The 144,179-nt window shown below is 41.8% G+C and overlaps 2 protein-coding genes across 6 annotated transcripts; both read right to left on the bottom strand.

Annotated features, from left to right (window-relative positions):
• Positions 1–6,849: 6,849 nt before the first annotated feature.
• On the bottom strand, positions 6,850–7,213 carry LOC114703326 (60S ribosomal protein L34-like). The gene has a single exon (XM_037210466.1). The coding sequence runs from the start codon at positions 7,211–7,213 to the stop codon at positions 6,869–6,871; it is 345 nt and encodes a 114-aa protein (XP_037066361.1). The 3' UTR covers positions 6,850–6,868.
• A 29,667-nt stretch (positions 7,214–36,880) lies between these two features.
• Ap1s3 (adaptor related protein complex 1 subunit sigma 3) lies at positions 36,881–141,307 on the bottom strand. Of its 5 annotated transcripts, none has more exons than XM_037210238.1 (6): positions 141,172–141,307; positions 93,468–93,646; positions 92,038–92,146; positions 81,663–81,800; positions 39,574–39,686; positions 36,881–37,133 (listed from the first exon to the last, which is right to left on the bottom strand). In XM_037210238.1, exons 1-6 carry the CDS (start codon positions 141,172–141,174, stop codon positions 37,061–37,063), a joined length of 615 nt encoding a protein of 204 aa, XP_037066133.1. In that variant the 5' UTR covers positions 141,175–141,307; the 3' UTR covers positions 36,881–37,060. The 5 variants fall into 5 exon arrangements, 2 of the variants coding, with proteins under 2 accessions (XP_037066133.1, XP_028739933.1); XR_005092653.1 differs by lacking the exon at positions 36,881–37,133 and adding an exon at positions 80,399–80,593 and having other exon boundaries at positions 39,606–39,686; XR_003736124.2 differs by lacking the exons at positions 36,881–37,133; positions 39,574–39,686 and adding exons at positions 75,114–77,087; positions 80,399–80,593.
• Between the last annotated feature and the right edge of the window lie 2,872 nt (positions 141,308–144,179).

Raw genomic sequence — 144,179 nt, 5'->3', positions numbered from 1 at the left:
GGAAGGAAGGAAGGAAGGAAGGAAGGAAGGAAGGAAGGAAGGAAGGAAGGAAGGGAAAGAGGGGAGGAGGAAAGAAGGGAGGAGGGGAGGGAGGGGAAGAGAGATGGCAATCTTATCTGGCTACAAAACCAAGAAAATTTTGTAGAATCTTCTGAAAGAAGTTCATCATCATCCTTTCCTTCCTCATTCAAGGAAGCACAGGTGACTCAGAGATGCAAGGGACAAAGAACAAACCAGAAAACAGGAGCTGAGAACTAGTGTTTTCTTTCCTTCTCAGGAGCTTGCTGCCATCAAAGGGGCTTTGGGACAGTTAGTTACCCCTCTAGCCCGTCCACTATGCAATATGCAACTCTCCTTGGGCAAGCTAGTCAATGGGACAATGCTACAGGACCACCTCTAGTTAGCTAAGGAAGGCTTCCCTACATTGTCAGGGATTAGAAAAACCAATAGAATAAATGTGAATATTAATGAGTTCGGCACAACTTCCAAGAAGAGGAAGAACATTTTTCCGAAAGAATTATGGAAGAAGAAAAAACTAATTTTAAAACATCATCAATGGCCAGTGAGGGGCTTTGGTAGATCCTTAAGCTCCTGAGACATGGCATGCTCCAAAGACAGGCATGGGAGGTGGCCAAACAAGCAGGAGAAGAAGAATGCAGTCATGCAAGAAGGAAGCTTGACACAAGGAAGAAGGAGATAAATAGAAGAGAAAGCTGGTCCTGGGGCTGCTGCAAGAAAGCATTACCCAACCTCTCTTTTTTCTAGTCTATGCCACACATCAGGAGACATTTATCTGGGCTAGAACATGAAAAACCAAGAAAATCGGAGAGGGTAAAGCATTGTAAAGAACTTAGGCAAATCATCTGCCACTATAAGGAAAGACAGAGATGGAAAATAAGCCAATAAAGACAAGTAAAATGGGGTGCCCAGTGGAGTTCCTTAGCTCATTACATGTCTTCTGAGGAAGGAAGAAGACACACTGTGCCATTGGCTTAGTGGCATGGTGACACTGTGTGTATGTCATTGCTTGGTGGTACAGTGACAATGTGTATAAGTCATTGACACATCACATGGGTCAAGCTGCTTGACAACTTCACTTGCTTTCTTCAAGATTCAATCCAGAACTTATTTTCCTGCCTTCCCTAATGTTCCCCTCCAAGGTCAAGGCAGACACCAAAGTCTTTGTTTTGGTTGGTTGGTTTTATCCTCCTTATAAAGGTTTTATTTTCCCATTTTGTTTTGTGTTAGGACACAGTGAGCCTCAACTGGCCACTGGAACTTCCCAGTGTGAACATCATAATTCAACCTCAAAAATTCTTTTTGAATCATAAAGGCAACTTTATACAGCTCAAATTGTAAAAGAATGCCAATGAAGAGCCCCATTATCCTCACTTCTAGGTTAAGGTCACCGAAAAGGCTGGGGAACCTGGGAGAACTGGTTTATATTAGCAAAGAAGAGGATATAATAGTTTAGAATATCTACTACAATCATTTTAGTCCAGAAGCATGGCAGTATCCCATGGCATAATTGAAAAAAATAAAAAATAAAAGAGTTACTGCTAAATTATTCATCTAAAAATCTGCAATGAAACAAGAAATTCAACTACTTTAAAAGCTGTGAATATTTAAAAAAAATCTATAAGGAAAATCTGATGTGATCATGAAATAACAAAGAACCTTAAACAGTGTTCAGAACCACCACTGGATTTTTAAGTAGCTACGGCATTAACTCTTTGCGACAGGGGGTCTCCAAAGCAAGCAATCTTGTGAGGCTAATTGCTAAAATGCTCCTAATTTGTTTCCCAGGGTTTGAAAACGCTCTTAATTGCTGCTCTGTGTTTGATCAAGACAGAGAAGAAAGTCAGGCATGTCAAATTCACTTGGTGTTTTCAATGACCAGCAAAAGGCATCCAAGCTGGAGTTTTGAAAGTGTAACCCCAAATGAAAAAACTGAAGGGTGGACTGAGACTTTCGTTGACCACTGAATGTGAAGGGGCACAGTAAAGACACTGCCAACATGACCACTCCATGGAATGATGAGGGGAAGGTTTTTCTTATAGATGTGAAAGAGAGCAGAGAGAAAAGGAAACGTGCCAGCAGGCTGGACATGCCAGGGCCAGGGAGAGTGGGATAGTTGAGAGAGGGAGAGAGCAAGAGATAAGGAATAGAGCATATCAAGAACAAGAGGACAGCAGGAGATAGAGAGTAAGAGAATAAGAGTGAGAAAGTGTGAGTAAGAGAGAGAATAGTGGGAATAGCTGGCTTATAAAAAAAAAAAAAGGATGAGTCGCTGGGGACAGGGGAGAGCCAGAAGACGAGCATGGGGGCTGTAAACTGGATAACAAGTATGGATGACTGAGGGAGCCTGGAGGCCAGCATGCACTTTGATATGCAACCCAGGTGTCTGTCAAGGGAGTGTCATATGTCCTCAGCCAGAGGTAAGGGAAATGACTCCTTTGGGCAGGTGAGAACAAGTTTCACAAGTTCCTAAGGAATTCTGCCTCTTATCTAACTGTCAGAAATCTTCCTGTAGTTCAGGTGGAACTCAGTTCTGGCTATTTGGACTGCCTTTTGGAGTTTGGAGAATTGGGGCTTCCTTTGGACCTGACAACAGTAACTGTGACTTACCTCTACTTACAGGTCAGGCTTCTGAGTCTGGGATGCAGACACTGTCTCAGTCTCATTTTAGTTTTGTAGGAATGTAGGCCTATTCCCTTAAAGGGGAGAAACTGGGTCTACATTCTTCCCATTTTGCAAAAATACAATTTACTCTCCAATCTAAGATGAACACACACACACACAGATATAGACTTTTCCCAAATACCAAATTCTTCAGACATAATCAGGTTTGCAGTTTCATTGAGTTAAGCCTGCATTTGTGGAAGCAAATGTGTCTCTATGTCCAATGGCAGTGGAATTTGAAAGAAAACAGAAGGTGTATTTGAATCTATAGTCAATTAATTCTCCTTAAAATATACACATGCAATAAAACAAAATCAACAGCAAACAAGTATCTAGTAAACACAACTTCATTAAAGGATTCTTTGATTAATAATGAAGAAATCAAGAAAGAACTTGTTAATTTTCCCGGAATTCAATGAAAAAAACAACAAAACCTCTAGGACACAGTGAAAGGAATCATAGAGGGAAATTTACAGCTCTCAACGCCTACACCTTTAAAAAAAATTAGAAAGAGCAAAAGTAAATGACTTAACGCAGAGCAGAAATTTATGAAGTAGAAACAATACAAAGAATCACTGAATCTACGAGTTGGTTCTTTGAGAAGATAAACAAGATTGGTTGACCTTTGGCCCAACTGAACAAAGGAGGATCCACATTAACAGAATCAGAAACTATTCATTACATCATAATATACACCAAAGAAATTAAGATATTACAATGGAATACTTTAAAAACCTGTAGTTCATTAACTTGGAAAAATACGATGGATTTTTTTTTTTTAAGATATTGCCAAACCACCAAAATTAACCAAAAAGAGATCAACAACCTAAACAGATTCATAACAAATGAGAGTGAAATAGTAATGAAAAGACTTACAACTGAAAAAGTCCAGAGCCAGAGGGATTCACAAGTAGGATTTTACCAGACTTTTAAAAATCTACAGCCAGGCTTTCTTAAGCTGTTTAACATAAAAGAAGCAGAAAGGGTATTCCCAAACTCCTTCTATGAAGCCAGTATCATTTTGATAGAAAAATACAAAAAGAAATGTACAAGACAAGTTCTCTGATGAACACAGACTCAAAGATGCTCAATAAAATACTTACAAACAGAATATAGACATACATCAAGAAGATTATCCACCATGACGGAGTTGGCTTTATCCCAGAGATTCAAGGATGGTTCAACATATGCAAATCAATAATGTAATAAACCACATAAATGAACATGAAGACAAAAAATGACATGATGATCTCAATAGACACAGAAAAAGCAAGCCTTTGACAAAACCCAATCATAATAAAAGTCCTAGAGAATGTAGGAATTGAGTAATTCACCTACCATAATAAAAGCTGTATATGAAAAACCCACAGCCAACGTTATTCTAAGTGGAGAAAAACTTAAAGCAATCCCACTGAAATCAGGAATAAGGCTGTCTACCATCCCCACGCCTTTTCAACAATGTGCACAAAACACTAGCTGGGGCAATAAAGTAAGTTATTAAAAGCATAAAAATAGGAAAAGAAAAAGTCAAATTATCCCAATTTGATGACATGATATTATATATTAGAGATGCCAAAAATTCTACCAGGTAATTCCTACAAATGGTTAACAAATTCAGTGCGTGGCAGGACACAGAATCAACTTGAGCAAACCAATAGCTTTTCTGTACAACAGCAAAAAACATACAAAGAAAGAGCTCAAGGACATGCTTCCATTTACAACAGCCTCAAAGAAAATAGAATAACCAGGGATAACCTAGCCAAGCAAGTGAAGAACCTCTACAATGAAAACCTTAAACCTCCAAAGAAAAAGATAGACACTAGAAAATGGAAAGATATACGTGCTCATGGGTTAGTAGAATTAATATTGTGAAAAAGACCATTTTATGCAAATCTATTTATGGATTTAATGCAATCCCAATCAAAACCCCTATCTCGTTCTTCATAGATATAGGGGGGGAAATCTAAATTTTTTTCTTCTGAGCTTCTGAGCAAAAGAGAATAATGCTGGAGAGATTACCATTCCAGATCTTAAGATATATTACAGAACCATAGTAATAAAAAAAACAATTGGGGACTGACACAAAAACAGATATGTAGACCAATGGAATGAAACTGAAAACCTAAGCATGAGCACATGTAACCACAGCCATTTACTATTCGATATACATACATAGTATAAATGGCCAGCAGTGCTTCCCCCAGAGTCACAGACTATGTAACAAAAACACCAACATCAGGCATGAGAAGTCCTCCTTTGAGATGCTGGTCAGGGTTATCCAAGAGACTCCCAGAACATTGTCGATTGCTGTTGCCTTTGGTTTTCCCACACCCACCTAGAGGTTTTGGGAAAGTTCCGATTGCTGTAGACACCAAACACTCCAGACACAGGATCCAGAGAATCCAAGATGGATCTGGCCTGAAAGCCCCTCTCTAAGGACCAGCTTTTGTGGTACCAGAGGCACATTAATAAAACTTACCTGAAAGTATTATTTATTGCAAAACAAACAAATTAATCCCAGTCAATTGAGATCATTACACATTACATTTAGTTAACAGAAATGGAAGCTTGGACAATCCCCCAGCTTTACATGTGAAATATCATGCTGCTTTAATTTCTAATTAATCTAAAATTGTCATTTCAAAAGACCAACCAACCATTTAACTATGTTAGAGTAGGACTCTTCAGGTTTAATTGTCAAGAGGCAGCGGTTAGAATTTCCTAATGAATGAAGGCAAATGTCCATGAAGAGCTCCAGGTGACTGACATTAGGAGATTGGCATTTGACTGACATCCATAGCTTCCTGCCTCTGAATGTTAATAAAAGGAAACTCTCAACTGATTTCAGAAACTCGAAGTGCAAACAGCAACCTGCTGGCCAGATTTCTAATTAAGTCGAATAGCCTATTTTGACCACAACATGATTTACCTGCTTGTCCCCAGAGGCCATTGATAATATTTCAAGTGTTTTAATCATTTGGGGTAGCTATAACAAAGCGCTATGTGCTGGATGGCTTTGAGACAAATGAAATTTATTCCCCACAGTGGTGGAGACTGAACTCCAAGACCAGAGTACCAACATCACTAGTGAGGATGCTCTTCAGGTTTGCAGGCTACTGACATCTTATATCTTGACATGGTAGAGAGAGAAAAAGAGCTCTCTTGGGATCCTTTCATAAGGATGCTAATCCCATCTACAAAAGTTCAGTTTCATAGTTTCATAATTTAATCATGTCCCAAACACCCCTACCTCCAAATGCTATTACACAGGAATTACATTTCAACTACAGATTTTGGAGGGACACAAATCTTATTGAATCATAAGTTACATAAGATATGAACAATTGTGTATAAATAGTAGTAATAATTATACCAATAGAAACCCAAAGTTGTGCCTTTTAGAAGACATCGTACTATTCTACATGTGTGTCTCATTCAACACTTTACTACATCTCTTTTGGAAACTACTTCTGTTCTTCTCTGCCTCCAAATGGGAATTCTAGTTGTCAAGGGCTAAGAAAGTGCCAATATTTCATAGCTAAAAATGGGTGGCAAAGCCTGTGAGATGGATCAGCAGGTAAAAGCATCTGCTGCCAAGCCTGAGGACCTGCGTTCAATCCCTGGGAACTTCAGAAGGAGAGAACAGATTCCCACAAATGACTTCTGACTATTACACACACACACACACACACACACACACACACACACACACACACACACACTAAAAGTGTTTTTAAAATGTAAAAATATAATTCAATTCTCAGTGTAGGGCCTCATTTTCAGTATAGAAAGGAGATGATAATAACAGTAGTGTTGGTTATTATAGACTGTGTGCATACATTTTCCAAGGCTCTGTTTTCTCTATCTTGGTATCCCTGTGGTTTTAATCCACACTTCTGTATCTCCTACTTTACAAATAAGGATACTTTGGGCCAAAAATGTAAAATAAGGTGAAACTCAAACCCAAACATCTGGCTTCTCCACTAGTCATCCCAGCAACTGTCCAGTACAGTCATCCCAACAACCATCCTGTACACCAGTCATGTCATCCCAGCAAATGTCCTGTACACCAACATTTCACCAGAAAAGCCCAAGAGCTGTTCAGACAATTGGGGGCTCAAAGCTACTTTTTTTTTTTTTTTTTACAGAACAAGCCTTGACCTTTGTTATTTAAAAAGCTGCATATTTATTTCACTTTCTGACTCTGTGCTTGTGCCTTCAACACCTTCACAACAATTTTCTGCTCCTCAATAAGGAAAGCCTGCTTCATCCTGTCACACTTGGCACACATGGGCCCACCATAGGCCCTGCTGACGGGCTTCTTGGTCTTAGACAACCTCATAAGGACTTTCGGTCTCACAGCACGAACCCCTTGTAACCTCGGGCACACACCGCATGCGGATTTAGGTGCTTTTCCAACCTTCTTGGTATAAAGGTAAACAATCCTGTTGCCAGGGGTCCGAGACAGCCTAGTTTTGTTAGAGGCTGTATTGTAGGAAAGCCTACGATGGTATGTCAAACACTGGACCATTCTGAGTGCCCCTAAGCACCGTTCCCTGCCAAAGCTACTTTCATAAGCACATTAAGATGTGATACTAGCTCCTTCTTGAGTGCTACATTTTCCATATATCATATGATGTGATGTATTACCACAATTTAAATGTAGAATAAACTATGAGAATCCTCCTGAAGTCATAAATTAAGCAAGTCATTAAATACACATCTCCCCAAAATGAAAATTAATGCCACTCTCCGGGAAAATATGGCTACTCTCTGAGACTTCTTTTTATTTCATGCGTATGATGGTTTGCATGCACATGTGTACGGGCACGGTGTGCCAGCGGTGCTGGTGGAGACCAGAGAGGATCTCAGATGCCCAGGAAGTGGACTTACAGGCAGCTGTGAGCCACCAAGTTAGGTCTGGGAACTGAATTCTGATCTTTTACAAGAGCAGCAAGCACTCTGAACTACTGGGCCATTTCTCCGGCCCCCAGTTCGTCTATATTTCATTTGAAAGTATAATGGTGACAAATCATGGGTTTCTTATCATTCTTTTGAAGAAACAAAATGGCAAATGAGCATTAAATGTTTTTTATTTTACCATTTAATATGGCAAATTATGGTAGGTACAAACTACAAGTAAAAAACTCTTCAGCATCCTCAGTAAGCTGTACAAACGCCACACATTTGAGAAGAATTGCTGTGTTCATCAACATGGCTTAGCAGGTAATGCTACTTACTGCCAAGCCTGATGACCAGAGTTCTTCAGTCATGGAGATCCATGCAGTGGAAGGAGAGAACCAACCTCGGCAGATTGTCCTCTGACCTTGACATGTGTGCTGTGGCCTATAGCATTTGCACATCAGCACACACACACACACACACACACACACACACACACACACACACACACAAACAAATAAACATAATGAAAAGTATTAAACATATTATTTACTATGCTGGTGTTACCTAGTTCTATGACAGGATCTTGTTATGTGGGTCTGTATGAGGGCATACAGGTGTGGATTGAATAAGACAGTCCATACAAAAAGCTTAACATGACATGTTCGTATGCAAAACATAACTCACGTGACAGTGTTCTGAAAAGAATAAAATGGAAAAATAATTCCCTATCTCATTTCTCATAGCCAAATAAGCCTGACCTAGATTAAAGTATTAATACAAACAATAACAACTAAGAGTATTAGAATATGCAGGAGACATTTTATTTTAGTTGTAGGATAAAGAAATACTTTTTCAGCTTGATGATAAGGAAAACTAAAAGTACTGAAACCATGTTTTAAAATAACTATTTAAGGATAAATTTATCAAAATAAATCACTAAAAGGAAAAAACTGAAAAATATTTAAAAACTAAATAAAAGAAAGACACGTATGAATTGGAAGATAATATTGTTCAGATGGTACTCATCCTTTTTTTTATTATTTAGTTGTTTACTTTTTTTTTCTGGCTTTTTAAGACAGGATTTCTCTGTGTAGCATTGTGCCTTTCCTGGAACTCACTCTGTAGACCAGGCTGGCCTTGAACTCACAGAGATCCACCTGGCTCTGCCTCCAGAGTGCTGGGATTAAAGGTGTGTGCCACCACTACCCAGCAATTATTTACTTTTTTATTTATGGTGTGTGTATGTGTGTGTGTGTTCACATGTGTGCAGATGTCTGTGGAGAACAAAAAGGGATCAAAGTCCTTGGAACTGGAGTTACACGTGGCTGAGAGTCATCTGATATGGGTGCTGGGAACCAAACTCCCTTCCTCCTGAAGAACAGGAAGTGACCCTAACCCTAAAACCATCTCTCCTACCTGGTATTACTATTCCTTCACATTAGCAAAGGATTCCGTGTAATTTCTGAAAAGACTCCAAATGCCTTTTTACAGACATTAACAACCTAACTCTAAAGTGCATATGAAAATTTGAGGGAGACACGAAGGCTAAAATAATCTTGAAAAAGAACAAAAAATCAGAGGATTCACACTTCCTTGACTTTAAAACTTACTACAAATTACCATGACCAAGACAGTGCAGAGCCGGTGTGAGAACAGACACAGACGTGGATTAGGTGGACACCACAAGGGAAGCGTAAGTGTTGGGAGTTTGGGGCAAGATGGGCACAAAGCAAAACCTCCTTCCCTGACCCCAAATAACAAAGATTAATGGAATACAGATTCTAGAAATCAATTTATGCTCATTTAATTTTGACGAGCATGCCAATACAGTTCAGCAAGGAAATAAATACCTTTATAAGAAATTAGGCTGGGACAACTGGATCTTTATTTATGAAATAATGAATTTGTACTGGTACAGCATATTGGAAGGTTAACTTGAAATGGTTCAGAGACCTAAATGTTACAGCAAAAACTGCTGAATTGTTAGGAGAAAATAGCAGTGAATCTTTGCAAACTTCAGTTACACCGTGTTTTTATACAGATGACATCAAAGGCGTATCTGAGAAAAAGAGAATGAGGATAAATCTGATTTCAATTATCATTCGCTTCAAAGACTACCAAGAAGAAAGTAAAAATGACAACCAAAAAAGGACAAGGAAAAAACTGAATTGTATATCTTTTAAAAGTCCACTGTTCAGAATGTAAAAAAAAAAACAATGAAAGGACAAACTATATACTTCAATGGGCAAAGACTTGAAAATAGATTTCTCCAAAGATACACAGATGCTCAAGATGCTCATAAAAAAATATTCAGTATCATTAGTCATTAGGAAAATGCAAATCGAAACCATTGCTCATCCACTAGAATAGCTAGTTTTTTTTAAAGACAGATACTATGTTGGAAGAATGCAGAGAAATTAGAAACTCCACCAATCCTGGATGTCTTAGTTACTTTTTGATTGCTGTGAAGAGACACCATGATAAAAGAAACGAATAAAAGAAAAGGTTTACTAGGGCTTATGGTTCCAAAGGGTGAGCCTATGATCATTATAGGATGGAGCATGGCAGCAGGGATGGTGATAGAGCAGTAGCTGAAACCTTATATCCCAAGCATGAAGCAGAGGGGGTCAGGAGTGGGGGTAGATGTGGTAAGATATTGTGTTCCCCAATATATTGTGCACCCTAATAAAGCTTATCTGAGGATCCGAGGAAAAAGCCAGCCACTATATTAAACATAGGAGTCAGGCAATGATAGCACACACCTTTAATCCTAGCATTTGGGAGGCAAAGATTCATCCAGATTTCTATGAGTTCAAGGCCACACTGGGAACAAGAGCCAGGTGTGGTGGCACATGCCTTGAATTCCAACACTAGTTAACCATAAAGGTCTGAAGGTCTGTACAGACAAACAGGAAGTGACAGAGCTGGGCAGAGAGAGGAAGTGAGATGGCAGGGACAAAAAGGCATATAGGTGTGGGGTATACAGGAAGTAGCTCTCTTTGGAAGCTGAGGAGTTAGTGAGGTGAAGTTGGCTGTAGCTTGTCCTATTCCCTGATCTCTTGGCTTTCACCCCAGTATCTGGCTCTGGGTTTTTATTAATAAGACCGTTCAGCAATTTGTCCTACAGGTAGAAAGAGGGTGAAGAGAGAGATAGAGTCAGAGAGACAGACAGACAAAGACAGAGTGCCAAGTGACAATTGTCTGTGCTTTTAAAAGCTCAAAGCTTACCCTCAGTGAAACACTTCCTCCAAAACCCCACCTCCTAATTGTTCCCAAACTGGGTACTAAACATTCAAATGTATGATTGCATGGAAGCCATTCTCATTCCAACCACCACACTCGTAGAGTTTAAAATGGTTCTACCATTTTGGAAAATAGGCTGGCCATTCTCAATGTTAATTCTACACATTAAATATAGAGTTACCATGTGGCCCAGTCATTCCTCTCCAAGATGTATACCTAAAGAGAAGTAAAACATATACCCAAACAAAAACCTATATAAGATGCTTCCAGCAGCATTATTCACAATAGATACAACGTACAAACAACTCACATGTCCATTAATTGCCAAATGCATAAACAACTATGTTACATTTATACACTTAAATGTCATTTGACAATCTAGAGGAATTATTTGCAACATAAATAACTGGGCAAGCATGATTAATGAAGTAAGACAGAGAGATGTGCTAGCTCACACACATAAACTCATCACTGAAGAAGAGGACAATGATAAATTCAAGGCTGGTTTGGGCTATAGAGTAAGACTCCAGCTCAAAAAAGTCAAGAGACAAAAATAAAGGCAGACAAAAGATCAAATGTTTATGATTTCATCTATGTGATGTGTCTAAAAACAAAAATTTATGAAAGTAGAGAATAGATCAATGATTCCCAGGGGCTAGGGGGGAGAGGAGAAGAAATGGGGAATGGGTGTTGGGAAGTACTTTTCTTTTAGAATGATGAAAGTCTTATGAAGTTAAATGGTGGCAATGGGAGTCCAACTCCATGAATACACTAAAAATCCACTGAAATGGTATGCAAATTATATCTCAATAAAGCCACAATAAAATATATTGAAGTTTATAAATGGAGAAACATGATTTCATAAAAGCAAAAGCCAACATTTGAAAAGTAAGGCATAGTTTTGCAAATGGAGGAACAAACTGTGCAATTAGGTACTAATGTCTTTAATATATATAAAAACTGACAAGACAATGGGCAAAACATGAGTATAAAGTTCATAACTGAAGATAAGTCAATAATAAACACATACTAAAAGTGAAAAGTAAAGTGCCCTTTTTTGCTTATTAAATAGGCTAAGATTACAAAGAATAGTATACAGTAAGCTGGGATGGAGAAACAAAGCTCTCTTACATAATACCATTGGGAATTACACAAGTGGAGTTGCCTTTGTTTGCAAGCCTATTTAACAGTATGTAGAATGAGTTTTACATGCTGACTTTGTAATTCTAGTTCTTTGAGTTTATACTCAGACAGTAGGGCACATTAACAAAGGTAAAAGCGTAAGATGGTCTCTCAAAGTACTTCTTAATTTTATGTATATGAGTGTTTTTTCTGCATGTATGTCTGTGCAGTGTGTGTGTGTGTGTGTGTGTGTGTGTGTGTGTGTGTGTGTGTGTGTGTTGCATTCAGAGGGTCCTCTGGAACTGTAGTTACAGATGGTTGTAAGCTGCCTTGTGGGTGCTGAAAATGGAACCTGTGTCCTCCAGAAGAGCAAGCGGCCAGTTCTTTTAACTGTTAAGCTATCTCTTGGGTCGCTCAAGAAACTTTCGTTATTGAAAAGTATGAGAGAGAACACACATATTAAATAATTGACAGCTGGTGAAATGAGTCTTTTTACTCATAAACTGGAATTTCTAGCCTCCTTAGTTAGGACAAAGATCTATTCCTTACTGTGAGTAATAGAGAGATAAGCTGAAATATAGAGATAAGCTCTAGTATTAGAAAAAAAGGGCGAATATTGAATTATGATCAGAAGTTGATACCTATTTTATATGCTTTTATTAAAATTAAATGCATATTTTAAATGTATCAATACAAATGATGTAATATAGTCTTATAACTTCTATCATATGTGTGCTCTGATAATTATATCACTGCTTGTATTTTGTCACATCTGTATTTGTATGTATGTGAAGGGCATTCTTAAAAGATCTGCATAAAAAAATTAAGAGTAGTTATGAAATGCTAATGCAGAGGTTTTTTCCCTATATCGTTATTTCATTTACTGTTTTTATACAAATATAGATAAACTATATCTTTTTGTTCAGAAGTGTAAAAGAGTAAGCTGGAAAAGCAGTCAGACTGGATAAAGTTCTGGTTTTTGCCCAGTGACTTTCTCTGACACCTACCCTAAAGCTGGATTAGGGACACAAGTATGTCCTCAACACAATTCCTGTGCTCACCAAGCTCCAAGTAGATATCATTTTCCTCTTTTGCTTTGTTTTGTAACTTTCTGAGGCATGGTCTCACTATGTGGTTCAGAGTGACCTTAAAATCATAAACCTCTGCATCAGCCTTCAAAATTCTGGGGTCTCAGTTGTATGCCACCACCTAGCCTGGCATTCCTCTTTCTTGATCATTGTTTTAAATATTAGTAGAATTAGGGTGGATTCTTTATTAATTGTACATGCAGGACTTTAACTATGCAAACATATATGGGTCATGCCAGATGAAAGGGGACTCCATAGGACCAAAGACCTAGAGGCCAGAAGAAATTTTTCCCAAGACTTCATGACACACACATGATCATTGTGCGTCTCAATAAGAGTAGTAAAACATAATCTTCTGCCAGGCAGCGATGGGGCATACCTTTAATCCCAGCACTCAGGAGGCAGGGGCAGGTGGATCTCTATGATTTCAAGGCCAGCCTGGGCTACAGAGTGAGTTCCAGAAAAAGCTACACAGAGAAACCCTGTCTCGAAAAACAAAAACACAAAAACAAAAACACAAAAACAAAAAAAAAAGCATAATCTTCTTGTATCCTATAACTGTACTACGAGGACATAGACATGAATAACAATAGAAAAACATTATTGTCAAGTGTAAACTGTTTCAGAAACATGCAGAGATTCTCAGTCTCCAGCTGTGAGCATTTACCATGGAAATACTGGAAACAATGATAAAATGATATGCTATTACATACTCTCTATATATGCCATGTATTATAAGATCAATGTTATATAAAATATGTACTGTAATAAAACAGGATGATTACTATAAAATGTTTATCTGGCTTCCAAGTAAAAGCCTGACTTAAAACGTATTTCTAATACAAGATGATGCCATATTATAAATTATATTATTTTATGTGTTACATTTTGACACATTTTACTGTGTTATCATATTAACTATATCTATACTATATATGATCTGGCAGGTCTACAAAATCTACAGGGACTCGGTGTTCATGGAGTTAGGAAAACAGACTACATCTCAGGAAGTGAGTGGCAATGCTTCTGAAATATTCAGCCAGTGTTTCCAGAGCCTTCTCCAGTTTCCCTCCAAGGGTTTCAGAAATTATAGGTGTGCACTGCCTCTGATTTCCTCCATAAGGAACTACGTTTGCTTCATCTCTCTAATATGGGAGCTTATCAGAAAGACGGACGCCAGAGATTTGCTAACGAGCCTTGGATAAAAAGGGCAAGCTACAGTCATGGGCAGGGCAGATCCACTTGTTGGAAGTCCTACTCCATTATTCATGTCACCTAGTGAGGTCCATAGCTTTCAGGTGAAAGTTTCCAGAGTTTTCCTCCATTAAACTGTCTGTTGTACACAGAAGTGCATTAACTCTTTTCAGTTTAGAGGAAGAACTGAGTGGTACACGTTGGATCAGCATTGGTTACCACACTGGAAAAGCGAAGCTGGAGTTTTACAGATGCCAAATCCATAATTAAGACACTGTAACCTCTGTTTTGATGGAGTTCGATGTAGACCAATGAGATGCTAATCCAAACTGTATAAAATATCCCAAGACCTCAAAGGGTGTTTTCAGCAACCCTTTGGGATCCTTTATGTGGTAGTTCGAATGTAATTGTCCCCCACAATCTCATAGGGAGTGGTACTATTGTTGGAGTGGGTATGGCCTTGTTGGAGGAAGTATGTCACAGTGGAGGCAGGCTTAGAGGCATCCTATGCTCAGGATACTGCCCAGTGTCTCAGTCAACCACCAACTCCCTGCAAGTCAAGATGGAGCCAGCACAGCATCTGCCTGCATGCCACCATGCTCCCTGATGATGATGGACTGAACTTTTGAAACTGTAAGCAAGCCACCCCAATTAAATGTTTGCCTTATAAGAGTTGTTGTGGTCATGGTGTTTCTGCACAGCAATAGAAACCAAAACTAAGACATCTTATCTTTGAGGTTGTGGGTAAAGTCTAAGTCACTTCCATTAGAAAGGGTATCTTGAGAGAAATTGACACACTCAGGAATCTGAGACAGTGGGATTATCATCAGTTCAAGGTCAATCTAGGCTGCAGGATGAATTCCAGGCCATTTTCAGCTAAATTGAGAGACACAAATGGATTCAGGAAGTGAATTAAAATGCTGGCTAGAATCCCAGGGTGGATCAGGAACCTTGTAACATTGTTTAAGTTCCATGGTTGTTTCCAGTGGTTGAGATTGAATCCAGGACCTCAGACACAAATATAAGTGCTCCTCCAGTACTGAGCTGTAAATACAGTCTTCTTTTTAATTTTTATTTTGAGATAGAATCTCACCAATGCCCAGAGATGCTTCAAACTTCCTCTGTAATATGGACAGGCCTTAAACTTGTTATCTTTCTTCCTCAGCCTCCTAGACAGCTGGGATTACAGGCCTGCCTATCCAATCCCGGCAATCCTTACATTTAAAAAGTGATGGAAAGCCAATTTGGAAACACTGCCTGGAGAAGAAATAAAAATGAGTGTTCATTTTGGCAGCACACACACTAAGAAAATGGCAATAAACCCATTCTGGACCAACAAACCTACAACCATCAAAGAGCGTTTCAGCCCCCAAATCAAAACCTTTGGGCTCAGTTTCTGCAATCTTGTCACAGTGCTGAAACAGCCATATTAAAATGGGAAGCATTTAAATAATCCATCAGATACTTTCGTCTTCACACCATTAGTTTGACATATTTTCAGTCCCCTGTGCCACCTAATTGAACAGTGGTTTGAGTTATAAAGTTACCCACTTCCATCTCAATACCAAATGACAAATTAAATCAAGGGACAGAAGTAAGCTGGCATTTCAGACTCTATAATGATATTTTGAAGGTTAACATTATTCATGACTACACTAATTAAGCTAATTGCCTTTGCAGAAATGTCGATTTGAATGCACTATAGACAGTGACACTGTATCCTCACACAGCTGACACAGTAGACGGACTTTAATCAGAAGTCCCATGACCCTTTCAAATTCAACCTTCAAGTTCAGGCATTCTCTCTGGGCAGAGGCATTCACAACATTAGAGGGTCAACCTTGCCCTCCAAGTGGTTTCTAACTGACATCATAGACTACCGAAAATATTCCCAGGAAAGGAGCTGAAGACCCAGCTAGCTAGTCCCCCAAGGTGTCCTTATTTCTCAGCAGAATGGGAATCACCCAAGCCCTACTCAAAGGAACCCTGCAGTCTGAATTTCCATGAGCTACACAAGGAGATTCACCCTAGAGAGTGCTGTCAAGATGGCCTTAAATTTTGTTTCTAGTTGTGTTGGCCAAACAGGTAAAGCTCATACTGTTTCATGCCTTGGTTTGATGGTCTCCTTGCTAAAATAATGAGATTTCTATGTTCCTTTACCCTGAAAAGAGTAATGAGATAACATCAGTGAATATACACTTCAAAACAAAGTCCAAAAGAGGCTGGAGACATGGATCAGTTAAGAATACTAGCTGCTCTTCTGGGACCGAAATTCAAGTTCCAGCACCCACACGGCAGCTTACAGCCATCTGTAATTCCAGTCGCAAGGGATCCGATGTCATCTTTTGGCTTCCATGGGCCACTATCTTGGTGAGCAGACATACTTGCAGGCAAAACATCCATACACATAAAATAAAATAATAATAATAATAATAATAATAATAATAATAATAATAAAATTCTGAGACCTCAAGAGAGCAGCAGAGCCTAGGTTTAGTATCAGAAAATCTGGGTCTGAAAACAAATAGGTCCACTGCTTACTGAACGTGATCTCAATTTTCATACCTGCAAAACATAGATAATATGTACAATAATATATTAAAGGAGATACCATATGCAGAGTACTTGTCTTATATTCCTACACTGTTGATACTCAAAAGCAGACGTTACAAAGGAAAGCAGGAGCTATCAATTCACTGCATTTGTGCTAAGTGAGAGTAAAAGACACAATGGGGCTGGAGAGATGGCTTAGTGGTTAAGAGCACTGACTGCTCTTCCAGAGGTCCTGAGTTCAATTCCCAGCAACCATACGGTGACTCACAACCACCCATAATGAAATCTGGTGCCGTCTTCTGACCTGCAAGGACACATGTAGGCAGAACACTGTATATATACTAAATAATCTTTAAAAAAAAATTAAATGTTAAAAAAAAAAGAGAGAGAGAGAGAGAATGATGTTGTAACAGCCACTAACACTATGGGGATACTTGTAACTGCAGTGTGCCCTTGCTTTTCCTGACAGATACAGGTATCAGTCGATGGTATAGATTTTGTTTATGAATCAGGGAATGACTGAGTACAGCTTTCATGTGAACTTTGGTCACAATGAATGCCACACTCTCAGCAATTAGCCATCTGCAAGGATACCAAGCGCAGAGAGCACCTCCAGCTATAAATACCACTTGCAGAGGTAAACAGGAAGAGCTCCTGGCAGGAACACACCTCTTGCCAGATGTTAACTTTCACGTTTACCCAGATGTCCTGTTGTTTGTGTTTTCCAACCATAATTCGTTACTAGGGATCATGGGCATGAGATCTCGGGAGGCCCTAAAAGAAAGCCTTCCTCAGCCTATTTCAAAGCAATATTGTCTAGAGCAGTGTGCAGTTTGCTGACTGTACAGGAGCCTGCTGCTTCCCTGGGACCCCAGTCTCTCTGGAGAACAGTCTGTTCATCTCAGATCCATCAGTGCTGCCGTTTTATATAAGAGTCAGGTCCCGCTCGCCCAGGCTTGCTTCCCACACCGGTGATTTCTCACAGCTCCTCCCTGCAGCTTGGGGAGTTTGCTTGAGTCTTGTCATATCTGACACAGATGAGTTCTCATGGAAATATGATGCTGTAATATGTGCCAGGAGAGATAAGTAATGAGAAACACACACACACACACACACACACACACACACACACACACAAGCAAAAGTGTGGTTAAAAAAAAACAACAACAACAACAAAGCTCCTTAAGTATGGTGGGCCAGCACCAATTACACAGGCAGAGTAGAAGGCAGAAAGAACACAGAATGGAGAGCAAAAGAAAGGGGGATTTTAACTTTAGCACCATTAATGTTGCCTGGCTTCTGACCTTTGGGTTTGGCCTAGACTTTGCAGAGCTGGTTTTCCTAGGTTTCCCAATTTCAGATGACAGAGTGCATAGTTTTCCTAATAACATGAGCCAATTCCTCATGGCAAACCTCTTGACTAACTAAGGCATACCCAGCTTACAGTATTGTTATTCTGGTTTTATCCATCCTGGGAACCAGTAACTAATGAGGTATACAAAAACAAAAAATGTTCCACCCAGTGCTTGAAATGATAATGCCCCTTTTAAACTTCTGTAATGGTCAGTTCTTCTGCTCAGCTACCAACCATATACAAGAAGCTGGGTGCCAGAAAATTCTGTGTGATTAACTGCTGGTGCAATCAAAGGCCAGTGTGCCTGTTAAGAACATTCATTTCAAAAAAAACAAAAAGAAAAAAAAAAAAGAATATTCATGAGAACAAGTCCCGCTGAATCAACTAAGCAAGGTGCATACGAGCTCACAAAGACGGTGTCAGCATGCATAGAACCTACACAGGCCTGCACCAGGTCCTCTACATATATATCATAGCTTTCAGCTTAGTGTTTTATGGGACTTTCTGAATGTGAGAACGAGTGGGTCTCTGACTCTTGTGCCTGCTCTTAGGACTCCTTTCCTTCTGTTGCGTTGACTTGCCCAACTTCAATAGGAAAGTTTTCGCTTCATCTCATTGTGTTTTATTTTGTCATGTTTGGTTGTCATCACTTAGAAACCTGTTCTTTTCTAATGAGAGACAGAAAGAAAGTGGATCCAGAGGGGAGGGGAGGTGCAGAAGAACTGGGAGGAGTAGAGGGAGGGGAAACTGTAATCAGGGTATATTGCATAAGAAAGAGTCTGTTTTCAGTAAAAGGAAAAATGAAAAAAAAATAGTACTTCTACATAACAGTACAGCAGCCTTGCTGAAGCTGTGGCTTGAGACAGCAGTGTTTGACAGAATTGGGGAAAAAAACAAGGGTCCCTCGTCCATAGGCTAATGCAAGTATGTTCGTTTTCTTACACCAGGTTCCAGGAATATTTCCTCAGATATTCCCTTCAAAAATGATTTGTATAGCTAAAACTAACTTGGGTTTCAATTGCTTAGTGAGACACGATTTCACTACATGGCCCATTTTGCCCTTAAACTTACTACCCTTTTGCCTTAGCCTACTGAACTCTGGGATTGTGGTGGTTGGGACTGTAGGGTCAGACATCTTACCCTCCAGCGGAAGCTCTTCCTAGCTCCTCAATATTTCCTAACTCAAAAAATAAGATGTACCCTAACCCCTAACATAGTATTGAAGGGTTTTCAGAATCTTCCATGAAATACTTCCCTGGCTGAACTTCCCTACCCACACCCCTACCCCCAGGTCACCGCAACCTGGTACCTGCAGCCAGAACATGTTTTGCCCTCCATGACTTAAATCCATGCTGCTCTCATACAGCTTTCTTCCTAATTGTAACAAATGATGAAATACCTTGAAAGCAGCATTTAGATATCTGTGCCTAAGACTTGTATTCAAAGTCAGTAGTTAAAGCCAGGAAAGAGTGAGTTATTTTGTGATGTATTGCTGTGGCGGTTTGACTAGGAATGGCCCCAGATGCTCATGTATTTAAATGTTTGGTCATTAGAGAGTGGTGCTAGTTGACAGAATTAGGAGGTGTGGCCTACTGGGAGTAGATGTGGCCTTGTTGGAGGAAGTGTGTCACTGGGGGTAGGCTTTGGAGCTTCAAATGCTCAAGCTAGGCCCAGTGTCTCTCTCTGCCTGCTGCCTGAGCGCAGATCCTGAGGTAGAACTCTAAGGCTACTTCTCCAGCACCATGTCTGCCTGTATGCCGCCATGTTTCCTGCCATGATGACAATTAACTAAATGTCTGAACTATAAGCAAGCTCCAATTAAATGCTTTCCTTTATCAGAGTTGCCATGGTTATAGTGTCTCTTCATAGCAATAGAACATTGACTAAGATAATTGCCTTTTTCTATTATTTCTTGCAAATCAATCGGTGTTTATCTTACCTAATGTTTCTTCTGTTTCACTCTGTCTCCCCTGAATCCATTCCTCTAAAGATTTCCAAGAGCCAACGTGGAGAATTTGGTACCTTCTTCCTACCACTGCGGCTGTCCCTGGGAAAACTCTCTTACTCCACAGTAAAATTATCACAGGGGATGCAAAAGGATGCTAATGCTCCAATCCTCGATGTTTTACTGACTTTGTTGTGGAAAAGGTCCATGTGCAAGCATTGCTTTGACATTTCTGAAGGTCTCTAACAGTCAGCTGGTTTGAAAGCCACTGAACCAATTTTCAGCTTTCTCAAAACTATTTTCTGAAGGTGGGTTCCACAAATCTCCTGAATCAGAACTACCAGAGAAGATTCCTAAAAATACAGGCCTCCAGTTTTACCCCAGATCAAGTCAGACTGTGAGCTTGAGAACTTTCTAAAACAATAGTTGGCAGATTTATTTTTCTGAGTATTGCTTTTGATCATTCAAGAGCAAGACCCATGAAGAGGTAATGTGCCATTGCATGCCTCTGTTCACTTACTCAACAGCTAACTGCAGCTTTTTCTCCTTTCCTACCATCTGCTCTGGCAGGAAACAAAACTCTCTGTATACAGTGGTGGTTCCTTTCCATTAATGATGGCTATCTAATATAATTTGTCCAGTAATTTACAGGGGCAAGCAAAAAGCAGAACCACAAGGCTTTAGCTTCTTTGTAGAAAGGACTTCCACGCGCTCCTGGCTCCTGTTCTTTTCTCTCCCTACTTTCATCCTGTATGCTGCCATCTCGTGACCATGAGGGGCAAGCATGATAACAAAAGGCCAGCTCACTAAAGCTGATGTGGAGCGATGGGAAGAGAGCCCAGCTCTCTGAAGTCATTAAGAATCTCACAGAGGCTTTCAGAATTCCCAACCGATAAAATGTCTCCCCTCCCATAACGCATTCCTCGGAGGAACCACGCTACAGAGCTAACGCATCAACACTTGGGCCCTCATCTTCTATCCGGAATATTTGATTCTTCTTCCTCCACTCCTATATCATCCTAAACGTCTTAAACGAAGGATCTCACCAGGTCATCCTGACACACCATCGAGGTCCCTTGAGTCCTTGCCACTCCACGGTGCTTGTCCTTTCTCCAGAGAACATGCACCCTCTCTGTTGTCTCCAAGATAAGGAGAGAAGCAGGGAACAGGAAATGGGGAAATCATGAGGCCCTTCAAACCATTCTCACGCCTTCACACAAGGACCCAATAACTAAAACCATAGCCCCGGACAGTCTAAGAAAGACAGGAAAGAGGAGTCATGGAGCTCAGCCTCCTTCCATCACCACAGCTCTGGGCTTCTAGTCTTAACCCAGTCTGTCCTTCTGAGTAGCCCCTGGAGCTTACAGGTTGCAAATGCCATACTCTGCTCCAGAAATACAAATTCAATAGAGGTGGGCAGGGCTCAAATGCATGTTTTAAAAGCTTTAGAGATGTCTGTCTGGTGAGCCCCCACAGTTCATAACCCTAGATCAGAAAAAAAAAAAAAAAAAAAAATTAGAAACAACTCTCTAAATCCAGTCAAGCAAATGGCTAAGTCATTCCCAGTCCTCACTCCGGTAAGTTTTTAGTTTTCCTAGTTAATTTTAAAAGAATTTGCAACTAAATAAAAACTGTGAGTTCCTTCCTTAGTTTTCTTAGGATATTTCCATTTAACAGAAGTGGTTTCTACTTCCCACGAATGCTTCCTTGGCATAAGGCAGGAATGGCCTCGTGGTCCCGTGTTTCTGTATGAAGTCACACTATTTTATGCACATATGGCTTCTGGCTGCAAACTGAGTTTCTACAAAGAACAAGCAGTTCCTAAAGGACTGCTTAACCCATTTTAGACCCATTAAACATTTCCTGAACAATATGACAAGCAAAGGCACTGTGGCTGTGCATAAAAATCCTGTGTCTCTCATTGACACAATTTTTCTTCACAATCTTACATGGAGAGAAATAAAATTCTTAGTCCGTTTCTTATTCTGGATTTTTATTGTTAAGTTAAATCCCACTGCCTTTTGGAACCATTCTTAGTCTGTAAGTACAAACTGAAATTATTATAGAATAGCAACATGAGGTAACAGCATTGTATCAAAAGGAAAGAATGTATTTGCCAAAATCTCAGAGGACTCAGTTGATTTTAATTATAAGTCCACAGACCTAATATTTTGTCACTGTCTATCTGAGATATATCATGGCTTGTTAACATTTTCCAATATTTTCTTCTCTCAGGCTCCCAAATGCTAACATCGGAGTCATAACTGTCATAACTCCCCACCAGTACTTTAAGACCCTAGGTACTTTTTAGAATGTAACATATTCCAAAAAAATATTACTAACTGAAAAGCATAATTCCTGAAGCTGAACGATGCTCATGTGATCTAGTTATTGGCTCACACATTTAATTGAAATGGTTTGCCATAGAAACTGATCTTTCATTGACCGCACCAGCCCAAATAAGATTGGGGTGTTGTAATTACCAAGAGAAGGCACAATTGATCACAATGATGCTATTCCACAAGCCCTTTTCATTTATTTCTTGTGAGTCATGTGAATGACAGAGAGATTTCACACCCACTTGTTCATTAAGGACCAGGTGATGCATTTAACTTTCATTTATGACTCAGTTTAAAGAACACTGTGATCTGACCTCTGGGATTTAGAACAAACTAGGTTCTCACCAGGATTAAGATCACTAAGGAGAAGAGGAAAGATTGCTTTGAGTCATCACAAGGGGGGAAACCATTCATTTTACAAAGGCAAGGACATAGTCACAGCAAGACACAGGAATTCACTGCCAAGGTCATAACACAGCATATACCTGGACCAGAAAAGACATTCTCTTTGATGGAGAATCTACTGGGAGCAATTCTGAGAGAGAGAGAGAGAGAGAGAGAGAGAGAGAGAGAGAGAGAGAGAGAGCATACTTTTTCACTGCCTTCACTGTGTCCCCACTGTCTGATACTGGCATTAGATGACCTTCTGTACCCACATCATCATTTAAGACACAGTTAAATACAAGTTTCTGTGGGAGCAATCCTTGAGACAGGCTTGGGGCCAGGTAGAGATCCATTTCCTGTGTTGGTAGGATATGTCTCTCACCTCTATGAATGTCTTCCTTGTTTTGTAGTCTTATCTTTTTTTCTGGCATGTTCTCAGCACGGCCTTTCTACTGACACATCACTGTTTATTAAAATGCTGTCAAGAGCAGCTATGTGAGCAGAACATGCTCAATATCAACTGTGCAACTTCATCTTCCCCTACTATGCCTCTGATTGTCAGTCTGGGATTGTAAGTGCTCACGAAATAAAGCCGTCAGTCCTCTATAGGAGAAACTATGGGAGTTTGCCTTCAAACTGATTTTGTGTAGACTCTTGGAAAAACTAAGATGGATACTGTCTTGAACCTAAAGCTCTATCGTTTCTCTGGGCTTACTTCTTAAAATTGCAATTCATTCTAGCTAAAAAGGGTGCTGTGGAATAATGCTTTTGTACACTGGTTTAGTAAAATGCTGATTGGCCTGTAGCCAGGCAGGAAGTATAGCAGGATAAGTAGACAAGGAGAATTCTGGGAAGAGGAAGGCTACATGAGGAGATGCCAGGCTGCTGTCCAGGGAGCAGTGTGTAATGGCACACAGGTAAAGCCACAGAATACGTGGCAACATATAGATTAACAGAAATGGGCTGAGTTTAAATGTAAGAGCTAGTCAGTACTAAGCCTGAGCTAATGGCCAAGCAGTTTTAATTAATATAAGCCTCTGTGTGTTTACTTGGAGGACGTGAATGGGAGAGATTTGTCCTGACCACTGGCTGACCGACTGGGACACAGGAAAACTTTCAGCTACAGGAGGGTACACTGTTCATTACAAACCAGTGCAATCACTGTTAGAGAATATATCTTGTAGCAGGAATCTTAAAAGTTCTTATTAATAAAACCAAACCTGGGGCCAGTTATTGGGGTGAATGCTGGAAGATCAGAGAAGCAGAACAAGCCACAGCTACCTCACCTTGCCAATTCCTCAGCTGGTTCTGTTTCCTCAGATTGGAAGCCTCTGAGTCCTTATCCAAATGAATCTCAGCTGAACTGCTGCTCCAAAGCCTAAAAGCTTAACCAGCCAAATGCTTCTGGTTTCTGGTCCTCACGCCTTATATATCTTTCTGCTTTCTGCCATCAATCCCTGGGATTAAAGGTGTGAGTCACCATGCCTAGCTGTATCCTTGAACACATGGATTTCTGCCTCTGAAATGCTAGGATTAAAGGTGTGTGCTACAACTGCCTATCCTCTATGTTAATATTGTGGCTGTCCTGTTCTCTGACCCCAGATCAGTTTATTAGCATGCACAATATTTTGTGGAACAGAATACCACCACAATATCTCAATTTAAAGTTGGCTTCCTTTTCTTTCTTAAACATATCTGTGTAGAGTCTCAGCTGTGCATATGTGTGGGAGATCAGAAGTTAGCTTCAGATACCTTTTGTTTTTGAGCTACACTTGTTTTTTTTTTAGCTTACATTTGGGCTACATTGGCTGGCTACTGAGCAAGCAGGATCCACCTGTCTCTACATCCTCTCCACCAACACCAACCTGCCACCATTGGGGTGACAAGTGTGTACTTCCTTACCAACTTTCATGTAGGGGCTAAGGATCTAAACTCAGATCCTCAAGCTTATGCAGTGGGCTTTACTCAGTGAGCCTTCTCCCCAGCACCTAGAGCTGGCTTCTTTTAAGGTCCCAAGTTGCATAAAATTCTTTCCTAGTTTTTATTTTTTCCTGGCCTTTCAACCTGATTTCTCTAAGGTTTTTTTTTTTTCTCAAACAGATGAAGTTGAGTTGAGATGGGGTAATAAAGTTTGCTCAAATATATCAAGGTAATGGCTTTTATACATTCTGATCACAAGAGTGAGTCCAAGTTGGCTACTTCTGAGACATCTGCTCTTTGTTTTCATTTCAGTGGTCATGTTCCCTGAGGAATGGTTCTATCAGCCTGCCTCAACACCTAATCTGGCTGGCAGAGGGACATCAGGATTCGAGAAAAGAGAAAAGTCACTCTTGAACTGCAAACTGAATCTAGGAAGTGGATGAGCTAACTGGAAGGTAGCTAAGGGAAAGGGAACCTTGAAAGGGAGGAGATAGTTGACTCAGTTTTACCAGTTTCCCACATAGAGGGTCTTCCAATTGGTTCCAAGAAACAAAGTTAATTTGCATCATTCTGGAGACAGAAAGACCTTGAAGGAGAGTATGCTTGAAAGAATGCATAGTGGGAAGAAAAAGACTTGAACCCTGTGGGTGGTATTCAGTGGCCTCGCACAAAAGCAACCCATATCGGAAAGACAATGGAAATGTCACGAGGTGCTTGCCTGCCTCCTTACAAAAGAACCCAGGGCACTTCAAGTTTCTCTGGAGCCCTTTTGCGTAGATCCGAGCAAACAAAGAAGAATTATGAGTCAGGAGCTGAAGGAAATGAGTCACCGGATGATGGTGTGTCTGTTTGAGCTTTGGCATCACATCCATCCAGCCTGACGTGTCGTTGGTTAGAAACTGAGAAGCAAAGTTAGGGAAGACATGTTCAAGTTAAGATGGTTGTTTTCCAACATGAAATGTATTTCTGAAGCCTATGACTTCCAACCCAGTCTTACAGTGAAGTTCACTTCAGAAGTCCGGATGGTCTTTTGGTTTTTTTTGTTGTTGTTTTGTTTTTTTTTCTGAGAAGCATCTGTATTAAATATGGCACTTGTGAAGATGATAGAAAACACCTACACCCAAAAAGATAATCTATGCTTTCTCTCTAAGGGACATATAAATCAATACATGTTTAAAAGAAGCCAAATTAACCATTTAAAAACAGCCATCACCATAACTATGTAACAGGCAACATCATAAAATGTGCCACCTCAAGGTCTAGAAAACATTTACAAATTTTACTCAATAAAATACAAAATTGTCATTTAGAGGTAAGATGGCCTTCATTTCTCTTACATTCAGTTCTTTCATATTCATTTAAACACTGTTGTGATGAATAAACATCTCTTTTAAGGCAAAGGGAGTCCATTTTCCTTGTTTATTTTCTGCATCGATGATAGAACAGAAAGCCTGAGGTGGGGCAATGTATTAAAGGAGTTTTTTTTTCTTACGGTGTTAGCATCTGGGAAGGGCCAAGACTGAGAGGCCACATCTGGTATCCAACTTCTTGTTGACAGGTATACTCTGCATGGTCTCCAGGGAGAGAGTAGGCCATCACCTCAGGTGAGGTAGGCACATGTGAAGAATAGAGTCAAACTCAGTCTTATCACAGAGTCGCTCTTGAAATGGTGGACTAACTTACCTGTCCATGAATCCATGAATGGATGAACCCATCCATGAAGGCTCTGTCCTTGTGCCCTTATCTTTTTAATAAATCACAATGAGGTTTTAATTTCAACACCAGTTCTTGTGGGGACATTCATACGGTATCAACCATGGAGACAATTAGGAAACTCTCTTGTGCTCCTATCAAACTTGCCTTCTCATTATCATCTTGATTTTCGTGGCTCTATTCATCTGTCTCCATGGCAACCAAGTGAAGCAAGCATGCCCAATTTCCGAGTCCTCATTGTATCCTTTTAAAATTAGGCCTAGTAGCAGACGCCTGCAGTTCCAGCTCTTGGGAAGATAAAGCAGGGGGATGTCAAATTTGGAGTTGAGTTGATCTCAAGCTACACAGATAGATCCCATCACACACACACAAAAGTTTAATTAGTTAATTGATAACAAAGCTCATCATTATCAAGCTACACTTACTAGCTGCTCACATAGTCTCAGAAACGTGCTTAGTTGTCTGTTTCTTGTTTCCATCACAACTTAGTGGAGTCTCTCTTGCTCCTCCCAGTTTAACTTCATTTACCTTCTGCATTCGTCCAGCTGAATGCATGAGACCACAGCTGCATTGACCAAGTGGGAGGGGAACACTGGTACCTGAAGCCAGCAACAAAGAGTCAAGCTGATAAGGAAGTGCCGGAGGATTTAATCTGCCCAATCATCTGTTGGGGTTGTCCAGAATGAACCACAACCAGCATCCCTGAGGAAACACACAGTTTCATGATGAGGAAGGAACCCCCAGAAATAGCCCGTAACTAAAGCTTGTTCAGTAGCTCTAGCATACAGCTTTCGTTTGTGCCAGCCACTACTCGAAATCCTTTGTATAGATTCACTCCTTTGGACTTCATGGCAAGTACATGAGAAGGTATTATTGTCTTTATATTAGAGAGAAGGAGATGAAAACATGGCGGCAGTCGACTGTCAATGTCACACACCTAAGAAGCATTAGCTTATTGGAGTCTGCTTTTAACAGTGTGCTGAAGTGCCCTGTTTAGATTATAAAGGAGACTTCTTATTGGTAAAGGTGTTTCTAGAAACAGGGTCAGCAAACCTTACAGGCAAAAGCACCGTGTTTCTCTCCAGTGTCTGTAGTCTGCAGTTACTTTCAGTGTTGGTTATAATTTAAAACGAACACTAAGGACTTCAACCTGAGCCAGAAGAAATGGATACCTCAACTGCAGAGCAGATGTATTGTAAAGCCATAAGCTGTATTACTGAAACACATGGGCAACGTTAGATATAGAAATTGGAGAAATTCAGGGCAGCAGGAACCAGGGAGAGAAGCTGCCTGACACAGAAGCTGGCGTGTATTGTACTGGGATTCCTTCTCTGGATTGCTATAGCAACTGTTATCCGCACCAGATGACTTAGCAATTGATATAACATGTCTCAGTTTGCTCAAAATATTGCCTGTTCTCATCCTTATGAAATAGTAAGTCATTTAACATTTAAATCTGTGTTTCCTTAGGTATGAGCTATTATATTCAATCCACAGTTCACTTTCAAACAGATTTTAATGCATTTGTTGTTGGTGATTTGTGTTATTTATACTGGCTTTTTTTTTCTTATGTAACAGATAGTGTCATAAAAACAGGATGTACTCATGGTAGAAATTGATGTCACTGTATATAGTTTGGGTTATATACACTATCTTCTTCCTGCCTTTCAGAACTTCTTGAAGAACACCCTAGTGTTTGAGTGGTATAATAATACAAAGTATTTAGTACAAGAATCTAGCCTGAAGTGTTCACTGTATGGAAGCTACAGTGAACTAGTGAATTAGTGATTGCTGGTTTTCTTTTCTCCATTTATAAACACATATGTATTTCTAGAAGTGAATTTACTTCTTATGAGTGTGTGTGTGTTTTAAATTTTACCAGAAATTGCTGAATTTTCTTAAAAGAAAAAAAAATCCATATTATTCATTCTCCTTCACCATAAAAAGGATGCTCTTTCCTATATTCAAGTGCTTATTTCTATTTGACTTCTTGAAACCAGGTCTCTTCTCATTTGCTTTCTGCTATTGTGATAAAAAACACTGTGACCAAAAGTGTAGGCCCCTCCTCACCCCCGTTTTGGGTAGCTGTTGCCTTGCTTGCTGACCTTGACCAGATGTCCTCCCTATGCTGATTCCCTGCGGGTTTCCTTCCTCCTGAATGCTTACAGGAGGTTCCTTGTTTGTGTATACTGCATATTGGGCGTAAACAGCTTAGATGCAAGATTGTAAAACATCAGAAGTGAACTTCTGCTCTCCAGGGTTCTCCCATTGTGCTGTAAGCCTGTATTTAAGGTTTCCTCCCTCCTTCAATAAACGGCATTCGGCATTCTGCTGAGACAAATGACCCGCTGTCTCTTGTCTCTGTTTTTTGATCCACAGCCCCTCGCTTGGACATGGTGAATGGTGTGCTACCGCTACACAAAAGCAGCTGAGGGATCAGCTCTCCTGCCCTCACACCCTCAGGACTGGCTCACCTATTCCCCCAACAACAAGGTCAGATCTAGTATGTTGCCCAGGTGGGGTACAAGGCCAGCTCTCTTCATATGCCTCCTAAAACAATCGGGAGAGAGAGCTTTGAACTTTGCCTGGGCAAAACAGTAGAGCTGGCCCTGGTGGTGTGAGTGTGGGCAGCCCAGATCTGAGGACCTGAGAGCAGGAGAGCTGGCCCCGTTCCTTACTGCAGGCTGCATTGGGTGAGCTAGCTGAGGCAGTGCTGGAGAGTTCACCCAGGTAGTGACAATGAGGGAAGGCTGGAGGGCTGACCAACCTGGCTGTGACCCAGGCCCAGAACCAGGACTATGAGGTGGCCCACCCCAACATCTACTGAATCTATGAACTGCCTGAGCATGTGAAGGAAATGAACCTACAGATCCAAAACAGCAGGATCTCCATGACACAGGACAATGGAATGCCCAAGAGGAGCCCCAGAGAGAGCCCATTATGGGTGGCATAGCAGAAACCAGAGGCCTTGAGCCAGACTAAAGACTCATGGCTATGAATACTTACAAGTAAAGATGAAAGGACTAAAGGGTAAACTGTGTGACTCAAGGGCCATACTACAGCTTCTATGACAAGATTATATTGTTATTATTATTGTTGTTGTTTGTTTTGTTTCTTTTTTGTTTTGGTTTTTGGTTTTTCTTTTAAATTTGGTTTTGATGTGGTAGGGAGGGAGGTTGCAAGGGCAGAGGGCAGATGCGAGGGGATGGGGAGATAAGTGGGATCGGAATGCATGATGTGAAATCTACAAGGAATCAATGAAAGTTTAAAAAAAAGTGAAGAGAGAAGGAACTTATTTGGCTTGTGATTTCGGGTCATATCACGGATGGAAGTCAATGGGTATGAACTCAGGCAGTAACTTGAATGCAGCATCTTCTAACTAGGAAATTCAGTCACAGCCAAGGAAGTACAGAAGGAAACATGGAGGGAATGCTGCCTGGTGGCTAACACAGCCTCATGCACATCTGGCTCCCTTGACACAGCTCAGGACCACCTGCCCAGGGATGTACAGCCCACAGTGGGCTGTACCCTCTGACATAAATAAGCAATCAAGACAGTCCCCTGTAGGCCAGTTTGGTTAGGAAATTCCTGTCTTAGATGACTCTACACTGTGTAAAGCTGATAGTCAAAGCTCACTAGAGCAGAGTCTTAAGTACTACAGGCTAGCCTTGAGCTCATTGTCTAAGGATGGTCTTAAACCCCTGGTCTTCCTGCCTCCACTTCCAGAGTATTAGAATTACAAGTAAGAACACTATATCCACCATTTTTGTTTTGTTTGTGCTTTTCTTAGTCATGATCTCATTACGTAGCCCAGGCTAACTTCAAGTTTGTGATCCTCCTGCCCCAATCTCCAGAATATTGGGATTACAGGTATGTATCCCCTTATGTTTTCATTAGTCTCATAACGGGAGTTTTGCTTGATGTCTGTGCAGCATGTGTGTGCCATACCCGAGAAGGCCAGAAGAAGGCGTCAGGTCTCATGGAGCTGGAGTTACTCATGAGACACCATGTGAGTGTGCTGTGGAATGTTCTGTATGTTAAATGTGTTGCTCTGATTGGTTAATAAATAAAACACTGATTGGCCAGTAGCCAGGCAGGAAGTATAGGTGGGACAAGCAGAGAAGAAAATTCTGGGAACAGGAAGGCTGAGTCAGAGAGACGCTGCTAGCCGCCGCCATGAAAAGCGAGATGTAAGGTACCACTGAAGGGTTTACAACACGGTTACATTTATCAGGCGGACACTTCCGCCTAGCCATTTCCGCATCAAGAGCGTCCCGTAGCTAGGATACCTGATGGGCCCGGATATCTCCGCCTAGCAAGTTACGGGCCAAGGGGTCTCACGTGATCAAGAGTCCGTGGCATTGCATGATTATGTAAGCGCGCAACATGACCATGTGATCTACGCACACGCGTAGAGTAGTGACGTGACCTGGCCACGCCCCCAGCCGGTTTTAAAAGTCCAGCGCCATTTTCCCTACTCCCCCTCTTCTCCACGCACGTGTCTCTCCCACAGGCCTGCACACTCTCTGTCCTTTGTTTTCTAATAAACTCTATAAGCGGATTCTGTCGTGTTTCGTGACGTTTTCTTGCAGGGGTAAGAACACAACGCAGACAGAAAACTAACAACCACCGCTATGAAAAGCGAGCCACGTGGCAACTTACAGACTAGTAGACGTGGGTTAATTTAAGATATAAGAACTAGATAACAAGAAGCCTGCTACAGCCATACAGTTTGTAAGCAATATAAGTCTCTGCGTGTTTACCTGGTTGGGTCTGAGCAGCTGCGGGAATGGCGGGTGAGAGAGATTTGTCCTGACCACTGGCCAGGGAGGACTGGAGAAAACTCTAGCTACATGAGTGCTGGGAATCTAATCCAAGTCCCCTGAAAGAGTAACCAGTGCTTTTAACTGCTGAGGCACTTCTCTAGCCTCGACTTCTTTTCGTCATAATTGTTGGACATTCAGTTGGACAAAGTCTCTATCCTTTCTTCATTTTCATTTTGGTGCGCACGCGCGCGGGCTTGTGTGTGTGTGTGTGTGTGTGTGTGTGTGTGTCAGATTCTTTTCCCTTTTTTGCTGATTTATAATAGTCTCTGGCACTTCACAGCTTTTTTTCTCTCCAGTTGAAGAAGCATTCTCACAGCCTTTCAATGTTGCCCATGGTCCATTTTATTCCTCTAGAGTTTTCAAACATTACATACTCAAGTTTGTAATTTTCCTTTTCTCGTTTCGAGATTTGGGCCTTTAAGAAAATATTCTGATGTACAAAAAAACTTCTCTCTCATAATTTTCATGCTAATAGAGTTGTTTAATATATCTGAAATGTGTGATATGAGATAAGGCTCTGTCTTTATTTATTCATTTTGCAGACATCCATTTCACCCAAACAATTAGGCCAAATTTTAAAATTCTTCTTACTAAAATGTAAGATTTTACAGAGATGCTCACTTCCTCATAGTCTAATAATACACCATGCTTAGACACTTTTAGTCTGAATCTAAATGATAAAATTGAGATGTGGAGTTTAAGCAAATTGGTCAAGGTCATGCAGTTAGTAAAGGTCATATTTGAACTTGTTTCAAATATATTTTGGTACGTGTCCTACAAGTATTCTCCTAGAAGCCAATGCTGTGCAGAGTTAAATGCATAACTAGAAAAATGAGAAGGTAATGTACTTCAATACACCAGGTCAACCATTGAACACATTCATACATACTTGCCACTGATGGAGAAATGTCTTTCTGTATGCTGTGAATATATGTTGCTCTGATTGGTTCATAAATAAAGCTGTTTGGCCTATGGCAAGGCAGCTTAGAGGCAGGCAGGAAATCCAAACAGATAGACAGGAAGAGAAAGGAGAGGCAAAGAAGATTCTGGTAGCCACCAGCAGGAGAAGCAAGATGTAAAGATACCGATAAGCCAAAAGCCATGTGGCAAAATACAGATGTATAGAAATGGGTTAATTTAAGATATAAAAGCTAGCTAGAAAAAAGCCTGCCATGGCCATAGTTTAAAACAATGTAAGCCTCAATGTGTTTATTTGGGTCGGAGCAGCTGCGAGACCCGCGGGTGAGAGAGATTTGTCCTGACCACAGGCCAAGTGGGACACAGGAAAACTTCTGACTACATGCCACATTTTACCAACAGTCATCTCTTTAGGTATTGGCAAAAATATACAGATTCTTCTGGAAGGAATTATCTTGGTTTCTTTTCCTGTTGCTATGATAGAATAATCTTTGGGAATTCAAGCAGGAACTTGAAGGCAGGGAAGAATGATTCTAGCTCACAGTTCAAGGTCCAGTTCATCATGGTAGAGAAGTCCTACAGCAGGACATTTCAAGAACTATAAATGCAGACATCTTCCCATCTCCATTCTCCATTTATAGAGCTAGAATCCCAGCTAGGGAACCACACTATCTATACTGGATGGTGACGGAGGATCTTCCCATCTCAACTGATGTAATCAAGAAAGGAGAACCCCCCAGATCTTTCTCCTAGGGAATTCTAGAGCTCATCAAGTTGACAAGATTAACCATCACACGTAGAAAATTAAATAGAGGCTCAGAATTCTATTTCATATTCATGATCTTTATGCTCTGATGTGTCTTGAGAAAAGCACCCATGGGCTAGAATCCCAGACTAGATATAGACAAGAAGGCAAACAATAGCTGCATGTATCTCAGACTCAATGTAGCAATCAGTCTTGTGTTCTTACCTCTACAGGGTGCACCTTTCTCACTGTCACACTTTCCCCACTGTTACGGACCTCACTCTCAAACTGCAAACCAAAATAAACACTTACTTCTTAAGTTGCTTCTGTCAATCATTTGGTCCCTACCAATACACATTTATATATTAATATATAGTTGTATTAGTTTATATATATATATTTGTTTTATATATGTATCATTTTTTTCAGTGCTAGAAATTAAAACAAGATGCTCAGGCATGCAGCTATATTTCTAGCCCTCTATATCTGAAAATTAAACATTACTAGACACAATTAGCATCAGAGTAGAGATAAAAGAGGAAGGTGACCCAAGTTAAAAACTGATCCAAGAGGGATGGACAGACGACTGCTTTGACAAAGTGTTTGCCTCTCGGGCACAAGGACCCAAGTTTGCTCCCCAGAACCTACATAATAAAAGTTGGACATGATGGCATGATTGCAATCTCAGAACAGCAGAAATAGAGATGGGGGATTCTGAAGACTCTCACTCACTGACCAGCTGGCTTAGCCAACCCAGTAAACTACAGGTTAGTTCTTACGGGCCACAAGAATATATTATAGAGATTCAGCTGTGTATTAAAGCTATACTTTGACCAACCAGGGTCCATCAAATGGGAAGCCATTTATCATGAAATATTTGGTGTTATACAGCCTTAATATTTCAGCTGTCTTTTGTTATGAAATTCTTGCATGCGCAAATACTTCCAGACCATTTGGCAAACAGTTCAGCTTTTCAGACCTGCTGAACTTCTAGGTGACTAACTGCCCCCCACCCCCCCCCCCCCCCCCCCCACCCCCCCCCCCGCTGCCCCCCCCCAGCCCGCCCCCCAGTCTAGGAGACAAGTAGGCTGTAGATGCATAGCTTTGTTTCTTGTGCAAATGAAGCTCAGATCACCCCTTCCCTCAGGACTAGGGTCAGGCTGAGAGACTGACTGAGGACAATAGGGCTTTTTGCATAACCAGGTGCAGTAAGAACTGGAGCGGAATTCCAGTGGCAGACACAGAACCACATGGTCAGAGAGAAGAGAGAAAGACAGATTCAGTAGAGGGTAAAGCATATCTCTTATAGAGTTTATCAGGCCAGGGGTAAGGAGCCAGGAAGAATAGATGGAGGACCAAGGAACAGAGGACATAGATTCAGTCAAAAGCATAGGAGCTTACTAAAACTCTGAGAACAGGAAAAGTGGGCACAGAGAGGAGCTCAATGTGAGGACAGAGCTGAAGCTGTATGGATAGAATTTTGTCATAGAGGAATAAAGTTAACGGACAAAAGAGCGTAGTGTACGTAGATTCCTTTCCTTCAGATACCCCACGCCATATGTAGTGCCTTTCCTAGGCTCTGGGAGGAATTTTCTCAGGGCAGAACTTGGGAAAATTCTGTATCCTTAGTCAGTGTCAAACAGCAACAGCAAAAAAGGTGAACATCGCCTGAATAACAACATGCCAGATTGACCTCTGGCCTATATATGCACACCTCATATGAACAGGAACACGCGCGCGCGCGCGCGCGCGCGCACACACACACACACACACACACACACAGTGAGAGAGAGAGAGACCAATGAACCTTATTCATTGTAAGAAAATAAGAGAGAAAATTGGAAAAAATAAAAATGACAGCTTTGAGAGCTGTAGGACAATATCAGAAGGTTTATTAAGTTCTTATTGGAGCCCAGAAAAGAGAAGGTGAACGTATGAAGCGGAATCAATGGTGCCTAAACTGTTTCTAACTGTGGTAGATGAAATAACTTTAGCCAACCACATCGCAGTCAGTCCTATGGAAACCAAGCCTAAAGATTAAACCTTAAAAGCAAAAAGACTGCCAGGCGGTGGCGGCACACACCTTTAATCCCAGCACCTGGGAAGCAGAGGCAGGCAGATCTCTGAATTCAAGGCCAGCCTGGTCTACAGAGTGAGTTGCAGGACAGCCAGGGCTACACAGAGAAACATTGTCTCGAAAAAAAACAAAACAACAACAAATAAAAACAAAAAATAAAAGGTCAAAATGGTTGCAGAAAGGCCCCAAGTCAAAGGACCATTGAATTCTCACTAGCAGCAGTGGGGCCGAGAGAAGAGGATACTTTCCAAGCAATAAATTGATTTTTTTTCTTTATGTCAATGCAAAACTATTTAACTCTACCAAAAACACCCTTCAAAAATCAAAAGTCAATAAAGACATTGTCAGATAGAACTGAATGACTTCACCACCTACAGTCCCTGAGAGTGAAGGAAAATGAGATGACATGGGAACACAAAGATTAGGGAAACAGTACGAACATCAGAACAGGTAAACCCACACAACTGTATAAAAAACATTTTTTCCTTCACTTTGAGAAGTACACATGACAAATTAAAGCCTCAAACTGACACTAGTACTGGAAGAGACTGATTTTTTTTTTCCACCCAAATGTTGTGAGGATTCAATCTTTAACAGACACCTTTTTTTTTTTTTCCTGGCCAGAAATTGACAGTTGCATTATAATATTTTTATTATTCTCTGAAGTTAAATGTACATTTTCTACCAGTGTTTGCTGGTCATTCATGCTTTTTTGATTTTTTTTTTCTCCCTAGACCTGGAAAAAAAAAAATGTATCTGGAGTTGATGATAGAAGTACCCTCCATGCAGCATTTTTTTTAAAAGATTTTTTTTTTTTTTTTGTTTTTTTTTGTTTTTTCGAGACAGGGTTTCTCTGTGTAGCTTTGCGCCTTTCCTGGAGCTCACTTGGTAGCCCAGGCTGGCCTCGAACTCACAGAGATCCGCCTGGCTCTGCCTCCCAAGTGCTGGGATTAAAGGCGTGCGCCACCAACGCCCGGCCAAGATTTTTATTCATTTATTATGATTTTTTGAGACAGAACTGTCTGGGTCAGTTCTGGTTGTCCTAGAACTCACTCTGTAGACCAGGCTAGTTGACCTTGAACTCAGATTACCTTTGTCTCCCCAGGCTGAGATTAAGGGTGTGTGCCACCACAGGCCAGTTCCATGAAGCTCTTTCAAAGGGAACTTTTCAATTCCTTATCAATTATAGGAGCACAGAACCACAAAATCATAAATCCTAAATTCCAGGGAAGTATAGTTTTAATAACTTTGCCAATGTTTAAAGTAAAAAACAATTCAACACATGTTCAGATCAGGGTCAAATTCTTCGGAAAACCCCTACCAACAAGAATATTGATTTCAAAATTATAACAAAAATATCCTCTAAGCAAAAAAGCATAAATTCAAACATTTAGCTCAAAATGCCTCAAATACTGGTGATCAAAAATAAGTAAATCATATGCTACTAAAAGATGTACACATACAGTAGCAATTAATAAAAAAAAAAAAAGAGGCCCATGGATTTGAAGGAGAGCAGGAAGGAGTACATGGGAGGGTTTGAAGGGGGAAAGGGATGGGAGAAATGTTTAAGTATATTATAATCTCAAATTTTTTTAAAAAAATGTACGAGTCGTGGACTAGAGAGATGGCTCAGTGGTGACGAGCACTGTCTGCTTTTCCAGAGGACTGGAGTTTTATTCCCAGCACTACATGGCAGCTCACAACCATCTCTTAACTCCCGTCACAAGGAATTCGATGTCCACTTCTGGCCTCCATGGGCACCAGGCACACACATGGTACACAGGCATACATGCCAGCAAAACCTTCATACACATAAAGTAAAATTAAGTAAATCTTTTATTTGGGAAAAAAATAAGAGAATATATATCCAGAATAAATAATCAAAATCATACCATAGTCATTTCTTTAATAATTTTTATAAATAAATAAGATTATTTTCCTGACCCTGTGTTCACTGACTTGACACTTGTACTGAATGTCCCATCGATGCCCTAAGTGTCTACCAGTGAACAATTAGCCTCTTCACACATGTCTCCAAAGATGGTCCTCTTCTTACGACCCATTCCACAGCATTACCATCTGCTTTGTCTCGACTTCCAAACCTGAAGGTGATCTGAGTCCAGTCCTGTGTTTTAGAAAGACACACCTTGTTATTGTTTTCCCTGTAAAGTCTCTACCACCTCCTCTCTCCTTTGCCCCTCCTTTCAATCGAACTAGTTTACAAAGCCAAGAAGCCTGGAACCTAGATAAGAAAAAGAGAGGTAGAGAAGATGTTATCTATGTCTTAATGACATCTTGCTGTGGAATAATCACTTTTTATGCTGTGAAGAAGTGTCGCTTGGATTGGTTTAATAAAAAGCTAAAAAGCCATTAGCTAAGCAGGAGGCTTGGGTGGGACAGGAGGACACAGAGGACTCTGGGAAAAGGAAGGGCAGAGTCTGAAGAGACACCATGAAATGCAGAGCCAGCAGGATGGGAAGTATGTACTTGAGGTAAACAAGCCTCAGGGCAGCACGTAAATTAATAGAAATAGGTTAAGTTATAAGAGTTAGCTAAAAACAAGCTTAAGCTATTGGTCAAGCATCTATAATTAATATTAAGTCTCTGCATGGTTATTTGGGGAGCAGCTGGCATGACAGAGCGGATCGGTGGTCTAGACAGAAAAGCCCACCTACAATAACTCATATTGAACACTTAAATTACTCCACCCAGTGCTCATCTATGCAGTAGATACTCTTGAGAAGATTGATTCAGCCTCCCAACTCAAGTAGCACATGAGTATAAAAAGGTGAATCATCAACAGCAGTTGCCCATCTGAGTCTGAAGCTGTGTCTTTAGTGATTTGAGCGTGGTCCCTCTAGTGCCTGCTAGTGCGTGGTTCCTCCAGAGAATGTGTCGCCAATGCAAAGCTATTGTTCTTAAATCCAAATAAAATAGAAAGTGAAGGTGGAAAAGGAAAAGGGAAAAATTATAGGACAAAAGGCTGCATCCACAACAAGAAGTTGTAGCTTTGACCTTTTAACTTAACCTTCTTCCACTCTGCTAAGTCCCAGGGAAGCCTACATTTCCTAAGTCAGAATGCACTTTTAGTACATATTGTAAGTGGGACCCACAGCCAGGCCTAGGAAATCCTAGAGAGCTCAAGAATTTTGTTCCTCATGGGAGTCCAAGAATATCCAGCTGAACCCATCTATCTATCATCTCAGGAACCAGCACCCTGGAGAGCTACTTCTCAGCCAAAACCACCACTGACCAAGTCACACTTCTGCACAAAACTTGCAGGATTCAAGTTTCTGCCTGTGGTATTCCACGCCAGCTGGTGCAGAAACTTAAACATGTCCACCAAATTAATCCCATTAAACTCTGTGACTTCCCATTGCAGAAAGCTCATTAAAGAAGGATATTATGGGATTGTCCATCTTACTCCACCACTGAAATCTACTTAAGAAAACAGGATTCTGGGCTGGAGAGATGGCTCAGAGGTTAAGATCACTGGGTGCTCTTCTAGAGGTCCTGAGTTCAATTTCCAGCAACCACATGGTGGCTCACAACCATCCACAGTGAGGTCTGGTACCCTCTTCTGGCCTGCAGGCACACATGCAGACAGAACACTGTATACATAATAAATAAATAAAATTAAATAAAATAAAGAAAACAAGACTTTCTTAAATGGCATGAAGTATCAAAACAACACAGAGACACCCTGTCTTGAAAAAACAAAACAAAACAAAAAACTTCAAAAACTAGATAGCAAAAAATTAAGTAAGAAACTAGAAATTAAATACATATGTTCCAAAATATGAAAATAAAAATATTTTAAGAACAAAGAAAACAACATATAAGAAATGTATATATTATATCTCTCATAATGCCTATAAATAATATTAAATTATTAAACCAAATGTGATAGCTGTGTCAATAAATACAAATGAGGTTTATTACCTCTTAAGGAAAAAATAGCTCAATCTCTCAAAGAAAGACCTGGTTTGTTTTTTTGTTTTTTGTTGGTTTTGTTTGTTTTTGTTTTTTTTGCTGTATACAAGAACTACCAAATTGAACATGATTCAGAAAAGTTTAAAATGAAGGTAAAACAGAAAATGAAAATTGTAATAAAATGACATCTGGTGATCTGATATCAGACTAAAGGGAATTTGAGTGATTAAATGTAGTGAAGGATGATTTTCAATGCTGAAAGTAACAATACAAAATGAAAATCAAATGGTTATGAGCATCTATGCACTGAGAGAAATGCCAGGAACCATATTGTAATATGCAATGTTAACACGTCACTCTCAACAGGAGACAGTAAAGTATAGAAGACCCAATGCCATAATGAAGAAGACAGAACTCATGCATTGTTAATGAATGTTATGCCCTAATAATAGGGAACACATTTCCTTTCCGGGTGCTCACAGAGCACATGCAACAGTGATTCTATATTAGGCCAAAGGGGGAAAAAAGTAAGTTACACAAAATAGAAAACAAACACTCTCTAATGACAACCCAATCAAATCTCCAATTATGGATAAGGCTCTTTACTGATTGTTGAAATCTTAAAAACTTACCAATAACTGTCTGTCACAGACCAGAGGACAGATGTGCCAATGAAATGCAATGTGGTGACCTGGATTGGGTTCTGGTACAGAAAAAGGACTTGAATAGGGACAGCTGAAGAAATCTAAATAAAAAAGGAAGAATAACCCATAGTAACACATTTATTCTTACCTATGACTGATATAACATAATAACATAAGATATCAGGAGTAGACAAAAATAGTTGAAAACTGTATGATGATTATCTGTACTGTGTCTATAGCTTTTCTGGAAATATAAAATCAGTACAAAATAAATGGAGTCACATTGGCCAAGGGATAAAAGCTCTCCTTTATGAATAAGTTCTTGAGCTCTAATATACAGCATGTCTTAGGTCATTATTTCTATGATGAAACACCATGACCAAAAGGAACTTAGGGGAAGAAAGAGTTTATTTGGCTAACAGCTCCAGATAACTGTTTATCATTGAAGGAGGTCAGAACAGAACCTCAAACAGAGCAGGGACCTGGATGGAGGTAGAAGCTGATGCAGGGAGCATGGCGGAGTGCTGCTTACTGCCTTGCTCCTCATGGCTTGTTTAGCTTGCTTTCTTATAAAACCCAGGGCCATCAGCCCAGGGGTGGCCCCAAGCACAATGGGCTGGGCCTTCCCCCATCAATCACTAATTAAGAAAAAACCCTATAAGCTTGCCTACAGCACAATCTTATGGAGGCATTTTCTCAGTTGGGGCTCGCTCCTCTCAGATGACTCTAGCTTGTGTCAAGTTGACATAAAACTAGCCAGCACACAATATGATGATAGGAGTAACATATTTTAGAACTGAAATCTATTAGAGCAGATATCAGCTTTTCTCACCATGTGGTGTAAATATTGTTAACTATGTCAGATGGTACATATGCTAATAGCTTGATTGCTGCAAACATCGCATTAAATATACTTATATCAAAACCTCATATTGCACATATTAAATAAATGCCGTATCTCTAAAAGTATAAAATGCTAAGATCAAAAAACGTAATTAAATATTTGTTGTTATTACTTAGTGATATTAACTGTATAAGATAATGGGTTTCATATATGCACTTGTCATGTTTGGCTCTAGCTACTCCTCTAAATACCATCTGTAGCTTGCCCTACCTCCATCATTTTCCATTTTCCCAGAAGGCATCTTCTGTGTTCAGGGCATCCTGTTGTGTTTTGGTGGTGGTGTTCTCCTTAGTTTTTAGTTTTCCCATGACACTTTTTGCTCTTTGTATAGCTAATTTCACTTAAAATAATAACCTCCAATTCCAATCATTTTCCTACAAATGACATGATTCAAATATTCTTTGTAAAATTTTCATTTTGTACATGCACTATGGTCGTTCATCTGTCAATCGACTCCTAGGCTGATTCCCTATAAAGAGAAAAGCACTTCCCACATCCAACCACTAACCAGGCCTGACACTGCTTGCTTCCAAGTTCAGACAAGATCAGGTGCACTGAGTGTGGCATGGCCATAACATTGGACAAACAATTATTAAGAAAAAAGGAAATGTGCACCTGAAATAACAGAATCTGTAAGGGTGAGTGAGCATGAAAACACATTTCAGTCTATGGCACATATTTAAAGTTGTTATCAGAGGGAAATTCATAGTCTTAAATTGTTTGTTAAAACAAAGGAAAGACCCCGGTCCCCCTGCTGCCTATCAATACCTGAGGCAGGTGGGAGAGCTGACTCTGGGGTTAGAAGGGCAGATGGGAGAGCTACCCCTACCGACCACCAGCTGCAACATTTTTGGGAGAGCAGACCCAGCACCTCACAGGGACAGCACAATAGAGTCATCCCTGATGTTGTGAGCATGGAAGAGCTGTCCCTGGTACTCATCTGTCATGTGGCAGCATGGGCAGAGAGATCCCTCCCCCCCAAATACCCATCAATGCCTGAGGCAGGTGGGAGAGCTGACCCTGAGATCATATGAGTGGGAGAGCTGTCCCTGCCCTCACCAGCTACAGCACTGAGGAGAGTGGCCTCTAAGCCATCCCTGGGCAATACAGTAGAGCTGGCCCTGAAGGGTAGAAGTAGGAGATCTGATCCTGAGGACAGAAAGCAGGAGAACTGAACCAGCCCCTTGCTCATCACTGCAAGGAGTAAACTTGCCAGGGCAATGCAGGAGAGCTCACCCTGGTGGTGAGGACAAGGAAGCGCTGGCGGGCTTACCCTGCAATTACTCAGGCCCAGAACCAGGGTTATGGGTTGGCCCACCCCAACATCCACCCTATCTGTGATCTGCTGGAGCATGTGAAGGGACTGGTCCTGAAGATTCAAAGCTGCAGGATCTCCACAACACAGGACAACAACAGGATATCCAAGAGGAGTCCCAGTGAGGGTCCAACATCTATGTTATAGTAGAAACCAGAGGCCTAGAACCAGACCAAAGACTTGCTGCAATAAACGCTTGCAACTAAAGATATGTGGACAAAAGGGCTTACTGCGTGACTCACCATGTCACACTACAGCTTCCATGATGAGATTCTTCTTGCCCCCCCCCCCTTTTTTTTCTTTTTTCTCTTAAATTTTATCTTGTTTCGGGGCCGCTGCAAGGGCAGAGGGCAGATACAGGAAATGAATTGGATCAAGGTGCATGATGTGAAAGACACAAAGAATAAATAAAACGAAAGTTTTTAAAAAAGGAAAGAATAAGAACATAAGAAGATTTAACTCCCAACTACAAAAGCCAAACAACAAAAATAAAATATGCTGAAATATAGTAGAAGGTGAGAAATAACAAACAGAAAAGCAGAAGTGTATCAGGGAGACAGTAAAAGAATTTTGATCTAAGCACTGAGACAAGATGTTGTACTTTATCAAGTAACAACATAATAAAAAGCACTGGCTCATTTAATCAGTGGGGAAAAGCAGAGAAAACAAATATAAAGGATTGGTAACAGGGTAATAATCATTAAAGTGTATGTTTTTTTTTTTTAATGAGACTACCCTGTAGACCTCTACAGAATATCATTCTAAAAAAGCAGGTAGAAATTGGACATTTTCCTAGGAAAACTTTTAGCAAAGTTAACCAAAGTAGATTCAGAACAGATATGAATTTCTGTTGAATGAGTCAAGCTCCTGAATTGCTGTGTAAATTGACATTTAAATTAAATAAAAAGAATGACAAAGAGAACTTATAGGACAAAAAAAGATGGCGAGGTGATTCAATTCCTCTCCTGTCTGGAACATCCTCACTTTATATTCACTTTTATTATTATTATTATTCTCTTCCACTTCCTTCCCTTCATATAAGTCATATTTCTTAGGTTGAACACTGATTCAGAAGAGAGATTTTTTTTTGTAAGTTTTTCTTTGATGCTCCAATTCATACTGAGACCTTCTCATAACTTCATCAATAATGTAATTTCAGTTTATGGCTCTGACATCTAGTCCCAAATGGTCAATATACCTTTCATATTCCCTTGTGAAAAAAAATCATATCCCTGCTTGAAATATTAATTTGTCAAAAGCAAGGGAAAAATCCTCAAATTCCAGACAAGAGACTTGGTATTACATTATGCCTGAAATAGCAGGCTTAACAAATGTCTTGTGATTTGTCTTAGACTTCAAAGCTGTCATGGTTCCTTTTGTGAACTTCCATAGCTTCCGTTCCAAGCTCTGACCTCTCCCCTCGGAAGTATTCCCACATCTCAGAAACCACCAATTCAGTAGGTAAAACAATATCTCCTCCTACTCATTTTTCTCTCTTGCCATATCTGAAGATTCTATCATCCGAGCATGATTACTTTCTCTCTGAATTGCATCAGGCTCCCAGCTAGTTTCTTAATAAGCCCTGGTGGGGGAAAAGTGGCCATGAATAATCAAGAGCTGTCAACATGAGTGTGGATCATGCTGAAATGAAGTCATGTTTATTTTTATGAAAATGAGAAGGTGCTGAATGAGCTTTGTCATCAAGTGGTCATGAAAATATTTCTTCTCAGTGTTCCTTTTACTTTGAATTCTCATGGTTTTGAATTTTTGTGTTGGTGAGCCAGACTCTTAAGAAATAATGCCAGTTACTCTGGCTTTTTTTTCCTTTTGTAGGGTTGATGGTGTCAGCAGAAATTCTTTGAACTGTAATTTAAATTTTTGAGGAGAATAAAGTCTGCCTTTGAGTGATGTTGTCTCTACAGGGGTCACATGGAGCCATGGGCCTACATCTGCTCAGTTGCAAAACATAAAAGTCATTTCCCCCCCTAGATATTCTTAATATGATAAAAAAAATTTAAGTATCTTGGTTTTATCTTTAACAATTTCCTAGTTTAAACTTCAATTTCTCTTTGATATAAATGTAACTTTAAAAAAAAATAAAATCTAGCTCTAACTCAGTTTAGGCCACCCTAGGACTCACTCTGTAGTCCAAGCTGATCTCAAATTCATAACAGTCCTGCTTCAACCTCTTGAAAACTAGTGCTACTGCACTCAATGCCATGCCTGATTTGACTTCTCTTTTCTTTGAGAGCTAAAGAAAAATTTTATCTGGCGTTATTACCTCAAGTTAATTTCAGATGGGAAGGAAGCAAAAAGTGTGTATAAAAAGGACAAGCTTTTGATTCAAATCAAATGTCTTCTGCATTTCTCCACTTCTGGAGGACAGTCAGGTTTGGTTTAGGAGTTTTGTTCTGTTTAGGAACTGACACCCACTTAATCGTTTGTTTCTTGCTGGCTGCCCCCTGGGAAGGCTTTCTGGTGGCTTCTCACCATACAACAGTGAGAAAAACAAGGTAGAGCCTGGTTCCACCCAACTTGCCACCTGACTGGGAAAGCAGACTCATAAAATAATCATATAATGATGCATCAAGGAAAGGCTAGGAAAGATGATGGGCTCAAGTGACATGGACATCTGAAATATTCTGTAGAGTCAGACAAGGGAATGGACGGTATTTGCATGGAGAGCTGAGGACCTATGGGTACCAAGAAGGCATATGAGTGGAAGATAAAGAGCATCCACTTTAGGGATGACCTCAGGCAGCTCTGTAGTATAAGGAAGATTGGTGTAAGGAATGACCATAAGGAGCGTTTCATGATACAACTTGCCATGAAATCAATCAGTGATTTTGATAGAAAAAAAATAGAAAAATGAGCCTGGGTATATAGCACAAAATAAATACAAAATAAACTATGGTTTCTGTTGTTAGGACTTTCCATTCCATGGTCCTCTATCTCTCTCCACAGCTGCATCTCTTCCCTGCCAATTTCCAAGGATGTCACCATGGCTCCATCAGCCCCCAGGCGAGAAGTCCTTCCGAGGTACATTCCAAAAGCTCTTCTAAAACAATGGAAGTGATCCTTGAATAAACACAGCCATGCAGTAGTTATTCAACAGGGTCAGCAGTTAACAGCATGACAGCCAGCCCTGCTTCCTGAGAACAGTCTTTGTGCTAGGGATGCCCCATGGAGAATGATCTTTTCACAGCTACTTTTACTTTGGCAGGAACGTTTACTGCCATGATTTTACCAGTGAACATTTAGAGAACAGAGAGATTAAGAAAACTCCCCAGGGTCACATAACTAGAAATTTCCAAGGTTGGGCTTTGAATTAAGCCTATGCCTTCAGGATTCGGTACTCCTTTGGAAACAGACAAAGCCCTTATTCACATAGAACTTACTTGGAACAAGGAAGGGAGATGATAGAAAAGTAACAAACAAGAAAATTCATAATCTGGATCATTTCAGCATGTGACTAATTTTACAAAGGAATTATATAGTGGTATGATACATGAGGAAAGGGAGAGAGGCAGAAGGGTTGCTGCTTTCTAGCGGGTATCCAGACATGGCTCCTCAGGGGGAGCGACCTTAGAGATGACAAGTCCACAGAAAAGAGGAAGGGAAATGACTTCCAGCAGAGAAAACGGCAACTGCCATGCTGGATGGGTTATTGGGTAGCATGAGATGGGCATGTGTAGTGGAGGAACTGAGAGAGACTTGAGTAAGAAGAGGTGTTCTAGTTCTGTTTCTATTGCTGTGATAAAATTCCCTGATTTAAAAAAAATCAATTTAGGGGCAAAGAGGGTTTATTTCAGCTCACAATTCCAGGTTATAGTCTATCATTTCAGAAAAGTCACAGTGGCAGGGGCCTGAAGCAACTAGTCGCAGAAAATGAATGCATATATTTTCATTTGCTTGCTTGTGCTCAATTCACTCTTAACACAATTCAGGACCTTTGCCTAGGGATTGGTGCCACCCAGAGTAGACTGGGTCTTTCCACATCAATTAACTTAGGACAGTTCCTCACAAGCATGCCCACAGACCAACCCAGTGTAGACAATCCTTCACTGAGACTCTTCCCAGTGGGTTCCAGGGCATGTTAAAATGACAGGAAGCTAACAATCACAACAGGAATGTGAAATTGCATAGGCCGGACTCGTAAAGAGCATGACATCAAAGTGAGATACTGGGCAGCCAGGAACTTCTTCTGTAAGCAGTGTCTGATTCATATTTCCAGGATTTTACCTGAATTTGTGTTTGGAAACACACATAGTGGAAGTTGGAAGACAGGTCAGACTCACTGCTGGATTCCATGAGAAATAGCCATTGTTTGTTTATAGCAGGGTGTTTGCAGTGGGCCTAGAAAAGGGAATAGATCCAGAATTTAAAACTTCCTAATGAATTTGAATTAAATGAGAAGAACGGAGGAATGCAGAATTACTCCTAGACTTTTGGGCTTGTATAGCTGCCAATGGTGATTCCTCCTAAAAGAGGAATGAGTTTTGACTTTTCTATTTTTTAGTTTTTGTTTTGTTGTTGTTGTTGTTTATCAGGGATGATGATGAGGTTTGGTTGGCTATATTAGACCATCAAGTAAAACATAAAGCACAAGCTCATCTATGTGAGGTTGTACCCAAAGCTAAAGACAGTAAATGTAAGTGTCATCTGCATGTAGATGAGATGTAGAGCCAGGAAGATAGAGTAAAGACGAGACACTGGGCTATAGTACCAGGCTTCGGCGGTTAATAAACTGTCCATGCCTGAGGTAGATCTCAGATTCCCTGTCAGTCAGTAGTAACAAAACATAGTGAGAATTGCTTCTGCTGGAAGAATCAAAATCTAGTTAGGACTCCTCTTTCTCTTGGCTTGCTTGCCTCTATGGCTGACAGGTAGGGAGGTATTTTTATTCTTTTTTCTAACAAGTTCTTTGCAGAGATTGACTGACTTGCTGACGTCCTCCTGAAGGAACGTGGAGAATAATTCTTAGATCATAGTTCAACTTTCCTTCCATTGGCTCTCACATGAGTCCCTGCAGATAAAGGTCCTGACGTATTTCCTTTGAGAATGTTCTTGACAGTGGGGCCCTGAGATGAAATCAGATCGATCCGAGGTGACGATCCGAGGTGACATTCCGAGGCAGCACAGAGGAGTAAATAGGCACAAAGCTGTCTCTACCGGCCACATAATCATTTTGGAAAATTCAGTTTCAGCCCCGAGATTTACAAAGGCCCAGCAGATTCTTTTGTCATCCGACTGTAAGTATTTACCGGGTGCCCTTAGGGTGCCTAATACTGGATGAGGCTGCTTTTGTGAGCAAGCCAGCAGGTCCTCAGCCATGAAAATAGAAATTTAATCACTTGCTCATCCGAGCATTTCCCTTCTGCTTCTGCAATATGCTTTTTTTGTGTGTGTGAATGACTAACAAAATGTTACCAAGAGCCTGCAAGTCCAGGCTGGAGATGCAGGGAGGAAAGATGACTCACCCTTCTGACGTCAAAGCCTCCTTCCTTTCTGAGGAGGAGGAGGAGGAAGAAGAGAGTGTCGAAGGCCAGCAGAATGGCCCAAATGCCCTCCTGAGACCTGTGGGGTCAGAACTGCTTCCTCTTCCCCCGCCTGGCAAAGATGATTGCAACTCAAAGTTTCAGCTGTGAAACTTCGACTTCACTGTCGAGTTAACTGGAAAACCAGAAACAGAAGTCTTTCTTCCTGTCAAGTGTTACATCATGTCTTTGTTAGGAATTCTTTCCCCTGGAAAATGTTGAAGGCTTTCCATTCCTTTCCTGGGGTGTCTCATGTTGTTTTATGACTTAGGTCATAGTCTCTTTGAGCTGTTGTACCATGAGTATCATACACTGGTTAGGCTCAATAATGCTTGCTTGTATCCTGCAGTTGTGAGGCTGGGAAAATCCAGTGTCAAAGTGTCAGTGAATGCCCTCTTTCTGGTTGGCATATAGCTACCTTCTTCCACATTAAAGAGAGAAAGAGAAGCAACCAAACATTTTAGTCTCTTAACCCTTTTCCTCTCTTATTGTATTCATTTCATTGTTATTGATTTTTGAAGGAGTCTCTAGTAGTCAAGGCTAGGCTCAAACTCTCTATGTAGTAGAGAATGACCTTAACCTCTTGAGCCCATTGCCTCCTTCTCCAAGTGCTGGGATTATAGCACAGGCCACCACACCTGGCATCTTTTTGTTTGTTGGTTGGTTGGTTGGTTTTGAAGACACAGAGCATCTCATTCCATTGAAGCTAAGCTCATAACCTACCTGACATAACCATCCCTTGAGTCCTCATCTCCAAATACCATCACACTTGGGGGGCAGGGTTTCAACATACACATTTGGGGCACAGCAACGTTTATTCCACACCTCAATCATAACTGAAGTTTAATGACCTAAAGGCCTCAGGAAGACTGAGAAAGTCCAGACAGGAAAGCTGACTTGACTAGTCATACCTGTGGGCTCTTGAGGCCCCAGAAGGCTTGGTAAGAGGAGCAGAACACCAACCCCTGTTGCATATACCACTTTGAGACTCCAGGGGAACTGACCTCCAGATGGAATCTTCCATCCCAACAGTTCCCTTTACTATAAAACCCCCACATATGTGTGTGTGTGTGTGTGTGTATGTGTGTAGAGATGTACATATATTATATATGTTGAGAGCGATAAACTTTTTCAGCCTCTAATCTTTTGCTTTCATTCTTTTACTCATAAGATAGATGATAGATAGATAGATAGATGATAGATAGATAGATAGATAGATAGATAGATAGATAGATAGATGATTGATAGATAATGATGATGAAGATAGATAGATTGATAGATTATAGATGATAGAGAGAGATGACAAATAGATAGATAGATGATAGACAGATGATAGGTAGGTGATATAAATATTTGATGACAACTCTTCTGAACTAAAATATCCTCCACAGTCTCATTATTCCAAGTTTGGTCCCCAGTTTCTAGAAACTTCAGGAGATAATGCCTACCTAGAGCAAAGAGGTCACTGGGGTGTGTGGATCCTTGAAAGTACATTTTATTTTCCCTACCCTGGCTTCCAAGCTGCCAAAGGTCTATGAGTTTTCTCCTCCATGTGTAATACCCTAAGTTAACCTGTAAATCCCAAATGCCCAAGTAACAGGTAACTTCCTGGAATGTTGGGAGTTGTAGTTATTGGAAAATAACAACAAAGCCTCTTGGGAAAGTACAGTGGCTGTATGCGTTTGTCCTTAAATAGCTCTACAGCAGGTGTCTCTGGGCCACTCAACTGGAAGTTCCAGGGAGTGGTCCTGACCAAAGTCCATCTTGGTTGGTATTTAATATTTTAATAAAGTGTGCTTCAAACGGCTCAAAATGGCGGAATTGGATTTTCTCCAGCGGTGAATCTCAAGATTAGCACATGCCTACTCACATCCTCCTCTACCTCAGCACAGCTGAAATGATGGAGCCATATGACCAACCATGCGCTGAAACTGTGAGTCAAATAAAACTCTATTCTTTGAAACTGGCGTCAGGTATTTTGTGACAAGAACACAAAGTCTTGGCTAGCACAACTACTTATAATTTGTTTTGTGGTTCTTGAGAGAAATACACTTTATTGGCCCTTTAATCTTTGCTTTATCTTCTGCTATTGAGAAGCCCATCTTCATGCCCTGCTCAGTAGGTTGACTCATAAGAGTGTCTTGGCATGGCTGGGCTTTCATTACAGTAGTTTCTGGAACCACAGATGTGTCTCAGTTTATGAGGGGGTTTATATCTCAGGAAACCCATGGTTGAGAAGATCATGAATTTGAACGTGTATTAATATGTCTAACAGCTGTACTCTGCAGGGTGCTGATTGCTGGCTCTCTTGATCACCTAGCTGGGAGCTGTGGCACAGTGCGCCCTGCTCAACATTGGAACAGAGTCTCCTGTGCCACAGGCTGCTAACCTAATAGAAGAGACACTTAAAAATGCAGCATCTGCTCAGTGTATCCTGCTTTGGAACAAGTTTTTTAAAAAAGCACAAATTGAACCATCATATGTCAATGATTGTCCCTGCTAATTGTATAAATTTCGGGATCATTTCAGATATTGAGACAGGTAAGATAAGCTGCTTATGTCTTTTAGATGCTCTTAACATATATCTACATACTTACCACTGGTGTCCTCATTAGGCATGATTAGTTTAATGTTAGTCCTGGCCCAAATTAGACCTCAAAGTATCGTTACCATCCAAGGGCACATGCCCGATGGCCAACAGGAAACAGCCCAGTTTTCCTAGTTCTGAGAAGAGGCCTGACCCCTGAAGCATCACAGCAGCCAAGGGCACTTCTTTCCTAGCATGTAATTCTTCTAAGGAAAGCAAATTAGAATGGGGGTCGGTGGGAAGATGCCCAACAAATACTGAGTAGAGTAAAGCAGATCTATTGGATGGGCTTTAGAAATGAGAAATGGACCCTTCCTTCCCTAGAGGGATACAACTCTGAATACAGGAATCAGAATTACAGTTCTTCAGAAAGTACCTGGGACTATGATGATAAATTCCTCTTTCTTTTTTGGGGGGGCAGGGGTGGGGGTGGGGAAGAGGGGGTATATAAATCTATCTTCTCAATCCCTTGTCTTGATCTTTTGTTTTTAAGGAGCATTCCTTGTTGTCTTTGCCTGTTTGTTTATTTGTCCATTTTTCTTTTCCCTCTTATGGAGACTGCCTGTTTTCATCTTGGAGAAGATCTCCATTATCTGCCTGATAGCTCTCCCTCCAAATCTCTTAACTATTCAGCTTGGAATCTCTCAAATCTGAGTGTGCACTTAGAGAGAGAGAGAGAGAGAGAGAGAGAGAAGCAGATCAGGCCTGGTGGTGAATGCCTGTAATCCTATCTCTTCAGAAGACTAAGGCAAGAGGATTGAGAGGCTTTCTTGAGCTAAGGAGTTCAAGGCCAACCTGAGCAACTAAGTGAGACTCTATATCAAAATGAAAAGTAGACAGGAGTCAGGGCTACTGCTCAATGGTAGAGAACTTACTTAGCAACAGCAGTGGAAAGGTGGTTTCTGATTCTTTTTGTTGTTGTTGTTGTTTTTCAAGACAGGGATTCTCTGTGTAGCTTTGGCGCCTTTCCTGGAACTCACTCTGTAGCCCAGGCTGGCCTTGAATTCACAGAGATCCGCCTGCCTCTGCCTCTCAGATGTTGGGTTAAAGGTGTGTGCCACCACTCCCCAGTTGGAAGGGTAGTTTCTGGAGTTTACACTAAACAAACTCAAGCTCCTGGCAGCTACTGGACCAAAAAGTGGGAGTAAAATCATCAACAATTATTCCACATCAGGAATAGGAAGCAGTTCGTGATTACTGTGATGAAGAATTATTATTTGGGAATAGAAAATTGCCAAATGAAGCACAGATTAATGTTGGGCCAAAATTTAATTTTTACTGTATACACTTCAATATGTGATGGTGGTGGTAATCCCAATAACAAGGAAACTGTGGTACAAAGGGTTAAAAAACTTGAGTGATACTGATAGGTAATACCCAGGGTACTACCTTCTCAGGTGGGCGCCCCAAGAACCCAGACTCTGGTCCAGTTGATGCAACAGCAAGAGGTTTATTGTTGCGGCTGTACAGTCGGGCTAACTCAGCTCCAGAGAGCAAGAGTCGCGTCTATTGCAATCACATGGGTACTTTTAAAGGAAAAACCCACAAAAGCCATAAGATTACAATTCCCATACAATTTCATTTCGATTGATTTATGTCTAGAGGCTAATTTCATAAGATCATGGCCTGATCACAGGGTGGGTACAGTCACGTCCGCATGCACATTTTTCCCAAAACCTCAAGTGGGGGGGGGTTAATCAGGGCGGGGAGTAGAGTTTACACAAAGGTCACAGTGGTCCTTCCTGGAACACTTGCAATTATCCCAGTCACAGTTGAGCGCATCTCTTAACAGAGATCTCTTTACATTGTTACATTGTGGCAGGGGTGGTTGAATAATGGCTGAGTCAGGTTGCCCTTGGAACTAGTTTTCATTTTAGTTCCTTATTCACCTGGGGCTTTGGGGAGTATAAACCTGAAGGGTTAGGGTCTTTCAATACCACAGTGTAACTGTCCTGAAGGGAATGAAAATATTCTAGAGACCCATGCCCTCCCTTTGGCTATTGAAGCAATGGACCCCAAGTAATTGGGATTTCCCCAGAAATCTCATGCTGGGAGAAGGAAAAGGTTGAAACCTGGTGCAGCCAGGAGAGCTTAAAGGGATTTCACACCATTCTAACAACTCATCAGACCCCCTTGCCGAAGACACTAGAGCTGAAACAATGGTGGGTTAGCGATGGGCAAGACCACACCTTGACCGGGGCTGCTTACTTACACATCATTTCTTGCTTCTATTTGCACCTAAACTTCATGTCAGGATCCCAAAGAGGGACGAGGAGCATCACTTGACCTCATTCTCTCTCTTCCCAATGTGCCCACTTTGAATAAATCTCATCCATTTGCTTTTCACTCTTTTCTCCTAGGACAAAGGAATGAGTTAGCATGATCAGGTGCTCCTGGGATCCACCCTGACCCTAACAACTCTGGTAATAGTTTTTCTCTGATTTGAGAGGTCTGGTAATAACCACTCGGGAGAAGGCTGAGGTTTAAACTATGTTCTACCTGGCTGAAATGCTGCCTTCCACTTTCCAGTGTGTATTGGACCCTGAGTATCATGACCTCTCAACTCCAGGAATCAGCAACTGAGTTTCTACCAGTCTACTGCTTATATGTACTTCCCTATGCCATTCCTAAAATAAACCAAGTCAAATGCATTTCTCAAGATAATGTTAATTCACTGATGTCCCTCCAGCCTAGAATGAACCTTCTTTTGTTGGGCCTAGCATGTGTCCAGCACCCTTAACCCCATTGTGTTTTCTCTCAGTCTCCTCTTTTTGAGGTCTACCAACTCTCCTCTAAGTCCTGAATATATGGTTGGTTGTTTTTACTCTTTACTCTTTTTTTTGGGGGGGGGGGCACCACTCAATTCCCACATAAATACATAAGGAAACTTATTCTTTCTTATAAATGCCTGGCCGTAGCTTGGCTAATTTCTTGCCAGTTTTTTGTTTGTTTGTTTTTGATTTTGTTTTTTTTTTCGAGACAGGTTTCTCTGTGTAGTTTTGCGCCTTTCCTGGAGCTCACTTGTAGCCAGCTGCTCGAACTCACAGCGATCCGCCTGCTCTGCCTCCCGAGTCTGGATAAGCGTGCGCCCCCCGCTGCCCCCCCCCCCCCCGCCCCCCGCCCCCCCCCCCCCCGCTCTTGCCAGTTTTTATTCCATCTACCTTTTGCCTCTGAGCTTTTTCCTTTTCCTACTTCTGTGTATCTTACTTTCACTCTGACTCCATGGCTGGCTATGTGGTCAGGTGACTGGCCCCTGGAGTCTTCCTCTCCTTGTTCTTGCTCCTTGATTTCTGTTCTTCCAGATTTCTCCTCTTACTTATTCTCTCTGTCTGCCAGCCCTGCTGTGGGAGCCCATGGAGGTTTCCTGGTGAGATCTGAGCTTGCTTTACCCAGCAGGGCTGCATAAGAGGATGATTGGACCATGGGCCTGGGTAACAGGTGTTTGGAAGGGTCTATACTTAGCAAGGGGGAGGTCTTTTGGCTCGCCCCTTGGCATTGTTATAAAAAAGCCCTGTTGAATAAAGTTCTGGATAAGGATCCAGGCTCTCCCGAGTCTATCCTGTGTTTCTATCTGTTTCTCTCCCCTCTATCCTTCTATCTAAATCTCTTATCCCTCACTCCTTAATAGTACCCAGGGAAAGGTGGGGGCAGGTCCCCTACACCCCACCTATTCTTTTTCCTGTCTTGCTATTGGCTGTTCAGCTCTTTATCAGATCAGTCAGGTGTTTTAAACAGGCTCAGCAACATAGCTTCACAGAGTTAAACAAATGTAACATAAAAGAACGCAACACATCTTTGCATCATTAAAACAAATGTTCCACAGCATAAACAAATGTAACACATCTTAAAATAATATTCTACAACATGAATATCCTCAGAGGTCCAGGCCAGCATCTAGAAGATCACCATTCTATATTCTCAAGCCTAACCATCCCAACTGCCTTTCTTTCTTCCTTTTTTTCTTCCTTCCTTCCTCCCTCCCTCCCTTCCTTTCTTTCTTTCTTTCTTTTCTTCCTTCCTTCCTTCCTTCCTTCTTTCCTTCCTTCCTTCCTTTCTTTTCTTTGCTCCCTGCAATTACTGCCTCTGTGGCACACCTGTATTGCCCCTTCACTTTTCTCAGTCTCCTTTCTCTTAGCCATCCTTTCTGTGAAATTCCATCTGCTAGCGTGACTGACATCTGTGTTCATGACACGATCTTGGCTGGCATAGCAACTGAAATCAGGAATTGAAATTCTCTCTAGCTCCGGCTCACACATAGCTTTGTTATAGAAGACATCGGAAGTGTTTGCCATTTCCTGCTCAGCCACGTCCATCCAGCACAATGTCATCAAAGCTGGGAGCTCATGTGCTGTTCTTCAGAATGACAGTATAATCAAGAGCACTGCCACTACATTGTGGCAGAAAGTAGAAGAGTTGACACAGCCCTGAGCCCACACCTTGAAGGTACGCTCTTGGGCCTGTCAGGTAAACAGCAAACTGCCTCTGGCAAGGCTTGCCAATCAGAAGAGAGAACCTGCATTTGTCAGGCTGACTACTTCATGCTAAATACTGAGAACTACAAGTTTGCCTCAGTAAAGATATCACATCTGGATAGATGTTATTATAGGAGCCTCCATCTGATTACTTTTCTGATAATTCACAAGCAGTCTCAACCATGAATTTTTACCTCTCTAAATGGCAAATGGGCAAGATAAATGTGGACACTAAATTTCACCATGATCCAAATCTTCTAAGCATTTGAGGTTCTTTTGGGAAGAAAAAAAATAAAACTTAAAAGACTCATACATGTGTCTATGTAGTACGCTAGAATCAGCCTTATCATTCTGAGAAGGAACTCAATATGCATTTTTAGAATTAGCTTAGAGATACTGTTAAAACTATAACTCAAACCTTATTATGGTGGGATTAATGGAATCAAGGAAAGTTCTTCTTTTTTCTATTTTTTTTTCTTTTTCAATTTCCAACTCTATCCAATAATCATTTTGTACAGATGTCTTTCCCACTTGATAGTTACTCAATAATTCTTCTTCTTAGACATTTCCCAGAGCCAACTCCAAGTGACTTATTGGTGATTCTACTGAGACCAGCGTGGCTTTATCCCTTTCTGGCCATGCATTCTGAGCCCTCCAAGTCAGTTTCTTCAAATGCAAAACGAAAGAAACAACATTACTGTGGAAATTCAATGCATTTGAAATACAACACAAAGCTGGAAGGATGGCCCAGTGGCTAAGAGCACTTGCTACTGTTTCAGAGGACCTGAGTTCAGTTCCCAGCACCCACACCTGGCAACTCACAATTTTCTCTAACTCCAGCTCCAGTGGATCCAATGCCCTCTTTCGGTCTCCAAGGATACAAACACACGGGTCTTCATATACTCCTACATACACATGAAGAAAAATAAACCCTAAACATTTTTTAAAGAGATACAAAGCAGCTACCATAGAGCCCAGTGCATGGAAAGAGTGCAATAAATCATAGCCATAGTGATCATAGCTAACCAGCAAAACACAGCCTCAACTAGCATCTCCTGAGTGGCGTCGTGGGCCAGACACTGTACTGAGCCCATCAGTAGATGACATCCCCTCCTCTCGCCAGACGCTACTCATGGGAGTAGGGTTCTAGTTTCAATTCCTTTAATTACACTCATTCCCAGGCATGCACCAGGAGAATGGCAAGTGTGGACAGTTATGAATAATTTATGAGCTCATTAGTCACTCATTCCTGCAGAGATTTCAGACCTTTCTACCCAGAAAGCAACAGCACAGATTACGTCTTAACACCATGATCCCCATCTCTTGTGGAAACTAGACAAAGTTTTAGACCCCTCATAGGCACCCTCATCTTCCTTGGAAATTTTTGCCCACAGGAACAGGGACTGACTTCCGGTTTGACCCAGACGGCAATGACACTCTCATGTGATCAAATTACGGTCCTACTGCTCTTACCTTCCCTCACTGGGAAGTCAGTCTGCAGCTTATTAAAAAAAAGAAAAAAAAAGGCAGAAAGAGGAAGGAAGAGGAGGAACACAAGAAGAAAGGGAATAAGAAGAAAAGTGCACATAAAATCCCCTCGGGATATGCTCTGCCGCAGATGCCATGGATAGAGGCACCTTGTGACTTCAAAAAGATGTTTTTAATAAAACAATCCTTGCTTCTGTTCTTCTGGATACAGTGAGATCCAAGAAGCCAATACAAGCAGGATGGCCTGACCTGAGAGCCTGATAGAAAGACTGAGATAAACTTCTGGTCTTGGCTCCTATAAATTGCCCGAGGCTCTTGACACTATATTTAGCCCTTTGGATTCACGTTCACACCATCAACACAGCAACTGTGAGGAGCCAGATATACCCTGTGGGCAGGCTGCTAAGGCACATAGTCACACATCAACATCAGTCACGCTCACGTCTCTGCATCAGTCCCTCTCCCGGGACAATTTGAAATCCTTTAGGAACAGTTAGCTACCAAATGTAAACATTTTGATTTTCATAAAAGAGAACCTGTACAAACAAAGCAAATGAGCATTCATGCATCTTAGTCTCCACTTGGGGATTTGTCTCTGTCTTTCCATCATTGGTAGTAGCAAAAGTCATTCATTCCAGAATGGACCAGCTTTCTGGAATAAATACTCGTACCTTCAGAAAATGTCTAGTCACCATGAACTAACATTTGTACTATAATCTGTGGGATAAAATAGAAAGTCCTTGATTTCAAGGAATATATAGTCAAGGAGGAGTACATGAACCTAGGCAGGTGTGAGCCCTGAGCTGTAGGCCACAGTCGCTGGTGAAGAGGCACTCTGGCTGTATAGCCACTGAGCCGTGCTGACTCCGATCAAAGAAGGCCTCCTGGAGACATGGATTGAGACAAAAAGGTTTAACATTAGCCTTCTCATTATCAAATTCTTCCTAAAGACACACACACAAATAAAAATAAACTCCTGCCCTTGGTAGCTCATTAAAACTGATGAACCAGTGGACAACACTTAGTAGAAAGGTCTCCACAATAGAGGTTTCCAGAAGGAGTAATGGGATATTAGGTATGGTGCAGAGTTCTTAAATATATCTCAGGTATTTTTTGGTTGTTATTGTGGTTGTTTGGCACAGGACTCTTCTTTCTTTAAATGCCTTCTGCAATGGCTTGATGCTTCATATCTTGCAAAATCGTTGGGTTTCAAAGCATTGTAACTGAAGGACCCTGTATAAATGATCAGGAGAATTAGCCATTAACACATTAGCCCTCCTTGGGGGGACGTGAAGGTGAATGGGTATGACAAGATCCAGTCTCCAGGGTGGAGTTCAGAAGAGTGGAATCTGAGGCTACATCCAAGAGGCCAAATCCTAAGGAAGGTATTTGAGGGACATGGAACTATGAGGAGAAAGCAAGCAAGAAGCAAGATTAGAACTCAGGGACTAGATGCCATAGACAAGAAAAACAGTGAAGAAGAGGGAAAATACAGCCAGGGGTTAAATGCAGGCAGTACAAGCAAGCTTAATCTTGGCTTAAGAAAATCTCAGAACCATGGGATTATAGATCTGTGGACCTCTCCATACCCATGGTTTTTGTGTTGTTGTTGGGTTTTTTTGTTTTGTTTTTTGTTGTTTTTGTTTTTGTTTTTTGTTTTTTTGCCTGTGGAAAGGGCCTAGACAGAAAGACAAGGTCTGACTAGAGCAGCGTTGCTTGCCTGGATTTGCCAGATAAGAAACAAGTTGCTTTGCATCAAGACAGGGGAATCTCTGGGGCAGCAAGCATGAAGAGGCCCTTTGCAGAAGAGAAGGTAAATCCAAGCAGAAATGCTCCTAAGGGGGTGTTCAAGGATGCCAAGGGTGACAGGTGTGTTCCGTACAGTTGTACTGGCTTGGCCTAAGTACCTGGAAGCTATATCCTAACATACTTTCCCATTTCAGCCTCATGTCCCAAGAGCAGCCCTATGCAGGAGCCTCTGTTGAGACTTTGCAGTTCCTGAATGCCACAGCAGTGTTCTCCTGTCCTCCTCCTCATATTTCAACGTCCATCCTAAGTACATTCTTGGCTAGGCTAGGAATGCACATGTCCATTTTCACAAACACCGGGAGCCAAGAATTCAGCCATTTACTTAGCTGTTTCTTTGGCCCAGCTCTCCAACACATTTATCATCAACTTACTCACCGCTCTCCTGGACCTATTGACTCCTCTGTCACATGTATGTCTCAGAAAGAGTGTATCGTCAATGTATCAGCTCAGTCTCGACCGCTTGAGGGCCAATAAATGAGTTTATGAGTTTGGCCGACATTTATTGGGCACTCTCTAATTGCCACACATGAACCAAGTTCTTACAAGATTTCCTTATTTCAATTGCCTAAAAAAAATAGAAGAAAGGAGACTTATTTCCCAGTTTTGTTAAATAAAAAAATAAAATATAAACTGAGAAATTGGCAAAATCCAAAGGTCTACAGAAAATTCAAAGCCAGGCTGGAGAGATGGCTCCGTGGTTAAGAGCACTGACTGCTCTTCCTGGAGACGCAGGTTCAACTCCCAGCACCCACATGGCGGCTCACAACTGTCTGTAATTCCTGTTCCAGGGTGTCCAACACCCTCACACAGACATGTGCAGGCAAAAGATCAATGTACATAAAATAAAATCATTTTTTAAAAAAGGAAAATTCAAAGCCAGGGATCACATTGTGGGCTTTCTTATGACAATGAGAAATCAAAGTTTAATTCTAACATTAAACTGGGAATCAGGTTGTATGTGCCAGTTACAAGTTTGTAATTTTCTAGCTATTCATAAAGTCACTGGCTGGTTTTGTTGTTGTTTGTTTTTTGTTGTTTGGTTTAGTTGTGTAAGTGTGTGTGTGTGTGTATTACTTTAAAATGAAGACATGGGTGCTGGGAAGATAGCTGAGAGGGGATAGTACTTGCTTTGCCAGCATGAAAACCCAAGTTCCATCCCCCACACCCACGGGATCATGCCAGATATGGTGGCATACTCTTATCATCTCAGCCCTGGAGCAATGGAACCAGGAGGATCCAGGCTTCACTGGTCAGCCTGCCTAGTATCATTGGTGAGCACCAGGCAAATGAAAGACATTTAAGAGGGGGACAGTATATCTTAGGATGACACCCAAGTTTGTCCTCTAGTTTCCGAATGTACATACGCATGTGCACATGCTTATATCCATATGCACACATAAAAGTTAAGATATTTGGTTATTGCATGATCTTCCTTAAAGCCTTTTTAAATTAAATAGTCTGCAATCTTTGTGCTTGTTTTCCTAAACTCAGTGCACAGATAAAGGGGGCATTCACCGCACTTTTCAGGAATATTTACAATGAAAGGTTTGGAGTCCACCACCACAATTATCCTTTGGGGCAGCCGTGGGTGTTTCTTTGGATTCTTCTTTGTTTTCAGGTCCAGGTTCAATCCCTCTTCTTTCAAAGTACGCAGAGTACAGGGTACAGGGTCTCACCTTGGCACCTCTATCCACGAGCGGGACCTCCAACTACCTTCTCCTTGGAATGGCAAAGGATGATATGTGATCCCACCAGTCCTTCAAATAGCAAGAGCTTCATGACACAAGATCCTAGGGACGACCTCAAATGAGATCCTACAGTGCCTTGGCCAACCTGGCAGCCATAGTTCTGGGGCAGCTGCAACCTTTCAGCCCAACAGTCCATGTAGGGTGAGTTCAGCTGTGATCTTGCTGGTGGATACTCTGGAAATGCCCTGGCTCCCACCCCTTTCCAGGCTAGTGTTCTTAATTCTCGTCAATGTGATAAATGTTCTCATGTATGCACAATGGCTGCTTATTTTCTTATCTTCCTTTGCTTTGCTTTCCTTCCCTTTCCTTTTTCTCTTTCTCTTCTCTCTTCTCCTGTCCTCTTGAAGTAGGTAGTGATCAACATAAGGTACTAAAGGGCAAATAAGTTTAGGATCCTTCACGTCTTGTTCATTGAAGATATAACATGTGTTCTCCCTTGTCTCCATCCTTGTACAGTCTCAACAGCTTTGTCTTGAAATGCCAGATGAGGCCACAAGGATAGGATGTTTGCATAGTAGAAGGTTCTTATGACTAAAGAAATCTAAAAATACTAGGATTCAAGATGGACACACAGATGACAAGCAAAAACAAAAGGGAATTGCTGCTGAAGAAGAACTTTTACAAGCCCCCAAGCCCTGCTTTTACTTAAAAATTACTGAATTTGAATGTCACATAGCTGAAAATTACATTATTGGCTTCTTAATAGTTTTGATAACCCCGCTGATATTCAGGTTGCTCTAACAACTGTGCAGGTCACTTCATATAAACTTGAAGACTGTTTCTGCTCGAAGTACTGACTCTACTGTAGGGCTTCCAGCTGGCAGTCTACTGGATGACCACAGTGACATGGAAGGGTTGCTGTCCCCATCTTCAGATGGTATTTGTTTCCATTGCTGCTATAACCTATGAGCTTCTCTCTGTCCAGCATTGCATGTAAGACATGCTCTCCACTTGGGAAATGTTTTGTCTGAGACTACAACAGAAGGTGAGCTTGGCCTGTTGCCTATTGGAGCTGGTATATGTTTCTGCTACCATACTCCATGCTTTCTCAGCATGTCAAGCACATAGAGTCCTTCAGTCATGTCATAAGGGCCAGGCCAAGCCCCAAGACTACGACATTTATACAATAGTAAGTCAGTGACAGGATGGGTTCAACGTCTGTTGACAAAAGCAGCGGAAGTCCTTTCATAAGGCTGACAATGCCACCAGCAGGTAGAAGTCATTAGTTCCTGGGTCCAGCGACTTCCTATCAGCCCACCAAGTACAAAGCCAGAATGCTTGCAGGTTAAGAAAAGCATCTCTTGAAACCAGGCCCATGATCAACAAATAATTACCAAACATCTTTACAATCGAACAAAAGTCTGCTGTCCACTCTGCTGAGCACGGCAGCTCCTCTCTTCCCTCTCTCCTCCCTCTTTCCTCCCTTCTTATATTAAACTTGTGGTTTAAAATCAATAAGCCTATATAATAACTAATCTGGCTTATGTCTACATGCCAAATATTCTTGTGTCAGAAAATATTTTTCTCATTTGTTCACCTGAAAAACTAATCTTTGAAATTGCTCTCAAATTCAGTTTCCAAATCACACATGAAAACTAGTCTCATGAAATTAACACCATTTTCACTTGGAAGGCTTTCACTCAAGCCAATCATCTACTATATTTGACTTCAGGAGACTCCCAAATACCTGGATGCTCACCAGGGATCTGAGGTCAGCAAGCTTTGGAAGAATTCTGATTTCTTTCTCTTCATGCCTGTGGGAATCTTAGTGCAGACAAACATTTGCCAGGTCTCCATTATTAGGTTATAGAGTGAGGTCTCCTATAGAGAGCGTGTCCCATATGGGAGTTCAGACGACATCCAATCTTGACATGGCAGTATAGTGCAGTTTCACTGAGGTATGTCTGAGAGAGGAATTCTGGCGTGTGGGTGAGCAACAGTATCAGTGCCAGAATAACCCCAGGTCTCTCCAAAACAAGACCATGCTTTATCTGGAGTCTATGCTTTGGCATTTCAGCCTTGAAGATGGTAGTAGCACCAAGTGGCTGCTTAATCCTCCTCTGCTCCATCTCATCCATGATCTAGTGTCTTTCTTCTCCTGACCCTACCTCATTAGCCAGAAAGAACTGAAGAGAGCAGTGATCTTAGAGTTATTTCTTGAGGGCTAACTTCGGTCTGAACTCTCCCATTAGAAGATGGCTGCTCTGTTAAATGCTCATTGAGTCTTGTCTGGCAGTATAATTCATCCCCAGTCACTACACAAGCAAGTGAGGCCCTACTAAAGGAGACATGAATGAATAAAGAAATGGATGAACGGTCTTATCTGGCAGTATAATCCATCCCCAGTCCCTACACAACCAAGTGAGGACCTACTAAAGGAGATATGAATGAAGAAATGGATGAATGGATGGATGAATGAATGAGTGGTCTTTCCATCTTCCCTGCTTTCTACTCTGATCTGAACATAGTTGCCACTTGACTTTTAACTTCTATCAGCTCTATCCAGCTGTGGTTTTAATTAACTCCTATCTCTCTGTGAGGTGTCTGGCATGAATGTGATCTCATCTTCTCTAATCATGAACTCTTTGAAGCTGTTTTAATTTCTCCATTTTCTGTACCACTTTATGTACCCTAGATAAAAAGGGAATGGGTGGGTTCAGCACTGCAATAGTCAGGTGCTATATTTCCCTCCATATGGTTCCTAGAGGTTTCATCTTTCTATTAAAAGAGAAGACTACAGAGAAGAAAGAGACAAAAATGAAAAGTAGAAGAGGAGACAGTGGAGGAAGGGGGATTGGTTATATCAATACAAATTTTGTCTGATAAACACAAATTTTAGAACTTGAAGAAAAAATACTTTCTGGAGGGTTTTCATGCTTGCCCTTTCTAGTTAAGGGAAGGATTCAAAAATATTGTAGATGGAAATCCATCCAGAATAGTAAGTATTAGTTGGGAACAACTATGGATTTACTTATTTATTCATGCATCCATTCAAAAAACAGCCTCTATGACGTGCCAGCCTGTATGAGCTGTGGATACAGAAAGACCAGTCCTTGCTTTCTCAGACTATTTGCTGTACAGAGCGGTATACAATATGTCCAGTGATAGCAACAGCCACTTAAGATCCATGTGGAGAGACAAAACGTAGGACATATCTGCTTCTATCTGGAAAGTTCAGGAGAATGATGATGCAAGGACACTTTGAGAGCCTACTGAAGGCCAGAGGCTCTTAAGAAGTGTCCTAGATGCAGAATCTCTGTCCTCAAAAACAAATGTGGAAGAGGAAACAATGAACATATAAATGCGTGCAGATGTAGTCAAATAAATAGCTTAATCCGCCAAACAAATCAATAGGATAATTTCAGACGATGTAAGTGTCATGAGGAAAATGAAACAGGGCCGTGAACAAGAGAGTTACCATGGGGAAACAGGCTGTTGTTTCACTTCAGCAACCAAGCAAAGGCTTTGAGTGGAGATGACAGACAAATAAGATAAATATTTTAAACAAGCAAAAATGCATAAGCAACCAAGCACATCCTGTGTTGGAGGATGGGTAAATGAGCAACAGTTAGGCTGAAGACATCATGAAAAAGACTGCTTCCACACCAAGGACTGTAGGAGTTATCTTAAAAGGGACAGATAACCACTGCTGAGTTCAGAGCCACAGAGGAGATGGCTGTAACTTCTATCTTAGCTGTGTTCCCTCCTGGGGAAATTATTGGGTTTAAAGATTCTTCTCAAATTCTTCTTCATTTGAAAGACTTACAACAGGCAATGAGTTGGCAATGTAAACTGAATTTTATTGATGCCTATCAATAAAATGTAATGCGTATCTGATTTCGTTCCTGGCCAATGCTCTGAAACGAATCCAAAAAAAAAAAAAAATCACCAAGTGATATGCAGTAATGTCTAGGGAAAAATGCCTCACAGTGCATAGCTTCAAAAAGGCCTACAAATCAAGTATAGGAGTAAGAATCAACCCCACCTACACCACATTATGTAGAATGTGGAAGAAGGAACCCTGCAGGTCAAGAAACAGAGCCTCTTCCTCAGAGAGGAGGAATGGGTGCCATAGAATGGATCAGCCCTTCAGGTGGACTGTGGACTATGATTTCCCTGTCATGTCTCTGATAGAGCACATGCTGGGGATGCTGTGAATGTGTTGCTCTGATTGATTGATAAATAAAATGCTGATTGGCCAGTAGCCAGGCAGGAAGTCTAGGATAGGTGGGACAAGCAGAGAAGAGAATTCTGGGAAGTAAAAGGCTGAGTCAGGAGCCGCCAGCCTGTCATCCAGGAAGCAACATGTCAAGGCAACAACTAAAGCCACGGAACATGTGGCCACATATAGATGAACAGAAATGGGTTAATTTAAGATATAAAGACTAGATAGCAAGAAGTCTGCCACAGCCATACAGTTTATAAGTAATATAAGTCTCTGTGTGTTTACTTGGGTCCAAGCAGCTAGCTGCAGGGCCACAGGTACTGAGCTGAACCAGGAAAACTTTAACTACACACAGGCCTTAGGAATTGCCAGACTCTTTTAAGTAAAGGTCATCTTGTTCTAGGCAAAACATCATTATGTTTTATAACATGCAGTGTAACAGACAGTAGGGTGGCTCTTAATAGAAATTCTGCACCATGTGTTTCAAAAAGTTAAAGGCTTTCTAAAGCTTTCACTATAGAGAATTGATAGGATGTTTTAAGATACAAGTGTAGTTAAGCCCAGTTTAAGCAATACATAAGATATGCTTATATCAAACATGATACACCACCAATATGTACAACTTGTATGTTCTTGAGTACCAGTTTGAATTAATGAGTCAGTGAATTAGTGAAGTGAGTAGTTCATTCCACATCAGACATTTAGAGTTGGAATGTGCCTGCGAATCTGGGTAAGACACAGATCGAGACTTATGGGGACTTTACCACTGTCTTCACTGGGCCTCACCTTATTGGTGGAGAAATAGCCTGTTACATGACGAACATCACACCATCAGTTATGTATCCTAGGTATTTAGCTCACTCTCAGTTTTTTATTAATGTGCTAGAAAGCGCACTCTATATCATGATGTCATGAGGACCTTCCACATCTGACTTTTTCCTCTTAGGTAAAATCATGAGTCAGAAGGTGTACTGTTCAAGGAGCCAGAGAGTAGGAATCCCCTCCTCCACTTCTGTACCCCATTCTTCTCCTTCCTCTTGAGGATTCTTGCCTTGGAAGGTAGCCATGTAAAAACAGTCCACAGGTTAAATTTGGCACCTGGACCAGTTTGAGGATGTGAGTTAGATTCTCAGCATCCATGGGCCAGCATGTATGATTATTTTAATGTTTTCACATACACCAGCATGCTCTTCTTCAGCAACATATGTTGTTTACTGTCATCATCTAATGTTTAGTTTTATGTTTGTTTTTAATATTTTAATATTATGTTAATATTATGTTTAGTTTTAAGCTAATTGCCATTTTAATTTTGTTAATGACAAATATATATTCACATATGCCTGCATAACTGTCAGTCAGATATACTAACAAACATTCATGTAAATGTCCTTCCATTGAAAACATGGCGATAACGTTTGGGTCAAAATAAAGGAAAACAAAACCTGAAATACACTAACTCAAATGTTGGCTGATGTCTTTACCACAGTCATACCATTCCAGCTTCCCACATGATCCTGGTAAAGTATGACGCTCTTGCGTTTCCCCTTCAGAGCATCGTCCTAGACTCTCCCTCAAATCCTTCCCTCTTGGTTTCCCTAGTTATTTGCATTCATGTACCATGTTACTGAATAACCGTGTCTGAATAGGGTTGAGTGTAGGAGGGCCCAAGGCAACCTTTAGTCTCCGGAATTCACTAAAGGGACTCTGAAGACACTGAAGCTGTGGAAGCCATAGCTAAACACTATGTCAATAAAAGAAAGAACCTCAAAATCAGTAAAGAGAAAGAGCACAGAGAGCAAAGTCTTAGGGACACCAGATCCAAGGCTCTAAACATCCACTGTCAACAGCATCCTATGAGGGGGTATTTAATACACCAGTGATGAGACTAACCTTAATTTTCTATAGCTTATAGTTAATTTGCCTTTGACATTGAAAGTAAATTATCAAAACAAAACAAAAACGTTTTTGGGAGCCAACAAAGACTGATTCAGTACTCACACCTCCTTTACAATTTTTAACTCTCAATATTTATTTTGCTGCATTTCCATCAACAAAAAAGATGATGAAGCTGGGCAGCGGTGGCACACACCTTTAATCCCAGCACTCGGGAAGCAGAGTCAGGTAGATCTCTGTGAGTTCGAGGCCAGCCTGATCTACAGAGCGAGATGCAGGACAGGCACCAAAACTACTCAGAGAAATCCTGTCTTGAAAAGAAAAAAAAGATGATGAAATGGAGAATCAAATGAACAGGGAATTTTTACATTTGCCAATATGAAACTTGATCTCTTTTACTACTTTCAATATTTCCTCAATTGCTCAAATAAATTTGAAAAGGGGGAAAGGAAGAAAAAGACAATATCTTTCCTGTCCTTTATAAGCAAAGGCTTAGCTCCATCTAATGTAACTAGTCATCAGTCATTCCCATGGCAACTGCCATTCCGAGCTACACTCAAGCTTCCTTAAAGGAATCTCCCTCTTTCTGTTTACAAATGTGCTTTACCAAGCTTCATTTTCTTACCACTTGCATTTGTATGGATCTCACAGGGTATGCAAAGAGAATGTCAATGGATTAGTATAGCAGAAGGCAAAAGGAAGGTTGATGAGGAAGAGGAATTAGTGCACCACCCCTGCCTACTCCATGAATCAGAAAAAAAATCATACAAGGGAAGGGAGGCTCATTTTTAAAATGCTATCCCTACAGCAGTTGTGTTAAACTCATTATCTACAGGAAGAGTTAAAAAACACAGAAAGTACTCTGCTCTGGGTAGACATGAATTTTATATTTTTAAGAGTCTATTCTTCTACATATAACCAGAAGCCACCTGGGGCTCATCCATCTTGAGAACAAAAGTTGACCATGGATTTGCCACCAGGCTGAACAGCTTTGCATAAACAGTATTGAATTTAAAGCTGACCTGAAAATGTGGTTGCCTAGATTCTAATGTCAATGAACTTGTTTCTTTCATACACACACACACACACACACACACACACACACAAATAATAAAATAATAAGAAACAACTTGTTAAGGTATCACCATTGTGTTCTGTAGCTAGAGTTTTCCTGCCTTGCCCAGTCAGGACAAATCTTTGTCACCTGCCTATACTTCCCGCCTAGTCACTGGCCAGTCAGTGTTTTATTTATTGACCAATCAGAGCAATTTGACATACAACCCATCCCCCAGCACAGCCAAGCGCAGACCATCTCAGACACCTGCACTCAGGCCCATGGTCCTAATCATCCTCTATGCGGACCTGCTGGGTAAAGCCACGAGGAACCCGAGAACGGGCTCCCACAGGACATACAGAACATCCCACAGCAGCGTTCCGTTTTAGTTTTGATCACTTCATCATGAAGCAACCAACCTTTGACTTTCACCCTGTACTCATTGATATTTACTGTCCCAGGGCCCGATAGGGATAGTAGAGTACTTCTGCTATCAGCAGAAGAGAAAAATTCTTGAACAATAGAGTAAAACCCAGTCTCTTGAAGTTTTAAGATTGTATCATGCTTTGGAAATGTAATTATGTCTCAAGATAAGAGACCATAGAAAGCCTCTTGATGAAAAGTAAACAATTCTGATAATACACTGTGAGAATAAAAAACATTGCTTTGATATTTTCATGAACCTGCCATTTGTCTTTAAAGATATTCAAGCTGATGAGTGATAAGAACTTGACACTCACAGACCATTTGTCAGAAATACCTGTCTCTCCATTTCTCATCCCCTCTCTGTTACACACACACACACACACACACACACACACACACACACACACATCTTGATCACTGTGAATGCTTTACTTTTTCATGTCATTAATATATAAGATATATATTTAAGTATCTGCCAAAAGACACTGAAGGAGACATAGAGTTGAAAGGACTTTTGGAGGAGGCAAGTAGAAGGGCTCAAGGAGATTCATGGCAACGTTAGCGTTATATTTAAGAATCTGGATATAAAAGGGCTGCCAAGATGGCTCCAGTGTAGAAGGGTGCTTCCTGCTAAACACCATGACCTAAACTTGATCCCTGGAATGCAAATGGTAGAAGGAGAGAAACAACTCCACAAGTTGTCCTCTGATCTCCACACAGTGCTGTGGCATACACAAGGTGACACACACACACAAGTGCATAAATAAAAAAGTTTCCTTAAAAAAAACCTAGGGTTAGAAGATGGACCAAGTGATATTTCAGGTAAGAGGAATAAAATGAACAAGCAAAAGCCAAGAACGATGACATACACCCACCAAGCAGAAGAGGGAAGGACGTCTAACGTGTTGTATTTAGAAGGAGTCTGAACAAGAAGGCTCTCAGAAGGCACCGGAAGAGACTTCACCAGCAATCTCTGAAAGAAGGATCAAGCAATAGGAGTCCCAGGCTAGGCCAGCATGTAAACTGAAGTGGGCAGGTAGGGCGCTGAGAATGCAGGAAACAGCACTGTTGGTCCCTCGACTCCACATTCTGGAAATCCCTGTATCACCAGTCCTTGCAATTTTCCAAACATTGTAAACATTACATCTAATCGTATCAAATTTTTATATGAAACAACACAGTCTTTACATAATGAGGAACAGAATTATATGCAGGCTCAGAGTGTCCCTGGGACTCAAATTCTTATCTCAATAAAACGTCTGCAGTATGCAAATGATGTACATCATCACCCTGGTTCTTGCTGATAGAGTTGATGCCTGTATCTTAGGAGCTGTCTTGGCTTCTGCATTGCTGCTGCTGAAATCCCTGACAGGAACAACTTGACACAGGAAAGAATTGGATTCCTGGTTGTTTATGGGAAGTTCCACCTCAACCCCTGGCACCCTGGCATCCCTATACCCAAAGAGTCTGGAATGCTCTGATGGAAGATCCACCTCAACTCCCCTCCTCCATCTCTTTCCCCAAGCCCACCCCTTCAAACCTGCCAAACACAACTCCTCCTCCAGAGAGGCTCAAGTCCACTCAAATAAGTTATATAAGCTACATCCCTGTAAACAGACACGTGGTTTTCCAGTATCTCATCCTTGTCTCCTCTCTAAGGCAGGGAGGGGCAGAGAATCACCCAGGAAAGCTTTACCCATTAAACTGGGGCTTTTCTAATTCGGTCTGATTTGGTTTGATTTGGACTGCCCCATTGGCAGAGAGGCTTATGGGGGGAAAACAAACCTATCACTGGTTTCAGTCCATCATGGCAGGAAAAGATCGGCAGAGCTTATAAGGGCCCCTGTGGTTGGGCATGTTGTAAATGGTCCTTAGAAGCATGATCTGCCAAGCCAAGAGAACAGGACTGGAACTTAAAACCAGGCAATAAGCTTCGAAAGGCCAATCTGTAGGATCCTCCAGCTTGGCCCCATCTCTCAAGAATCCACAGTATCGGAAACAGTGCCACCAGTTGAGGAACAGGTGTTGAAAACCTAAGGCTGTGAAGGACATTTTATATTCCAACCGTAACTGTAGCTGGTTTCTGCAATCATGAGATAAGTAGTTGTGTGGATTCACTGTAAAGGGTCTTACAGTTGTCTACGTCCTAAGAATATACTACATCCTAGTCTTGATGATTCTGCTGGTAACAGCCCAGCATTGGGTCATGAATTGCTAAGGGCAGACTCAGTGTGACAACAAACAGCTGGCATTCAGTGGCTTCAGACAGTAGAAGTCCCCTTCTATGGCTTGAGATAGGTCAATTGGTTGGCTTTTCTGACAACATAGTTTTAAACTCTTGACAAGGCTCTGCTTTCTCTGAATCATGGATTCTTTTCCTTCAAATGTAACAGGGAAAATGGAGAATGAAGGACCACATAGCAATTATATGACTCAGACCTACAATGAGAACATTACTTGGACCCACAGTCCAGTGATCATAATTATGCCATAAATAACCTGACCTGCAAAAGAGGTTGGGAAATGAATTCTCACAGCACACCCAAGAGCACCAGGAAGTGATCTCATAAAGGAACATTCATTTCTGCTTCATTTTTCATGCGGCATTGTTTGCATCCTGCACCACCTCCTCAGCTTGGGACCAAATGTGACGTTTTCAATCATAGTTAGCTAGAAACAAGGTTAAAAGGATGCCGTTGCTAAGTGTCCAGAGTAGTCATTGGGCTCTACCTTTTCAAACTGTTACCCAATGCCAGGAAAACCATATTTCTTTCTCAACACGGTGAGAAGTTCTACCCGCAAAACTCACAAACACAAACTTGGCAGTTCACTTCTTGTCCATATTCCAGGAGCAGCTTTTTCTCTACTCCCGCAATGGTGTCAGTCATTTAGAGTGCACTCAATATACTTGACTCGGATCAGTTAAAAGAATGAAAATCACGCCCTGAAAGCCATTAGCTTGTATTACACACTGAAAAAAGAGGCTCATCAAATACCTTCTTATGGTAATGCCTTTGATCTAAAGGAGGGTTCATTAAACAAATGATTAGCACCATGACCCCATCAAAGCCTGAGCACGAGTGTTCTCATTTTCTTTCCCCTGGTGTATAGCAAGTAGTCAGTCTGGCTCACCTCAGTCATACTGTCATCCTCCCATAATCCACCTCTCCAATGAGTAAGTACATGAGTCCTGTCTGTAACACTCAGGACTAAACATCAAAGTCCCCAAGCTCTATTGTAAAGCTCTAGCTAAACACAAACAGGTTTCACAGTCTCGCTGATCACACATCCCAGCTTATGTGCTATGACTTACCGTTTCCCTTTTAGAGACCGGTTCCCAAGAACCATGTGTATATGCAGAGATAAAAATTCATGCCCTATTTCCTGTTGTTTGAAAGTTCATAAAAATTGAAATTATACATAGTGGTATTTGGATGGTGTCCTCATGAAAATTCTTAACTTCAGTACTTACATATTCTTGCTTACTGAATTCCCCCCCGATTGCCTGCCTTGAAATTTCTATCAGGGTCCAGAACAGATGCTACAAGTGGCTAAGGTTACTAATCTGAGGGATATGGAATGAATCTAAGCACACTGAGTTCTTTAGTCCATCACTTTATTCTTCTAAGTCAATTCTACCTACCCAATTCTTTTCTGTTCTCACACTTAGCTCCTCTCAGTCCCTCCTGCTCTCAGTCCCTTCTGCTCTTCTCTCATCTCTATCTGATTCTTTCCATCTCCATCCTCATCTTTGTTCTTCCAAATCCATCCTCACCATGCTGTGAGGGGACCAGTATATATACACAAGCAGTAATTCTTTGGCAAAGCAGATCAACGCTTGATCATATAGAGAGGTCATATAGAGAGGTGATAAAGCAATAAATGTCAGCTTCTAATTACAACCCAAAAGGGGGGGTGACTAAAGGGGAGTTCTCTGGTAGGGTCAACTAAAGGCTAAGATCAATTAGGAAATCTAGGAATAATACCTGGCTGAGGAGGAATTAAAACTTAATTTGCACAAGAAAGAAGCTTGGCACCTATCACCTGCCTGGCCTTGAAGGCAATCTCCTTGGGTCAGTGGGAAGTAACTGCCTTAACTCAGTAACTAGCAAATGGCTTAAACATCATCCCAAGAATGTGAGCAGTAAATCTCTTAAATTAGGGTCTTGTGTAAAGAACCCAGGCTGTAGGTAAGGAGTTGAGGATTTAACTGTTAGTGGTTCTTTTGTCTATCTGTGGGTGAGATGAGCTAATGTTTATCTATGTGCAGTTTTGTCCTTGGAAAAAGATATCTTTGCTGAAATAATTTTTTTCTGGAGAATGGCCCTGGCCAGATATATGTTATGAAAAAATAAACACAGCTGGGGACAGTTATCCAATTAGCTCAAATGTATAGGGAAAGTTGTGCCCAAGATTGAGATGCAATCATGAGATTACATATGCACATAATAACATGGAGATGCACCGTAAATGGAAAGAATCATAGCTGTTATTGCACAAGAAGTTTACAACAAGAAACAGCCAATTTATTCAAAAGGCAGTCATTCCATAACGTCTTGAGTGATGGTTTCCTCTAACAGAACCCTTAGTTCTGATAGGTTGGCCTTTTGAACTCTAGTTGTCACTGCTGTATACTCCCAGGGTCTCTTGCTACTAGTGGCTCTCAGTACTTGCTCATAATACTTTAAGTCCAGACTACAGAAATAGCGTGTCTTTGTCCAGTTTCTATTGCTATCATAAATCACGGTGACCAAAACCCGCTTAGCGGGGAGCAGCATAACAGCATCTGTGCAGAATTTCAAGGAAGGAACTTTGAAGCAAGAACTGAAGCAGAGGCCATGGAAGAAGGCTGCTCACTGACTCACTCTTCATGGCTTGCTCAGCCCATGTTCTCATAGCACCAAAAACCTCAGTGGGCTGGGCCTTTCTCTATCAATTAGCAATCAAGAAAATGCTCTCAGAGCTGGAGAGGTAGCTCAGAGATTAAGAACACTAGCTGCTCTTCCAGAGGTCCTGAGCTCAATTCCCAGCACCCATGTGGTGGCTCACAACCATCTATAACAGGATCGGGTGCCCTCTTCTGATATGTAGGCATGCATGCTGGCAGAACCCTGTGTACATAATACATAAGTAAATCTTTTTTTAAAAAAAGACAGAAAATGCTCTCATAGACTTTACCTACAGGCAATCTGATGGAGGTATTTTCTCAGTCGAGGTTCCTCTTCCCAGATAATTCCAGCTTGTGTTAAGCTGACAAAAGGCCAGCCAGGACACAGAGTGAGAAGGCTAGAATAAAACTGTCTCACGTGAAGCATCTCATGACATCATCAACTCACCTGATTTTTACTTCATTATTTATTATTGTGTTTAGGTCCATTCTAAGATTTACATTTTCTTCAAACTATGCTTCTGTAATTTTAATAAATTTTCAATTAATAATTTCAAATTGTTTTCCTTGTTGATATTATTATTACGTGTGATTACTGCTCCAAATAGAACATGTAGCTGATTTTAGCCATTTTTCTCATTAAGTTACTTTGGCTTATTCATTTCTCTATCATTTTAGCCTTAGCCTTTAATCTTATAATAATTACTCAAAATTTGACTAGACAAAATGCTGAGCATTTTTTCCTCAAAATGCTCATTTCTAATAATGGGAAAATGTAATTTCATTAAGTCAATTCATTATAGAAGATAAATTCTCCCAAAATGTATTTAATCCTGTATAATTAAAACTAATATTTATAGTTTAAGACCTTTATGGGAAGTTCATTTTATTCAACCAAAATTAATATTTTAAGCATTCAAATTGAAACTGCACTAATTGAAAACTTATCACACCTTCACTTCTCAGTTTATTTGATTCTTTCTTAATGAATGCAAATGATCTAACTTTTGCTTTATTTTTCTTTTTAAAGAATTTCTTACTTGAGAATTTCATATAGTGTATTTATCATATTCTTCTCCATGTCCCAACACCTCCCAGATCTTTGTCCCTTCCCTACCCACTCAACTACATGTTCTTTCTCTGAGAGAGAGAGAGAGAGAGAGAGAGAGAGAGAGAGAGAGAGAGAGAGACACTACTAAAAACCATGGAGTCTGATTTGTGTTGACCAAAGCATGAGGCCTGTTCTGGCCTGTGGTTGATATACCCAGTGTCACTCCATTGAAGTACATGATGGAATCATAAATGTATCTCAAATTAATTGACTTTTCTTAGTCAAGAGAGATGCTCTCAAAAGGAACGTTTAAACATTATCTGTTCAAGTTCCAAAACACACTAGGAAGCCAAACAGTAAATGAGCACCTAGAACTGAAGTCATGATGGGAAGTGCACATGCCATGGACTGATGACCCATACTCAAGAGGACCCTAAGATTCAGTAAGTAGGTGCATTCATTCAAGGAAAACTTATCCAAAGTCTATCTGGAGCTTGAATTACATACCAAGTGGTACATCAAAATGTGAATCTAAGGGAGGTGTGGTGTCATATGGCTCTAACCTCAGCAGTTGGGTGGCAGGGGCAGGAGGATCACAAGCTAGAGGCCAGCTTGGGTGACACAATGTCCTATGTCAGAAAAAAAATGACAGTAAGTGTGCTGGTTAGTTTTTTTTTGTTTGTTTGTTTTTTTTGTTTTTTTGTCAACGACACAAACTTAAGTCGCCTATATTGAAGACAACATCAGTTGAGAAATTGTCACCATCAGACTGGCCTGTGTATAAATCTGTGTTTTCTTGATCTGTGATTTATGTGGGAGGGCCTAGCCCACCGAGGAGGGTACCACCCTGGGCAGGTGATTCTGGGTGGTTAAGCAAGCAAGATGAGGAAGTATTGGGGAGCAAGCCAGTAAGCAGCATTCCTGCATGGTCTCTGCTTCAGTTCCTGCCTCCAGTTTCCTGCCTTGACTTCCCTTCATGATGGGCTATAAATCAATCATAAGCTGAAATAAAGCCTGTCTTCCCCAAGGTGCTTTTTGTCCTCATGTTTTATCACAGCAATAAAATGCTAACTAAGACAGGGAGGGAAGGAAGAGAGGGAGGGGAAGGAGGGGGAAAGGTGTGAGGAGGGAGGAGAGAAGAGTGGGAGAGAGGAGAGGAGAAGGGGTAGGGGAGGGGGAGAAAGAAGAGACTTTAATAAAGCCCTAGATATTATTAGATGTTTGTGGTTTTACCTGTAACAAAACAGATCGCTGCTGTTCAGTATCAGGGCACATTGTCTATGGGCAGTCTTATCAGGTTGTTTTGTAACAAGTCAAAAAGAAGGGTTGAAACAAAGTCATGGCCTTCCATCAACCTTTGCTGGAAACTTGTCATTAGCTGGCTTTCCCGTGTCCCGAACATCTGAATGTATTGTATCAAAAAAGGCAGGGACCGTATGAAAAAATACATTAGCACTTATCAACGTGTTTATTGCTGAAACCTCTGAGAAGTGAAATTCAATGCAGGCCATCAAGTGATACTTTATAGGTCTGTTAATACACATGTTGAAAGAATTATCAGTTTTCGAAGCAAAATGCATTTGCTGAAAGCCATCCTATTATCTTAAGAGATTCAGATGAGAAAATTCACTTACTTTATCACAAAAAAAAAAGTTTTTACATTTGTTAATGGGAATACTGAAAGACTGATTGCTTCCTTAGCTGCCAGAAAAGAAACCCTGTTATCACACTGTGAGGGAATGCTGAAACTACAGGAAGAGGAAAGAGATATTCTTCTCCCAGGAGCCTGAGCCTTCTGAGTGTCTACTTATTACTAAATAGCAAGAAATCCTTTTTTTTTTTTAACTTTTTTTTTTTTTTGGTGGTGGTGTTGCGTGTGTGTTCATTTTTTTGTTTGTTTGTTTTTTGAGACAGGGTTTCTCTGTGTAGGCCTGCCTGTTCTGTGACTCACTATGTAGACCAGGCTCACCTTGAATTCTGAGCTACATGCCTTTCCCTCCCAAATGCTGAGATTAAAGGCATATGCCACCACCACCTGGTGTAGAAAGAAATTCTAAATGAATATATATATATATATATATATATATATATATATATATATATGACCAAAAACTAGAATTGCAAGAATTAAAAGGTTATTTAAAATATATATATTACATATATAGTCATGAAAGCATACTCAATTTCATCATTAACATTTTTTTAACATTTTATTTGGAAGTCTTATACAAATTCAGTATTATTTTTCCTTTTACTTGACACTTCTCTTAGAATTTTATGATAATAAAGAAAATATATGTAGTGATTTTTCACTAAAGCTCATGTAAGCTGTTCCTCAAATCCTTTGAATTTACCCCAGTATGGCAGATAGATATGATCACTTTCTATGTGTACATTGACAGGAAGAATCCTTGTACAAGCTGGACAGTGTCAAATATGTTATTATCCAGAATATAAGCAGTATATTTAATGAGGCTCAAAAGATACTTCATCCAAAAACAATTAGAAGGAAACAGAAAACCTCTGAAATTACAAAAAGTTCAGTTTTACAAAATGTTTGAAAAACAAAGATTCTTATCCTATTTTTTTTAAATTAGTGCACAAAACTGAAGAATACCTAAACAAAGTTGTTAAAAAAAATAAACAAACATCAACCAGCCACCATAATCATACTGTTAATTTGAAGATACATCAGCTATTAAAAGCCCAGTTATTACCTCATATGCAAACTGAATGATTGCCTTTAGATAAATGGTTACATTGAGGAGTGGGGTTCATTTGTCTGACTTTCTTCTGCTCTGGTCTTGCCCCCATCCCTTAAATACACCTGATGAGACGGACCCAAGATGACAAACCATCACATTCTCGAAGGGTCCACCTTTTGAGATCTCCCACAGAAAAGAATATCAAGTGCACGACTGTCTCAGGAAAAAACATAAGAGTCCTAAGCAATCTGATATGAGTGACATCAGACCTCGACACTGACACTGAAAATGCACACACGGAACTCCAGACACAGGCGCCAAGAACAAATGCTACTACAAGTGACTTCCTACTTCATGTCTAAGTGTGCTCAGGACCCGACTACACAGAACTTCTGCTTTGGGGAGCGTGAAGGTGACATGGTCACAAGAATCATGGTCAGCAGAAAAGATTTTCCTGGGAAGCAGGGAGGAAAAAGAAAAGACTCACCTCCCGTACAGGGTACAATGAAAATGCATGCCCTCAGGAAACCTAATACACTCAGCTTACATTAAAAATATCTAAAGAAGTCTCTCAATCACAAGGATTAATTAGAACATGAGGTGTAAAATAGTAGTAGAGATCACAATTATTACTCCAGCTATTCCTTTCTTAGTACTTTGGTAATAATAGGAGATGCTGTGACATTTTATCTCCAGATCTCCTGACACTTTAATAAATATATAGTTTATAGAAAATATAACCTTATTGAAATGTCCCTTATATTCAATTGAAAGTAAAGTCAAAAACCTCCATCTAGCACCTTCTAAGACATCAAAATCACTTATGAAGTTCTATCCCAATTCTGAAGAAAATAAGTTGAATTCAAGACATTAAAATCAGATACATTGTACCTGACCTGAAACTACGGTAGTACTGAACATATTTTTAAAAAAAAATGTCTGCATCATGTATGAAATCTGAACTATTAACATAAATTTGAATTCATGTACCTTTTAAAAACATTTAGGAAAGACATTTGTTATATAAAATATACTTTACATTCAAAATTGTATGTTATCACAAAGCAGTTTTCAGTCTACAGGTAGATCAAATGGCAACAAAAATTATTATATTGCAACTAATATTTGAAATTGCCTTAAAAATACCACGAGGACTTACAACACTGAAAGCCAACTATTCAATCTGCAGCAATTATTTGACGCAACGATAGCCACTGTCTGAGTACTCACAGACAGTATAATACAGACATGCAGCAACCATAAATACATTATGCTAACAACTTTTAAGTTTGGCTAGCTAACACAGAATCCCTTTAAGTTATTTTTGGCATGGTGCCAGAGCTGTGTGGAGACTGGATGCAAAGAGTTGCTTATTTGTAGATTCGCAACACGAGGCACTCAGAATCTTCAAGTAGACTGTCCACTTAAAATGTGGGCTTGTTCATGTATTCTTCCATTGTCTGAAAGAGAACAATGACTTAGAGCAATCTTCCCTTTAAACTGTATGCATTAACAGACTATGATTTGCTTTTCGTTCTGTTGGGGTTTTTGGTTTTTTTGTAATATTGAAAAAAAATTCAAAAGCATATACAGACATAAGTCTTTGCATTCTACTGAAGGTGACTACAAGTTTGAATATCATTCATCCACGTGCCCACATGACTGTAAATACATCACTTTCAACTGAGAAAAGGCCAAGCTTTGATCAGGAAGTGGATGTTTGAAAAGAGAGATGTTAAATCAACAACTGTAGAGATGCCACTGTTGATTTAAAGCTCACGTGTCAGAAATGGCTGTGAGGACCACACGCAGGCACATGTGCTAGAGAAGCCAAGTACACACGTGTAACATACGCACTATTTTCTATACTGTGCAGAATCTCTTCATTAAACCTACAGCCCAGTCAGAAGGGATTTCTGAAAGATGTCTGTCATGCCTTTTGGAAGAGCGTTTCTCCAAAGTCTCCAGACCATCTTTCAGTTACCAAGTTTGCTACTAAACCCCAGAATTTTAGTTTCCTGTCTTCATCTTTTCTTTTAAGTGTTTGATAAGACAGGTAGAATTCTGTAGTGGTATTGCAAACTCCCTCCTACTGAACAGATACACATTTGTGAAAAACAATGACCCAGGTTTCATCAATAAGAGAGCTCATGGGGTGCGGGGGGAACAAGACATCCTTAGGCAATACTTTAAGTCACTGTGAGTCAGTACCAACTTGCTTAGCAACTCATGTTTAATTATGCACCACAACTCATGTGCCACCATTCAACATCCCAGGAAAGACTGGAAGTATGGGCCAAAGAGATCAAGGCTAGTAGCCAACAAGACTGTCCAGAGCAGTTCAACCTGGGGGTCGCATATCAGATATCCTGCATATCAGATATTTATACTACAATTCATAACAATAGCAAAATTAAAGTTATAAAGCAGCAATGGAATAATTTTATGGTTTGGGGGTCACCACCACATGAGGAACTGTATTAAAGAGTCACAGCATTAGGAAGGTTGAGGACCACCGGTCTAGAGGGTACCCATGTCAGAAATCATGGTTTCTAACTGCTTGACCTGTCTCTTTAGAAGTTCAGGGTGCCACTGCTGAAGTGATTTGTGCTTAGTCATCCACACTTTCTCTAAAGCTTGTCAGCCTCCTAACTGAGCACTGGCCCAAAGAGACTAACACCCCAAGAGACCTGGCCTAAATCTCCTCTTGACTATTCCATCCTTATCTTTTAACTTCACTGGGGTGTCAACATTGGCCCACAGCCTATGTGAGTTCTGTAGATGTTTATCCCCACTTAAGAAGATCCAAAACAAACTAAGTCTAAAATTTATTTAGAGTAAGAGATGATGACAGCACATTATCAATATTAAAAAGATGACAAAATAAAATCTAGAATAGCATATTCTATCTGTTGGATACTCTTATATGCACTATGGCTATATAGTCTTTGCAGTTAAAATGCCCTATACTTTTGTAAGTTTGACGAAAATGAATTGACTATATGGACACATTGTCCAACCCTTTCTGCAGCCTTGAAGAAGCAGGAGACGATCAAGGGCATAAAGTGGATGCCTCACAGCCTCAAAGGTGCACTGGGCTCTGGTTATCTGCCCAAAGATGACTCAGAGGCTGAACTCTGCCCTGCCTGCCCTGTCTAAGTCCTGCTGTCACTCCAGGGGCACAAAGCGATGTAAGAATTGATTGTTTTCATGCGCTTGCCACTAAAAAGGCTTGGAACTGACTTAAATAGGTCACAGTCTCAAATCTTTGTCTTCCCTTGCCTTCACAAGAGTCGAGCTAGAGTTGTATCTTGGGACCCTTCTGGAGACTCTCACACCATGGAAGTATGCATTCTGTATCTAATACACAGGCAGCCCCTTTCTACTGCATTGTGGTTTTGGCTTACGCTTTGAAGGTTGAAAGTGGTGGGGTGCACCGAGCAGTTGCTCAGGCACCCTCATGTATGTGTGACATGGCCTATGGCTTGACTCCACTAGACCTTCCCTTCCTGACAGGCTACTGTCTGTGAGGACCATTCACTAATGGCTGCCCCCATCTGGTAATCTTGAGAATTACAACCTCTACTCTTCAGTCTCCGTGCTTCTATCTATGACATCACTCAAATTGCTGTTACTCCCTCCCATAGAAGTCATCCCCAGCCAATTAGACTTTCTGAATTATCAACATCTAATCTGGATCCATTCAGATTAAGATTTGAGCACCTAGAGCTTTGAGACTATGGATCTTCTTATTAAATATGTGAAAAATAACTTGTTTCTCTCCCCTGTCCCAAGAAACTTTTATTATGTGTCATTGAGGGGAAAGTCGTAAAAGCTATTTCATGATTTTTAGTTATTTTGAAAGAAGACAATGTCATAAAGGCCTTCCTCGGCTTCTAGTAACTACAAATATATATTTAGAGCTGAAGGTCAGGAAATAAAGGGGCAATCCTTCTCTTTTATGCAATTTGAACATTTTTTTCCCCTACACATTCTGTACTTTCTGAAGCACACCAGACATGCAAAGTCAACTTCTCAGCAAGCTCTCCCAAATGTTCACTGACTCACTGGAAGGGGTACCAGAGTCCATGAGGACACTAGCGACACACTCTCATTTGGCAGGCTCTGTTCATTCGACAAGTGCCATCTGAGGACAGCCGCAACCTTGCCTGCTCATTGGGGTACAGGGTTTAACCCAGGGCACCGAATGGTACCAGCTGACACTGTACACTCAGTCACCAGGGACACGAACCAACCAATTAGTGCTTTACTGTGGAAGGGCTCACTTCTTGAAATGCCTGCTTCCAAGATCTAAATGGAACTAGGAACACAGATTCACTGAAAGCTCTTAAAAGCCTATTTCCCACAGCTGGAGGGACTTCGAAATCACACCGGTGTGTCTTGGCCTCCATTCAGAAAGCTTTAGTTACTGAAGTGCCAAAGACCCTGTGAAAAGTTTGCCTCTCCTTCCAGAAGCTTCCATCTTAAAGACCAAGAGCAGAGTCTTGGAAATGACTCCCACTTCCTACTCCCTGCTTCTCCACCACAACATATTTTAATAAACTCTCTTTTATGAAATTTCCAAGCACTGATTTCTTCAATACCTCATAAGATCCCCTTTTGTGACGTTTGGAAAGAGTCAAGTAAGACTCAAAGAAGTTTAATGCATTTCTTTGAGGGGATAACACCTCCAGCAATGAATGCATTGGCTTAACCGGCACATGGAGCTGCTTATGGGAACCCACCCCTGTCTTTCTTCATGTCCACTCACCTGAGGATGGAGTCCCTCCATGGGCAGGAGTAAGTAATCAGCTCAAAGTACTGCCAAGATAGTTGCTGGGAAATCATGCCTAATGTCTTATTAACTTAATCAGTCTCTTATTTCCAAATAGCGGGAAGAATGGCTTTAGTACCAATTTTAAAAAGGTACTTTATAATTCTTGAAATCCTCTTGACTCTTGACCTGCTGTTATGAAAACAGGAAGATGGAAAGACCCACTGAGGCCAGGTGTGGTATACGCCTGTCATCCCAGCACTTGGGAGGTAGAGGCAGGAGAATCATGCATTTAAAGCCAGCCTGGGTTACATATAGTAAGACGGTCTAAAAAAAAACAGACAAATACACACACACAGGAGAGTTGGGGTGATAGGGGAAAAAGAGAGGGAAGGAAGGAAGACTCACTGACATTCTGGGAGACCTGGGACAGAATCTAAGCACCCAGAAACATGCTTGGTTTAGGACTGGTCAGAGCTGCCTGATTTTAGAAAGGCAAAGGTTGGTGGAACACAGTGCTCTTTTTCAGGGTCCTTGAAGGGCTAATGCAGGTTATGTTCCCCTAGTAGGTCTGATTCAAATCTGGGATGCTTCTAAAAAAATATTATATGAAGCAATCACAGGGTCAGAAGCAGTGCCAAGCACAGGCTTCAGGACCCATTTATACCTTGGCACTCCAGCCACGAGTGCTCCGGTTTATTTATGCAAACAAGAGCGCACAGACCTAAGGCCTTCCCAAGAGAGGTAGGGAATTTCAATTAAAATGCCATCTTTGATAACATAGCTCTAATATTCCTAGCAAATGAAATAACTATGCACTGCTGTTCTTCCTTCCCAGGGCAGAGCAGATATTTTAATGAAAGTCTTTTTATACATCTCATAAAATTACATTTGCAAAGAATAGCACCAAGCTTTTGATACCCCTAGGAGGGTACGATATTTTCAAACCCTAAAGCTCAGCCACACAGGACAAGCAAAGACTCAGGACCAAACTGCAAGGGTCCAAAGCTCTATTTCATGTTTATTAACAATGAAAATGAGCAGGACATTTCACCTCGTGAGTCTCCGTTCACTCACGATAAAGCAGGCTAACACCTAGTTAGAACTGCTAAAAGAATTGAGTAAGCTAATACGTGTAAATTGCTTAAAGTAGAAGCTATGACCAGCACAACACGTGGGTGCAGTACTCAGAGTGGTAGCTCTATTATAATTAGTGCTGGAATCACCATCATCTCCCCGAGACGTAGAAGACCATACTGACCTCCTGCAGCATATCAGAGTCTTCAATGGCCTTGACTGCTGTTTTCTTGGATGTTTCCTGAATTTCTCCACCTATTATAAATTCATCAAGGATAAAATACGCCTTTTCAAAATTAAAGATAATATCCAGCTCACAGACCTGGTAAGGAAAAAAAAAAATAAACATCTTGATAAATTTGGAGTAGAATCAGGAAAGCATCTGCCACCATCTCCAGCTTTCCTAACATTGACATTCAAGTGGCAGCCAAACATAAAACACCACATGGCATTTTAAGGGCAGAAAGATGGGAGTAGAAAATCCTAGACCTTTAGTAAGGGAAAACCAAATCCTATTAAAGCAGAGCATGCCTTTAGATAATAGGGTTTGTGGAGGTTTGAAAGAGGAATGTCTCTCATAGGCTCAAGTATTTGAACACTAGGTCACTAGCTGATAGTGCCTGGGGAGGTAAGGATCCTTTGGGGGCCCAACGTTGGTAAAGGAAGTAGGTTAGTGGGAACAGGTTTTGAGGGTTTAAAGCCTCATCCCTCTTCCAGTCCACATACTCTGTATCTCTGCTTCCTGTGTGTAGTTGAGATGTGACCTCTCAGTTTCTTGGTCTCATGCCCCCCCCCCACCACCTGCTAGCACATCTTCCCTACCATTATGGACCCCTCCTCTGGAATTGTAAGCCAAATAAACTCTCCTCAATAAGTTGCTTTTGGTCATTGTATTTCATCACAGCCATCAGAAAGTAACTAATATAATGTCTTACGTTGAAACAGAAAATATGAGACTCAGTGGGGGCGTGATGCTTCTGGGCTCCTGTGTTCAATGCACAAGTAGAAGCTGGATCCCTGTTTCTTTTTAATTAGGACATCACCTCAATTCTCCTGCACTCAGATTTAAAGATCTTGGCTGTTTGGCCAGTGAGTTGCAAATTTTTGAGTATATCAAACTCCCCTGTTAAATCTTCTGAGAACTCTTCCTGCAGACTGGGTGCCTGGAACTTCTGAATCAGTAGGGCTGGATCGGGTCCAAACCTGTACTGCTAAGCAGATTCCCACAGGATGCTGATGAGGCCACTAGTTAATGGAAAAGCACATTAACCAGGGTTAAAGATCAACAGAGAAACAGACAGGTCTGAGTATAGAAGTGAAACCAGTAGCAAAGCCATCCCCGAAGTCTAGATAACTCAACCACAGTGTGCTGCTTCTGCTGACTTCCTCACGGTTCACTCCGCGGCTCACTTTTGCATCCAGACCCTCCCTGCCCAAGTGGAAGTTGCTCTCTTTAAGCCATCTAGCTGAGAGTTCCTCATCCTCTCTCAGGTTCACCTAAGTAGCCACTGATACCCTTGTCAATCTGTTTCTTGGAAATTTCTCCTCCCTTGACCCTGGCGATGCCATTGGATGCCTATGGACCTCATCTAACTCCGACGATTCCTTCTCAGACCTTCTAGATGACTTTGTTTTACTCCTGACCACTAACTTGTATTTGGTGGGCAAGTACTGATAGATCTGGCAAGAAAGCACAAGGGATAAAAGCCCCGGAACTCAAGTTCGAGCACCAAGACCTGCATGGTGGAAAGAGAGAACCTATTCCCACAAGCTGTCCTCTGACCTCTACACACATGCCCCAGCAAACATGCAGTCCTCCACCAAAATAAATGAATACATATGATTTCAAGAAGTATTCATGGAGGGCTTGGGGCATATCAGTTTGCAGAACAATTCATGTGTCCACCCCATGTGGCTTTCATGCTGGCCACCCATCTTCTTAAATAATAGCATTCTTCAGCACAGCTCCCCCTCTTTGCAATACACACTGTCTTCCAGACGACCTCACTAGCCCTCACAGTGAGAGTTCCTCACTCCTCCATCCATTGGTTCTGCCTTCTTGATGTGGCCACCAGTCCCTACTGATTCTGACATCTAAATATAACCCTTCTCATCCTCCACTGCATAGCTGTTCTAGCCTGCAAATGGTACAGCAAAAAGACCAATCCCCATCCGCCCAATATTATCCTGCTGACTATACATGTCTGTCTACTGGGCATTCTTAGTTCCATATCATCATGTCCCAAGTTAATCTCAAACATACTCTTTTTTTTAATGATTTATTTATTTTTATTTTATGTGCATTGGTGTTCTGCTTGTACGTGTCTGTGTGAGGGTATCAGGTCTTAAAGTTACAGACAGTTGTTAGCTGCCATGTGGATGATGGAAATTGAACTTAGGTCCTCTGGAAGAACAGTCAGTGCTCTTAAGCATGATCTCAAACATATTCTTTATTCCTTTAGTCCCTATTTTGCTTAGTAGCTTCTTTCTTATTATTTTAGCTAATTCATGTGAGAGCTCACTTACCACACACACCCCCCAATTCATTCTTCTTGTACTGACTAGTTTTATGTTAACTAGACACAGTCATCAGAGAGAAAGGATCCTCAAATGAGAAAATGCCTCCATAAAATTGGGCTGTAGACAAGCCTATAGGGCATTTTCTTAATTAGTGATGGATTGGGAAGAACACAGCCCATTACGGGTGGTGGCATCCTGGGCTCCTGTTCCTGGGTGCAATAAAAAAGCAAGCTGAGCAAGCCATAAGGAACAAGCCAGTAAGCAGCACCCCTCCATGACTTCTGCATCAGCTCCTGCCTCCAGGTCCCTGCTCTGCTTGAGTTCCTGTCCTGACTTCCTTTAACGATGAACTGTGATGTGGAAGCATAAGCTGAATAAACTCTTTTTCTCACCAAGTTTCTTTGGTCATGGTGTTTCATCACAGTAATAGTAATCCTAAATAAGACACCTCTTTTTCCCTCAGTCCTGATCTGTTGTTGCCTTGGTGGCCAATCCTATTGATTCTATCATCTAAATAGAGTACCAGTCTCCCATCCCTCCACTTCACAGTTGCTCTAGTCTGTAACTCCTCCCATTGGGTTTACAGCAATGATCTTTTAGGTAATCTCTTTGCCCATTCAAGACCATGGTCAGTCATATATAGATATGATAGGATGAAAGGGTAGGTTATTGAAACTACTTTTAAAGAGCAACTTGTTTTAAACTGCTATAGATTTTAGTTTATTGATACAAATTTAAAGTTAATTTTGTTATACTGTATGTATATTTCTACTCTTTTTTAAAGTATTTTGTTTGTACAACTCATTTAAGATTGTATGTATAGTTGAGAAATACAGATTAATAATTAGTTATCTATGATAATCAAACTTATAGTCATGTTAGTTAAGTTTTATACATAGATATATTTCAGTTAGGTAGATAATCTTCAAACACTACAAAGACCTACAGAATATGGCATTTAAAATGTTTTAAAAACTTAGACTTTCTGGACAGTGAGACACATCTGCTCCTGGCAACACCAATTTACTTCAAAGAGGAAGACAGGCGTTGAAGACACTCTATATGGAGTTTATCTTTTCCTGGCAAAAATAGCCATTTGGGCAAGAAACTGCTCTTGCCTGGACTGCTGATAGTATGTTATATAAACTGGACATGCAGGACCCATAGGAAGGTGACCACTGAACTTTGCAAGGTGAGATGATCCTTCAGGTTCCTGCTTTGCAAAGGAGACTGTCAGATATTCTACAGGACACAGAGAGAAGCAACTGAGAGACTCTAGGCCTATAGGCTGAAGATGGATACCCCAACATTACAGAGGAACTTTGAGTGACTGTCCAGGCAGCCAGCTGTCTCTGTCATTCTAGATTTTTGGAAGCTGCATACAATGCTCTTCCTGTTTACTTAGGTAATATTAGATCCTTCTGAGGTCTTTGATGTAGTTGAAGACTAGATAGTTATAATTTTCCTTGGTTATGATAACAGATAAATTAGATAGGAAACTTTAGACTCACAAATAAAGGATAGATAGAATATTTTCTTTAATTTTGCCAAATACAAATAGACTAGATATTATAACTGTAATTCTTGCTTGATAACTGTTCTATTATATATAATCTTACTATGTTAAAGTTAAAACCTTTTTGATTAGACAGAAAAGGGGAAGTGCTGTGGGATATCATTCTGTATGCTGTGAATATGTGTTGCTCTGACTGGTTGATAAATAAAACGCTGATTGTCCAGTAGCCAGGCAGAAAGTATATGTGGGGTAAGCAGACAAGGAGAATTCTGGGAAGAAGAAGGGCTGAGTCAGGAATCACCAGCCAGACACAGAAGAAGCAAGATGACAAGGCAGAACTGAGAAAAGGTACCAAGCCATGTGGCTAAACATAAATAAGAATTAAGGGCTAATTTAAGTGTAAGAGCTAGTCCGTAATATGCCTGAGTTAATGGCCAAGCAATTATAATTAATATAAGCTTCTGAGTGATTATTTCATAAGCGGGCCATGGGACTGTGGGGGCTTAGTGGGACCAGAGAAACAATTCCGACTACAGTCATACTTTTGCTAAAATGCTATTCTCATTCTTCTTTGTGTGAGGTCTAGGTTTCAAGATAGATTTTTAATTCCCCAGTGTGACAGGATTTCACCACTCCAACCCCAATCTCAACACCGCCTCTCTGTTTTCCTGTGCCTGCCTTTTTCACCTGCCAGAATTACATAAGCTACCAGCTCACCATGTCCTTTGATGTCCTTACCCTGGCACATGCCAGCAAGAACTGAACTGCTCCTCCAAACCTCTTTCTTTTATTCTCCTACTGACAAAAACATACAGAATTCAAGAGAAAGAATTCTTGAAATTCCCTACCTAAGATAAACACAATACAAAAACAGATAATAAGGCCAGGTATGGTGGCACACATCTTTAATGCCAGCACCTGGGAGGCAGAGGCAGGCAGATCTCTATGAGTTTGAGGCCAGCCTGGTCTACATAGTGAGTTCCAGGACTAAACCAACAACAACAAAATAATGAATAATTCATAGATAAAGCAAGAAACAGGGGCTGGTTATAGATGTCTAGTAGTAAGTATAATGTCAAGGAGTCAGGGAAGGTAAACTGAATCCATATTTACCAGGAAATTAAGTGAAAGTATCCATTGCTGGTGATGGTATGAATAAGTACATACACTCACTGTCAGTGGAATTTATAAATCTTATATGCCATTTTTGGTTGGCTGGTCAGATTTTGAATGTAAAAATGATGGCACTCGCATCCTGTAAGATAGGGCAGTTGGCAAAAGCACTTATCACAGAAGCCTGACTTTAACAGGCCCTGGACCTTATTAGACCCCCGGCCTTAGCACAACTTACCCCATGATGGAAGTACCATTCGGGCCATAAAACTTAGTACATAGACAGTACCACGAAGACCTAAGTCGCCACAGTCCCCAGTTCTAGGAAAGTCCCTGGATGTACTGACCTTGAGTCTTGGCCTCTGCAGTTCCTTGTCTGGCTAACTGTTCTTGTTGACGTGTGTCAACCCAGGACATGGTTTGTGTGGTTAAAAGCTCACCCCAAGAAAGGCTACGATGGAATCCTGAAAACCCAGTGTAGTCACCAGCTGGTTAACCAACACTTTCTATTGGCAATCTTCTCTGGTGGACACCCCCCAACACCGACAACCTGGGTTGGATGCACAGAGCCCATGCAAAGACAAAACGGACTCCACAAAATTGTCTTCTGACTTCTACATGTGTAATGCACCTTGCATGCACTGGTACACACACACACACACACACACACACACACACACACACACACACACACATCATGCACATACACATACCTAATACTACTAATACTAATAATATAATGCCTAACAATAAATAATTTTTTTAATTTCTGTCTCAACAGTTCCATAAAGGGCTTAGCCCCATGATACTAAAATAAATGCCCAATAAGACATATAAGCAACAATCATTATGAGGGCCTGGTTTATAAGAATAATTGGGAACCATCCAAAGTCTACTCATAGGGAATTATTTCAATGATGTATGTACTTCTCTACAATGGCACAGGAATTCTATGTACAATTTGGAAAGATTAGGGTAGTTTTACATGGAAAGATGTGGGAAAATCTCTAATGGCCTTGTAAGGAGAATACTAAAGTTATAGAAGAATATGCAGACTGCAATCCATTTGTCTAAAAGACTGTATGTCTAAAAGGGTATGAAAAATGCATTTTTTATAATTTTGAACAATAAAACTAAACAGAGAGAAATTACAGTAAATTAGACATCCATGCACAAGAAAGAAAGGACCAGAAGAATCAGTTACCAGAGGTCGAGAGAGGTAGAAGTCAGGGCGACAGGCGCAATGGCAGTGGCAGCAGAGACCTCAGCATTCAAGGCTGGTACAGACTAGGAATCCAAGATGCACAGGAGCCTCGTTAGGAAAAAGCGTCAACAGAGTCCTGTCCAGTAGACATTCGAAACACTCCTACAAATTCACTAGGAACATTCCATGGCCTGCTCTGAGCAGTCACCTGTCCCCAGACCTGAGGGCTCCTTCAACAGGCCTGGGGCAGTCACTTTACTGCATCTAGTTTCAGGGTATAAGGTAAGGAGGTATACGCGTCGGATACACACAATCACAGAAAATGTTGTGAGTGAGCAAGTACTTCGTACATGGCAGCTCCAGAGTGCTCTTCTACCACCCACCTCCATCTAAACATAAGACAACCTGCAGGACAGGGGCACAATTCAAGCTCTTTCAGCTATTCCTTACATACTTATAAATTCCACCTTAAGGTCTGTCCCAGCAGAGAAGGACTACGCATTTGACGCTCCGTACCATCGAGTTATCTATGTGGCATCTTCCTTCACAGTCCATGCTATTAAACAAGAAACCTTTCTTTGACCCCCCCCCCATGTATGTAGATTCTGGCATACAGCTTACACACGACAGAAAAATGACAATTTCACTTTGTCTTCCACGTCCTAATTTTGTGTGTGTGACTATAGTGTGGCTTAAAGCTCTCCTCTTAGAGCTGAGTACATCCTCCTCTGATGATGTTTCTGATGTTTCATCAACTAAATCCTTTTGGGTGGAATCTAGAAGCCTCTGTCCTTGAACTCTGCTTTAAAGTAAATACAAGAAGTTTTAAGTAACACACACAAAAAAATGTTTCAGATAACAAGAACTATGTAGCACTACATGAAAAAAATATATGTCACAATCAATAGCTTATATATTTTGCTACTTATTGTATTTGACCCTCACAGTTGCCCATGAGTTTAGCAAAGCAAATATTTTTATCAACTTTTCTAGTGTCATATCCTCATCAATAAAATGGAGAGAGATGGCAGGTCTGAAATCTTGGGTCTGGTTACTATGTGAGCAGACACCAGGATCAAGACACTGAATGCTGCTTCTCTTACAACAGAAAAACTCCCAAGGTCAAAGTTCGGAAGCCTCCTAGGACAGTAGCATCCACACACACTCAGAATACATTAATCAAAATTCATGTTGCAATGCAGAGTGAAAATATGGCAGGTGTCTAAATCCCTTATCTCCTGGGGGACCCCAAAGCATTTCTTCTTAGCATCTGTAAATTGGGGTTAATGCTACTTACTGAAGATTGAAAGATTAACTACACAGTCCTTGATAATCTCCTTAGAATTGAAAACTACTATAAGACACATCACTCAAATTAGTAACCAGAGATTCTGATTTTTATCTATCTTTAAATATGGTATTTTCAAGTTATAAGCTTCCCCTTACATAATCTAAGAACAGAATTAAAAGAAACCTTTGGTATTAGCGTGAGAGAAAAACAAATCCAAAGAGCAATATCTTATTGCTGAGATGATGTCAGTGAGGATCAGTCCTAGGAGCCTTTGGTCATCACTGTTAATTAATGAGAATTGGACACCTACTGGGCATGAAGCCCTGAAGTGCTCTTAGTTTAATGAAAGATTCATTGAAAATATTAGTGAATTAAAATTTTGATTCATGACGAAGATAGAGCTTCTAAAGAGGTACCAGAATTTGATGGAGAACCAATGCCAGAGATACAAGGAGTTATTCTGATCCTCTTTCCCTGTACCTAGATCTTGGTGGAAATCATCCAAATTCTCTTAAGAAGTGATGTGCTCTGAAATATTTGGTTAAATTTCAGTTAAGCACAGAGAGATCAAAATTTCTGCCTCAAATCACATGATTGAAGTTGGGTTAATGCATAGAAACAGAACAGGTCAAACCAGAGTTCAGAAATGAGGAAGAGCAAGCAAGTATGAAAGCTGACTCCAAGAAACTCCTCCCGGCCCTCACAAAATGCCACATGTGCTGTTCATTTCAAAGGAAGGCACCAAAAATGTCACAATTCATTAGAATAAAAAAAGCATGAAGTTAAATATTCCTGTGTTTTAAAACATGCTACTTTATACGTACTACTTAGAAAAAAATAAAAATAAACTTGATGAGGCACGAGGAGAAACAGAACATGGTGTCACTTTCTTATTATTCCTAAATATTGGCAATAACTGAAATCTCCCAAGCAACATGTTAGTTCTCATAAAAATCATTTACAAGGGAAAGAAGAGAGAAAAAAGGGGAGAAAATGTATTTAGAATCCTATCCAATACTTGTCATTGTAAAGCCTGTTGAAGAAAAGGAATGAAGGAATAAAAAAGGAAGGAAGGAAGGAAGGAAGGAAGGAAGGAAGGAAGGAAGGAAGGAAGGAAGGAAGGAAGGAAAGATGGAAGGGAGTAGGTAAGACCCAACTCAACCAATGATGAAAAATATCACCTGTTCAGTTGCAGAAAAAAAAATGCTAAAAAAAAAATCTTCTGGCAGCAAATTCTCCCAGCATCACTTGACAAACTTCCATTGACCAGGGGATGAGCAGAGAACATTGCTGGGGAACCTTTTCCAGATCTGATCATTTTCTTTCCTGCAACAGTGCACTTTCTGGGTGTCTCTACAGCGTTTGCTAAAAATCTGGCCCAGAGGTATTTATAGCAGTGGGGGTAGGGGAGGTCAAAGGTCTTGACCTCAGGAAAGGGCCGGGCTTGCATTCGGGTAACTTTCGCACCATGTGGGATGCTCTGAGCTATTGCGTAACCTGGAATGTTGGTGATGACAGGTGCCCAGAGATAAGGACACAGCGAGGGTGGAGGCGTGGTCTGCTGTCACTGTTTGAAAGCTTCAATTACAGCCTAGGCGCTGTGGCGCTCTTCACGATAGATGGATGGAAAGGGATGGAGAGTAATGCCCAACCTAGGTCTGTGCTTTATAAAAAAAGATGCTCACCAACAGGCCAAGCAGAAAAGCTAAATAAATAAATAAATAAATAAATAAATAAATAAATAAATAAATAAATAAGGGTAGAAATGGCAAAATAAGAAGCTAAAAGTAAAATCCCAAGTAAATCCCCTATACTAGTGAGAGGGAAATGAAGAAGACGAGTTCTAAGTTTAAACTGAAGAGTCGGGTAGGTTCCATCCCAACGAAAGGCAAAGGAACCCTGTCTCTTTGCGCTGAAGGATTCTGAGATGGCAAATTCCAGCCACCAGAAAGAGCAGGTTTGTCAACGACAGGCATAGTACTTGGTCCCGGGAAGATCGGCGAAGACCATCACCAGGTAAGCAAAGAAGAGTAAGCAGGAGAAGGTAAGCAAAAGAGAAATCACCTGGAAGAAAGAGTCCACGGGCACACTTAAGCAGAGTGTGGGAGAGAGCGGCACAGCACTTAGGAGATCAGAAGAGGAGGGAGAACTCAGGGGAAGAAGAAAAAACCACGGAGGGGCCTCCAGACACACAGCCCAAGACCCAGGAGAAAGCAATGGCCTGGCAAAAAAGGAAGGAAACTTAAAGGGTGAATAAGAATCCAGTGCTGCAGAGAGGGCAAAGCAGGCCAAGATGTGAGAAATGGTCAATGGTGTGGAGCAGTATAGAGAGGGCTTGATTAACTGTACAACATCCGTGGAGGCCTAAGATGGGGCCCTGCAGCAAGCTGGCACAGAGTGAATGGGCTCAGAGATGGGAGCAGCTGTGAGAGATCACCACATCTGTCACTTAAATAAATGCAAATGAGATGGTAGAATAGCAGTGTGAGGTGAAAGGACTGGGGACTTCTGTTTGTTTAGGTTGGTGGTGGTGGTTGTTTTTCCTCAGGTACTAATAATATTGTAACTTTAAACAATGCCGAAGAAGGAACAAAATGTCAAAACAGAAAGGAAATAGCAAAGCCAATGAGGAATAAGGGACAGAGACCTCTCACAATTAAATTCAGCTCCCTGAAACAAGGTCTTCTATGTGTTTGCAATCTGAAGACAAAGATACATCCACATCTTTTGAGTGATTCATTTACTAAGATATACAGGTAGGGAGGAATGCTGTAATTCTGAACCAAGGTGGGTCAGCACCATCCTTGGCACAATGTGATGGATAGTTTAAACTTGAGAAAGAGAAAAAGAATACAAGAGATGAGCAGAAGCAAGAACCAAGATGGATAGACTCTAAAGGGCCAGAAGACACTTACATTTCCAAAGTATTTGTCCAGCAACTCCACATACCGATGTACGATCTCTAGTGTCAAGAGCTCATTGTCTTGATTTTCTATTGCACAGCAAAAATATAAACTAGCATACCTTGAAAAGAAAAAAATAAATAAAGGAAAAGCACAATTGAATGAGACAATAAACAAGCCTAAGTGGGTTTTCCCAATGGGTGTGCAACCTTTTGCTCTCTCTCGAGAGATTCTCCCCATACAAAGATAAAAATCATTGCTCATGGCATGCAGTACACTCCTCAAATATAAACCTGAATATATATAAATGATGCCTTGGTAAATCACTTCGGTTAATCACAGAGAGACTCTCAACAGAATTTTACCTTGAAGAGCTACAATCAGAGGGATGGAATCCGTTGGTTCATGGCAATCAGGGTGTTTGTTCAAGCCCTTCTCCAGTTTGTAAATCGTCTCCTTGAATATACAAGCACTCAACAGTGCTCTCAGGGGCACACGCTCTATATCTGGCTTCACATGGTCACTCTATGCCACCCTCTGAACCTACAGAAACTGCTTTGCCGAAGCACTGCCCAGAAGCGGACTCCATTAAATATCAGACTGTACATGCTGCCTCTCTTTTTCCATTGGTTTTTATAAATACTCTCTTCGAGTGCATTTCCAGTGTGAATTTTCCGTTTTGTAAACTGTAGTCAGAAAACTGGGGTCAGGCTGGCTATGTCCAGGTCCTAACCTGTTACCTGAATCTATTGCCTGAATCTTCATTAAAAAGCTTCCTTTACCTCTCAAGCCTCGGATTTTTCATTTATAAATTAGGATTCCTCGCTAGTATGGTCTTGCCACTTCAAACAGGTGCATCAAAAGAAATATAGGCTTTAAAGAAAGAAAGTTCTGGACTTGAGTCCTGAATCTACTGATTACCATTCAACTCCTGTGACTAGGAAGTAATTACTTAAACTGTGTGTCCTCAGTTCACCCATCTGCAAATATGGACAACTGGAATATGAGCAATCCATTGGAAATGGTTCCCATTCCCCTATCACATCCACTTGCACTTTCCCATAGCATTTGTTACTGAATATATGTTGATTGCTTAATAAATAAATAGGCTTCCTGAAAACACAAACATAATCTGTCTCATTCATTTGCTATTGTATCCACCATCATTGAAATGATGCTGAGAATGTAACGAAATGTTACTGAGCATGTGCCTGCGAATTCAGCGTACAGCTTAAGTACTTAGAATCCATCCTAACACGTGGATGCTGTTTTAATCAATGGGGGTATCTTTACGAGCTCTCTCATGTTGTAACTATTTAGACTCCCCTCATCAAAGACTTCAGAAAGTGTTGAGATTGGTATTGCAAGCTAACATATTCAGAACACAAACGAGTCAGAGCCACAATTCATGAGCAGTTCGGTTCTCGTGAAGTTACTCACACCTTTTATAAACGAGTTTCAGCTCCTTCCAGTCGATGAAGCTGCTTGTCCTGTGCCCACGAGAGAGGACGGTCTGGATGATCTCCCGGGTGATCTTCTTCCGCTCCTTGTCAGGGAGTGTGTTGTACCATTTCTGCAGCCGCAATTTTCCTTGTCGACTGAAGAGCAAGATGAAATGTATCTAGAACAAAAACACCCAGAGAAGGCCAGGGTTTGGTCAGCCAAGTCACTCTCTGCACAGATCAGAGTGTTCCAGGCCTGCTGGAACCCGCCTGAGAACGATCCCATCTGCTAAATTACATTTACTCACCAGAGGAGCCAAACGTGGAATATCACACACACACACACACACACACACACACACACCTTACTTCTGTTCTGGGAGAACATGTTTAAAAGAATTTAATTCCTTTGAAGGGTTATAAATACATTAAGACACAAAACATATTAAAGGAAGTAGTGGTACTCTTTGAAGCAAATTCCTCCACAACAAGCAAAACAAACCAGAACAGTGTTGAGGTCCAGCCTGCCATGCTCTATCTCACAACTATGAAAACACAGGAATGGAGAGAGGACAGTGAAAGGAGGAGGTGATGTCATTATATTTTAATTTTAAGATTTTGTAAATGTTGAAAGAACGAAAGAAAATAAAGAGAAAGCAAGGGGAAAGAGCAGTAAACAAGAAGTAAAAAAGAAGACAAGACCTAAGTATGAACGCTTCACTCACTGTGTGGGCTCCTCGGCTGACCCCTGGTACTGTCTATCTATCACCTATCTACCACCTATCACCCATCATCTATCACCTATCATCTATTACCTATTTATCGCCTATCTACCACCTATCACCCATCATCTATCACCTCTCTCAAGCCTCCTCAGTATGGTAGATGGGTAACAGTTTCCAGAGTGTGTTAGCCAAGGAAGTTACCAGGAAGGTGTCACTGTCGCTACTGGTAAGGAACTTGACTGTGTTTACAAATTGGCTTTACTATGTGTATTCAAAATGAAATTTCATATTTTAGTGACTTTTAAGGACTTTAAACGAGGGACAACAATTTAAGTTCAATACCTTAGAGATAGGATAGAGTTTATTTACAAAGACAGTTAGGTGGCCCACTCTTTATTTTATAAAGTCTACATTTTCTCATCCCATCATATTAGAAGACTTAAAGTCTTATCTTTATTTATATCTATGATTTATTTTGTTTAGTTTTTTTATTGATTAAAAAAGAAAACAGAAACTGTGGAGCTGGAGAGAGGACTCGGTGATTAAGAGCACTTGCTGCTCTTGCAAAGGACCCAGGTTCGGTTCCCAGAAACAACATGTCAGCTTGCAAGCATCTGTAACTCTGGTCCCAGGGATCCAATCCCTCTTCTGAACTCTGAAGGCACCAGACACTCATTCATGTGGTGTACACACACACACACACACACACACACACATACACAGAGGCAAAACACACCTACATGTGAAACGAAATCAATAGATCTAAAAACAAATTATAAATAAGATGCATTGTTTCCGTTCATTGTATAGTGAGTGGAACAATACCGGCTGCAAGCCAAGGAAAACTACAGTCTAAAATCAAGACAAAAGCAAAAAAAAAAAAAAAAAAAAAAAAAAAAAAAAAACAGTCTGTTCTTGTTGTCGAAGAAGTTTCTCTCTTGATACCATGGCACAGACCCTAACAGCTCGGTAAGTGGTGATACCTGAGTTGCGGGGGACACCACGGCCTTCCCTTGGAACCTCCTCTAACTTACAGAATTTGGGGGGGGGGCTTTCTGTAGTTAATTTTATTTGTTATTAGTGTGTACGTGCTTCATTCTCTCTGTCTTGATGTCTCTGTATCTCTGTCTCTGTGTGTGTCTCCGTGTGAGTGTGTGTGTGTGTGTGTGTGTGTGTGTGTGTGTGTGTGTGTGTGTGTGTGTGAGACTGTGGGAGAGGGCGGCTATGGAAGACAGACAAGTGGAGTTGATTCCGTCTTTCTACCTTTAAGTGGATTCCAAGGACAGAGCCTGGGCTGTGGCCATCAGAGCCAAGTCTTTCACCACCACCCTTCCTTTTATTTATTTATTTTTTTAAGTAAAGTAAATGTAGATTTTTTTTTAAAAAAGTAACAATGAGCTCCTAATCTGAAGTGCAGACGTCACAGGATGAGAAAACAACTTAAAACTCCTGCTCAATAAGCTGCTTGAAGGAACATCTTTCTAAACCCAGAATGTTCTTAGAGCACTGCACTTTGACCTTCCCACTATCCCCAACCTTCCCCAGGACTCACATGATAGAAAAGGAGAACTGAGTTATTCTCTGGAAAAGAAAAGAATACTGCATCGCCTTAAATACTATTTCCTGTTAGTTAATACAGGTCTAAAGGACTCAGGAACGGAAAACAATTACTATTTCCTAGAAATCATACTGGGATGGGTAATTTTGCCTTCCATCCTGGTTAGTTTTTTATTGTCAACTTGACACAACCTAGTGCCAACTGGAAGAGGAAACCTCATTTGAAGAGTCACCTCAATCACATTGTCCTATAGTCATGTCTGTGAGGAACTGTCTAGATTGATGATTGATGGTGAAGGCCTCAGTCTGATGTAGGTAGCGTCATCCCTAAGGCTTAGGCTGTCTAAGAAATCGAGCAGAGCCAGCCAGTGAACTGGTAAACAGCATTCTTCTACGCTTCCCGCCATGTTTTCCTGCCCTGATTTCCCTCCATGAAGAACTGTGACCTGGAAATGTAAGCTGAAATAAACTCTTTCCTTCGAAGGTGGTCTTGGTCATAGTGTTTTCTCAGAGACAGAGATCAAACCAGAATACCATTCTAACAATAAAAAAACTGAATGGCTTTCAAATTTTAAAAAATTAAGAAACAGCACAGAACTCAGGATCTCAAAAACAAGCCTCAGTTTGGGATCGCCACCAGATAAGACTCTTCAAGGGTGGCCAGATTTCTGCTAGAAAGATCATATCCACAAATTCAGAGAGTGTTTGCGTTCATGTCCCATGAGAAACACCGTTTTCTTCCCATCTGACCTAAATCTCTTCTGCTACACCTTCTGGTTTCTCCTGGTTTTATTACAGAGCACACAGACTCACTGCCTCAGTAACCTTAGAGTAATAACAAACTCTTCAGATAGTTAAGACAGCGCTGCAAGCCTCTCTCAGCCATCGCCTCCCAGAGGAAGTACTCTGGATTGACCGTTCACTCCTTCTCTATTTATAGGTCCCATAATTCTCCCTCTAGAGAGTCCCTTGGAAGTCTCCACAGACTAAATGTTATGTCAATCCCAGATCAGTTCTGAGTTCTCTGTGAGACTGGAACTACGGGTGGCTGCCCTTACGCCTTTGCCTTTTCGCAAAAATATCTCAGAATGAGACGTCCATGCTCATATGGATCAATCATCTAGAACAATGAACAAAGAACCCAGCAATGAATTTAAAATAAAAGGATAAGAAGAACGTGTACACACACACACACACACACAGAGCTCATGTGAAATACAAAAATATGTTCCCTGTTCAAATGAAACAACGGAATAGGCTCACGTACATTCAATAGCTGCAATGCCTAAATCATGATTAGGAGACTCAGTCCTGGCCAGTTCTGTGATTGGTGCTGGGGAATCAGTTACCCCCTCAGATTCAACCTCAGAGGCTGGGCAAGCTAGCAGCATGAACTTCAGTGATTTCACAAGCTTACTGCCTCCCACAATTAATTTTATCTAATTTATTGGTGCAGTCATTCAGAGCACATTTGACTAATTCATTTCAAGAGGTTAATCAAATACAGTCTTGTATTGTATTAGCATTATCTTGAGTACCAAAAAAAGGGGAGGGGCAACGAAAGGGTTATTTTTATTCCCCAGTATTTGTAGAGTCTACTTGGGCTTGATGCCCAAAACAAACTTCATGTGACTTCAGAAATTAATGCTTGACACCCCACCACCATCACCACGGATAATGTCACTGAGAGGAAAGAGAAAGGAGAGATAGTAACACTGCTCTATATAAAATCCAATAGCCAAGCGCGCCCGCCTTTAATCCCAGCACTCGGGATGCAGAGGCAGGCGGATCTCTGTGAGTTCAAGGCCAGCCTGGGCTACAGAGCGAATTACAGGAAAGGCGCAAAGCTACACAGAGAAACCCTGTCTCAAAAAACAAGAGAAAACAAAAAAATCCAATAAAGTGTGTTGAGCAAATGCTTAGTCTGGCTGTGACATGGGTCCACCAAGAACTGTCACCCTCTTCTCAGGAGGGGCCGCTTTATTGGCCCCATTTTGAGGGGTCTAGTTTGGGCACAGATGGTCTCTGAAATGCAAAGATGAATTGTCAGTTGACTCAAGCCTTCCTTGTCCTCATCATCCACTAATGTAAAACTTGACCTCACTGGAAAAACCCAGATTGGATCATTTTGGGTGTTTTCTTGTTAAAGAAGGACATCCAGGGAGAAGGTGCCACCAGGCCTTTGAGATAAAGACGAAGCAGACTAGTGCCAATCCATCTGTTCCATTCTTCTAAACCCTGTTGGCATCTTACTTTTCTTACATGTACAGAAAGGGCTTCTAATAGCTTCTCATTGGATCCCGATGTTTGCAAAGTTCCCAGCTCTTCACTTCAATCATGAAACGGACCCATGTCCAGATTCCAGGATGAGAGACAACCAAGGACTTTCCCCTGTCCCCGTAACTTTGAACCCAGAGGACCTCATTCTCAGGACTATCCCTATTTCAGGATGTGAACCACAAAAAGAGATGCTCAGGATATGTTCCTCTGATCTATCTTTATAGCAATTCTGCAAATTCCCAGCCCAGATCAGCCCATCCATTCCTGTCTTTCTTCTGTTTACCGGTGCCAGACACCCTTGAGAAGAAGCACAAAGGACTTTCCCAGATTGGTACTACCATGACTGTCTGAGAAGCCAACTCATAAATCCCCAGTAGTAGTTGGAAACTTTCCAGTTACTTCTTAACATTAAAAAAAACTGTCAAACATCTTCCCCTTCTATTTTCCGTATCAGTTACTCCAACTCATCACCAATCCCATCATCCTTCACAGTCCATGTATCTATCCTGACTCCCTACACCTGGAGAGAAGATAAAGGCCAATCTGAGGACTTCCTCACTTCTTCCCACATCCTACACTCACCCCTAATGATGAGGAATACATCATCTCCCTTAATTCTTGACTTTTAACCTTTTCTTACCTTCTAGAAAGTGTGCTTCATTGTTTCTACATTTCCTATCTATGCCACATCTTCTGGAAATTCTGGACACGCAGATGCTGGATAAATATAAGTTTCTTTTTCCTTAAAAACATAGTGGTCATCTGTAAAAACCCCTGACCTTCAGTAAAAGTGACTCAGCAGTGTCAAGAACCTAGAGAGTCTACTTTTAAAAGATCTACCTTTAAAATGTGTCTTAAAATAAAAGTAAATAAAATTGGGTATGATGTATGCCTGTAATCCCATCTCTAAAAAGGCAGATACAGGAAGATCAAGAGCTTCAGGCTAGCCTGGGCTACATAATGAGACTCTGCCTCAAAAAAGCAAAAAGCAAGTGATAAATGTTCAGAATTAGATATTCACTTTACCAATACACTCGAAACTGGAAAATGACTTACTATCTAAAAATAGATAAGGTCTTGGGTGATACTTATTAATCAGTTCCAATAAAATAATAATTCTGATGGTAAACTACAAAAACATAAAGTCAGATATGTGATACTATACCCAAAATGGATTACACTTGCAAGGAAATTATATGAAGGAAACACACTAACCATTAATAATGGTTGTCTTGGAATAGCAGAATTTCATTTCACAGAAAATGTTATTTTTTTCTTCATACTTCACTGAGTTTTCTAAAATTCACATGTATCATGCTATAATTATAAAATGTATAATAAAAACCAGCCAGCATTCTATTCAAAGCCTAACACTGAGTGAATGCTGATGCTCTCTCTGCCCCACAGCATGGCACCCTATGTAGGGTAGCCTGTAGAAGTACTGAGTGGCTGCCAGCACATGGAGGACAGGAAAAGCAGACATGATTGGTAGGGCAGTGAAAATGCTTGGCATGGTATTATTATGGGAGAAAGATGTCATTATATATTTGTGCAAACTGATACAATACTTAACACCAAAGTGGACTTTAACATAAACTGTGAATTTAGGTGGCAGTAAAGAATCACTACAGGTTATTCCATTGTACCAGATGTGCCATTTGGCACGGGATGTTGATAACGAAGGAGGCTGTGTCTACAGGATGCCTTTGTACAATACGCTCACCTGTGCTACGAACCTAAAAAGGCTGTAACATAGTGTATGTTTCAAAACAGAATATTGTCTAACCAGGCTGAGGGGTAAAGTGGACATGCATAAAGATGAAGACACCAGCTAGTGGGCGGGTGGTGTCTACAAAATCCATCATTATTGCTTTATTTGCAGGAGAGAATCCTGATCATCATTCCTTTGCATTTCAAGGCAATGTTACGTAATTCCAGCAACAAAATGAAGCAGAGGGGGAGTGAGGAAATATGTGTGATATTCACAAAAGCAGTGGGTTTGCAGGAGCAGGCAACAGCGCATGCAGGAGGCTGCAAAACAAACAGAATGATGGGTTCCCATCGCCGTGTTTTAGAGAAACAGCCAACCAGAACAGTGTGTCTCAGAGCAATCACCCACAGTAAGGAGAAATATTAAAACTTTGTCCCAGCGGCATATACTTGTACTGGGTGGTGACATAAATGAACTTCTTGCTATTGCTGTGACTTTAAAAAAGGATCCAAAGAATGACGAAGTGCTGGCGAACCGGAAGGAGAAAGTAGACAAGAACACCAAGTCCATCGGTGAGCTTGTCCATGCAGAACAAAAGCAAAACAAATGTTTAAACATAAGGCTGATCACTAAGGAAGTGTTTTTTTTTCCCCATTTACTGTTAATATTTAACTCTTGGAGACTGTAGAATCCTGGGAAAGTCACATATAGAATTTTTTCTCCAAGTATTGGAAGCAATTGTCTGGGTGGGACACAGCAGGTTGAATCACCACACTTTGAGAAGGCCAAGAAGGACAAATAGCCAAGGTCCCTTGTGAAATACAGAGGGCCTTCCTCTGAATGAGAAAAGATGCTCCACTCTTTTTCCTAATGCCGACAAGCCAAATAAACAAGCAAGCTGGAGAAAAATCCACCCTTTTGTCACTGGAGTCCGCTCAGACCCTCTACCTGGCAGTCAGCACTCTTCCCTCATTCCAAGATTAACCAGACACAGTCTCCAGGGAAATAATCACATCAATAACGAAAGCAATTGTATTTCTGAAAGACCTGTCAGCACAGACCATTAATTCATTTGGCTAGTATTTACCAGTGCCTGTGATGTGTGATACTAAACACACAGATGGACATTGTAGCCCGTACCTTGGGAGCTTATAATGCCGATAAGAAATTCAAAGGAACTTCAGGGTAAACATTGAATTAAGCACCAAGTTTTATTGTTTCTTCCTCCCAGTATACCATTAAAATGACAGGAGCGGAAGTTTCAAAACTCTGCTAAACCCGGAAGAGTAAGAGACAGGGAAATAATAGGAGCTCAGAGGTTCCAACCAATCTTTGAAACATGGGAAGGAGACAGAAATGTGACCTGTGGGGCATATTTAGCAGAATGGGGAAGGCCAGAATGTAAGGTAAGATTCTGAATACAGGGAGAATGGCTGAAAGTCTTCCCCGTAGGAGGGTTGGCATTTACTACCAGCAGAATTCCCAGGAACTACAGCCAAATGAGAACATACATACATGCACATATGTAAGTATACACATACACACACACACACACACACACACCACACACCACCACCACCACCACCACCACCACCACCACCACCACCATACATTCCCACTCTGTTATTTCAAGATACAGAAATTTAACGAAGGCCATGCCTTTGGAGTAGCTCTTAGCCCAGCTTTACCACAAACTTGTCACGCACTCTACCATGATATGGAGTCATAGCTATGATATCATGAGGCAACAGCAGGATTCTAGCTGTATTAAAGTCTCGGGGCACCACTGTCCATTGTTAAATGAAACACTGTTATGTAGCATACTAAGGGGTCATAGTACCTACCACTCAGGAGGCATGCACAAACCCTTGAGGCTCTTGGATATTTATAGATGCCAACAACGCTCCTGGAACTTAAATAGAAGCCAGAGCCAGCAAATCCATGGATCTTCGTGTAATGGTGGAGAGTATTCCCAGCCTCCACTCATATCTTTGCATTATGAAAGAGCCTGTCTCTTCATTCAGTTGTGGTACTGATTCCACGCCCCCCTCTGAACTGCCTATGAACATCTCAACACTCTACTTGTGGTCATTAGACAGTTTAGAAGCCTCTAACAAGAAAGAGACAGAAGGTGACTGGAGAGATGGTTCAGCGGTTAAGAGCACTTGCTGTTCTTCCAGATGACCCAGGTTCAATTCCCAGTGCCCACATGGCAGACAGTTCACAGCCATCTGTAACTCTAGTTCCAGGAGGTCCAGCACTGCCTTCTGGCCTCTGCTTGGAACAGACACACACAGGGTGCACATGCAGGTAAACACTCATCCACATGAAATAAAAATAAATCAATTCCTATAAAAGAGACATGAAAGATCAAACAGACAAAAAGGAGATGCTGGGCACTGGGAGCAGTAATAGTACAGACAATAAATTATTGTACACACATCATGCTCAGAGTTACAAGAAGATAGAGTTCCTGTACTAAGAGAACAAGAACAGATCTCTACACTTCAACAGAGGAGATAAGAACATCAAGAAACTGTTTGCAGCTTTCCCTAGAACAAAACAGATGAGATTTCAGATTTGCAAAGATAACCCAGTGTGCCATGCAATAGATTTTAAAAGTACAAAAGCATGAAACTCCAGAGTACCGAAGACCAAGTGAGTAGCCTCACAATTCCAGGAAGACCAAGAGGTTTCCATGAAAAAGATCAGAAATCCGAGTCAGCCTCAAACTCTAGAAGCTGGAAGACTGGAAGTCTGCATCCCCCATCACGCAACTCCCTCAACAACACATACACACATACACACACACACACACACACATCACACACACACACACACACACAACTATCAGTCAGTCAAGGGGAGAGCTGAAGACTCATTTGACACTTGCGTGTAGATAAAGACTTAACATACAAAGCAAAAATGAAAACGAAAAGAAATAGAGCTGTCTAGGGAGACAACAGAAGCCAAAGGGGAGGGGGAGGGGAGAGAAGATGGTGGAGAAGAGTGAGGGAGAATGTGCTCAACCTATAATATATACACATCCAAAAGCCTAAAATGAAACTGCCTGTAATATGTCTTAGAATGCCTTGGAGGATGGAAATGGAAGAGCAAATGCAGTCAGCTGTGTTTTCTAAAACACAGAACCAGAGTCAAAAGGTATTGAGAGAAAGGCGAGCGTGACGTGACACACTGGCCACTGAATACGGAAGCATTCTATGTGTGTGTTGGGGGGATTTATAAAGTCATTTTATTTATTAATAGAGTTGGGAAAATGATTGGTTGACATCTAAAAGACCTGCCTGATGATACAATGGAGAAAAACTACTGATAGATTCCAAACTAAGCAGGCAAGGGAAAATTGTAAACCCTAGAAGAAGGGGAAATATAATATAAGACAGAAATCATAATCATGGTCTTAAAGGTATTTTGAGGATAGGAGAAAGGGGGAGGGAGGAAAAGAGAAAAGGAGGGGAGGAAAGAAAAGGTAGGAGAGACAGACAAAGCTTGTGCACATGCTTGTGCATGTGTGAGTGTGCTGGAGTGGGGTGGAGGTGACCAGAGGAGAAAGAAATGCTCAGAGTTGCTTCTAACACGGCAGGAAGCCGGGAGAAAATGTAAAACTGATGAATGGAACGTGATCAGCTCTGTACACTGTTTAGAAACATGGAGAAAAACAGCACCGTAGGATGCTCGAATTATCGAAAGTCATCCCCTCTTGGAGAAAAATCCAGGGAAATGAGAGGAGGCACCGCATTCACTAGAAATTATTTTACTGCTGACCAAAATTTATATAAATTTTTCAATTAAAATATGAACTCTTCACTCACACAGAAAAGGGGGAGGGCGGTTATTTTCCTGTAGTAGACTTTGGAAATGTCTGTGTGCCAGTCTGTATCTATCTTGGATCAAAATAAATAAATAAATAAATAAATGAAAAGTAGAGCTGGAAATATGGCATATACATGGTACACAGACATACATGCAGGCAATATACCCATTTACATAGAATAAATAATCAAAATCTTAAGACAAACAAAATAAATACATTTTTAAAAAGCCATTTGAAAAGTCATAGCTAACATACCTGCTAGAATGTTACCATCCCTTTCGGATGTTAAACACTGACGTTTAGAAGGAGCATCCTTACGTCCATTGATACTTCTAGACTACCCATTATGAACTAACTATTCCTTCACTTATCTGCTGCAGTTCTTATCTTCAGACAGTCTGTACAGTAAGGAAACCCTTACTTTACTAGCTTCCAGATGGGGGATACATCTGATATGTGTCCCGATTTTACAAGGCTTATGAGATTTTTCACCTGAATTTTAAAGCTCCTAATACAACTTTCCCCAAGTTTATTAAAGTATAAATGACAAAAAATGTTTTGTGTGTATGTGAGAAAATTCATGAGTGTGTGCATGCTTGCACGTTATGAATATGTTTAAAAAGTGGGAAATGTGATATTATTATATCATAAAATGCCACCCAAAATAGTGTGTGTGCGTGTGCGCGTGAGCGTGTGCGTTTGTGTGTGTGTGTGTGTGTGTGTGTGTGTGTGTGTGTCTAGCATTTGAGATCTATCTGCTTGGCCATTCTCAAGCATACAATACATTGTTATTAAATACAGTGACCATGCCGTGCTTTGATCTCAGAACCTACCCATCCCCACTGAAACCTCACACCCTCTGCCCCACAGCTCCCCTTCCCCCTCCAGCCATATACAATTTTAAGGAGAAAAGATTGACATGAGGTTTGTTAATGCTGAGCCTGCCTAGTATATTTTAGTAAGTCGCTATGGACCCTCCCACATCCCTCACCTTGAAGTAATCTCACCTCTTAGTCATCTTTTCCAATCACAAATTTATCATTTTGCACATTTCTTCTTGAATGATGTCTAACTCCACTCTTAGTTCAAAATGGACTCAATTTCTGAAGAAACTGTCAGGTATGAGAAAATGGCGAATAGGCCTGTGTACATAGTCACCATTAAAAATTACCTTATGGTCCAGCCCAGTGGTTGGACAGGTAAAGTCTATCTCCAGAACCGAGGTAGTGTCCTATGATGAGGTGGGAAGTAGAGGCAGGACCATCACTGGGAGCACGCCAGTTATCCCAAAGTGTACATCATGGCAGAAGGTGAGACACTTCCTCACCAGGGTGGAAAGACAGAAGTTATCATCCGACCTCCACACACATGCAGTGGCACACACATACCAACACTCACAAGCACACCTCCCTCTCTCTCTCTCTCTCTCTCTCTCTCTCTCTCTCTCTCTCTCGCACGCGCACGCACACACATATTAATGATGATGATGGTGGTGGTGGTGATGATAAATATAAAACTTTTTAAAAATAAAATTACTTTGGGTTTTCTCTAAGGACTGGAGAACACTATGGTTTGGTTTAGTTTGGTTTGATTTGATTAGTGGTAGTGGTAGTGGTTTTTCTGTTTGTTTTTGGTTTTCTTTTTTTTTCTGAGACTGCTCTCCTGTAAAAGCCCAAGTTTTAGTGGGCTGTGGTGATATATTATGTGCCCCAATATATTGTGCATCCTAATAAACTTATCTGGGGTCAGAGGACAGAACAGCCACTAGATATACATAGAGACCAGAAAATGGTGGCACACACACCTTTAATCCTATCACTTGGGAGGCAGAGATCCATCTGGATCTCTGTGAGTTCAAAGCCACAATGGAAACAGCCAGGCATGGTGACTCACGCCTTTAATCCCAGAGTGATGGCAGGAAGCAGAAAGGTGTATAAGGTGTGAAAACCAGGAACTAGAGCCTGGTTAAGCTTTTAGGCTTTTAGCAGCAGTTCAGCTGAGATCCATTTGGATGAGGACTCAAAGGCTTCCAGTCTGAGGAAACAGGATCGGCTGAGAAGTTGGTGAGGTGAGGTTAGCTGTGGCTGGTTCTGTTTCTCTGATCTTACAGAGTTCACCCTTAAAGTAGAAGTTTCTTGGCAATCTGCCAGGCTTCTCACTCATTTGGCTTTTGAAATACGCACACTGTACCCCACAATTTGGCATTTTAGTTCTTGTAGATTTGTTACATGCCATCCAAGCAAAATTGCATGACTCAACTGCATTTCCTGGTTTGGTCCAAATATACTCTGTATTTATCAACAGGCTAAACTAGAGTTGGCTCGGACACTTATCAAAAGGCCAGTTTTAAGTTGGGGTCAGGCCACATTAGGCATTTATCAACAGGCATAGCCACATCCTTGGCCAGGGTGGGGTAGCAGACAAAACACGGAGGTGGGTGGGTTACTCAATGAGACTTTGGTAATTAGTAGCTTGAGAGTTTGCATCCTATCTTGACTCTGTCATGTTCACTTTAAATAAATGTGGAAAATTCCCCGACTTTTCTGGCCCTTAGTCTCCTGGACTATACAATCAGTGACATTGAGGGTGAGATGATACCGTACATGTCAGCGGCTTAGTTCAGAGTCACACACAGAGCAAGTTCAATACATGCTTGCCATATCTGATAACTCACCTGGGAGTTGGTTCCTCTCATTTACGCTCCCTGAGGTGAACAAGAGTATTCTCTTCTTCCCTCCTTGGGATGTCTACATCACTACCCCATTGTTTCCCTTAACAGGTTTTCATGTTCTGATCGAATGTATCCCTACAAAATACATAACTGAAGCCTTAACCCGCAGCGTGACTTAAATGAAGCCAATAGTGTTGTGATATGACATGACTGGTATCTTTCTAAGAAGAGACACCAGAGAGATCCTAGGCTTAAATTCCCCACTCCAACACATGTGTACAGCGGAAAGGCCATGGGAGGGCAAGCTGAAATAAGGCATCATCTGCAAGGCAAGTAGATGCCCACCCTGCCTCACTTTGTTCTTGACCCTCTAGCCTGCAGAACTGTGAAAAATAAACTTCCCTTGTTTATACTGAAAGGGAGAGAGAGAGAGAGAGAAACTCCAGCACCCATGACTTGGGTATCCCGGAAGCTATAATGCTGATTCTTTGGCCCAGAACAAACCACTGACTATGTAGCTGAACTGCTGCCATGTCTCCTCAGTCACCTCATCGTATGAATCACCTCTGAAACAGTACAAGCCTGCAGATCCATCATTCCGAGTTCCTTCTTCTTCAGCCTGTTGATCAAAGGCCTTCTGACTATGTATTAATTCATTTTCTCCCAGTTCCCTAAAGGTGTTTACCATTCCCTTTGGTTTGCTTTAGGTGTGTCTCTCTGCTTCTCATGTCTTTCGTCTACAATCAAGAGCAGTTGTTTCTGGATTATAGCTCAGAGCTTTCCCTGCTGATTCTTTCCTGGAACTATACCCCTTGTTTGTGGTGAATCATTTACTCTCTCCCACCAACAGTGGGTTAGAAGGAACTGCGAGACAGGCGAGGCACTCAGGGGAAGGCCAGCCCCCAACACCAACCTCTAATCATCATCTATGAAGTAGGAGGGCAAGTCACATGCTCAAATACCTTCCACGGGCTGGGCAAAGGCCATATCAAATGTAAGCAAAGGTTCAATGCCATAAAACAGGAGGAGAAAAAGACAAATGGTCAGCTCTAAATCACAAGACCCAGAGAAAAGAGGCAGCCGCTCCAGGAGCCGCAGCTGTGTGTTACCAAGAAAAGTGTGCCAAGTACTATTGCCAAGTCTTTGAGAAGCCTGACACCTAGGCGATGATAGAATTGTTTTAATGTTGGTGACTAATTATAATCAAAATGAAAAGACACCAATCATGCTAAATAAAACTCATGTGTGTGAACATGATCTCTGAGCTGCTTTTTCCTATGGGTCTCACTTTAAGATGTTGAATAGACGCCGGCTGGGGCGCACGCTTATCCAGCACTCGAGCAGAGTCAGGCGATCTCTGTGAGTCGAGCCAGCTGGGCTACAAGTGAATCAGAAAGCGCAAAGCTACACAGAGAAACCCTGTCTCGAAAAACCAAAAAAAAAAAAAAAGATGTTGAATAGAATGATGGCTGAGGGCTGGCAAGATAGCTCAGAGGGTAAAGCACTTGTGCCAACATGAGGTCCTGAGTTCAAAACCCTATAGCCCATATAATGTTGGATGCCGTAGTGCCCCTAATGAGACTGGAGGCAGAGACAGAAGCCTCCAGAAGTTTACCAGCCAACTTGCCTGACCTACATAGTGTCAAACAAGGAGGAAAGTGAGAACTGACATCAGAGGTTGTCACCTGATCTTATGATCTGTCACTATGATCACATACATAGCACATGGACACCCACACTAACATATGCACACATACACACATACAGACAAACATTTTGTTAATGATGGCTGAAGGTTCTCCCTCCCCTAACAATAGCTTTGTTGGGATCAAAAGATCTTGCTTTTGTGATTTTAAAGTTACTCATTTGAAGAAGTATTCTGCTAGCCCTAGAATTCTGCTTCCACATCTCGGTATTATTGTCAAATCAATTCTGGGACCAGGCTCTCCAATTAATATGTATTCAACAAACGTCATAGATTATTTTCCTCTCAAGATTCCAATATTAGGTTCTGGTTCAATGAAAAGAGGAAAAAACGTACATGCATATACTGAATCCCAGAATCTCGTCTCTATCCTTTGTCGTGAAATAAAATGTAGAAAGGTGACCACACTGACTAACGTAGTCAAAGCTCTCCCAGTCCTTGCACACCATCTGGTGGCAGAGCTATCTGCTTATGACACAGAAATGCTCAGTGAAGGGGGCAAATTCAGCTTGAAGAGGAAGAAAGACTGCAAATAGAATAAAGGGCATGGTGGGCAGGAGCAGAATGACACAGAGGTGGATATTACTATGTGTTAGGTGTGTGTCAGCTATGAGTAACATGCCAATTAAAAGGCTGGCCACTAAGAATCACCTGATGGTCATTTGTGTGAAACTTTAAAGTTCTCTCTGCAAGGAAAATTTCTCATAACAGCGTGAATCATCCACCTATACGGCACAATAACATTTATAAAAGGGGAGAACAAAAGATAAAAGAAAGTAAGTTAGGTACTTTCTCAAATGAGAAACTTCAAAATAACAAAAAAAGAGAAAGAGATAGATAGATAGATAGATAGATAGATAGATAGATAGATAGATAGATAGATAGACAGACAGACAGACAGACAGATTTAGCCAGGCACAGTAATGGACACCTGTAATCCTAATACTTCAGAGGTGGAGGCAGGAATTCAAGGCCAATGTGACGTGAGACTGTCTCAAAAACAATAAAAATTCTTTACTTCAGTAAAGCTATATTTATAGCATTAGTAAAGTAAGAATCTTCAGCCACCAAAGAAATGGAAGGAGGGAGGGAAGGAAGGAGGGAGGGAGGAGAGAGGGAGGAAGGGAGGGAGGGAGGGAGGGAGGGAGGGAGGGTTAACTATATCAAAAGACAAGACAAGTCTGCAAGTGGATGGGCTCGTGTCACCCAAAAATTCATATGTTAAAGTTCTAAACTCTAGAACCTCAGAATTTTACGTTATATGGGGGCAGACTTGAAGCTGAGAAAAATTACTTAAAATGAAGGCATGCTGATAGAGTGTGGACAACCATCTAGTGTGAGTGGTGGACTCAGAAAACCTAATAGTTTGGACCCAGAAACACACGCGCACACTGTCATGTGAAGATAAAGGCAGAGATTTGTATGATGCAAAAGGCTGTCAGCAAACCATGAGGGCCTGGGAGAAGGGCACAGCAGCTCCTCTCCGTTTCCAGAAGGAGCCAGCCTTGACCGGGCCTTAGCTTGGCCTTCCAGCCTGCAAGACCATGACTCAGTGTTTCTGTTGCTGGCCTCGCCTAGCTCGTACTTCTTGGCTACTGCACTCAATCAGACTAATCAAACTCTGTCTCTCACTTCGAATTTTACAACATTTTTTTTTTCTGTTTTAAAATTAATCACTGGGCAGTGGTGATGCATGACTTTAATCTCAGCACCCAGGAGGCAGAGGCAGGCAAATCTCTGAGTTTGAGGCCAGCCTATCTACAGAGGGAGTTTCACAACAGCCAGGGCTATACAAAGAAATCTTGTCTCAAAAAAAAAAAAAAAAAAGATAAATAGGGGCTAGAGAGATGGCTCGGAGGTTAAGAGCACTGACTGCTCTTCCAGAGGTCTTGAGTTCAATTCCCAGCAACCACATGGTGGCTCACAACCATCTAATGAGATCTGGTGCCCTCTTCTGGCCTGTAGACATACATGCAGGCAAAACATTGTATACATATTAAATAAATCTTTAAAAATAAAGAAATAAAGAAATAAATAATAAACTAATAAAAATTACCATTTTCTAGTTTGTTATAAATCAACACCATAAAAGAAAATCAGCCACATTCCTGGGATAAAAATCAACAGATGCCATCCAACTTATCAAATATTTATTATCTACTAGAGTGACATATTTTTAAATGCAAAGAACATTTATTAGATTGTATACAAACCATTGCATCTTAAAGCTTAAGAAGTTCTTTCATGAATATAAGGGTAAAGCTCCTCAACAAAATATTAGCAAACCAAATCTAATACAAGTTGAGTTCTATATCCCATGAATAAGTAAGATTTACTCCAAGAATGAAAGCTTGGCTTAATATTTTTAAATCAATTCACATAACTATCACATAACTAGGCCATGGAATAACAACCCAAAAAAAAAAAGCATTATTATATCAATAGACACAGCAAAAGCAATTGGCAAAGTCCAGCACCCACACCAATAAATGCCAGCACATTGAGAATGGAAGGTCATAGTCTCAATCTGGTAAAGACCCTGTACAGGAAAACCACTGCTAACATTTATACTATGGTCATAAACTAGCAGTTTGCTCTTGATATGGGAGCATGGCAAGAATGGCCTCTGTCACTGGTACTTCACACTATTTATTGTGTTAGCTAAAAGGCCTAACCAACGCTATAAGACAAGAAAGGGAATTTACAGGAATACATATTAGAAAAGAAGGAAAGTAAAGAAGTTAAAGGCCAGAGAACTCATGAGCATGCCCTAGTTGGTATAGCAACAAGCAGTACAGGTAGAATGATGTGTACTTGAGCCCAAGGCTCTTGTACTCAGTACCTTAGATCAGTATTTCTTGTTCAAAAAAGGTAGAGAACTATTACTATTCTTCATTTCTTAGGTATGCAAACAATTATAGCCAAGTCAGTCTTTTGTTAACACCAGTGACCTACAATACAATGTCTGGGGTATATGTTAAGCATTTCACACGTATCATCATCTTTAATATGACTCAGAATGGAAAGACATAGGTATTATTACCCAATCTGATTGAAAAGAAATCTGGAAGCACCAAGCTGAGTGTGTCAATGTTATTTCAAGTTAATTAGCTATAAAACTCAAAAGCCGGCCTTTATCCCTAGAGTCCGTTTTCTTTTCTTTTCTTTTTTTTAGATTTATTTATTTATTATATATACAGCATATATGACTGCAGGCTAGAAGAGGGCACCAGATCTCATTACAGATGGTTGTGAGCCCCCATGTGGTTGGTGGGAATTGAACTCAGGACCTCTGGGAGGGCAGTCAGTGCTTTTAACCTCTGAGCCATCTCCCCAGCCCTAGGGTCCATTTTCTAAATAGGTATATACAGTGTTCAGGGCACAAGCAAAAATGCATGTACTGGCACCAATGACACTGACCTTGTCCATCTTTAAAGTCAACACAGACCATCTTTACAACATGAAGACAGCTCTCAAATCTCCATCTACTCAGTTCAATACCAGAGATTTCTAGGTTGATCATGGAAGCGAGCAGGGGAGACCAAATGACCCATGCTTATACAGATGAGCAGAAACCTTCAACTGAAGACACACTGGCATTAGCACCAGGTTGTCCCAAGTCACAGTCACTGCATACAACTCAGAAGAGACGAGGAGATGTGAGGAGAAACTACATAAAATTGCTTAAACATCCAAATTATTTTTTATTTATGTGTTTTATATATATATATGAGTATTTTTATCTGCATGTGTGCCTGCAGGCCAGAACAGGGCATGAGACCCCATGACAGATGGTTGTGAGCCACCATGTGGTTGCTGAGAACTGAACTCAGGACCTCTGGAAGAGCAACCAGGGCTCTTAACCACTGAACCATCTATCTCTCCAACTGTCTGAACATCCAACTTTCTGCTAGCAGAAAAAGGTATGAAGTCATCTCACATAGTCCTTATTTCTTCTCATACAAACGAGAAGAGGAGGCTGAACTTGAAAAAAGTCACATGACCCTCCCTACCAAAGTCCTATAAAGTTATTGAGAAGTCATCATTTCCTTTGAGATTCTAAGATACCAAAGCAGGCTTTATCAGTAGGGAAGTCCCTGTCACCTATGGTAATGGCTATTCTTGGTTGTCCACTTGACTGTATCTGGAAAGAACTATAACCCAGAAATGGAGAGCACACTTGTGATCTGGATCTTGAAGCAAGAAGACAACACGCCTTTAATCCAGACTTTGAGTCGGGAAAGTCTACCTTTAATCTGGGCCACACCTTCTACTGGAAGTCTAGATCAGGACAGTGGAAGATGAAAAGGTTTGTTCTTCACCTGCTTGCTCTCTCCTAGTCAGTACATCCATTCCCTCTTCAGAATCCCAGCAGAGCAGCCTCGTGGGACTGAGCAGTTACTAGAATGGACTTTCCACTTAAAACTAGCTGTTGTTGGACCGCAGCCTGTAAGCCATTCCAGTAAAATTCATGTGTGTGTGTGTGTGTGTGTGTGTGTGTGTGTGTGTGTGTGTTGAGAGAGAGAAATTTATTCCATAAGTTCTGTGACTCTAGAGAACCCTGACTAATACACTAATGGAACTGGGGCTGGGAAATAGCAGGAAAGAAAAGAAAAAAAAAAGTCCTTTCTTGTAAAAAAAAAAAATGCTTTCAGTTTTTATCTTTCCTTCTTTCTTTCATGTATTTATTCAGCAAGTATTTACTGAATGCCTGCTATACACTGGCTACTAGACCATGAGATAAGAATACTACGAAAAACAGGATGGACAAGATTCTTCTCCCAGCAAACATTCTAATGGAAAAAGGTGAACATTTCTAGGCTCTGAATCACATCCAAGCATGCTAAGTCAAAGCAGCAGTGCTAGGAGCTATTGGAAGAGAAGGTGACCATGTCTGAAGAATGAGGTAATGTATAGGGGAGTATATGACAGCTGGGCCTGGTAATGAAGTCCTGTAATGCCAGCTCAGGTGAGAAAGGGGTGATATCAAACACAGCCTGGGATACACAAGAAATAAATGACTCTCAGCCTAGGACTTGAGAGATGAAAAGATTTTTTAGCCAAGTGGAAAGGAGTTGGGTATAAAAGCCAATTAAGAATGATCAATGTTAACAGTGTATAAGAGAGACAGGGGGAGAGAGAGTACACGGCAGCTGCAAAGAACGGGGCAGAGCACGTGGCAGGCAGAAGAGAAGACAGCCAGAAAAGGGTCTTGTCAGTAAGGGGTTTGGACTTTAGGCTGCATCAGGATGGCAACAAAGTAGCAGAAGAATAGAGGAGCAGCAGCCAGTGAGGACAGCAGCAGGCAAAGCACTTTGGGGATTCTAAGCTACATTAGTAGTGTTGGGAATCTCCAGCTCAGGCCCCATTCCAAACCATTCCAAACCCGGCAGAGATGTTCCAGATGTTTGGCTGGGAACTCGGCCCCGCTCCTCATATTCCAAATCCCGCCCTCAGAAATCCCGCCAAGCAGTGGCTCCTCCCCCAGAGCTCCTCAAGACCACGCCTACAGGGTATTTAAGGTCCAGTCCATAGACTTTCCACATGGTTTCTTCTCTTCCCCTGAGACCACCCGCGGATGCTTTGCTCATCAAATTTGGACTTTTAATTCGGCTTGAATTGACTCATTGCATTGGCGGAGCCACCCACTACTGGGGATGAACTTTAAAAATACTTATCAAGTAGCAAAACAATGGGACTTGCTTGGTTGGCCATGAGTAAGAGAGGCAGAGAAAAGGCAAGAGTAAGTACCAAGAGTCCCAAGCATGGGGGCTCATGGGAAAACGAGGAGAGTGAAAGACAAGCCAAAGACATGACTGTAGGAACAGCCATGGTGACAGGCTCAGAGCTCCAACCAGGTAATATCGCAAAATCTTTTGGGATGTGAAGATTGTCTTCCAGAAAAGATTTAGAACAGAGAGCTGACAAAACCTCTGAAATCCTCCACTCTGAAGCCCATGTTTTATAAATGTGAGAACTGAGGCACATAAAAAGGAAGGGAAAATAAGTAACTAGATGGAGGGGCGAGGTGCTGTTCACTGCCATATACCACCCCTCAAGAGCAGGAGTGGACCTTCTCATTTCTCCCTATCACCTAGCTGGAGCAAATCTGCCTCCCGGGGGCGGGGGTGAGGGTGGGGTGATTTGTATTAGATTAAGGATATCTCACTCTTTTCCAAGAAACCTAAATAAAAGCGTTTAAATGAAGGGCCCCAATTAGTTCCTTCAACTGCATGGGAAAATCAGCAGTATTTGCCAGGCGTATTCCAACCTGTGGAGCTGCGTACAGATTGGACATTGTGCTTTAGCTCTTCAGGTTTTGTGAGCTGTTATGTGGGTTGATGTGCGCATTTGGCACCACCACCACCCATAAACGTGTTTTCTAATATGGTATACTGCAAAAAATTATCAACAGTAGCTGAGCAGTGGTAGTGCACGCCTTTAATCCCAGCACTCAGGAAGCAGAGGCAGGTGGATCTCTGTGAGTTCCAGGCAGTTAGGGCTATACAGAGAAACCTTGTCTCAAGAATAAATAATTTTTTTTAAAAAATTATCAACAGTCTTTGCCTTTTAAAATTCCTAGTAATGAATTTTATCTTTAAAAAAATAATGATTATAGCTGCAATTTCTATTCTTAGGTGGGATGTGGCATTGCGCCAGAGAAATAACAGTGCTTCAGCGTTCAAAGCCACACACATCTCAAATGCAGCAGAGGCTGATTTTATATAGAACTTGCCCTTCATCTCCTCTCAGACACGTTCACCCGCCATGTGAAATTATTCATCAGCAGTTCATTCATTATTTCCAGAAGGAGCATTTGTTCTGAGTTTTTGCTTTGTTACTTGGCGTTTTTGAAGACAGTCCCTCTCATGCACTGGTCAGGTTGCCGCTACCTCCACGGGGCTAGAATAGTAAGTGTGCACCATTGCATCCAATTCTTCCGAAATTTCTATTCCATTCCACCATTCATAGTTCTCAAAAAAAAGAAAAGAAAAGGCATCTGATCCAGGCCCTACGGTGCACATCAGTAGTGCCGGCACCAAAAGGGCAGAAGCAGGGAGGTCACAGCAGGTGAAATCAGGCTGGGGTGATGGTCTGTAGCCTCAGCTAATAAGAAGGCCGAGGCAGGAGATTGGCCAGTTCAAGGCCAGTCTAGACTACAGCAGAAGCCATGATTTTTCACCATAGACCTAAAAGATAAGGCTATTTAGTCAAAGATGAGTGGAAGGTTAAGTAAGCATGATCAGAGTTCCAGGACAGCCACTGCTACTGCCTAATGAGACACTGTATCAAAAATAGGAAAAAACAAGCAACAACAACAACAAAAAAAACAACAAATAACAAGCTGGACAAAAAAGACACATCATCCTAGAATATAGTCCAGGAATATTCTCTGAATAACCAAACTTTTTTTGCCTATGAAACTGAAATAAATCTATATCTCTAGCTATATAAGCAATTATATTAAGGAGCCAAGGTAAGACGACATCACTGTTACTATAGTCTACTGACCAGTGATTAAATTAGCATGCTTCCATCGACATAAATTTACATATTGGTTGATAGCACCGGTGAGAAAGAATTCATAAGTAAACCACGGCAGAAAGTGCATGCGTGCATGCGTGTGCATGCACCTGCCCACGGAGACCTGAGGTTGGCGTTGAGGACCACTGTGGTCACTCTGCTACCGCATATTCAATGAGGCAGCGCCTTCCAGTCAACCCCAAAGCTCACATGATATGATGTATCTCCCTAGTCATTTTTTGTTGGGGCTCTGTTGTCTTCACCTTCTAAATCTCGAAGTACAGGTGGGTCTCCACGTATAAGCCTACCCCACATTTACAAGGACCCAGATTTTCGTTCTCTTGCTTGAATGGCAAGCATCTTAACTACTGAGCCTCTTTTCAGTACCTTTTTTTTTTTTCTTCCTTTTTTTGATGTTGAGACAAGTTTTCTCTGTGTAACAGCTCTGGCTGTCCCAGAACTCACTCTGTAGACCAGGCTGGTCTCGAACTCACAGAGATCCACCTGCCTCTGTTGTCTCTGTGTAACAGCTCTAGCTGTCCCAGAACTCACTCTGTAGACCAGGCTGGTCTTGAACTCACAGAGATCCACCTGCCTCTGTTTTCTCTGTGTAACAGCTCTGGCTGTCCCAGAACTCATTCTGTAGACCAGGCTGGTCTCAAACTCACAGAGATCCACTTGCCTGTGCCTCTGCCTCCCAAGTGCTGGGATTAAAGTCACCACCAGTACCTGACTTCAGTACTTCTGAAAATGAATATTTTTATCCTTATGTTCATAGTGTTCAGTGCTGCGCTGCTGATGGTAATACAAAAACATTTAGTTTCCAATTTTATTCTTCTGGATAAATAATCTGTCAGTAAATCTACGTTTGTCCAGCATCATTCTAAACGTTGCTAACCAATATATGCTAATGCTTCATTGCGGTTCAGAATAAAACCTAACATCTTGTATTCTTTTAAATGAATTTTGAAAATAGCTGGCACTCCTCAAAGGTCTCCAACTGTTTGGTTTCAAATGATAAATTTTAAGTTTGTGGGAGCAGGGGTTTGGCTTTGCTTTTATTTAACTGTGTAGAATATATAATTTATTTATCTTCCTCAGAATTTTGCAAATTATCGTGACGCTGAGGTTGAATTTGAACACTTGGTGCCTGCAGTACTCTGAGCATATGAGCAGCCTCCATTCCTAATGCCAGTTGGCCTAGCAAAGCATCAAAAGCCGTTCAAAAGAGCTGGCATGCTTACCAAGCAGAGATTTCACCAAATTACAGAGAAATAAAGAAAGCCAGCCAGAAAGAACATCCAAACTGTAAAGTCTAGAAAAATGAAAATTAGAGCGTGGCATGATGGCTCACATTTATAATCCCAGCATTTGGGCAGTCTAAGGGAAGAAGAGTGTCACAAAGCCAGGGCCAGCCAGGGATGCACAGTGAAGTCCAGACTAGCCCTATCTAGAGTATCAAACCCTGTCCGGAGAAGGGATAGCATTTTTATTCAGTGGCGTGGCCACCAGCAGGGTATTCCAGTGGATGATCCCACCCCATACACAGCACTAATTGGACACAATGGAAGAAGGAGGGAGGTGGGGGGGGGGAGTGCATGAAATTGGAAGGAGCAAGGCCTGTTTGGGTGAGAAATGAAGAGTGGATACATTGTAGACATGTGTGAGATTCTCAAAGAATAGAATAATAATAAAGAAAAAATTAACTCCATGACTCTGTGCGGCAGGGACAGAATTTAAAAGACTAGATTTGGATACATAATAAGTTTCGGGCCAGCCTGGGCTACATACTGAGAGCCATCTCAAAACAAAAACAAAATCAAAACAGACTGGGAGGAAACATTAAAGAAGCCACACAGCCCTCCACCAGGCACTTCTGCCAACATGAAAAGAAACCAGACAAGTTCCAGCTGAGAAGGGGTCACTGCCTCCAAAAGCTCTGAGCCCCAGCATCTCCTGGGATGCAACAGTCAATGCAAAGTGCATGCTGTGGGTAAGCACTGGTCACACCCCATGTTCCTCTTCTTTTTCATCTAAACAGCACGTTACTTTATATCATTTTAGCTGTATAAAACTAGATTCTGCCCTGTACTACTTTTTTGCTGGGAGGCTTGTTCTCTGAGACAGGGTCTCCTAGAGCACAGGCTGACCTAGAATATGCTATGTAGAGGATGACCTTGAACTCCTGATCCTCCTGCCTCCACCCCCTGAGTGGTGGATTATGAATGTGCACTCCCACACCCAGCTTCTGGTCCTCCTGAGTGGTGGATTATATTTGTGTGTTCCCACACCAGTTTCCTGCTTTCTCTGCCTGTACCTTTTGAGTGCTGGGATTACAAATGTATCAAAATGACCCTCCCTTTTAAGGCTTAATAATGTGCCCTCAAAGCCATGTGCATACCACATTTTACTTGTTCATTCGGCTGTCAATGAACAGCTGAGTTGTCCTTTGGCTACTGTAAGTAATGCTGCTATGAATATTGGCTTTTAATTGCCTCTGCCAGACCCATCTCTGAAATCTTCGGGGGCATGTACTGAGAAATGAAATACTACACCGTAGGTTATTCTATATTTAATTTCTGAGGACCTTCTCTACTGTTTCCCATAAGTGGCTTTACCATTTTACATGTCTGCCCATAGTGCACACGGGTTCCAAGTCCTTTGTATCATCATTTGTTAGCAGTGTATTTAAAAAGCTAAAGAAATGTATAAAGAGGAAAATAAAAACCACCTGAAATATGCCTGGGGAGAACTATGGGAAATGTTACTTAGAATATTTTTTAAATGTTATAAACACAATCAATATCTTATATTCCTGGGGCCCCACAAAGGAATTTTACCATCTTAATATTCGCACAGGGGCTAGAGAGATGGCTCAGTGGTTAAGAACATTTGCTGCTCTGCCAGAGAACCCAAGTCCTGTTCTCAACACCCACTTGGTGGCTCATGGTCACATATAACTCAGGCTCTAGGGCACCCAAAACCGTCTTCTGGCCTTTTGGAACACCCCTACACACATAGCATACATTCATATAGACACATATATATAAATAAAAATAAAAAACCTTAATCATATGTATACATGCATGCATACATACATAAGAATTTATACACATTCTAAGTGCTGAAAATAAAATGGCATCTTCTCTCAGTGTGGAAACTATAGGGGAATCATCATTTGGGGGTACACACCTGCACTCCTAGCACTCAGGAGGACCAGAAGCTGAGTGTGGGAGTGCACATTCATAATCCACCACTCAGGAGGTGGAGGCAGGAGGATCAGGAGTTCAAGGTCATCCTCTACATAGCATATTCTAGGTCAGCCTGTGCTCTAGGAGACCCTGTCTCAGAGAACAAGCCTCCCAGCAAAAAAGTAGTACAGGGCAGAATCTAGTTTTATACAGCTAAAATGATATAAAGTAACGTGCTGTTTAGATGAGAAAGAAGAGGAACATGGGGTGTGACCAGTGCTTACCCACAGCATGCACTTTGCATTGACTGTTGCATCCCAGGAGATGCTGGGGCTCAGAGCTTTTGGAGGCAGTGACCCCTTCTCAGCTGGAACTTATCTGGTTTCTTTTCATGTTGGCAGAAGTGCCTGCTGGAGGGCTGTGTGGCTTCTTTAATGTTTCCTCCCAGTCTGTTTTGATTTTGTTTTTGTTTTGAGATGGCTCTCAGTATGTAACTCAGGCTGGCCTGAAACTCTGACCTGAAAAAGTCAGTATTTCTCCCTTTCGTATACCGCAAACACGATCTGTCTGTTCACTTAGATGCAAAGATGTGTGGTCCTATTATCGCTATTCATTTCAGATATTGAACAATCACACTCAAGTCCTCTGGCTTCATTCACCTCGTCCCGGGCAACTATCATCCTTTCTCGATTTGACTACTCTAGGCATTTCATTAAGGTAGAATTATATGCTGCTGGTCCTTTGTGACTGGTTTGTTTCAGTCAGTGCAATCTCGAGGTCCATCCATACTAAAACATTTATCAGGATTCCCTTCTTTTGGAGGTTTAATACTGCTCCCTCATAGCTATGTTCATTCCACATTTTGCTTATCCATTCAGTAGTCAATGGACAACTGAGTTTCATCTACCTTTCTGTTATTGTACATAACGTCGATATGAACATGGGTGTGTAACTGCTTCTACAGGCCCTTCTTTGAATTTCGGCATGAACCCAGAAATGGAACACTACATCACAGGTAATTCTATATTTTAACTTCTGAGGACCTTCTATACTGTTTTTCACATGTGGCTTCACTATTTTACCTGCTTGCCCATAGTGCACAGGGTTCTAAGCCCTCCATACTCTCATTGATATTTCTAATTTTCTGCTTAGATGTGATGGTCCTCCTTAATGCTTGTGGTACACCATCTGAAGGTGGCTTCAACTGCATTTCCCTAATGATAGGTGATGCTGAATATCTTTTATGAGTTTTCCATTCCTTTGTATATAGTTTTCGGAGAAACAGCTATTTAAGCCCTTTACTTCTCTTTGGGGGATAGAATTGGGGGAGAGTTTAATATTCCATCTAAATGCAACTATAGATTTGGGGACATTCTTAGTGTCAATTGTTATTTGGGATGTAGACTTGGGCTTATGTCTTATGGCCTCTTGGACATAAGATGAGGAAAGTTGGAGTATATGATGGTATAGCTCTAAGCATGACATCCTTTAAGTAGTGACACATTTATTTTCTGCTCATTTTAATTGAGTCAATATAATAATACCATACAGCCTCAGTCAACAATGAGGCATCATGACATAACTGTTCAGAGTTTATCAAGGATCGTTTCTATGAAGGCACACAAGCTGCCTGACATCTCTAGAGGAAATCTGAGATAATTCCGTAGTCCCTTCCAACCGCCTCACATGAGGCCATGCTCTCTATACATAACTTCAGAAAGAATGGGAGTAACAAGGAGGATTCTCAGGTCAGCAATCACCAGCCATGTGCTACACATCCCCTCAGAAACCAGATAGGACAGGCTAGCATGAATATGGCATGGGCTCACCAAATGCTACCCCCTTTATCTGCACATGCGTACGCCTCCTTTAAAGCAGGAGGTTTTTACATGGTTCCTTTCACCGGTGCTGAAACAAAAATGAGTTAACCGTAACAGGGCCCCAGACCTTAGCACAACTGACCTCATGATGGAAGTACCATTCGGACCATAAAACTCAGCACGTACACAGTACCACCAGCCAAAATGAAAACAAAGACCTAATCCTCAAAGCCCATAGTTCTGGGAAAGTCTCTGAGTGTTCTAACTTTGCGATTTGGCTTCTGCAGCTCCGCTTCTGGCTAACTGTTCTTGCTGACCGAAGTGTGTCGACCCAGAACATGGTTTTTTGTGCTGAAAAGCTCACCCTGAGGAAGGCCAAGTGCGACCCTGGGATCCCAAACACCCAGTAGTCTCCGGAATAACGACTTTCTATGGTCCCAGCATTCTTCGCTGGTGGATGCCCTACAACAGTAACTGAAGCTGAGAGAGAGGAAATAACCCAGTCAGGATCATCCAACTACAAACAGGCAAACTGCAGCCAGGCAGAAGGGCAGGAGATTCCCCAATTCTGACCACTTCATCAACTGTACGTGTTTAGGGGATAGAGCTCAATCTAGTGTGATACAACCCCACATATCCTCTGTAAACCATTTTCCAAAATACAGACACTAGGAGCACCCACATATGAGGCAGCCCACAAATCCACAGAGTAAGAAGTAGGTGCTTTAGGAAAAAAAAAGAGTGAAAAGGAAGAGGCAGTCCTCATATCACAAAGATCCAGAGTTTAGAACCGACGCATTATCAGCGGTCTCCTGAAGAAGTCCCAATGATGCTGAAACCCCAGAGACACTCTGTACACCTGCACATCTCTAAAGGTGTGTGCCTAACCACCAGCCCAAGTTCCTGGCATGCACAGTGGTTCTATAAGTTTCTATAAATCCATTTAAATTTTTTTTGCAAAACCAAAAGGAAACTACACAGCATTTTGTGCAGGATTCATGTCTCAACTTGCCAAGCATAAGGCTATGATATGTACAGCCTTCCTTGAACACTTCATTTTGCCACACACTAGAGGCTTCAAGAAATGGAAGTGGCCTGGCCTCTCCAAGTCAGAGAGGTCTTGACCTTACCTGACCTTGAGGAGTGTAACACGAATGGTACAGAGTTTGTTTTTTGTTTTTTTTTAATTATAAGACCACTTAGCGATTGCTGTTACAGAGGAGTAAGGTCACTCAGCACCATGAGAAAAACTGCTAGGAAGAGGCTCCAGTGCACGGCAGCCATCTCTGGGTGTGTGCCCCGAGCTTTGTTTTCCATGTCAATCATAGGTGGTGGCTGCTCACTTTTCATTCTGCCCTGCCCTGTCTAGCTCACAGTGCCCCTAGTTTAATAGGGAAGCAAAATGTAAAGGTTGGTATGGTGATATTTTATTTGTACTGAAGTGTGATTTTATTTGTATGTTAATAAATAAAGTTGCCTGGGGGTCAGAGCTAATAGCAAGCCATAGCAGAAACTGGGGCGTTGGTGGCGCACGCCTTTAATCCCAGCACTTGGGAGGCAGAGTTAGGCGGATCTCTTGTGAGTTCAAGAATACAGCCAGCATGGAGACACACGCCTTTAATCTCAATACCAACCATAGAAGACCTGGAGGTCTGTACAGATGGGCAGTGACGAGGAGGTCATGTGGTTGGGTTTACAACCAATGAGAAGGCAGAACAGAAAGTCCTCTTGCTGAGAGGAAGGACAGCAGCGGCAGTAGGGTAAGAAAGGGTTTTTAGCTCTTAGCTATTGCTCTGACCTCTTGGGCCTTTAACACTGCAATTGGCTCTATTTCTCATTTAATAAGATGGTTACATCTACAGGGTGGCCTTCTCACTCCTTGCACATCACCGAGCTTGGAGAGCAACCATACCTGAAAGTTTAGAATGTAAACCATCTCGCGGGGCTCCGCGTCTAAGTTTAGACTTTCACTGTTCATGGGGACACACACTATTTACCAAACACTCTCCTCTCCCAAAGCTAGTAACTCTTAGTCGTCTTTAATCAAGAAGAGGCTTTTATATCAAATTAAAAGATTATCACAGGGGGTAGGGAGATGGCTCAATAGACGAGAGTGCTTGGTGCGCAAGCAGGAGGAGCTGAGTTCAAATCCCCAGCATCCACATAAAAAGCCAGGGTTGACTGCAGCAGGTGCATCTACAAGTGAAGGACTCGGGCAGGGGCATAGACAGGAGGGTTGCTGGGGCTTGCTGCCTGCCAGCCTTGCTACAGGCTCTGTGAGAGACCCTGTTGCTAGGGAATCCGATGGAGAATGATAAAGCAGGATGCCTGATGCTGCTCTCACAAACACAAACACACACACACAAACACACACACACACACATACAACACACATATGTATCCATCCTGGGGCTGTATAGGAGAGCTCAGGCTCACAGTGTTTATTTTTTAAATAAACACTGACAATTCTTTTATTATTATTAGCTATAATGCTAAGGACACATCCATTAGTTCTTGCTTCGTGTGTTTTAGTCCAGACTCTGACAGACTGGGAACACATCCACTTTGAGACAAAGAGCCTGGAAGTGCTAATTCCAGAAGCCATCAGTGGTTGACTTTGGAAACAGTCCAAGAAAAGCAGAAGAACTGAGTTAATTCCAGGCAGACTGAAGTAGTGGTTCTCTAAAGTGTGACCCAATTCCCAAGCTAACAGTTCGTCTTCTAACTTTATGAACTGTCTATAGATTCCTGAGGACTGTGCACTATCCTATAATGAATGCATGCACAGACCTGTAAAACTAACCCAACATGTGAACCCTATCAGAAACCTGAAGTTGGTGGGTCCTGATTGTCTATAAAATCTACTTTCAACTCCACAGGCAATAACTCAAGTCTATGAACCACTCTTCTCCACACGCTACTCTGCATTCCATGCATCACCTTTGGGCCCACTGGTTTAATGAAGAATGCAAGGAATGGAATGTAACACACTTGATGACAAGCCTCTATGACAGAGAGTGGTTGGGTGCTCCATCTAACCCTGTGCACTTGAAAAACCAACAAAAACTACTTTGCACATTTCTCAAAAATAAACCAACAGCCTGGAGATTCTTTTTTTTGTATAAAACCAGGTTCCAGTCCATGAACATAAAACATTGCCTTGAGAAGAGTCGTTGGTTGGCCTCAGCCATTACAATCACCACAACCAATACTGCAAGGAACAGTTGGCGGGCATGGACAGGTGGCTGTGGGTACAGTCCCATGTCATGACTGAGATGAAGGCTAGGAAGTGGCAGATTCCAACACCACACACCTAACTGTGACCTGGGGGCTTTCCACCATCCCAGAACTCATACTTGCCATCAGCCTAGTGTCGTCTTCACATCTGTGTGGTGTGAAAGGGGCTGCTGATCACTCGCACGAGCCCTGGAGTGATGGTCAGTCATATAGATACAGAACCCCAGATCCAGCACACCACAGACTATTCACAAAAGACTATAGGCGATCTCACATAATTTCACAATTGAATTTTTAAAAAGCTGAGAGGTAGTGAAATTAACCTTCTGTACAAGACATGTTCCAAACAACGGGACCATGGTGTGATCGCAGTGTGTTTTAGGGTTCTATTTCTGTGAACAGATACCATGACCACAGCAACTTTTATACAAAAAAGCATTTAACTGGAGGCTTGCTTTCAGTTTCAGGGGCTTAGTCCATTATGATGGCAGCCCGTCATGGCAGGAAGAATAGTGGCAGGGAGCATGGCAGCATGCAGGCATGGTGCTGGGGAAGTAGCTCAGAGCTACATCCTAATCAGTAAGTAGGCCAAGAGAGTGAGAGAGACACTGGTCCTGGGCATGAGCTTTTGCAACCTAAAAGCCCACCCCCAGTGACACACTTCCTCCAACAAGGCCACACCTGCTACAACAAGGCCATGCCTCCTAATCCTTATAATCCTTTCAAATAGTTCCACTCCCTGGTAAATAAGCATTCAAATACATGAGCCTATGGGGGGGGGGCATTATTACTCAACCACCACATGTGTCCTCACTGACCATGAGATTTAGCTGCTGTTGACAGGTTCACCTAGAATGGAGATAGATGCACCAGTGAGTTAGAAACCACCTCCGGGCTGGAGAGATGGCTCAGAGGTTAAGGGCACTGACTGCTCTTCCAGAGGTCCTGAGTTCAATTCCCAGCACCCACATGGTGGCTCCCAACCATCTGTAATGAGATCTGGTGCCCTCTTCTGGCCTGCAGGCATACTTGGAGGCAGAATGTTGTATACATAATAAATAAATCTTTAAAGAGAGAGAGAGAGAGAGAGGAGAGAGAATTTTAAAAAAGTTTAAAAAAAAAAAAAAAGAAACCACCTCCCATTATTGCTGCTCTGACTCTACTTTCTCCCCAAAATGTTCTGATCTTTCCCACAGAGACTCAAACATGCGGAACAACTGATGGGAACATCATGTTCCACATGACAGTTTATATCCACCAAGAAGTGACCCATCATATAGCCAGTATAATGCTGGGCCCTTTCTGATGTGTTATATTAGTAGACCCACATGCCTAGGCTAATTATTGAGGGCAAAAAATGGACTGTCATTTAAGAGGCTTTCTTTTTTGGGGGGCGGGGGAGAAGAGGGCTAGTAATTGAGCTGCTGTGGGATGGTCTGTATGTCAAATGTGTTGCTCTGATAGGTCAATAAATAAAACACTGATTGGCCAGTGGCCAGGCAGGAAGTGTAGGCGGGAGTAACAGAGAGGAGAATGGAGAGAACAGGAAGGCAGAAGGAGACACTGCCAGACGCCGCCATGACAAGCAGCATGTGAAGATGCCGGTAAGCCATGAGCCACATGGCAAGGTGTAGATTTATAGAAATGGGTTAATTTAAGATATAAGAACAGTTAGCAAGAAGCCTGCCACAGCCAAACAATTTAAATAATATAAGTGTCTGTGTGTTTATTTTATATGTGGGCTGTTGGACTGCCAGGGCTCAGCGGGACCCGGAGGGAAATTCTCCAGCTACATTGAGCCAAGATTGAACTTTTAGGTAAAATATGCCCAACAATTAAAACCACTCTGGAAGAAATGGGGTGTTTGTAGACTTCTTGAAAATACATGTAAAATTTTGGATAATTATAACTATTGCTGTAGAAAAGTGACCTTGATAGTAGGGTTTCTTTTCTTTTTCTTTTTTTTCTTTTTTCTTTCTTTTTTTTTTTCATTGAGATAAAGTTTTACTATATAACCAAGGCTGTCTTAGAATTAGTGATCCCCCTGCCTCAGCTTCCTGAGTACTGGTATGATTAGGGTACACCACCTCATCTCCTGTGGATTTTCAAAGTTTTATCTTACAAAACCTTGAGAACTAATGGTTCCTTGAAGATGACATTAGCTAATGGTCATTTGTACAAACTTTAATCATGGAGAAGTATTTTCATACTATTTTAATTTCATTAAAACCATCCCAGGACCAATTATTTGACAGTGCAGCAGGTCTCACCGAGACTCCATGGTTTGAATCCTTCCAGGGTCTTGTTTTGGCCTTATCATACACAGTATGTGTTTTAATCAGACCTGTTAAAGCCTTGGATTTCATGAAGTGTTTTCTGGGAGAAAGCCACAGATGTTATCAAGACCCTTTTACTGGAAATGATCATTCCTTCCACCATCCCATAGAAAGTATTTTCTCACTTCTCTCCCTTGCCAAACACTCTAAATAACCACTTTCAAATTCAGCAATCTAACCTAATTTTAGCAATGCACACTTGCAGAATAAACCATAAAATCATTGGCACCCAAGAAATTAATTTTAGCAGTTGGCAGTAAAGCTGGCATTTAATTATCAATCATGCAAGAGTGCTAAAAAATATATCAGTTTTCCCCAGTTAACAGAAAAGAATTTTGAGTTCTCCCTCCCCTGACTGGGTCTCTTTTGCTCAAAAGTCCTCAACTTTTTTATTCTATATCCAGGACTCCAGAACAGAGCATAACTCTTAAGTTATTAAGTGGGTTATAGAAGCACTCATATTACATACATTTGCTACAAGTACAATGGTTACTGCAGAGTTAGTCTATTCTGGTCTCTCAATTCTTATTAATAATATACAAGCATTTTCACAAGTTATAAAAATAACTCAGAAGTTGGAAAAATGGTTGACTGGGTAAAGACACTTTCTGCCAAGCCAGAGGACATATTTACACACATACAGAGTAAATTAATTAATTAACTAAGCTAAAAAAAAAATGAAATTTAAACCTTGGGGGACTTTTAAGCCTCAATGTAACTTTGGCTGATTTCGTATGGTCTCTAATAGACCAAAGTTTTGACCCCGGAACTAACTTATGGCAGAAGAGATTGCAACTGTTAAGTTTTACTTGTGTGATGTTTGCTAATCTAATTGTGCCGTAATTTGCTTTCTCTTGTGATTTAAAATGCACTTGTGATATTGATTTACAAATACATCAGGCTACCCCATTATTTCAAGGTTTAAAAGGGTTTTTATCCCAGACCTAAGAGACATCTTGGCAATTGATATGCCATAAATGTCTTTTCCAAATATTTATACAAGGCACCAGAATTGAAGTTTTCATATTGAGCCCATGATGCTTCAAAACATCTCACTTTATTTTATTATTATGCTTAATAGGTTTAATGGTTTGGAATTCAATAGGCCTGCACTGACATAAAGGCACACAGTAGGTATTTATTGCCTGAATTTTCTTTCAGAGTGGCTGCAGGCAAAGATAAATTCCAGTTTGTCTGAGTTACAGGTGTGGTTGTCCAATGTACCTAGTAAAACAGAAGGCAAACACCACACCTTTGGAGCCTCCCATCAGTAATGGCTCTGCATCCATATATAATTCCCTATATAATTTCAACCATTAAAAACAGTGGAACTGAAGCCGGGCGTGGTGGCGCACGCCTTTGATCCCAGCACTCGGGAGGCAGAGCCAGGCGGATCTCTGTGAGTTCGAGGCCAGCCTGGGCTACGAAGTGAGTTCCAGGAAAGGTGCAAAGCTACACAGAGAAACCCTATCTTGAAAAAAAAACAAAACAGTGGAACTGTAGGTGCGGACCATCAGGATTATCACATTGCTTATATCCCATACCTACAAAATGAGGACTCTCAGATTTAAAAATACATAGTAGCCAGATCTTCTGAAATTTTACTCTTAGTCAACATCCAAATAGCTGTACTTTTTCTTTTTCCTTTTTTGTTCATTCGTTTGGTTGGTTGGTTGGTTGGTTGGTTGGTTTGGGGGGGTTGGTGGTTTGTTTGTTTGTTTGTTTGTTTGAGACAGGGTTTCTCTGTAGCTTTGGACCAGGCTGGCCTCAAACTCACAGAGATCCACTTGTCTCTGCCTCCAAGTGCTGGGATAAAGGTGTTTGCCACCACTGCTAGGTTCTGGCTGCACTTTTTCTTAGGCTCTGAACTTCTAGGGATTTGGGTGTGTTGCTTTGTTTTCGGGGAAAGAAAGCAGTGTTTACCAAACACAGCTCTGTGTGTAGCCATACCAACTTCCTTGCAGGCCCCAAGAAATGTCTTGCTAGAATCCAGTTTACTGCCCAGCTCAGCTGTCTCCCTTTATGTCTGAAATGCATTCCTCGCCAGTCCAAACCTGTAACAACTGTTAGACCTCAACCACTGTTAGAATTCTGCCTTCACTCCAGCTGCACTGCCGCACATGCCCAGTTCAGGAGTTAAGCAGTCTTGCGTCTTACATCATCAGTGTGCACTGGCAATTACTTGGTCATGGTCATGAAATCAGCACATGTGTGGTATAGCTCCGTACTGCGAGCCCTTAAAAAGCCAGGTGCAGACCCCATCCTCTCTCTGCTTTCTCTCTCCCCCTTTCTCTTTCTCTCTTCCCTCTGCACGTGCTCTTTCCCAGGCCTGGTCCTTCCCCACCCCTCTTCCTTCTAATAAAGCTCTAAATACTGATACTGGGTTCTGTCATGACCATGACCTTTTTTGCTGGTAACCAGTGCACCACCACCGGCAGTTTATCTTTCAACCATACCTTTATTTTTATTATTTAAAGATACCCACAGTTTAGGATGGTACCCAAGCTGCTCCATTCATGGATGTTTTTCCTCCACATAGGAAAGAAGGCTCCGTTTATTTTTATTGATAGCAGTTTTGCAATGTAAGAGACACACACTATATACATGTACTAGGTATATGTGTATGTGTGTTTGTTTATGTGATGGTGAGTATGCATGCTATAGCATGTATGTAAAGGTCAGACAACAACCTTGGAAACTGGTCCTCACTTTGTGTGTGAAGTAAGGTTTTCTTGTGGTTATCCTGCTGGCCATGACACACTAGCTGGCTTATCAGATTCTTTGTCTCCACCTCCATCTGCCCTTTAAGAGCTGGGATTCGGCAAGCTCATGGCACATGTCTGACTTCTTTTTTTTTTTTTTTTTTTTTTTTTTTTTTTTTTGGTTTTTTGAGACAGGGTTTCTCTGTGTAGCTTTGCGCCTTTCCTGGAACTCACTCTGTAGCCCAGGCTGGCCTCGAACTCACAAAGATCTGCCTGGCTCTGCCTCCCAAGAGCTGGGATTAAAGGCGTGCGCCACCACCGCCCGGCAATGTCCAACTACATATAGGTTCGTCTGGATTTACATTTCTTTAATAAGCATTCCTCTTCCTTATATTCCATTCGCTTTATGTTCCTAATCACTCACAGAGCAGAGACTCACAAGCATTCTTTTCTGAAAAACTGAAGGTAGGATCAACTCTCCCTGCAAGGGTCAACCCAAAGCCTGAATTTCCCATGTCCTCCCTGAATGTTGGCAATGATTAAACCAACATTTTAGTTAATTTCCCACCTCTGTACTAGTCTAGCCTAGCAACACATGTGAGTCATTTCTCCTGAACACCACGATGAGCTTCTGGTAATCTAGAGACAATCTTAAACTTGTGGGCTCATCCTAGCAACAATAGCAGTTGAGAACAGAAGATGGACAGTGGAAAATTCCCTGACATGTGATAAACACAGATATTCTCCACTTATCATGCCTCTTGAATAAAATGAGCAACTCTGAGTATATCAACATCTTTCGTTTAATTTTTTTTTTTCCTATGCCCTGATTAGATTGTTCTCTGGAGCTCGGTGAAAAGCCAGACTTCTTTGTATTCTGTCCTGCTTCAAATCATTCAAGAAAAGAGAAAGAAATACAAGTCAGAAGTTCTGGGCAATTTTCAAGCTAACTTAAATTGGAAAAAAAAAAAAAATGAATAATTTGAGACCCTTTTCCTATTTCTTAGAAATGCTTATTTGCTCTTTCCTTTTTTTAAAGATACACTTTTTAATTGTATGTGTGTTGGCAGAGGTGGTAGGGGGGTCGGGGGGGAGTATGTGCATGTGAATGTTTTCTTGCAGAGGCTAGAGGTATGAAATTTCCCCACAGAACTAGAGCTACAGGTGGCTGTGAGCTATCCAACACCGGTACCTGGAACTGAACTCAGGCTCTCAGCAAGAGCGGAGTCATCTCTCCAGCCCCCAGTTTGATTTTTCTCCTTAATTTCTTATTTAATCATTCTTAATATGAAATTTTTTCAACTTTGTTCAGGAGACCATACTTAATAGGCTAAACTCACCGCTCTAGAGTAATGTCCACTTAAATGTTTATTAAGAGCTTTGATCCCCAGGGCTAGGAAGTGGCTCAGGAGAGCACTCATGAAGCATGGCCAGGGTCCAAAGAAAGAAAAACTAATAATTGTATTCCTACTTCAGCCTACATGGCACTCATGAAAAAATGTATGCCTTGACAAAGATTCTTCAGTTGCAAACAAAATACATAATAACGAGGTAGGCAGTGGCGTATCCATCCTTCCACTCAAAACTCAAGCTGTAACCTCATTAGTGACATCCCAGACCACACCTGTTCACCTTATCTTTTACAAAGGCTTTTCAGTGTGGACAACATTGTATGTTTTGTTTTGGTTTTAGAAACAGGGTCTCCCTCCATATTCCACACTGGCCTTTTAACCCAGGCTGGCCTGGAATGCATGGCAATCCTCCAGCTTTGATCTCTCAAACGCTTGGATTAGAGGTATGAGCCACCATGCCTGGCTGCATTCTTCACGTACTGAAACCATGGGATCAGATGGGTTTCGAAAGCCAGGGTTGACACACACTGCCCTTGGAACTCAGGATGTGACTGCATAGTAAAGAAACAGAGCCAGGACAAGTGACCTGGGCCTGTCATCCCAATAACTCAGGAGGCAGAAGCGATTAGATCAAACATTCAGTGTCTGTCTGGGCAACTTTGTGAGATGTGTCTCAAAATACAAAGTAAAATGAGGGCTGGGGACAGAGCTCAGGGGCAAAGCACTTGCCTGCCAGGTACAAAAACCCTAGATTCAATCCCCAGCATGGGAAGGGAGGCAGAGAGAGAAGGAAAGAGGAAAGGAGGGAACAGAGGGACAGAAGGATGCAAGAGAAAGAAAGAGAAGGAGGAAGAAAGAAGGAAGGAAGGAAGGAAGGAAAGAAAGAAAGGAAGGAAGAAAGAAAGAAAGAAAAGAGAAAGGAAGGAAGAAAGAAAAGAGAAAGGAAGGAAGGAATAAGTTCTATCTACAGTTTTGAATCACTTTTAAGCTGTGATATTCTTTTTTTTTTTTTTTTTTTTTTTTTTTTTTTTCGAGAAGGTTTTCTGTGTGCTTTGCGCTTTCCTGAGCTCACTTGGTAGCAGGCTGCTCGAACTCACAGAGATCCACCTGCCTCTGCTCCGAGTGCTGGATTAAAGCGTGCGCACAACGCCCAAGCTGTGATATTCTTATAACACCTTTTAACACCACTCCATTTGTGCAGCCTATGATATTTCATTTATTTTATTAATTCAACTAAGTTCCTTATAAGCCATTCTAAAATGTTTCCCTATTTCTCTTCATGATAGCCCTGACAGTTTTGGAATGTGTTCCTGGTGCCAGGCACTGTACTAACTGAATTGGATAATCTCACCCAATGCTCAGGTAACCTTGAGCAGAGTGAACAAGGAATGTGAGACCTGGGATCACACACAGGGACAGGGCTGCCTGTCTGTCCTCCCTCTCTACCACATGATGTCCACACCTTCCTTTAGAAGTGAGCGGGTAGGAGTGTCATGAAGGGCCAGGAAAGATGCCCAAAGTGTCACTTCCAGGCAAGTATGTACACACAGAAGCAGCTTTTCCGACAGCATGCTTTATCATCAGACGGGATTGTGACACTCTTTAGAAACATAATCATTTCATTCCCCTTTCATAGCTTCACCTGTAACATAAAATTTGCTATGTGGATTGTGGAGGGAAAGAGCAAGGGAGAACAGGTGGGGAGGCTAAGGAGCAGACATGAAACCTGAAGAAAGGCAATTCAGTGACAATGTGAATCTGTGACCTCATCTGTGTGTGTGTATGCATGCGCGCGCGCACGCGCACGCGCATGTGTGTGCTTGTATATATATGGTTGTGAGCCTGTGTGCCATGGAGCATGTGTGAAGATCAGAGGATGATGAGGTCTCTTTGCTGTTTTCCTGTTGTACATCAGGCTAGTTGGCCTGTGAGCTTCTGGGGATTCTCCTGTCTCCACTTCTCACATCTCTTATAAGAGCACTGGGACTACAGACTACATTGGTTATGCACTGGCTTTTTTTTTTCTCTTAAATTTCTTTTAATTTATTCCTTGTTTCTTTCACATCATGCATCTCCATCCCATCCTTTCATATCCACCCTCTGCCCTTGCAGCCTCTCCTCCAAAATAAAATAAAATAAAATTTAAGAGAAAAGAAGAAAAAGAAAAGAGAGAGGGGGAAAATTCAGTCTCGTCATGGAAGCTGTAGTGTGACACATTGAGTCATGCAATAAATCCTTTTGTCCATACATCTTTACTTGCAAGTGTTCATTGCAAAGAGTCCTTGGTTTGGTTCGAGGCCTCTGGTTTCTGCTTCACTATCCATGCTAGGTCCTCACTGACATTCCTCTTGGATGTCCTGCTGTTGCCCTGTGTTGTGGAGATCCTGCAGCTTTGGGTCTGCAGGACCAGTCCCTTCACATGCTCCAGCAGATCACAGATTGGGTGGATGTCGGGGTGGGCCAACACATAAGCCTGGTTCTGGGCCTGGGTAGTTGCAGGATTGCTCTCCCTGGACCTCACCACCAGGGTGAGCTCTCCTGCATTGTCCTGGCTAGTTTACTCCATGCAGGGATGAGTAAGGGGCAGGGCCAGTTCTCCTGCTTTCATGTCCTCAGGGTTGGATCTCCCACACCTACACCTTCAGGGCCTGTTCTACTGTGTTGCCCAGATGTGTTGTAGGGGCCGCTGTCCCCAGTGCTGCAGCTGATGAAGAGCAGGGACAGCTCTCCTGCTCTGATGACCTCAGAGGCAGCTCTCCCACCTGCCTCAGGCATGGCCTGGGGGCAGGGAGAGGCAAAGGCAGGGCATCAGGACAGATGAGTAACGAGGACAGCTCTTCCATGCTCACCCACACCTCTGTCAACAGGATTGGCTCTACTGTGCTACCCAGGAGAGGTGCAGGGCCTGCTCTCCTGAGTGTTGCAGCTGGTGGAGGACAGGCACAGCGCTCCCACCCTGAACTGGCTTCTCACGTGCGTTCTGCGGATGAGAACATAGGTCTTCAAACTTGCGTGGATAACTCCATTGCCTGCCAAGCCATCTTCCCAGCCCAACGGCTTCTTTTTCACTTCTTCGTGGAATGATTTATCTTTGTTTTGTCTTGCTTTCAAGGTGCAGTCTCCCTGTGTAGCTCAGGTCAGGCTGGCCTCTAGCTGGCAATCCTCCTGCCTCATCCTCCCTAACGCTGTGTTTATGAGCATACATACCACACTATCTTAATCTTGCAGGTATGTTTGTTGTCTTCTGAACACAGAAGCCAATACCAGAAGGTGTGACAAACATCTCTGTCATTCCTAAGAGCAGATGAGAAATATCATATGTGTCATTACCAAGTCTCTTCAGAGTCAGTAAGAGGGAATGAGGTATAAGATTGTTTTTTTTTCACTCTCCTCCTCTGATCTCTCTCTCTCTTCTTATACAGAAAGATAGAAGGCAAAAGTCCTGCAAATCTGGCCAAGAGACCAAAACAGATCAACAAATGGATAGAAAGTACGTGTCCACATACATGTATATGCACATGTACATATGCACATATGTATACATACAAGTGTGCATATGTATTTTATGGGGCCTCTTCTGCTTACATCTCAACTCAAGACATGCCCAGATCCAGGAAAGGGAAAAAAAAATTACAGTGTTTTTCTGAAAATATAACATTACTTTCAATTCATTCCTATATAATTTAAAATGTATTACTTGCATATAATAAAAAGGGAAGTGTATAAAAGAATGCATAATTTCAAAAATAAATATTCTAAAATGGATCTGAAAATCATTATTATATTAAACAAAATAAGTCAAACTCAGAAAGACAAGCACTGCCATGTTGTCTCTCATTCAAAACCTAGATTTAACATTATGTATGTATTTAGATATAGACGCTTGTAGGACCCAAAACTAAAAGGGGATCATAGGAGTGGAAGAAGAAATCATAAAGGAAGGAAGGAACAGAGAGGGTAATAGAATCCACACAGTGGGAAGGCAGTGGGGCCAAGTGAAGGAAGCCAGCCAGCTGCAGAGTCTGGGAAGAGAATGAATAAGAACATGGTCTAATGACATACATGTTTGGATATGCTGTGCTGAAACTTACTACACCGTGTGCTAGCCTAAAAAATTATCAAGATGATAAAATATGAGAAAATGTTTAGAGATAGGCTCGAAAAGCTGAAAAATAAAGGTTTTTGTTTTGTTTTGCTCTTGTTTTTTTTACCATCAGACACCTAGAGCCAATTGTCAGAGACAAGCACCATCTTGTATATCCTTCTAGCACTGCTCAGTTTCAATACAGTTGTATTTGTCTCTTTTTTATATTTTATTCTATTTTTAAGAGATGAGGTCTTACTATGTAGCTCTGGCTGGCCTAGAACGCACAGAGGTCCATCTGACTCTGCCTCCTGAGTGCTGGGATGAGAGATGGGCACAATCACACCCTACAGTCTCTTTATTTTACACATGTAAGAGTACCCAAGCCAACAAATTATGTCATTTACAGGCAGCAGAACAAACACAGCAAGGCTGGTAAAACCCTGGCATCCCACACCCAGGGCTCACCAGAGGATGGGACATGCCAGTCCTTCTGCAGAGATTTACCAGTCCGAAACCAAATGCCAGGAAGTCGAATTGGCTTCTGATACCATGTCGCAGTCAGAACTAGCTCAAGAAAAAGTCCAGAGGTAGCTAAGCCAGGTGGAGGAATGGCCCCACTCCTTTAGGTCAGCAAAGCCATTGCTATTCCCTTTCAAGTACCACAGCAGGGTCTCCATACACACCACATGCCTCAGAAACATCGGAACGTCCCTTGTATGCAACATCAAGATCGGCTAGAGGATGCTGTCATTGCCTGGCACACAATAATAGACTACTCTTCTGAATGACTGAGCCAAGTCTTAGCGGAACTTACACCACCACACCAAGAGTATGAGCTCCGTGAGGCTAGGGTGTTTCTAGTCTTTTCAAGTCAGTCTATGAAGCCTCGATCCAGATGACTTCTGTGAACATGGGGTCACTGCACAGGGGCCTTCGTTCAGAAGGACATGGCACATGGGTTAAGAAGGACATGCATGCAGGTATACATACACATGTGCACACATAGATTATAAGATGAAAACAGGTCAAGAAACTACAACCTATAGGCAAAATCCGCACCCACCCCGAGCTTATTATTGTATACATTTATTGGCTGCCTTAATTAGAAAAAGAATAGTTGAATGATAGAGACTTCAGGGTCTGCAAAACCTGAAATATTACCAGCCAGCCTTTCCAAGAAAGTGTGGTACCCTAGAACACTGCCTTACCACACAGTCTCTCATATATTCCTATCTAAAAAACAATCAGAAAAGCCAATAACCTCATGAGACCTGGAGGTCTAGCCTGAAGTAGCTAGCCACAAACAATCTTTGTCTTGGTACTTTATAAGTATGTGTGGATTTTGTATCTTGAACCTAAATATGTATTGTTAGGTCCCAAAGACACTCAGGATAAATGACTAACTGGAGTGCCTATTAAAATATCAAAGTGGATGCTGGCTGCCAGACTCCCCCAGCATTGCAAGTTACAGAGTCCTGGCTCCTCTCAGCACTTCTGACCTCCTCCCTCTCCCCTAAATCTCTCCAGCCTCTGAGCTTCCTTCCCCTTCCCTCAGATTCCTATAAACACAGCTATTTTAGCCATGTGCTCCTTTGGTTCTCCTCTCTTGGTCCTTGTTCTCTTGGCTCCTCTTCCTCTCTAACTCTCCCCGCTCTCTCCCAGTCTCTCTCCTCAAATGGCCTGGTTCAGTCTGCTGACCATACCTAGTGTACTTCTTTCTCTCCCTGCTTTGGACCCTTCCAGATGATCTGGCTGAATCCTCCCTCACATCTACAACAAAAACCTCCTGACCATACCTAGGAGTGGTTATAGCCTCAGTTTCATTCAGGCATGTGTTTTTATATAAATACTTTCTTCCAAATCTAAGCAATGTGCCAAAGATGACTCATGGTTTTCTCTTGGCGTTCACCTCCTATAATGGTGGTTCTTAACTGTGGGTCGTGACCCTTTAAGAGTTGAATGACCTTTTCATAGGGGTCACACATCAGATAGCCTGCATATCAGATGTTTACATCGCCATTCATAACAGTGGCAAAATTACAGTTATGAAGTAGTAACAAAAATAATTGTATGGTTGAGGGTCACCACAACATGAGGAACTGTATTAAAGGGTCACAGCATTAGGAAGGTTGAGAACCACTGCTCTATAAGGCTAGCACACAAAGGAAGCAGGCACCTCAGTTTGCAAATCAGGCTTAGTTCCTCTTTTATACACTCAGTTTGGAAGTCTCCCACAGCCTTTAAGAATCTACTGAACTTGGACACAAGGCAGTCATTTTCACTGCAGAAACTGTGTGTGAGAAGACCCAGCAAAGTCATTAACATATAGACCTCCTTATGCCCTTCTTCTTGCCTGAATGTGCTTGAAGCCCATGCCTGATCACACCAAATGACTAATGAGTGACCATCCTTTTCCCCCAGGCAGTTCTTAGCAACTATTTAGAGAGAGCAATTTGGAGAGCCAGCTCTACCTGTCCAGGAAGCTTCCACACTGGGGGACTTTAGGGGCAATGTTTTGCAGGCCAGCTTCCTAAGGCATTCCATTCCCAGCAGGAACCATCGGTAGCATTTCCCACGCACTGTTAGAATTCCTACCTGACCAAGCTACTAGAAGGTGTAGACATCTCTCCAGATAGTTGGGGAGATCGCTTGCGTGATTATGGGGCCCTTCTGTCATCCACAAGGTCCATTCTTTTAAGTCACAGAATCTTTTTTTTTTTTTTTTGGTTTTTCGAGACAGGGTTTCTCTGTGTAGCTTTGCACCTTTCCTGGATCTCGCTCTGTAGACCAGGCTGGCCTCGAACTCACAGAGGTCCACCTGGCTCTGCCTCCCGCGTGCTGGGATTAAAGGCGTGCGCCACCACCGCCCGGCTTAAGTCACAGGATCTTAAAGCTTTTGCTTAAAGAGAGTTTTCCAGATAATGACTAGAATGTTTCACAAACTAGGAACTCCACGAGAAAGAAGCATCAGGGGAGGATAAGATATACAGAAAGGAAAGGAAAACTCTATGAGAGAGACAAGGGCCAGATCAACGTGGAAAGCAACCGAGATGAGCTCTGATCTCTGGAAGAAGTTCTGGTTATGGCGACAAGAAGATAAAACTGAAGAAATGATTCATGGGGACCTCAAGAAGTATGAGTGTCTAGGGACTCTTAAAGGAATTTCAGTGTGTGTGTGTGTGTGTGTGTGTGTGTGTGTGTGTGTGTGTGTATGTATGTGTGTGTGTGTGTGTGTGTGTGTGTGTGTGTAAAAGGGAGGTAGTTTTTGCCACTATACTCTAGCTCATAATGGCACAATTCATAGAGCCCCCAAAGAACAGGCACTGACCACCCAAGCTGACAAATACACACTGCACCAACTGCTTCTGGCCAGTTCTACTGGTAAAACCCCACACCAAATCTGCAACTAGATGGCAATATTCAGCACAAACGGGAACAAAGTGACAGGAGCTAAGAAGTAGTCCTCATCATCCGCAGGGGTCAATACTAGCCTAAGTGGTAGTTAGTGTTGGGAGACATATGGGAAGAGCTTGTCGTAAGTGAGCACTTGGGACAACTGGATCCCAAAAGTCACTCCCCGCCCCCCACTCCTCCCAAGCCCCCATCCCACACTAACAGCTGGCCAACAGCCCAGACCAAGCCTCAGGGAGGAAAATACTCATTACTCTGATGGATTCCATTCCCCTTGAGCTGGAATTTAAAACTGCCAAAATATCTCCAGGCTTATTTCAATTTATCTAAGTCTCAAACAGTAACGTTGCTATACCAAGGAGAGGGAGTGTGGTGGGATCTGGAGATTTGAGATTGCTTCCTCCATCTTCATGCCCTGCCCCATCAGGGGCAAGTTTTTAAATAATTGGATTTGGGAGGTGGGTCCACTTACGCTGCTTCAAAGGAATACCTATCTGAGAGAGAAATGGCTTCACAATCCAGTCAGCAAGTTCTTCTCATATTTAAAATCACAAACACAAGTTGGGCGTTGTGGCACACACCTAAAATACCAGAACTCAGAAGGCAGAGGCAGGAGGATCACTGCAAATATGAGGCCAGCCCTGTGGTCAACATACCAAGTTTCAAGCTACTCAAGATTAAATAGTGAAACCTTGTCTAAAAAAGTTGAAAAGAAATTTACAAACACAAAAACCCTCTGACCCGGTTAATATCAATCTATCTCACTCCATACTGTACCAAACATTACAAGAACTGAGTTTACAACAGAATAACTCACATTTCCAAAGGGACCTCCTTCTGGGTTTCTTCAATAAGAGCAACTTTCTAGAAGGACTTCATAATCAAGGCCCACTTGCATTTTTTTTTTTCAGAGCTGAGGACCAAACCCAGGGCTTGCCTAGCAAGCGCTCTACCACTGAGGTAAATCCCAACCCTGCATTTTCTACTAAAAATGTCCTTAAAGCCTCAACTCTCTCTCTAGCTGTCCCCATGCTGTTATAAGGAAAAATAAGACAATAACCAAAAATCCTCCTCCATCATCAAGCATTTGATAGTAAATTCCTATTGATAATATCTTAAAAACATAGAGGGGTTGGGGGTGTTCCTAAGCACATTAGGCTTAGCATTGTTTTCCAAAGTAGGCATTTCTAACCCAAAGGCAAAATTAAGGTACAGTTGATTCAGTTGGCTTGATCAAGATGAAACCCAGCCCCCCTGCACACATGACATGAAGCCTAGAGTGGAATGGACCACTTTCAGAAAGAATCTTCTAAAGGAGGCAGCAAGAGATAGGATCTAGGAATGAGGAAGGAGTCACTGACTTTCGCTGGCTGTCTTCACTGGCTGGCTGAGCACTAGGGTTGGTGAGCAATAGAACAGTCACATATCTTCTCCTGACAGCAGAGCAGGAGGTGAAGTGCTGCTGAGCACACACAAGGGTGGGGTTTCTCAAAGCACTTGTGTGTGTGCACTTGTTCATGGTCCTGGGGCATCTCCATGGCAACGAGAACACCAAAGACCTTTTTGTTTCCATGGGGTGTACCCATCCATAATTACTGCATTCGAAAAACAAAACAAAAAGAAAACAGAAAAAGTAACTTCAGATATTTACTCATTCCATTAAAAAGAATAAAGAGAGGGGTGAGGGAAGAGGAAAGAAAATTCATGAAAGGAGCAGCATCATAAGAGTCTGGCAAATTCTCTAAGCTGGCCCAATAAAAGACAGCTGGACTCCCCTGTCAACTACTGCAATTGATTTGTTGTGTTATTAATATTTCAGATCACTTGGACTCAATTTCACCACAGTCTTGAAATAATGCGAATTAAAAGGGTACAACAACATCTTCGCATCCTTACGAAAAATGGGTTCGATCTTGCAGACCTCTAAGAAAGCCTTGGGAACCCCTCTGGGTATCCAGGCCACAGAGGAACGCCTGCGGCATCATTTAGGAGCAGTTACTCTCCCACCTAACAAATGAGAAAACTCAGACACAGGGAGGTCATACAGTGGCAGGTAAAGGACACAGTGTGACCACCTGGTTTGGAAGTTGCAAAGGTGGCCTGAGTCATGGAGGGGAGGAGCTGGCTTACCAAAAGAGCTGGTGACAGTATTTGCCACTAGCAAGTGTGCAAGGGGTGGGGGATGGGGGATGTTGGGGAGCTTGGAGGGGCACGGAGATGGGGACTGGAGAGAAGCTGGAGGATCGTCCCAGACTTCTGAAGGTCATTCGACACTGGACAAGAAAAACAAACTCCCACCAGGTGCTGCCTAGAACACGGGGTCCTTCCCTCAGACCCCGCTCCTGCCTACAGAAGTCAGCAGCTTTAGGCTCCATAGAAACTCAGGGAGGCCCCCCATTCCAGCTCCATTAAGCAAATGAGCTGGCTGCCTGGGCACTCTGTCACCTTGTTCCTTGGGAAACTTGAGCAAGCCAAGAGAGCTGCTCCATTATTTAGAGCTGTCTTTTTGCACCACACTGTCTTTACCAGGAACCCTCAACAAATAAAACAGGCAGGCAGAGATCCTCACTGACATCCCCTGGGCTCCCTGTCCGGGTGTCTAAGCACTGGACTGCTGTCCTCCTCGGTCTCCTTTATAAATTCACCCAGTGCTGCTCTCTGCAGTGAGTCCAGAGCGCGTCTGCAGGAGGTCACTTCTCTGAGAATTTGGGAAGTGTGCGCAGTTGAGGAAGTGGTACAAGCTGCTCTTCCAGTAACTGTCCCAGCAGAAAGCAAGCCAGCGCGAAAGGAATCTCAGGTATTGCTTCCACCCAGACAGAACTGAACATCCACTTCTGAGTGTAGCGGGTCTCCCGGCTTTCATCTTCACACACACACACACACACACACACACACACACACACACACACACCAGTCCGTTCTACGCCATCAGACGCAAAGTTCTTGAAGCGTTGAATGGATAAAGTCGGCTTTCTTGTCAAAACTCGAGCGAAACAAAAACCAAAACTCTAACGTATGAAATAGACCATACTACATGGGACCCCGCCCACCTCTCCAGCCAAAAACAAGGTTTCATTTCTCTTCTTCACCTTTGCTAATCCCTCCAACTGCAGCACCCTTCTAGGATCTCAGAGAGCTCAAATGTCACCTCCTCAAAAAGGACCACCGATTCAAAAGTTTTCTTTCAGCCAGGTTGCTTGAGGCTTCTCCTCACCTTAGAAAGTTATCTTTATTTCACCATTCCATCACAGTCTCCTTCCCTCCGCATCCTCTCAAGAGTGTAAGCACCTAGTCCCCTGCGACATCCCCAGTCAGTGCCTGGCTCGCACCCAGCGAAGGAGATTGAAATGAATGAAGCCGCGGTGCCCGGGGGACTCGCAGGCGGGGGAGACCTGCACTGTCCGGAGCAGCCGGACCGCCAGCGCGTGTGACTCGGAGGTACCCGGGGCCAGGCTCGGCGCGCACCCCTCCCTGCCGCATGTCCGGCCCTGGAGCCTCAGGTGTCACCCGGAGCGCGCACCGCCCCGGCCAGCTCCACCAAGATGCTCAGCCATACTCACCATGGTGGCCGCAGCCGCCCAGAGTCGCGACAGCGGCGATCGCCAGGGATGCGGCAGCCAGAGGAGAGCGTAGCAGCAGCAGCCGGGCCGGCTGACAGGTGAGGCACCAGCCTCAGACCATGGCTACTTCCCACAATGCCCTTGAACTGAAAGTTTGCAGACTCCTCCCCGCGCCCGGCCGCTCCGCCCCTCCGCCCCTCCCGCACACCTTCCTCCGGCTTCCTCCGCCTGCATCACTCCTCCTCTGCCTCTGCACAGGCCTCCCGCTCCAGCTCCTCCTTCTTCCCCTTCTCAGTCCCTCACACTCACCTTTCCCTCCCTCTTTGTTTTCCCCGCACTGGCAGGAACCCCGCAGTTCGCCCCGCCCCTCATCACCGCTAGCCCCGCCCAGGGCGGTCCTTGCACCTGCGCGCGCACCTTCAGCACCGGCCGCACCTGCAGCCCTGGCTTCTTCCCGGGCTTCTGCTTTCCTTGTCCTGCAGCCGAGATGTGAACTTCGTGCACTGGACAAACGTTCGTCGGACCGCCAGAGGTGGTACACCTGAGAAAAGTGTGGAAAGCTTGCCTGGCCCTACACCTCAGAGAGGGAGCAGTTCAGAGCTAGAAATAGATGGAAATTTTTCACACTCACACACACACACATAAGCACAGAGGAATTTTTTGCTTTTACCGAAGTTGCAATCCAAGAACATACATAGCCCTCTCTACTTAAAGTTCTCTAAGACATTATGGTATTAAAACTCGTTTTTTTTTACCTCCAGTTTTTTTCCTCTTGATTTTTAAGCCTGGATTATTTGTGTTGTTTAAATTAAAATATAATTTGTTGTGTATTGGGTGTGGGTGTAAGTTCACACGCGTCCGTGGAAAGAAGTACAGAGGCACCTCAAGGATGAATCTTTAATTAGCCTTTCCCAGCTGTAGGGTCCTTCCATTGTTCTCCAATTTACACCTTTTAGCAAGTTAATCTTCGTCTCCCACACCTCTCATCTAAGCTTCCCCAAGGGGACAATGCCAAATGCAGGTTCTCAGTTAAAGAATAACACAGTTTTCCAGATTGTTCCTCAACCAAGACTGCATAGGCTTTGTGCCCTTAGAAACTCTCAGCAAGATTCACCTAGAGGGTAACAAGAGAAACAGGGATAACCGGGAAACAAAAGATGGATTAGCACTATGGAGTCAAACCAGGTGTAGCTCTGTGGGAGTTCTCCGCACCATAATTACATCCTTTCCTCCCTTTAACTTCCCCCGTGTGTGCCCTTCCTCCTTGCTTTCTTTCCAAATAATCGCCTCTTTTTCTTTAGTTGTTACTGTTTATGTATGCCTAAATAAATACATGCAACATACTCTGTCTGTTTAATGTTACTTTTTTTTTTTGGTTTTTCGAGGCAGGGTTTCTCTGTGTAGTTTTGGCACCTGTCCTGGATCTCACTCTGTAGACGAGGCTGACCTCGTAGAGTGTTACTCTTATGTATATTGTTTCAGAGCCGAACACTTGGTATTGGATAACCAATTAGGAGAGTTTTTAATCGCTGCCATTAAGAATCTCCAAGTCTCAGAGTTCTGAGCAGAGTTTTTAGCACAGATTAATTTGGAAAGAATAGACAGGCTTTGCCCTATACTCAAAGAGAGGCAACGACCCTTAAAAAGTTGATCTTTGTCTGGATGGCTCTTAGACCCACGAGTCAAGGGAACTCCTTCCCAGGATGCTGTGTTGAACCTTCTGCAGGAGAGGGACCCCTTCCAGAGAGAGGAAAGCAAAGGGAACTCCTGCTGGGCTCCTGAATTCCTGCCACACGTTTATTGTATTTCCCCCATGCCAGGCCCGATGGGGGAGTTCTGGTGATGGCTGAGGGTACACACTATGTCTCTCTGCTGGTGCTCAGTCTCCCGCGGGACAGACAATAGGTGACACGTAAGTGGCAACAAAGTCCAGAGAGTGCCCAGAAGCCCCCAGCTGCTTGGCTAGCTAGGCACAGATGTAAATTACCAGGAAATCAGGTAGACTGCCCTCCTGAGAGGTGAAGGTCTAGACAGAGAAGCCAGAGCACTGAGGAAAAAGATTTGCCCAGGACAGACCCCAAAGCCAGCCTCTGTGGCTGGAGCGCTGTGCCAGGGAGATCCGAGGGGCGGGGAGGAACATGGGAACCAAGCTAAAGGCACTCATGAGGCAGCAGCCTCCAGCTCAAGTTCCCACAAAGGCCTCTGCCTCTGGGGCCCCAGGTACTTATGTACTCTGACCTTTTAAAGTTGATGTTGTGACATCTGCGGGGACATGGAAGAGGATTATTTGACAACAATTAAACATCAGGCTATGGGGCAGCTTTGCCTGCCGAAAAAGAACTTCAGATAGACAACACCTGGACCCAGGAAAAAGCCATAAGCTGACTCCACCCAGTGGGGCCTGCATCTAAGGGGAAATACCTGACATTCCAAACATTCCCTATAACCCTAGACAAATGTCAGTCAATCAGGGTCCTGGACTCTAGAAATCCCCTCACCCCAACCTCTGCCATTAAAAAAAAAAAAAAACACCACCCTGCCTGGGCTCTGTGCTCTGTGCTCTCACTGCTGCTTCTGACAAAGAGCCCACGTTCCGGGCTTGAAAATAAAGGCTCTTTGCTTTTACATATGGGATTCTTCATTCTCTGTGGTGGGTGGTCTTTTGGGGGGTCCCCACGATCAGGGCATAACACTTTCCAAATCTCTGGCATTGCCCCCTCTGTTGGCTTTGGCTTCACCTAGCTGTGGTACATAACCTTCATGCCCGCTTCCATCGTGGCTCACTCCAGTGCAGACCCCCGATCTGTACCACTAGCCTTGCCGAGCCAATTGCAAAGCATCCAGCGCCTTTTGTTTTAGAACGTTTTCTCTATAATGGGAAAGAGGTGGGATTGCTAAAGAGCTTTAAAGCTAGAGTGATCTCAGTGAGTTAAGACTTAAATCAAATACTCAAACAGGGGTAAGTTCCCTGAGTGTGTGGCCCATGGTGGAAAGGGTGGAATTAGAAA

The sequence above is a fragment of the Peromyscus leucopus genome, chromosome 13 (assembly GCF_004664715.2).
Source record: "Peromyscus leucopus breed LL Stock chromosome 13, UCI_PerLeu_2.1, whole genome shotgun sequence".
NCBI lineage: Eukaryota > Metazoa > Chordata > Mammalia > Rodentia > Cricetidae > Peromyscus > Peromyscus leucopus.
The sequence above is the reverse complement of the archived record's forward strand: the minus strand, read 5'-3'. Positions and strand labels throughout refer to the sequence as shown.

Bases quoted from the DNA above. Each gene is read 5' to 3' on its own strand.
- LOC114703326 (XM_037210466.1), bottom strand. From the start codon at position 7,213: ATGGTCCAGTGTTTGACATACCATCGTAGGCTTTCCTACAATACAGCC.
- Ap1s3 (XM_037210238.1), bottom strand. The intron at 81,801-92,037 runs GTAAGTGTCTTC...TTTCCTTACCAG, and splicing joins TGGACAAATACTTTGGAAAT to GTCTGTGAGCTGGATATTAT. The intron at 39,687-81,662 runs GTCAGTATGGTC...TTTTTTATTTAG, and splicing joins ACTCTGATATGCTGCAGGAG to ATTTCTTCAGCTGTCCCTAT.